Source organism: Juglans regia, chromosome 4 (assembly GCF_001411555.2).
Source record: "Juglans regia cultivar Chandler chromosome 4, Walnut 2.0, whole genome shotgun sequence".
Taxonomy (NCBI): domain Eukaryota; kingdom Viridiplantae; phylum Streptophyta; class Magnoliopsida; order Fagales; family Juglandaceae; genus Juglans; species Juglans regia.
Genome location: NC_049904.1, coordinates 31,623,445 through 31,743,326, shown reverse-complemented (window position 1 = coordinate 31,743,326; position 119,882 = coordinate 31,623,445). Strand labels below are relative to the sequence as shown.

At 33.9% G+C, this 119,882-nt stretch overlaps 9 protein-coding genes and 1 pseudogene across 11 annotated transcripts; 6 read left to right on the top strand and 4 right to left on the bottom strand.

Annotated features, from left to right (window-relative positions):
* The first annotated feature begins 9,664 nt into the window (after window positions 1-9,664).
* On the top strand, window positions 9,665-32,932 carry LOC108987796 (villin-3-like). Of its 2 annotated transcripts, none has more exons than XM_018960806.2 (24): window positions 9,665-9,854; window positions 12,512-12,643; window positions 12,895-12,994; window positions 13,521-13,583; window positions 13,699-13,935; window positions 14,030-14,207; window positions 14,384-14,516; window positions 15,185-15,344; window positions 15,415-15,565; window positions 15,650-15,750; window positions 15,848-16,006; window positions 25,630-25,698; window positions 25,768-25,836; window positions 25,963-26,100; window positions 26,659-26,787; window positions 27,878-28,025; window positions 28,186-28,196; window positions 28,284-28,424; window positions 28,498-28,623; window positions 29,537-29,599; window positions 29,697-29,798; window positions 31,297-31,546; window positions 32,027-32,226; window positions 32,306-32,932. In XM_018960806.2, the coding sequence occupies exons 2-24, from the start codon at window positions 12,591-12,593 to the stop codon at window positions 32,417-32,419; spliced, it is 2,895 nt and encodes a 964-aa protein (XP_018816351.1). In that variant the 5' UTR covers window positions 9,665-9,854; window positions 12,512-12,590; the 3' UTR covers window positions 32,420-32,932. The 2 variants fall into 2 exon arrangements, with proteins under 2 accessions (XP_018816351.1, XP_035545350.1); XM_035689457.1 differs by lacking the exon at window positions 9,665-9,854 and adding an exon at window positions 10,401-10,867.
* An 8,879-nt stretch (window positions 32,933-41,811) lies between these two features.
* Window positions 41,812-43,584, bottom strand: LOC108987790. Its single transcript, XM_018960799.2, has one exon. It carries the CDS (start codon window positions 43,479-43,481, stop codon window positions 41,859-41,861), a length of 1,623 nt encoding a protein of 540 aa, XP_018816344.1. The 5' UTR covers window positions 43,482-43,584; the 3' UTR covers window positions 41,812-41,858.
* Window positions 43,585-50,514: 6,930 nt separating this feature from the next.
* LOC108987800 (pentatricopeptide repeat-containing protein At2g41720) lies at window positions 50,515-56,871 on the top strand. Its single transcript, XM_035689749.1, has 10 exons — window positions 50,515-50,937; window positions 51,380-51,552; window positions 52,136-52,241; window positions 53,251-54,378; window positions 54,624-54,729; window positions 54,822-55,026; window positions 55,307-55,439; window positions 55,650-55,754; window positions 56,029-56,149; window positions 56,281-56,871. The coding sequence occupies exons 1-10, from the start codon at window positions 50,575-50,577 to the stop codon at window positions 56,325-56,327; spliced, it is 2,487 nt and encodes an 828-aa protein (XP_035545642.1). The 5' UTR covers window positions 50,515-50,574; the 3' UTR covers window positions 56,328-56,871.
* An 866-nt stretch (window positions 56,872-57,737) lies between these two features.
* On the top strand, window positions 57,738-61,769 carry LOC108987802 (AP2-like ethylene-responsive transcription factor At2g41710). 2 transcript variants are annotated; one of them, XM_018960815.2, is made up of 9 exons: window positions 57,738-58,092; window positions 58,223-58,305; window positions 58,427-58,435; window positions 58,583-58,671; window positions 59,441-59,514; window positions 59,619-59,669; window positions 60,239-60,300; window positions 60,495-61,123; window positions 61,307-61,769. In XM_018960815.2, the coding sequence occupies exons 1-9, from the start codon at window positions 57,872-57,874 to the stop codon at window positions 61,358-61,360; spliced, it is 1,272 nt and encodes a 423-aa protein (XP_018816360.1). In that variant the 5' UTR covers window positions 57,738-57,871; the 3' UTR covers window positions 61,361-61,769. The 2 variants fall into 2 exon arrangements, with proteins under 2 accessions (XP_018816360.1, XP_018816361.1); XM_018960816.2 differs by having other exon boundaries at window positions 57,739-58,092; window positions 60,242-60,300.
* Window positions 61,770-62,714: 945 nt separating this feature from the next.
* LOC108987791 (heat stress transcription factor B-3-like) lies at window positions 62,715-64,836 on the bottom strand. The gene is made up of 2 exons (XM_018960800.2): window positions 64,308-64,836; window positions 62,715-63,500 (listed from the first exon to the last, which is right to left on the bottom strand). Exons 1-2 carry the CDS (start codon window positions 64,551-64,553, stop codon window positions 63,018-63,020), a joined length of 729 nt encoding a protein of 242 aa, XP_018816345.2. The 5' UTR covers window positions 64,554-64,836; the 3' UTR covers window positions 62,715-63,017.
* A 2,486-nt stretch (window positions 64,837-67,322) lies between these two features.
* Window positions 67,323-75,920, top strand: LOC108987798 (NADPH-dependent thioredoxin reductase 3-like). The gene is made up of 10 exons (XM_018960808.2): window positions 67,323-67,636; window positions 69,014-69,221; window positions 69,354-69,459; window positions 70,695-70,960; window positions 72,262-72,541; window positions 72,936-73,043; window positions 73,992-74,078; window positions 74,210-74,314; window positions 74,991-75,121; window positions 75,549-75,920. Exons 1-10 carry the CDS (start codon window positions 67,339-67,341, stop codon window positions 75,607-75,609), a joined length of 1,650 nt encoding a protein of 549 aa, XP_018816353.1. The 5' UTR covers window positions 67,323-67,338; the 3' UTR covers window positions 75,610-75,920.
* Window positions 75,921-78,409: 2,489 nt separating this feature from the next.
* On the bottom strand, window positions 78,410-81,712 carry LOC108987793 (beta-1,2-xylosyltransferase XYXT1-like). Its single transcript, XM_018960802.2, has 4 exons — window positions 81,207-81,712; window positions 81,045-81,122; window positions 79,311-80,610; window positions 78,410-78,548 (listed from the first exon to the last, which is right to left on the bottom strand). Exons 1-4 carry the CDS (start codon window positions 81,415-81,417, stop codon window positions 78,518-78,520), a joined length of 1,620 nt encoding a protein of 539 aa, XP_018816347.2. The 5' UTR covers window positions 81,418-81,712; the 3' UTR covers window positions 78,410-78,517.
* A 7,530-nt stretch (window positions 81,713-89,242) lies between these two features.
* On the top strand, window positions 89,243-93,486 carry LOC108987799 (transcription initiation factor IIB-2-like). The gene is made up of 7 exons (XM_018960811.2): window positions 89,243-89,791; window positions 90,730-90,754; window positions 91,454-91,583; window positions 91,674-91,804; window positions 91,897-91,985; window positions 92,926-93,002; window positions 93,192-93,486. The coding sequence occupies exons 1-7, from the start codon at window positions 89,439-89,441 to the stop codon at window positions 93,323-93,325; spliced, it is 939 nt and encodes a 312-aa protein (XP_018816356.1). The 5' UTR covers window positions 89,243-89,438; the 3' UTR covers window positions 93,326-93,486.
* Window positions 93,487-99,434: 5,948 nt separating this feature from the next.
* Window positions 99,435-100,079, bottom strand: LOC108987794 (annotated as a pseudogene).
* Window positions 100,080-111,526: 11,447 nt separating this feature from the next.
* On the top strand, window positions 111,527-113,301 carry LOC109018092 (zeatin O-glucosyltransferase-like). The gene has a single exon (XM_019000282.2). It carries the CDS (start codon window positions 111,593-111,595, stop codon window positions 113,039-113,041), a length of 1,449 nt encoding a protein of 482 aa, XP_018855827.1. The 5' UTR covers window positions 111,527-111,592; the 3' UTR covers window positions 113,042-113,301.
* The last annotated feature ends 6,581 nt before the right edge of the window (window positions 113,302-119,882 follow it).

Genomic DNA, 119,882 nt, shown 5'->3' with positions numbered 1-119,882 from the left:
GTAATTCTCTTATAAATATAGCAGTATTCGGCCTAATTTATATATTACGGCCTAATTCAGTTATAATCATTGAAATATTTTTCGTATATTATATTTACTTTTTCTACTGTTGAATTTGATCTTTAATGGAAGTCTCATTCTGAATGTATCCAATTCCACGTATATATAAAAATAAATAAATAAAAATAAAACTTTTTTCGGGTGTACGTCCCCTTAAATAGTTTAATTTCTGATTTATTTTCATAAATCATCTCATCCATTACAATTTTTTTAAACTTTTAAATAAAATATAAAAATAATTTAATTTTTTTAAATTTTTAAATAAAAATAATATTTTATTTAATTTTTAATTCTTATTTCATCTCGTTTCATCTCGTTTCATCTCGTTTGTGTAACAAAACAAACCTGAATTACGTTCAAACGAGCTAGGTCTCGTCGCACCAAAATTCATGTCTGCATGGTGATGCACCAAACGTGGTTTTCAGTAGCTTTGTTTCATGCCATTGCTGGCCTGTGGCCGAATCGTCTTTTTTGTGGGCTGCTATGAACAGTTATTAAATCTCTGCTGTTGGGGTCCTTCAGAGAGGGCCTTGAGGTAGTGCCTGACTTGCCTAAATTTATTTTTTAGGGGCCCATGATTTCTTTTGCTTTTTAAATTTATTTTAGTTCATTGGCATGGAAATGAGTTGTAAACATATATTGTTCTTCTGTTTACACTTTAAATAGATTCGAGAAGTTGATGCATCCCACATTTCAGATCAGTGAGAGGACTGTGGGCCAATGCTACAACCAACAAATCAAATTTTGTAGATATATAATATCACAACCCACATGATCTGTTCATTTAGTGCTCTTAAAGCTGCCTCCTACCCTCAAAGTTGCCGAAAAGTATAGCTATTTTCGGTTACTTTTGGCTTGTCGGTTTTTTAACTCTTTAGAACTAAAAACGTGATAATAGGTAAATGATATTTGGTTTCATGACTTTATCTTTACAATACCGAGTGGAAGGATGTTGGTCTCTAATAGACCTCCTAAGTGGAACATTCGTTGGTATCTTTGGTTCTGGAAACTAATCAAGGGTCCCATTCTGTAAGAGAGCATCTGCATCACTTAGACTCTGTTGGTCATCTTGAACAACATGTTCAACCTATGCTGACAAATCTATCAATGGTACCGGATCCAAGTTAATTGAACCATTATTGCACCGAAACGCTACTCTATTTGTCTTCTCAATATCTTCTATAGTTTGATCTTCAATAAACACAATGTCTCGACTTTTCACTACTTTCTTGTCAATTGCATCATATAATATGTACCCAAACTCATACAGACCATAACCTAGAAAGATGCACTGTCAAGTCTTCACATCGAGCTTAGACCTCTCATCCTTGGGAATATGCACAAATGTTTTACAATTTACATCAAAAGAAACGTAAGTGATTATAGGTAACATCCTTATTAGTCCAACATCTACAACTGTACTCAAAGCTTCACCCCAAAAAGATTCCGGCAATTGTGCCTGTGAAAGCAAACATCTCACTCTCTCAATTAGTGTTATGTTCATCCTCTCAGCTAAACCATTCAATTGATGAGTCTTTAAAGGTGTCTTTTGATGCCGAATACCTTACTATCTGCAATAATCAAAAAATGGGCCTGAATACTCTCCCTCATTATCAGTTCAAATGCACTTAAGCTTCTTTCCAGTCTGCCTCTCAAGTAAGGTTTGAATTTGTTTAAACATATCCAATACTTGATCTTTTCTTTTCAAGGTATAAACCCACGACTTTCTTGAATGATCATATATGAAAGTTACAAAATACACAAAGCTACCAAGTGTTCTTGTCTTCATAGGGCCACAAACATCTGAATGCATTAGATCAAGTATACCTGACTTTCTTGAAGGATGAGAACTTTTGAACAAAACTATATTATACTTTCATGCTAAACAGTGAGTACACTTTTTCAAAAGTGCATTCTTCATTCCAGACAAAAAATTATTTTTAGCCAACTCTTTCTCACTCATGTGGGCAAGTCTCTTATGCTACAATTGTACTGTGAGCTTATTCTTCATAACATTAATAATACTATGAGAGCCTTGCTTGTAGCATGTAAAAGGTTGAAACTTCTTTCCTCGAGCTATAACCATAGCACCCTTTGTAAGCTTTCATTGCCCATTACAAAATGTGTTGCAATCCCTTCTTCATCAAGTTTTGTAATGCCCCAATGGAAGGTTCAAACCACATGACCTATACTCTAAAAGGACTAGTCAATGATACAATTGGAGCCCCATTGGGACTTTATAAAGAGTAAGAACTTCTCATTTCCAAGTAATGTGGAATCTCATACATCACCTACCATTATCCATATCTTATGAGGTATCACAAGTTCACTCGTAGAAATCAAGTTCAAACGAATATCAGGAATGTGTTTTACATCTCTAAGAGCGAATAGCGTGCCATTATTCATTTATAAGCACACATCTCCAATGCCAATGATTTTAGCCAAGCCACTATTGCCCATCTTTAAAGTGCCAAAGTCACCGAGTATATAGTTTGTGAAAAAAATCTTTCGTGGTGTAGCATGAATGAAGGCACCACTATCAATCACCCAATTAGTTTCATGAGAAGCAATATTTACGACATCATTATCATAATAAACAATGAATAAGTCTTCAATAGTAATGGTGGCAACTTGATCAACATTCTTCACTTATTCTCTCTATTCTAATAATAACAACACTTAGGTTTAAAACCTAATTGATTTGGGCCTAAACCCTCTCTCCATTATGGGTCATCCTCCATACAGGAGAGAACCCAACACAATAGTGACTATTAATAAAGTGGTATATATATATATATATATATATATATATAATGTTTAAAGACATTTTAAAAATGTTTAAAAAAAATAAAAAGTTAAATTTACACTAATGGTAAGTTTGAGGGGGCAAATTTATGAGGCTGAGTAGCAGCACCCATGTTAAAAATGTGTACTATTAGATATTAGTAAATTACACTACTATTTCACATATATATATATGGATGTATTTTTCCTTCTCAAATCTCTTAACCACGTAAAGGATTCTCCCCACCCAATTCATTGTGTGGCAACAAGACAGAAGGGCTTTTGCCATTTGAGTACTGTAGGAAGAATTTATGATCACAACTCGTAACTAAGCTATGAGTTCAGCTCAGAATTCTGAGTTTAGATTGAAGGATTTAACTGTCTAATTAATTGAATAGGACAGATTATAGTTTGTTCATATATAATACGATTCATAGTTGATATGACTTAAATTCTTACTACAATACAAATTGTCCCTATTAATTAAAATTTTAAAAAAAATCATTAATTATTTTCTTGTAGTTTAATAACGTGTTACGCTGATTTGATAAAATAATCATTATATATTTCTCCTTGTTGGATTGATTGCCTTAGCAGTTTGTCTTTCCCAACCAATGCAACATCACCTTTCACCAAAGGTTGAGAAGTCTTCAAACCAAAACTATTTTAGGCTCCGATGCAACATCCTACCTACCAACCATGCTTTTGCTTATGTATTGATATATCGCACTTACACTTGAGAAATAATGAGAATAAAAAAAAAATGCTTGTTAGGGTTAAAAAAGTATTTTGATTCTATTGCATCGTCTGATAGCCCCTACTAAGTTGGGTTGCAAAAGTTAATTAAATGAGAAAATAAAAGAAAAAAAAAATGTTTTCTTTATGGCCTTCGAATTGCTCCCCAATTTTGAATCAATTCTAGAGAATTTTGAGTAGATAAAGATTTTAGATTATTGAATGAGAAATGCTACTATGTCCTATAATTTATACCCCTCATTTTGTTTGCGGTGTCACGTGACTTATTAAAAAAATTACAAATACAAACATAAAAAAAAAAAAAGAGCGAAGCTAGAGTTTTAGTTTTCTGCTTTTTTATTTTTTTAGGCACCATTTTGTTTTGAATATATTTATTTTAATTTTTTTAATAAGTCACGTAGCACCATAATGTGGTGTCACATCAAGAGAATAAAGTGAGTGATATAAATTAAGAGGTATAGTAGCATTATTCTAAATAAATTGAGCTCTTATAAGTTGACTTGTCACTCAACTAGTAACTATTACTATATATAAAAGCCGAATTATATAATTTTGACGTGACATTCTATCTATAAAAAGTAGGCATTCTACCTATTAAATTTGAAGTGTTATATTTATGAAACGATAAACCTTTTAAAAATAATGTTTCATTATGAACCATTGTAACTTTTAAATTTTATTTCTTTACATTCTACCCATTAAATTTGAAGTGTTATATTTATGATGTGGTAAACTTTTTAAAAGTAATGTTTCATTATAAATCATTGTAATTTTAAAATTTTTTTTTCTTACATATAAAGATATAAATAAAATCAAAACTCAACCCAAAAGTATTATTAATTCAACATTTATATTGTTCTGTATTTTAAGCGAAGTCATATGAGTCTGATGTGGCATTTTATCCATAAAAGTAGGTATTATACCCATTAAACTTGAAGTGTTATATTTATGGAGCGGTAATCCTTTTAAAAGCAATGTTTCATTATGAGCTTTTGTAACTTTTAACTTTTATTTCTTTTATTACATATAAAGATATAAACCGATTCAAGTTTTCACCTAAAGTCATTATTTCAACTTTTATATTATTTCGTCAAATAAACCATCCTATAAACCGTTTCGAATTTCTTCACTATAAACTCGATCTCTCTCTAAATCTTTCTCACTCATACATAACACGATACACAACAATCCACGCATTGCGCGGATTATAAGCTCATAGTAATAAAGTGGAGGGTAAAGCCGTGGGTTCTAATCCCATGGAGAAGTTTTCTCTATAGAAATTAAAAAAGAAAGGTAAATAATTGAGCTCTTGCAATAACTTTGCTAACAAGGTTGCAAGGGTATGAAACCTTAATATAACGTAACTATTTTCAAATATTTTTAGATATTTTATTCTCAAACATCACTTAAATATAAAATATTTTTAATTTTAATTCTTCAAATTTTTTATTTAATCATTACAATTTTTCTAACTCACAAACAAAACACTAAAAAAAGGATAATGATACCCTTACATTTATTTTACTACTATTTTACTACTCAATTATTTTTTTTCCTTTTACTATTTGAATTTGGATTGAAAATATGAAAAAAAATGACCTTCTTGCATTATTTAGAAGAAAAAAAGTTCAATCAACCAACGTAATTATATAATTTAATTAAAAATAAACTCAGTTTTATAAAAATTGAACTTTTTTTACTATTTGAGTCAATTTTTATAAAATTAGATTTATTTTTAATTAAATTACATTATTACGTTAGTTGATTGGATTTATTTTCTTATAAATTATACAAAAAGTTCATGTTCTAGAATTTTTAATCTAGATTCAAATAGCAAAAAGAGAAAAAAATAATTGGATAGTAAAATAATACTAAATGAGGTTTAAGTATATAACTTTTTCAAAATTTAAAATAAAAATAATGTTAAAAAATTATATTCAAATAATTTTAATTTTATAATATTTTTATTTAACTTTTTCTGTATCATTTTTCAAAATTGAATAAAGCATTCTAACTCAAACAATTTAAATACTATTCACAATTATATTGAGATATTATAAGTATCCAATCAGTCACCCTAGCATTTTATTAATGTTTGGTTGATAAAATATGGGTTTTTTTTTCCAACTTATATATTTCAAGTAATGATATTAAGGCCCTGTTTGGTTTCTCAGATTACGTTGGTTGATTGAATTTATTTTCTTCTAGATTATGTAATAAGTTTATGTTCTAGAATTTTTAATTTAGATTCAAATAACAAAAAAAAAATAACTGGGTAGTGAAGCAGTAGTAAATTAGGTATAAGGGTATAACTTTTTCAAATTTTAAAATAAAAATAATGTTAAAAAGTTATATTTAAATAATTTTAATTTTATAATATTTTTATTCAACTTTTTCTGTATTATTTTCCAAAATCGAATAAAATATTCTAACTCAAACAATTTAATTACTATTCATAGATATACTGAAATATTAAGTATCCAATCAGACACCCTAGCATTTTATTAATGATTGGCTGATAAAATATGAGTTTTCTTTTCTCTCCAAATTATATATCTCAAGTAATGATATTAAGGCCATGCTTGGATTGAGAAATCATCTCACCATTATAAATTTTTTAAATTTTTACATAAAATACAATAAATAATTCAACTTTTTTAAATTTCAATTCAATTTTTTAAAATTTAAAAATAATATTAATATTAAAAAATAATATTTTATTCAATTTTTAATTTTTATCTAAAATCATCTCATCTCACTGTCCAAACGGAGCTAAATTATCCAATACTTCATATCTATTTTTGTTAATTGGTGACACTTAAAGAAAATGTATAATTCTTCCTTTTATAATTTATCTCCTCCAAAACATATGCTTAAATTAATAGCAACTTAAAGGACCATGGTTACTTGTAGCGGGAGATCAGAAAGGGCATAACGAACCATAAATTTTTTTAAAAACAAAATTGAAAATTTTTATATATCTACGTGAATTTGTTAATGGATTCTCATAAAAAAACGTCTAATACAATGTTGAAGCAAGACGTTTGAATTTGAAGATGATTTGAGATGAGTTGAGATGGATTATGAATAGTAGTAAGATAAATTATAAATAATAATAAGATTTGTGAATTAAAATTACTAAATAATAATAAATAATAATGAAATGAATTGAGATGAACTGATATAAATTTCGAATCCAAACATCTCCTAAATATAGAGAAGATTAGGTCGGTGGGGGTGCCGGTTGGGGACCAGCTCTATGTATATATCTTTCCAACTCGAGAGGTCAATTCGTCGCATAAAGTGTCAACAGAGACATGACTCTTGGAACCACTTTTTGTGTAGGCTTTTGGTGCACTCGTGCTCAGCTATAAAACATCATCAAAAATAAATAAATAAGGCCATTTGGTCAGACAGTGAACTACTCATTAAATTTGAACTATCAATACTGTACATAATTAAATACACATATATGTATAAAAAAAATCTACATAATCTCTTACTATTCACACAACTTTTATACATTATATTTTTTTTAATTTTTAGTATTATTTTTTTTTATCAAATATTTAATTTATGAATAATAAATAGAATAATTGAATTAGTTTTAAAAAAAAAAAATTAAAAATTTAAAAATTTTAAAAAATATAGTAGGTAAAAATTGAAAAAATTGTGTAACATTATTCGTATGTACATATATATAGAACAGTGCAAAGTGGCTGCTGAAAAGATGTGGCTATACGAGTAGGCCACTGTTATAAGTAAAGTAGATAAAGTTTAGTGACATTAATTTTTAGTAATTTATTGTAATATGAGAAAAATAATATTATTCTTTATCTTGAATTTATCAAATTTCAATAGATAATATGGTGCGCTTTTATTATTATTTTTATTATTAAATGAATGGCTAGACAAGAGTTATGATAAATATTTTAATCACAATTAGATTATACAAAAATAAATCTACAAAATAACATAGTTTTATGTGGTATGTTAAATTTTAAAGTTACTTTTATAATAAATTATTATAATATATCACATTAAACAACGTAAGTTTGTAAATTTATTTTTATATATTTATTTTATGTATGTAACATTTCTCGTAAGTTATTACCTTCTTAGGATTACACAAACATGAATTGGGGGATATTTATACAAGACATGTCAAATTTTATGCATAAAAGAACATTTAGCTAAATTATGAACCATTGTATATATATATATATATAGTTTGTACATACATAGTTTGTGCATACATGATAATACAAGAAAGTTTTGGAGAGGATGACATAGGAGCATAGATTGTGAATCACTGTGAATACGAGGAGAGCACGCTTTCGAGATTGTCATCAGAGTGACTATAATTTTTCCCCTCCATTGAAAGTTACTTAGTTTGGGTATTGAAATATACCTCTCTATTATTCATTATTTTATTATTATTTTTTACTATTATTTAATATTTTATCATTATTTTTTTATTACTATTCACAAAATATCTCAGAATACCTCACTAACCAAATGCAACTTTAACATGCCCGTGTTTGTAATATAGCTCATGATTATTATGCAATATGCATTATTTCATAAATTTCCAAACGTATAATGGGCCAAAAAGTGTCCTTGATATAGTTTGATTATAAATAAATTGACAAACATCATGCATGGTTAGGGACCTCTCTTTCCATGGTGGTGGTGGGTGGGACGGCTCTGCGCGAGGAAGGAAAAATCCCTTCTACTGTGGCACCGATGGCGGCAAGATAACGTTAAGGTGGAGGCATGGATATAAAAATCTCCAAGAGTTTGGTTAAGAACTCTATAATCTATAATGAAATAGAGATAGATATGTGAAATAGATTCTACATCGTTCATTAATTAAATTCTTATCTCTATACTTTCTCAATCTTCCACTTTAGATCATAGAGTTTGGTCAATAACTTTATAAGACCTCGAGCGCAAGATACCTCTCCATCGTGGTTTGGATATAGCTTATTTATTAATATTTGTAATAATAGTTTTGTAAAATGGATTAGGTTTTTTTTTTTAGAATTGTGGTGTTTGTAACTTTTTTTTGTAGATATTTTTTTTTTCTTAAGTGAAAAAAGGAAGTCATATATATATTTTTTTTTTTACGATCATATATATCGATAGAATAGTGCTACACCCACCGAGGGTTAGCCTGGGGATGGGTCCCGAGAAGGCCAAGTCCTCTTATTTTTCATAGATTTTTTTATATAATTAAATATTTAAAAAAATTCACAACATCATTAAAAAAATATATCATTAATCATTAAATAAATAAAAAAAAGTGTCAGGGGCCAACTTTTGGTAGCTCTATCATTTTCCATATCGATAACACCTGAATTGTTGTCTTTGTTTAGCAACTTTTGTTTTGTAAAAAAAGAAAAAGAAAAATAATATTTGTAATCATAGAGTGCGCAAATATCGTGTATTTTTTTTGAAAAAATGCGTAAATATGAGACTCGTATAAAAAAATAAAACTTTTTAATGGTGGACCCCCAACCTCGCTCTCTTTTAAAAGGAATGCATAACGCTTACACAAAACATAGCTATATTTAGAGAAATGATAGTTATAGTCATGAGTGCGTAAATGCTACGCAATCACTTTAAAATAAATAAATAAATATTGAATCCATATAAAAAAAATTAATTTTTTAATAATAAATCAATTTATTTTCAAAACGACGATATGATACTTGCATACTTAATGATTGTGCGCTTGATTTATACAATTCTATATTATCTATAAACGAAAATAATATATTTTATTAGAGACAAACGAAAATAATGTTAAGAATGAAGATTCAGCTTTCTTGACACACAAGTTTTTGAAACTAATACAGGACTTAAAAAAAAAAAAAAAATCCTTATAAGCAAAGGGAGCCAACATGGCCGGTGCCACGGTCACCGGATCTTTGCCTTAAAATAACGGCCTTGTGTGGCCATTCCCTTTCAGAAACTCCACTTTCTTTTCTCCTTCATTTTCATCATCATCCTCATAATTCATTCATTCATTCATACCCTTCTCTTTTCTCCCTCTCTGTATTACAAATCTCAAAAGGCTAAAAAGCTAGAGAGAGAGAAACTCACCTACAGAGCAATAATTCACTTTTTTCTTTCCAAGTATCTTCCTATCCTTCTCTTTATTGCCAGCTCTGCCAGCTCGTCCCTCCCATAACACCCACTTCTCATCTTTCTCACCCCCATCATTCCTATCAACGAGACACCGATCTCAGGTACGTAAATTCCCTCTGACCATCACTCCCTGAAACCTCATATGCTGCCGATCAGTCTTTTCAATCCTAACATTAGATCTCTTTCTCTCTAGAGTCGTAATTCGGTCCATTTGTTGGATCGTTTTCGTGGTTTAGATTGTGTTTCTTTATCTGGGTCTATGTGATATTCTGCTTATTTTAATGGGTTTTGACGGTTTTCAGTTTTTTCCTCTTTGTATTCAACTTGAGCTTTGATGTGATGGGTATCTGGGTTCTTGGATTGTTTTCATGGTCATGATTTAGTTGCTGATCATGTGTCTAAGCCTGTTGTTTTTTCTGTTGGCTTTTTTACTTGTGAAAGCCGAAAGGGATGATTGAATATGGAATTGAGTTCAGAAAACAAGGAGATCAAAATATTGGTAGTGCCTGTTAGTAAATCAAATGATTTATTATTGTTATTTTCCAAACTTTTTTATGCGAGATGTATTGTCATCTATGGGTTCCAAGTCGTTCTTGAATCACGCAGTTGCGAAGAAAATATGATTGCAGATTACAATTTTGATGCAGCCGTATATAGTCATTACTCACGATGGTTACTGAAGGAGACTCAAGTTTATTTTGGCGATTCCAGTAGAGTTGAGTTATAGGAGTTTTGAGCCGGCTTTGAAGACATGGATTGCTTTCCAACAATAATGTCAATGTGCTTGTGTCAGGGACGATATGATTTTGGGCAGGAATGGATATAGGATTATTCTCCTAGGTGTTTCCAGAGATTACAGGGGGGACTATAAACTTGGTTCTGTTGCATTTTGTTTGAAGTGTTAACATGGGACAGTAGGCAACTACATTTCATGACTTGGACGTGTCTTGTCTACCCGATGAGAGATATGGATTTTAAGTTTGAATAATAGATTGGTTACAGACTATATGGAGTTACCAAGGACATGCAAGTTCAGAACGGTCATCACGTTGGCTACTGAATAAGAATGCTCATTTGATTTTCCAGTGCTCGTCTTCTTCAATTTAGTGGTTTGGTAAGTTTTGCATGCAGGATATAGGGTGGCAAAACACACACACACACGAGCGCGCACACAGAAAAAAGTTATTGTAGATGACTGACAAGTATATTTAATGGGATTAGTTCATTAGTTGGTTGTGACATTATGTGCAACTTGAAATTTGAATGATGAGATTGACTCCATGGAAGATTCATATTCTGGAATTTTTATGCCTTTCAAAAATTGAACCTGGATCAGCTAAGTCTCACTCTTTATAAGTAACTATATTATATTGGACTTGGATCATAAAGAATCAAGTTATGAATAGAACATCTACACGGTTACTCTTATATTTACCAGAAGCTTTTTTATTATTTGTAAGTGGCTCCAATTGGTAGAGAAACAGGTAAATTAACATAGCAGTAGAGTACCATATCAAAAGTGGGGAAAAGGTGATATAGTAGTAGAGCATGGAAGCTATGGGGGTTATAGAACACATCCAATGTACTTTCGTGGAATTTCTGTGTCATGTCCACTCTCAAAAGTTCACATGCTAACGTGAAGAAAGGATAAAAAGAACACTTTTTTGGACGTGTTTATGGTATCAAGAGGTGGAATTATTATTTCCTATATGATGTATCTCCGTGAATGGAAAGCCATGAAAAATCTGAGTGACTGCTGAATTCTGGAGAGTAATATCAAGTCTGTAGGGTAGGAAAGCCAAGTATATCTCTATACATTAAAAGATTGCATAGGAATCAGTTTCTGCTCTATGGGAAGCAATGAGATGGAAGCTGAGATCGTGTATAAGAGTCAGATTCTGCTGATGTGACGAGTCACTCCAATTCCAACATGTCTCGTGATCAATTGCAAAGTTGGCAAGAGGGAGAGAGGCAGGGATGTTATGGTCCCCCCTAGGTTTTTAAAATCCCAATATACTTATTTTTTTGTTTTATCTTTTAAATATGCACGTGATGGATTTTTACATAAATGCCATCCTCAAAAGTTTTGGACTCTTATCCACCACTCAATATATTTAGATTTTGACCCCGCTTCAAAAACTTCCTGGATACATTTTTGCTTTTGATTTTGGCAATTGGAAAAAAGAAATGAGGTAGCATGTAGGTAGAAAACCCAGATATGATAGATGGTGGCAATTCAAACACAAACCACTATGAGAGGATACCCACTTCCAAGACTAATGATCCTTATAGAGAGAAGATATATGTAAAGGATCTCTATGATGACTTCTCCAAGTATTGACAATGAGTTATGACTGATTGAAAACTTGCGTCGCTTTTGTTTGGGAACTTCCTTTATTTGTGGACCTTTCTTATCTATGCAATTGCCAAGTTGACTTTCTTCTCTCCCATGCTGTCACTTTGTTGTACCCTCCACATTTATGGTGTCAACAAGCAAATTAATATGACTTTCTTCCCTTGTTATATTTAAGGTTGTCTGATTCTCCTCTTGTTGTTTTTTTTTCTTACTTTTTGTGCCATGGTACAGGTTTTTTTTGTTTGTGAACTCTTCTTATCTAATGAATTGGGATTGTCTAAAGCAGTTCATAACAGTATAGATTATGTTGTTAACTATCCTAAAGCGGAAATAGTTGGCTCCTGATTTTTTAGTGTCTATTCTTGACGTCTTTGTAATCTTCCCATTTGTTCTATTGTGCAGTTGACTCGTGGAGATTTTAGAGACCCGAAAATAGGAATTTGGCTTTTTCTGAATCGGTGACAAAAAAGGCTTTCTGGCAATGTCTAGCTCTGCAAAATTGGATCCTGCATTTCAGGGAGCGGGTCAGAGAGTGTATCCTTACTACGAGGAGTGACATAAGACATGAACTTGTGAAATGTTTTGTTCATAAATTAGTTGGTTTATTTACTATAGATTCATTTGTTTATAAATGTATACAGATTTTACTTCCACTGCGAACAGAAACTCAGTATAGATTTATTTCACCTTCAGCTGTGTGCGTGTCTGACTTTCCCTGGGTATTTTGTTTATATGTCAAACCTGCTGCCTTTCCGCTTTTCGATGTTAAACTTAACATCTTATAGAGGGACTGAAATTTGGCGAATCGAGAACTTTCAGCCTGTTCCATTGCCAAAGTCTGAATACGGAAAATTCTACATGGGGGATTGCTACATTGTCTTGCAGGTGCAAACTGCATTCTCTCTCTCTCTCTCTCTCGCTAGTTTTATAATATTTTTGGTATTTGTGTTTTAGACCTCACAGGAATACTGAAACTTAACTTCAATTTATGTGTAAAATGTGTTTTATGATTTCCTTTTCAAAGGAGTACACGTTGAACTGTTTGTGCTAAAACATTATTCTTGACTTATTCTGTTATTCTCCTAAGTCGCTGGGATTGGACATAAGGACAAAGTGGGTTTCATCTTGGTGTTTATAACAACTATATAAAGTTTGGTCGGATGTATGCACCAATTAGAAGTCAATTAATATTACACGATTGTGACCCTACTACTTTTGTTGGTTCATTCAAACAAAAGGGTTTCAATAGAAATAAGTATGGCAAAAGGGCATCATTTTCATTATATTCTTCTGGACTTTGTAAAAACATTGCCTGTTATATTTCTTCTTGTGTCATTATATTCTTCTGGAATTTTTAAAATCTTTGCCTGTCATATTTCTTCACGTACTTACCTGTCATACATTTCTGCAGACAACACAAGGCAAAGGAGGTGCCTTTGACATACACTTCTGGATTGGGAAAGATTCAAGTCAGGTGTGGTTAAAAATATTGTTGTTTGGAGTTTAAACTTGCCTTAGACATTTTGTGTACATATGAAGCTAAGAGTTGAGCTAAAAATGTGGTCTCACTAAACCATAACTTCTTACAGGATGAAGCTGGAACAGCGGCTATAAAAACTGTTGAACTTGATGCAGTTCTTGGAGGACGTGCGGTGCAGCACAGGGATTTGCAAGGACATGAATCTGACAAATTCTTGTCTTACTTTAAACCTTGTATTATACCATTGGAGGGCGGTGTTGCATCAGGATTTAAAAAGCCCGAGGAAGAAGAATTTGAAACACGGTTGTATATCTGTAAAGGAAAACGAATTGTCAGAATGAAACAGGCAGGGAAAACTAACTTCATGAATTGAATGTAATTTCTTTAGGTGTGGATTTGAATAAATCAAGAAACTATCATTCTCTATTTTGCTTATGCAGGTTCCTTTTGCCCGGTCATCACTGAACCATGATGATGTATTTATCCTGGACACTCAGAGCAAAATTTATCAATTCAATGGTGCAAATTCCAATATCCAGGAAAGGGCCAAGGCCTTGGAAGTAATTCAGTTTTTGAAGGAAAAGCATCACGGGGGGTTGTGTGATGTTGCAATTATTGGTAAGGACGCATGTATCTATTGTTGCTATGATGCTTTATGTCTGTCTACCATTCGCAGCAAAGAAAAAAAAGCACCTACATTATCCTGCCACTGCTTTCTTTTTGCTCATGTCTATTCGTATTCAATGTTCTCATTTCGATCACCTAATTTTGCTTCATGGTGTTTACCATGCCAGATGATGGGAAGTTGGATACTGAGTCAGACTCAGGTGAGTTCTGGGTCCTCTTTGGTGGTTTTGCTCCAATTGGCAAGAAGGTCGCTAGTGAAGACGAGGTTATTCCTGAGGCCACTCCTGCTAAATTTTATAGGTATCCCCCTCTTCCATTATTCTATTTGTGTGTCAAAGCAAAGCTTTCTTCAGTGAAGTTTCCTCCATTATTTTCCTCTTTCGTTTTCACTTTTGATTGAAAATCATTGTTTTATTAGTGGTAAGCAGCATCTGAAAAGGGCAGCACATAAGAATGTGTCTAAAGTTTTTAGCTTCATCAGGTGTCCTGTGGTTCAGGAATCAGACTTTTTTGATATCATGGTGCTTATGTGTATGTTGAAATCTGAAACTCGTTTTATTTTATATATTTTTGGCCCTTTGGGGAGCAGACACGTGGAAAGTGCAATTTTGCATTTATACGGCATCTGCTTTGTTCCATAATTTAATTGAATGTGCGACAAAATGATCTCAGGTGGGAATTGTCCCCCCCTTTTCTTGTTACTCCCTCTATCTCATACTGCAGTTCTCCGCTTTTCTTTCTAGGATGTCCCAAAATGAGTGGCCATTTTCAGAAAACCTAAGCATTTAACCCGCATCTTACATTTATTTTTAATTAATAATAATGTCATTTCATATCAAGACTCTCAAACTAGGATGGAGGGAGTATGGTTTTTAGAGGTACATGCTTGTTCTGGATGAAAGCTAGCATGTACTAATTGGTGCTGCAGTGGCTCATAAAGTTTACTTGGTTTTGTTGGTTTCAAACAGCATTACTGATGGACAGGTGAAGATAGTAGAGAGTGAACTTTCCAAATCCCTGTTGGAAAACAACAAATGCTATCTAGTGGACTGTGGTGTGGAGGTATTTGTTTGGGTTGGCCGGGTAACACAAGTGGAGGAGAGAAAGGCGGCCATCCAAGTGGCTGAGGTAGTGGCGTAGCATCCAGTCTTCATATTTTAATGAAAATGGGATTCTTACCTTCAAATTTTATCTCCAGGAATTTGTCTCTAGTCAAAATAGGCCAAAATCTACACGTATTACCCGGCTTATTCAAGGTTATGAGACACATTCATTTAAATCCAACTTTGATTCTTGGCCCTCAGGCTCTGCGACTCCTGCCAATGAAGAAGGAAGAGGCAAAGTAGCAGGTAGTGGCCATTTCCTTATGTGTAAATTAAACAGGAATAGTTTGTAGTTAACCTTATTAAATATTGCATTCTGTGCAATACTAGCTATGTTGAAGCAACAAGGAGTTGGTGTCAAGGGCATGACAAAAAGTACTCCTGTAAACGAGGAAGTCCCACCTTTGCTTGAGGGAGGTGGAAAGATGGAGGTCTAGTTGATACTTTTCATCATTTCTTTTGGAAATGACTAATTAGGCTGGCTGAAATTGAGCATCTCTTCGAATATTGACTATTGTTTTTCCCCAGGTATGGCGCATCAATGGCAGTGCCAAGACTCCATTGCCTGCAGAGGATATTGGTAAATTTTATAGCGGAGATTGCTACATTGTTCTGTATACATACCACTCTGGTGATAGGAAAGAAGATTACTTTTTGTGCTCTTGGTTTGGAAAGAATAGCATTGAGGTAAAGTACATTGTTTCTAGTTTGGCTTTGTAATTTCTAAATGATGGCTTCATACAGTTGGATGCAGTTCTTGTAATATCTGAAGCAGAGATATATATCTTCAAGTCCTTGCAATTAGCAATTCACTATGTACTTTTTTCTATTGCTGGTTTACAGAGACCCAGCAAGTCTTAAACCTCAAGACTTTACCCTCTATCATATTCTTCCAAGGCATAAGGTGCCATTTAAGCCAGAGATCAATGCATGAACCATTATATTGGACTGATAAACAAAGCTAATCATTTTCTTATCTGTGGATTGACATATTTGTTCCAGGATTTCACTGTTTCAGTATTTTACTTCCATTAAAGGTTTTGTCATTATTACATCTGGAAATTTAGTTTAAATTACACATTCTCCACTTCAGTGAACTCAATTAATCATAATCATTTCAACAAGGGTAATCATAAATTTGGTCTCAACTCAGAAAATGTTATCAAGGGCATGTATTTTTGTTTTCCAGCCTTACATCCTTGCTTCACCGATCCAGTTGCTTTGATTTTCACCATTACCTGCCACGTGAAAAACTCTCCTTATTTTTTTGTGGTTAGTGATCCATGTTATGGGGAAAGCATCTTAACTTCTTCCTCTTATGTGCTTAAGGATATAAAATATCTTGTGACAATTAATTTCAGGCTGCGTTTGGATGTTGAACTGAATTGAGTTGAGATGATCAAATATTATTAGAATATTATTTTTTAATAATATTATAATTTTGAGATTTGAAAAAATTGAATTGTTTATTATATTTTGTATTGGAATTTAAAAAAGTTATAATGATGAGTTGAGATGGATTTAGGAACCAAATGAAGCCTCATGCATTTCCTTCAAATTTAATCTATTTTGTGAATAATTGCATCTCTCTGTTTTATTTATTCTTATTTTAATTAACTGTTGTTATTTTATAGTTTTGATAATTATTCAGAAAGATCTAACATCTATTTATGCAACGTTAGATTTTCTCAATTACTGGTGAATGCTGAAAATCTGCATGTAGTTCGGTCTATTTGTAAATTTTGTATGCTTTTTGAATCTCGCTTCATATGAATCATATGCTTTTTAAACCCTAAAGGGTAGCTCAGCTGGTCCGGCCTTGGGTTTGCTCCCCAATGGTCACCAGTCCGAGTCCCCCCTTAGGGTCACTGGAGGTTTACCTGGTCGTTAACTTCAGGGCTCCGTGGGATTAGTCGAGGTGCGCGCAAGCTGGCCCGGACACCTTCGGTTATAAAAAAAAAAATGAATCATTACAAAGTTGAACCATGACAATCTGCTGATGTCGTGTTAAAATATAGTTTTTCAGATCTTTTTTAGTAGTTGTGGGTTAGGAATTTTCGGTTGCCTCCCATTTGGGAATTTCAGGAGGAGCATTTTGTTGGCAAATCAGATTTATTAGCCCTTTGCAAGATTTACAACTAGAGTCTAATTCAAAGACTTTTTGATTTACGTTGACTGGGAGATGCTGAAGCTGCGTAGATTATTTGAAGTGTGCCTACTATCATCAACCAGGGAGCAAATATAGAATGAGCGCAGGGCAATACTAATCTTCTATGAGGTGAAGGTGTGATAGGGTGTATTGGAAGATCTCTAAGAGAGGAAGATTTGTTTGAACTTTCTATGAGGCATGTATTGGGTCTACAGCTGCAAGGTTCCAATGGAAGAGCCTTTAGTGTGCAAAGGAACCACCAAAAGTTGTTGTTTTCCAGGGTAGCCGCCTCGGGCAAGATTTTGATGGTGGGTAACCTTAGAAGAAGGCGTAAAATCATTGTGGACAGGTTGTGTTAAAAAACTGTGGTAAGACGGTAGACTAACATCGTCTATATTATCTTGTCTATAGCTTTATCTCTATATTGGGTGTGTTGAGCGAGGCTCGGACGGTCAAGGAAGCATTGGAATGTTGGAAATTGGTGGGGAGACTTTAGGATAAGTTGCTAAAACAAATGGGAGGGGGATTTGCAGTAAAATTATGATGAAAGACCGTTCACAGGAGGTGGCGATTTTTCTTTAGCCCCGTCATGTATCAAGAGTGGCGGCTAGGGCAACAAGAGATCAAAGACGGCGTGGAGTCTGTTAAAGACCCAACCATTGATCCAAAAGCCCTAGGACTATTAGATACTAATTCGGTTAAGCCTTTAATCTTTAGGATCATAACATTCTACTACGCTTCTGAATCCGACGTCCACGGCGGCCTACTCTATCGACACTGACCCGGTGGTAGCCTTTTTCCCCTTTGACAGCTTCACTCATCTATTAGTATTCAATGACTTAACATCATGTCCATACATAGTATCAAGGCATTTTAATTAGGGCTGATCTCGGTCCGGTCCGGTCCGGTCTTGGGCCATTTTGTGGACCGGACCGGACCTATTCGGTCTACAATTTCTCCACCCTGGACCGGACCGAGTCACATATAGGTCCGGTCCGGTCCGGTCCGGTCCATTTCGGTCCGGTCCAGGGTCGGTCTAGTCGGTCTGGACATGCCTAAAATGGGCCATTCAGCCCATCTAAATGTGATTTTTTTTTTTGCCCAATTTCAATTATTTTCGGCCCATTTCAAATTTGGTACATTTTTTTAACTAAAACTATTTAAAAAACTTGATTTTGAAAAATACAATGATAAAAAAAAAGTTAAAACTAATCTATATAAAATTAAAAAAATCAAAAAAAATAAAATAATAATAATACAGAAGTTATTACAAATTACAAATTATAATCCAAAATTAACAACTTAAACACTTGACATATATGCATCAAAATTCTAGTTGCTACTTGCTACATCCAGCTTACTAATCTTCAACTCAGACTTAAGTTACTAGTATTAGTGATTTAGTATAAGTTATAACTATATTACTATAACTATAAGTCTATAAGTCTATAACTATTAACTATTGTCTTAGACTCTTACTCTATGTTAGACTATTACTAATTTACTAATATACTATTAGTATATATTTTTTTTAATACCATATTAGAGTCTAGAAGTAGAGTCTAGACTATTAATATAATACTTGTATTAGTATAAATATTAATAATTTAGTATTGCTATAAAATTATAAATATTACTATTAGTATAAAATTATAAATGTGTATTAGTTAATAATTACTTAATGATGAATTAGTGATAGGATTAGGTTAATTAGTCAAATGAAAATTATATACTTAATATATATAAATTATTAAATTATATATATATATATATTTAATTCGGTCCGGTCCGAAAAACCGCCGGACCGTGGACCGAACCGAATTCATTCGGTCCTCTGGTTTTTGGACCGGACCGGACCGGACCGGAACCACTCCCGGTCCGGACCGCCCGATTCTCACCCCTAATTTTAATACAGCCTATAAGTCGCCCCCTCCGTAACTTGAACTCGTGACGTGGTCTTTGTTTTTTATACCAATTGTTAAAGACCCAATCATTGATCCAAAAGCCCTAGGACTGTTGGATATTAATTCGGTTAAGCCTTTAACCCTCAGGATCATAACAGAGTCTCAGTATCGAGAGTGGCGGCTAGGGCAACAAGAGATCAGAGATGGCATGGAGTCTCAGACGTGAGATTAGGGCATCATATGACTATTGGGTTGGATGGGCCGAATTAGTGATGGGTTATGTGCAGTGGGCCGTTTTAGTAAAGAAATAGATTGTAAATAAATGATGGGTTAAAGCCCATAATTGTAATTGGCCCGTAATGGCTTACATAGTAGATCAAAAGTGCATAAATAGACATGGATCAACATACAAAATTAATGAAGAAAATACAATTAAGAATCCAAATTCTCTTTGACTTCTTCCTTATTCTCTCTCTCTCTAATTCTTTCTATTACATATTTTCTCTCTCTATTTCTTGGGCGTGTGACAATTTTGGTATCAGAGAAGTGAAGATTCGTTGTTCTCCATGGCTGAGGGAACAAGGTTAAACCAGTTGCAAGATTCTTTTTCTACCTTCAAGAAGTCTTCAGAATCCCATTAGAAGGCTTTAGAGATGGAAGTTGCGTCTTTGAAAGGATCCTTTGATACGCAGCAGAGAACTCTGGAGTCTTTGGTGATGCAGTTGAAAGGACTCATGATAGAGATGCAAAGGGTGAATTTGGGAAGGAGTGGGGAAACATCATCGACAAGCAATCATAATGGGGAAACTACAATTGAAGTAAGTAATGGGGCACATACCAAGCTCACAAGAATTGACTTTCCTACCTTCAGTGGGGAGGATCCTGCAAGTTGGTTTTATAAAGTGAACCATTTCTTCACTTATTACAACACTCCTTATCAACAAAGATTATCTCTTGCATCATTTCATATGGAAGGCAGAGCCTTTATCTAGTTTCAAGACTTGGAAGATTCAAGATTGTTGACAAATTGGGATGTGTTTGTTAAGGCCTTGTTACTGGGATTTGGGGCTAGTGCCTATGACGATCCAATGGAAGAATTAACGAGACTGAGGCAGACTGGCTCTATGGAGGATGATAAAGCTAAGTTTGAAGCTTTATCTAACAGGTTAAGAGGTTTATTAGAAAATTACAAGTTGGGTTGTTTTCTGAGTGGCCTTAAGATGAAATAAGATTACCTGTTAGAATGTTCAACCCTACAAATCTTTTAGCAACTTATGGTCTTGCTAAGATTCAAGAAGAGCATGTGCAGATTAGCAAGAAACCACAAAATTTAATAGTAGTTATGTAGCAGGGGGATTTACCAAGAACCTATCAACTTTTGGGGTGAATAGTAGCAAGAACAGCCTACCTGTGCATAAGATTCCTCAGGCCCAGATGAAAGATAGAAGGGAGAAGGGCCTCTCTTATTACTGTGACTTGAAGTCGGTGCCTGGGCACAAGTGCAAGAGTCCTAAGCTGTTCTTGATTGAGGAAATTGTTGATGACTTTCTTGATGCATGCAGCAATGAGGTGATTGAAAAAGAAACAGGTGTGCCTAGTCAGTCTTTGTATTACTTAAGATGAGACTAAAAGGCCAGAGATATCATTGAATGCTATTACTAGAGCAATAGGGCCTAAAACCATGAAGGGCAGAATTGGAATGCAATGGGTAGTAAGTTTGATAGACACTGGGAGCACTCACAATTTTGTGGACCCATCTGTATCAAGAAGGGGCAATTTACAGTCAATATGAAGGAAAGAGTGCGTGTTAAAGTGGCAAATGGTGATCAAATTGTCAGTGAAGGAAGTTGTGGGAAAGTTCCAATGTGGATACAAGGGACTTTGTTTTCCATTGATGCCTTTGTTTTAATATTGGCAGGCTGTGATGTTGTTTTGGGTGTTCAGTGGCTGCAAACACTGGGCAATATATTATGGAATTTTGAAGAATTGAATATGCAGTTTGACTATTTTGGGAAAACAGTTGTATTGAAGGGTTTGAAATAGCCAACATGGGTAGAAATAGCTCCGACTTTCAAGCTGAAGGATTTGGAAAAAGAAGGGGTAGTATTACAGTTGATGGAGAAAGAAGTAGAGACTGTTGACATTCCTTACGTGATTCAAACTCTTCTATCTACATATAATATTTTTGCTAAACCAAAGGGGTTACCCCCTAATAGGTCTCATGACCATGCCATACATTTAAAGCCTGAATCTAAGCCAGTATATGTTCTACCATACAGATACTCTTATTTTCAGAAAGAAGAAATTGAGAAGATTGTAAGAGAACTGTTGCAAAATGGGGTGATTCGTACAAGTTAGAGTCCATTCTCTTCTCCAATTTTATTAGTGAGGAAGGCGGATGGTAGCTGGAGAATGTGTATAGACTTTAGGGTTTTGAATAATGAAACAATAAAGGACAAGTTTCCCATTCCAGTTGTGGAGGAGTTGCTTAACGAATTGTTTGGGTTACAGATTTATTCTAAACTGGATTTATGATCTGGTTATCACCAAATCAGGGTCAAAGAAGAAGATATTCATAAGATGGCTTTTAGGACACATGAGGGTCACTATAAATTTTTAGTCATGCCTTTCAGCTTGACTAATGCACCCTCAACATTTCAATCTTTAATGAATACCATTTTTAAGCCTTATTTGAGAAAATTTATTTTGGTATTCTTTGATGATATTTTGGTGTATAGTAGAGATGAGGTTGAACATGTCCAGCACTTGAAGATTACACTGGAGTTATTAAGGCAAAACCAGTCGTTTGCAAAAACGAGTAAATGCAGGTTTGGGTGTACTGAGGTCGATTATTTGGGTCATTTGATTTCTGCAAATGGAGTCAAAGCTGACCCTACTAAGTTGCAAGACATGGTTGACTGGCCAGTACCTACAACAGTTAAATCTTTGCGGGGTTTTCTGGGTTTAATTGGGTACTACAGAAAATTTATTAGGGGGTATGGTGGGCCTTATTGCCCTACTTAAGAAGAACAACTTTGTGTGGGGTGGAAAGGTTCAGACAACTTTTGAAAAGTTGAAAGAAGCAGTTACTAAGCCTCTAGTCTTGGCTCTTTCCGACTTCTTCAAAAGTTTTGTGATTGAATGCAATGCTTCAGCGACAGGTATTGGGGCAGTGTTGATGCAAAATTCAAGGCCTTTGGCTTTCTTCAGTCAGCCTTGAAGGGTAGAACTTTGAGTTTATCTACCTCTGAAAATGAATTCCTAGCATTGGTGATTGCAGTACAAAGGTGGAGGCCATATTTATTGGGTCAGTCTTGTCATTAAGACTGACCACCAGAGTTGGAGATATCTTTTGGAGCAAAGGGTGGGTACTCATATGTAGCAAAAGTGGATCACGAAGTTGTTAGACTATGATTTTGTTGTGGAATACAAAAAAGGGCAAGAAAATCGAGTGGCAGATGCCCTTTCCAGGCAGTTTGAAGAATCTACTTCCTTATTTCTTATTTCATTTCCTACTGTGAATTGGTTGTCAGAACTTAAATAGAGTTATGCTAATGATTCTCTTCTACAGACATTGTGTAAAAAGGTAGTCGAGGGTCAAATGTCATCCCTAAGTATGTTGTTAAGGGAGATCTGTTATTTTACAAAGGAAGGTTGTATATACCTAATGATCCCATCTTTATTCAGAAACTACTACATCTACTGCATAGCAGTACTGAGGGTGGACATTCTGGAGTTGACAAAACCCTTTACAGGGTGAGGAGAAATTTCTTTTGGCCAGGCCTTAAGGGTGTTGTTAAGGAGTTCATACAAAGCTGTGATGTGTGCCAAAGAATCAAGGTGGAGTAGTCCTTGCCCAATGGGTTGCTTCAACCCTTTCCTATTCCTAGTAAGCCTTGGACAGATATCTCAATAGATTTCATTGAGGGTTTGCTAGTTTCTAAAGGTCACTCAGTCATCTGGGTGGTAGTGGATAGATTGACTAAATATAGTCATTTTATTTCATTATCACATCCATATACTGCTAAAACTATTGCTCAATTGTTCATGCAACATATATTCAGATTACATGGATTTTCGAGATATGTTGTATCTGATCGAGATCTTATTTTTACAAGCAATTTTAGGAGAGAACTTTTAAAGATTCGTGATGTACAGTTGTGCCACAGTACTGCGTACCACCCACAAACAGATGGCCAGTTAGAGGCTGTTAATAAGAGCCTCGAAAACTATCTTAGATGCTTTGTTGGAGATCGTCCTAAGGATTGGATTCAATGGATTTCATTAGCGGAGTGGTGGTACAATACCTCGATGCATAGCTCGACAAAGATGACCCCTTTCGAGGCTGTGTATGGTTTTCTTCCACCTCGGTTGGTATCTTATATACCTGGTACCACTCAAGTGATGGATGTAGATCAGCAATTGTTGACCCGAGATCAAATGCTACGTTTGCTGAAGGACAGCCTGCACCATGCACAAGATCATATGAAGAAGTTTGCAGATCTAAGGAGGAAAGAACAGATTTTTAATGAAGGTGATTGGGTCTACCTTCGATTACAGCCATACCGTCAGATGTCAATATCACAGCGTCGATCTCTCAAGCTAGCTCCACTTTTCTATGGCCTGTTTCAAGTGACCCAAATAATTGGGGAAGTTGCTTACCGTCTCCAGTTACCCCCATCATCTCAAATTCACCCAATCTTCCATGTGTCTCAGTGGAAACAGAAGTTGGGATCTACTGTGATGGTTCTACCGCAGTTGCCTCCAGTTGATGCAATGGGAATTATTAAACCAAAACCAGCTGAGGTTCTTCACAGGCGGCTCCGTAAGCATCAAAACCGAGCATTGGTGGAGTTGTTGGTGCGATGGCAAGGCCAGTCAGCTGAAGATGCTACTTGGGAAGAGTTTCATTCACTCGCGGCGACCTTCCCACACCTTGTGGGCAAGGTGTTTTGAAAGGGAGAGGGATTGTCATGTATCAAGAGTGGTAGCTAGGGCAACAAGAGATCAGAGACGACATGGAGTCTCAGACGTGAGATTAGGGACCATATGACTATTGGGTTGGTTGGGCCGATTTAGTGATGGGTTATGTGCAATGGGCCGTTTTAGTAAAGAAATAGATTGTAAATAAATGATGGGTTAAAGCCCAGAATTGTAATTGGCCCGTAATGGCTTACGTAGTAGATCAGAAGTGTATAAATAGACATTGATCAGCATACGGAATTAATGAAGAAAATACAATTCAGAATCCAAATTCTCTTTGACTTCTTCCTTATTCTCTCTCTCTAATTCTTTCTATTACATATTTTCTCTCTCTATTTCTTGGGCGTGTGACAAGCCCCCTTCAAAAGCAAATGTGGGTAGGGTTGAGCTCGGCAAAGAGTTCAAGAATGGGTTAGGGTCCTGTGCTTAAGATTCAAATAAGAAAAAGAATTTCAGACCTTTACGCATGCACCTTTGTACAAGTGCCGTGCACAAGTTCTGGCCAGGATAATTGGAAAAGATCAATTCACTCAGCCAGCAAATATGCACTTTCTTCCTATCCGGGGAGGAGAGCCTCTCAAACTCCATGTTCTCAGCTGGCCTGCCCTAGTTGTCTCGTAACCCCCTTACTACTTTTGCCAGTCAAGTTCACAGTAGTAATAGTGTAAAGGTAAGTTGGGGTGCGACCTTAACATAAGGTCGCATCTTTCGCTCTCTATCTAGATATATCTAGAGAGAGAGATCCACTGCATAAGCAAACCAACTGTGTGTTACATGTGTGCTCCCTGATTTGGTTATCAAGAAAAGGGTTTGATTTGAGGGACACTTGCCCATGCTACTATGTGGACGGTATGGAGGGAGGGGACTAACAATACTTTTAATGGTACAGAACTAAATTGTAACTCGCTTTAAACCATTTGTATACCTTCTTTGTATGATTGGATGCATGTAGGGTAACATGCAATAGGTTCTCTCTTGAATATGATTGCCCTTTAGAATTTCAGACTACAAAAGCTAGAGAGGATATAATTCCTATATCTGGTGTATTTAATTCCCTTATCTGATATGTTTTTATTACTTAAATCCAAAAAATAAAAAGTAAAAATTGAATCCTGATGTTTCAGTGGTATGGTACCATTTTCTGCTCTCCCTTCTCTTGAAATCATTATTTATTCAAATTGTAACTTGCATATATTGCATTTTACTGATGCTCGCTCAAGCAAAAAGGGTGCTAATTTTAAACCTTTGATTTTCTTGCATCCAATTCACACCAGGAGGACCAAAAGATGGCTACTCGTTTGGCTAACACTATGTTCAACTCATTAAAGGGGAGACCTGTTCAGGTAGCGTTTTTTTTTTATTCAAGATGGGGAATTGACCAAAGACTTGCATATAATGAGTGCTTATTGCAGGGTCACATATTTCAAGATAAAGAGCCACCGCAATTTGTTGCACTTTTTCAACCTATGGTGGTCCTCAAGGTATCCTGCTTAAGCTTCTGCAAAAGTTCCTTGCATATCAGGAGTCAGTTGTAGTCTCTGGGATAAGATGTTTCTCTCTATAAGGGGGTTTATAGCTAACAGTGTAAATGATTGTTTAATCTTTAGGGAGGTTTGAGCTCTGGTTACAAAAAAAGTATTGCTGGCAAAGGTTTGGTGGATGAAACTTACATGACGGATTCTGTTGCACTCATTCGGATATCTGGAACTTCTGTTCATAACAATAAGACAGTGCAAGTTGATGCAGTATGTGTTCATTGGATTTCTTTTTCATTATACTTCAACCTGGTTTTTGTTTTTTCATTTTTTAAGAAAAATATATTCTATCTTTGGACAAAGCTTGCATATGCTGGCTTCCTTGATGTTGCCTGTTAGTGATTTGGGAACCATAAGTCTGCCTGGGTTCTTTTTATGTGGTCTGTTTTGCTTGTTCAAACCATCGATTGCCCTATTAATATGTAAATTGTTTATTTTATTTACACAATGTTATAAATCTTGAATTTCCATCTCTCTCTCTCTCTCTCTCTCTGCGTGATTATTAAAGCATCCAACCAAAAATTACCAGGTATTAGGTGGAAACTACCAGGTAGTCACCTGCTAATAAGTGGCAAGTGTGCTAGATATAATGAGATTAATAGGCTAGCAAGAAATGATTACTGCTTGTTTATTATCACCCTATTTCCCTGTCCTTTTTGGAAATCCAAACTATTCTTATACATTAATTTGTTAGACATTTATAATCATTTGAACCGTTTTGCTGTTATGATAACAGGAAAAATCATACATTTGTTTTTTCTTGTTTAGGTTGCAACGTCATTGAACTCTACAGAGTGTTTTATCTTGCAATCGGGCTCTTCAATTTTCACCTGGCATGGAAATCAATGCACCTTTGAGCAGCAGCAGCTAGCTGCAAAAGTTGCAGAGTTTTTGAAGGTATACTTCTTGAAATTGTTCTCTTTTTTTAGCTTTGCTCCTGCATATTGTGGCTTTGAAACATCATTGAAAAGCATGACCAAATGGGCTTAACCGCTAGTAAGTTGAACATATCTCAGTAAAGCCCCCTCAAAAAAACTTTGATGTATAACGAGCTGATCTTTTTTATTTCTGACTTTTTTTTTTTTTATAAAAGAAATAAATAAATAAATTTTGATGGCAAGACTGTTCTTTTAAGTCTTCCCATGCTTCATGTTTTTATGGTGGACTTTAACTTTCCTTTCCCCTTAAAAATTAACGAGGCTAATTTCTTAGATTTTCACATTAAAAAAACAAAAAAAGCATTGGCTGGCTTGGGTTCCCTCCCCCCCACGCCCGCTTTTTTAAATTTGAGTTGTGAGAAATTCAGGATATAATGAGCATGCACGGTTCCCTATTCTAAACTTGTGGATCCAAGTTGTTTTCAACTGAGTATAGTGCTATATTTGACTCTAGAATATATCACGAGTTTTTGGTTATTCTATTGAAATATGTTCAATGTCTACGTATTTTCACCAGTTTATCATATGTTAGTGCCAAACAAGCAAGCTGGTGGAAGTGCACTTGGAATTTATACAATTCACGCTTAATGTATTTCTGTGAATTTTTTTTTTTTTTTTATAATTAATAAGAAATTTTATTATCAAGAATAAGCACAACCCAAGTACACAGAATGTATACAAAGGAAATACCTACTACACTCTAGAAAGCAGGAAAACTAAAACATAAACAGATTCAGTACATTATCATCATTCCTTACAAAGATCTTAGCCCACAAACTCAAAGTAGAAAAGAAAAAATTCCGAAGATCTTCATAAGAACGCTTTGTCTTCAAAACATCTCTCGTTCCTTTCCAGCCATAGACACCACATTAAACACAAAGGAACCATTCTCCATCTGGCAGCTACACATTTCCTTGCCTCAAAGCCATGCCAACATGCAAGAAGATCCACAACTTCCTTAGGCATCACCCAATATAAACCTGTGAATGTTAAGCTGAGTTCCTTCTATATTGTTATTAATCAAGTAAAGAGTTATTTGCCTTATTCAGCCTGGAGTTGCTCTGAAACATGCTAAAGAAGGAACAGAGAGCTCATCCTTCTGGTTTCCCCTTGGAGGGAAACAAAGTTACACCAGCAAAAAGGTTGCTCTGGAGATTCTCAGAGATCCTCACTTGTTCGCATTCTCATTCACCAAAGGTAGCACTCCTCTTCCATGAGTTCAGTTGATGCTGCTGCATTAAGTTTTCCTCTCACATAATTTGACGCATGACAATCCAAGTTTAAAAGTTGATAGTATGATTATCCATTCTAACTCTCTTTGTTGTGATCATTTTTGTTGTCGCATGGATTCACCCAGGAAAGTTTCAGGTGAGTTTTACACTTCTTTATATCTTAGATCGGGTTCTCAGTGATTTCTATATTCATTTTTTTTTTTTAATGTAAATTTTTGGGCAGGTAGAGGAAGTTTACAACTTCTCTCAGGACGATCTGTTGACAGAGGATATCTTGATACTTGACACGCACGCTGAAGTATTTGTCTGGGTTGGTCAGTCTGTAGACTCCAAAGAAAAGCAAAATGCTTTTGAAATTGGCCAGGTACTGAATCTGTTCAGGCTTTTGTCATAATTCCATGACACTCTGTTCTCAGGAGGCAATATTTGTTTTTCAGAAATACATAGAGATGGCTGCATCCATCGACGGGTTATCTCCAAATGTACCACTATACAAAGTCACTGAAGGAAATGAACCATGCTTCTTCACAACATACTTTTCATGGGATCATTTAAAAGCTATTGTATGTATTAAAGCAATATATCTCTTTTTGCATTGATTTTATCCTTCTTTTTAAATTTCTCATAATCATTATTTTCTTTTTCCACAATTGAGGCAATGGAGTTTCTTGTGACATATCCATGCAAGGTTAAGAATAGAACAAAATATCTGCCCATATGGTTGAAATGGAGTGGAGACATGCTCACAGTTTTTAAATGTTTTAGCTTTTATAATTTCTTTTATGCCCCTGCCCCCAAATCCAATCAAGTTTTTAGGATTCTCTCAATAACAAGCAAATGATATTTAACAGCAAGTACAAAATGCAGGAATCAAGAACTTGGAAGAATGAGAAAGCATAAAATAATGTCACATTAAGCAGATTTGAAGCATTCTTTTACGGGGGTCTCGAAAATAGTAGTTTGAGAAGCATTAAATTGTAAAATATCACAGTATATGACCGTATCTTTTCAAGGGATAGCATATAAGTGGAACTATCATATGGTATTTGCACACTATTATTACCAGTTACCATTTGTTTGATTTCAATGGCTAAGAAACTAATCCTAAGAATGATTTATCATATTTAGTATTTAGTATGAAGTTGGCTTTTAAAAATCATGGAAGTACATTCTCGGCATGTTTAGTTATGACTATGAATTTTCATACTATGACGAGTTTGTGATGTGACAAATGATAATCAGAATAACCCCCCCCCCCCCCCCCCAAAAAAAAAAAAAGAATTAGAGTAAGAAAATAATGAAAATAATAGTGTTTAAAAACCTGTTATCAGGAAGTACATGGTTACATGAAAAAAAAACCTTTTTTTTTTTTTTTGTTCTTCTTTTTGCCGTGCTGAGAAGGTCATCAATCTGTTATCAGAAGTCTCTTGCACATTTTATCTGTTGATTACTTCTAAAGTTTTCCATGAAATGTAGGCTCAAGGAAATTCATTCCAAAAGAAGATGGCGCTGTTGTTTGGGATTGGCCATGCTGTAGAGGTATGTAACATTTATTCCAGTACAAGTTAATTTGGTCATACTCTTACTGTGCTTATGTGCAGTCCAATGTAGCATGTTTTTGTTACTTATGGGCCAGGATAAATCAAGTGGGAATCAAGGAGGAGCAACTCAAAGAGCTTCAGCTTTAGCTGCCTTATCTTCTGCATTCAATCCATCTTCTGGGAAATCAGCCAATGCGGTAAACAAACTGCTGATACCTCTATTGTTTTGCTAAATCCTTTCCTTTTTGCTGTATACTACTATAGTGTTAGTTTCCTCTGGCCGTATAATAGGGTGAGGCATGTGGGCCCACTTCTGCAAGTTCTAAAACATTTCCAAAGGGGTGCATCTTAATACTCTGGTAAAAAATGGGTGATGGATGCCTTGCAGAAATGTAATTGGCAGTGTAATGTCGTAATGTTGCTTCCTGCAGAATGAATACTTTCACAAGAACAATCTATAACATATATAATTTTCGAAGCAGTTTTCTCCTGCTGAGCCATGTAATCAATCCCCAATGTTAAATGACCATAAATCTGGTACTTTCAAGTTTAGAATAATTTGAAAGGTCATGCCAATAAAATATTATACAATTTGGGATTTCAGAGGTTTAGAATACTCTGTCTACTTCCATATTAACACTTCATATTCTTTCGTCTATATCTAATTTATTTCAATTACTAATTGAAGAAGACCCCACGATCATGTTATTAACACAATTAAGATATGGGAGTGAACTAACAATTCGTGCATTGCAAGAACAAGTGACTAGTGATAAAATATTGCCCGTCAAAGTTTTAATGGGTTTGACAGAAAGAAGAAAAAGGCAGAGAAAAATATCAAACTGTCTCTCCCACGTTTCTGTAATGGGTTACAAAAAATTCATTCCTAGCACACCATATATCTCGTAAGCCCGCGTGGGAGAGAACAACAACATAGTAACGATAATAATGACCCTTCTCTTGGGAGCTGTGAAAGATGCTTTGTGCATTTGTCACTTATATCTGACATAATACATCCAGGTTGAAAGCAAGCATATGCTATATTGTGCCCTTGAACCTTAGCTCCGTTGGCATTTCATTTGAGGGACTTACATCATTAGAGATGTCTGTTTCACTGATTCACATTCAGGAAGGTATTAAATTTCTCCTAATCTGTTTGAAAACTGTGAAGGAAAAAATCTATTCAATTTGATTTTGGAAACAGGATCAGAGGTGGTTTATTCCACCGTTTTGTGTGGGAGCAGAATCAAGATCTCTCATATGTGACTTGGAAGGTGGTACTTAATCCTATTAGTGGAGAGACCAGCAATTTTAGGCCTTTAGTAATAGAGGAATGCTATTCGTGCTAATCAATTGTACAAAAAGATCATAGGAAATGACGTCAAAGTACACTTTTATTATTTGGAAAGACATCACCTTCCCTCTTTTTCTGAGAATGGTTTGATTTGGACAGGTCTTGTACAATGTGGTCTTGTTGGTTTCCATGATCATCTGTGGTCATGATTTTCGTGAAATTGTAGCTTTCCCCGTTGCATTGCCATTATCTTTTGTGCTTCTGCATTATCTTTTTTTATTGCTGTTATCATCTGTTAAGTAGTATCAAGTTTATAAACCCGATGAGGATGATCATGGCAACATGCCTGCCTGCCTTTGAGACATTCATATTGTAAATCAACTTCCAATGCTATATTTCAGGCTTCCAATGGGTCAAATCAAGTAGGTCATAGGCAAAGGGCTGAAGCTCTAGCTGCCTTAAACGCTGCATTTACTTCATCCTCTGGAACCAAATCTTCTGCTCCCAGGTCATCTATCGCAGGTCAAGGATCACAAAGAGCTGCGGCAGTTGCTGCTCTTTCATCAGTACTTACTGCTGAAAAAAAGCAATCACGTGATCCTTCTCCTACTCCATCCAATAGCAGTCCTCCACCAGAAACTAACCCCCCTGGTATGATAGACATTATAATTCTGGTTGTCTACATGAAATAATTAGTTTAGAAGTAAATTAAATGTTGGAATTGTTGCATAAAGTTTTTAAAAGCTGCTATTTTTCAGACATGTTGAATTCTCCTAACTATTTTGCTCCTCCTCTCGTTTCATGTTTAGCAAGATTATACCCAGTTGGTAAATTGAGGCACCTGGCCTTTGCAGTGGTGGTGGTGGGGTGAGAAGCACTGATGATAATGTCACTTTTAAAAACAATATCTAGCATGGTTAACAAGATGGAGTACCATCTTGATCTTTTAGATTGTTATATTTTTATTTTTTTTTGAGAAATGATGTTGTAATGACCACATGGCATCTGTTTTCCATTGACAAGTAAATTTTACCCTCGGGTTTGTTCACCTGTATCTTAAACTTTTGAACATTGGCACATTTTGAGTACTTCAAGCAGAAGCAAAGACTGACAATGCCCTATCTGAAACAGAGATCCCTCAAGAAGTTCCATTAGTCAAGGAGGCTGAGGAAGCTGCAGCTGTATCTCAAAACAATGGGGAGGATTCTGAGCCAAAGCAAGAGACAGTTCAGGAGGACAATGGTAGTGAAAGTGGTCAAACATTCACTTATGATCAACTGAAGGCCAAATCTGATAATCCAGCGACTGGAATTGATCTTAAACGGAGAGAGGTTGGCTCTATTATGAATGTATTCATTTTAATTTGTATGCAGAATTGGTTTTAACTTCTTTTTTTCCCTGAATTTTTAGGCTTATCTGCCAGATGAGGAGTTCCAAACTATATTTGGGATGACCAAAGAAGCATTCTGTAAATTGCCAAAGTGGAAGCAAGACATGCAGAAGAAGAAAGTTGATTTATTTTAGAGACCAAGCACGTTAAAGAGAGTTTTCCACCTACTTTTGGTTCTTTGTTATTCAATTATATTGATCTCACTTCTGAGTTGGGTATCTGTGGTTCATTGGTAGAACATACCTGGTTTGCAATGTCTTAGCCCTGTGCTATCTGCCCTTGATGAACACAGCTGTGATAGCATCGGTATTGTTTGTGATGGCATCTGGAGAGTGATTCTTTTATTTTATCCTTTGAAAGTGCTGCTGCCTTTTGTAATGGTCAGCCTCACAGATTCTAGTTTAAGAGGCTTGAGGCAGGTCAAATTCTTTTATTTGGTTAGTATGTATTCCTTTTTGTGGTTATCTGACTGTTGTCATCTTTTAGTTTGTTAAAGGGGGGAGGTGTATATCCAGACTCCAGTGCATTTGCATTCAGATTCTAAGCCGAAGAATGGCAATTTGTCGATTGCTTGCGATTTTTGAGTTTTGTACTCATACTGCTGAATGTTGTTCTCTTTGGTTTTATGCTATACATGATGATGTTGAGTCTTCAGATATATATAATAATTATCAAATAGGGGAATCAAAGTTCCCCACTCATTTTGTTGGAAAGTTATTACGTTAAAAAAAAAAAAAAAACAGGGTTTGGATTGTTTTGAATATACGTTTGGAAAATGCTTTACTGTTATTTATAAGCAATACCAACCAAAGAGATGAAAAAACTATGCGACGGGGGATGAATCAAGATAATTTTGAATAAGAGCTCTAGATTTTTGTTCCGAAAGCTCCGCTCTAATAGCTCTAGATTTTGAATCAGGCGGAAGTTCTAGAAGTAGACCTGCTCTAATAGCTCCGAATAAATTAAATACATGCATTAAGATACGAAAGGTTTATTATTTTATAACAACCAAAGTACTTTTTTACATGCTAGGAGATTTCACTTGAAAAATAAAATGTTTCATACTAATGGATTCAATCCATAACCATGGGTTCCAATGTACGAGATTTTGTAGCACTGAGATTTTACAAAAACAAACATATATTGATTTTAGGTGTACACGTCATATTAGCAAGAAAGGGGTGCACGACGATGCAAGCGGGGCCTAAAAACTTCAACCCCTTTCGCCTTCGACATACACTCTTGCCGCCGACCCTCTAATACGTACGTAGTCAATCCTGTTGCATGCGACCATATATCTGCCTATACTTAAAAGAGCGTATAATTGTTACTGTTTATTACTGTTTATCGTAAATAGTAAATCTAAATCAGCCGCTTTTTTTTTAACTGTTCATCGACAATATGATGAACAGATTTTTTTTTTTTAAATCCATGTGAATGTCAATGTGCGACGTAATACTGCAATCGTGCATTGAGAATGAGAGAGAGAAAGAAAGAAAAAGTGGAAAAAATATTAATTTTTGAGTTTTAAATGATCAATAAATAAGCTATTTTTTTTTTCTTCGCATGTTTTTTTCGCATATCCTATTACTGTTTATTATATCATACACTAAAAATCAACTTTGATTTATAAAATACTAATTTTTTATCATTAAATAAATGATGAAATTTTACTGTACATTTTTAAGAGAAAAAAACTATCTAATTAATTTGAATTTTTAATATAATTTAAATTTCATAATAAATGATGAACATAAATAAATAATAATTTTATTCTTATACATTAGACCATTTTAATATTTGAAATTACACTTTATTTTTTTCTTTAATTTGACAGATGTGGCAAACGTGCTTTTTTTTATCAATTAAAAAATCTTACGCCATACAGGATTTTACACAAATACCACTAATTTCAAAATAACCAAGCCATTTATAAAATACTAATATTTCATCATTAAATAAATAATGAAATTTTGTTAAATATTTTTAAAAAATTATAACTATATAAATAATTAGAATTTTAACATAATTTAAATATGATAATATTCTTAATTAACTAAAGATAACTGCTACAACTAATAAAAAAGTAACCTGAAAATATTTCATGAATGTGTATTTCATTTTTTTATTTTTCTTTTCTTTTTTTCATGTATTTTTTTAATCATCATAAACATTTTTTAAAAAATAAAAAATTTACAACATTATTGGGTCAGGAGGGAATTGACAATCTATTTCTTCCCAAACAAAATTATTGAGTTCGAGGAAGAGATTAATAGATTCTTAGGTTTTCAGAAACTTTTATATATTTTTTAAAATATTTTTTAAATATAAAATATTTTTTAATTTGTTAATCTAATCATTACAATTTTCTTAAATATAAATTTTTTAAATTTTAAAACAAAAACTACATTAAAAAATTATATTCTAATAATATTTTAACTTTTAAAATATTTTTATTTTAACTTTTTTTTCTCTCATTTTCTAAAATCAAATAAAATATCTTAATCCAAATAATTTTATATATTACTATTCATAAACCATATCACTACTATTAATACATCGATTCAAATCATATCTAAAGATATGATGTCTACGTGTGTTGTTTTTTGAAGGACAAGGCTGCTGCTGGTACATTAAAATTTTTAAGATTTAAATCCAACCCTTCATTTTACCACTTCTCATTTTTTTTTTCTTCGGTTAGATTGCTTTGATTTATGCAGTGAAGTACTATTACTATCACAAAAATTCTCCACATCTCTTTTCACTTGTTAGGTGCAGAAATTGAGTTCATAAAAAATTCTCTATATACTACTTATTTTACTTATGATTAAGTTTTTTTTTTAACTCAAAATATATTTATATTTTACAAAATAAGTTATTTTTCAACCGGGCAAATGTGCCTCGCACATTACTCAACCGCTAGTATATATATGTATATATATATATATATGTATGTATGAGTTATGCTAGGCTATCGTCCAGCAATAATTGATGGGTTTGCCGTCTAACATAAATTTATTTTTTTTATTTTTTATTTATTTTTCTTTTCATTTTTTTAACATATTTAAATATTTTTTAAAATAAAAAAATACAACAATACAAGTAAAATCACTTTCTTAATTATTAAGTAAAAAAAATTAAAAAATAAAATAAAATATATGAGTGGTCAAAATGAAGAAGCAAACTCAGTCAGCATACTAGTATTTCTCATATATATATATAGAGAGAGTAATGATATATACACAACATATTACACAACAATATTATAAAATGAGAATATTTTTATAAAATGATGTTACTTTTATAAGGTATTTTTATAAAAATGCCCTTCATTTAAAATATAATTGTATAAAATATTATGAAAAATATTGTGTATAAATCATTTTCCATATATATATATATATATATATATATATATATACATACATATACATACATATTGGAAATTAAAGTATTGCGCATGCGGGGGGAGCGTATAAAAGTCAACGAGGATTGAAAACAAGGAAAGACATACATGGAATTGTTCATGCATAATAATGCATCACTTATTCAATTACTCTCACCTTCCACTAACTCAAATTGGCTACCTTTTTTTTTGCTTTAGAGCCCCCACCAGAGACTACCGTTATTTGACTTTTGCAATTTGTATTTTGTGTCGCACAGATTCCACTTCAAGCTGTAACATTTATCAGATTCAAAATCATACAACTCTAATAATAATAAGAGCGCAAGAAAAAAATTAAAATCTTTTACAGTTTTTTATTAAATTTTAGGTTTAGAGTGTCGAGATAAATAGACAGATGACTTGGGTTATATAACATTTATTGCAAGATTTTATAAATTATTTTACTCGTGGAATATTGTAGGAGCCAATTTCTTTATAATGAAAAAGAGTAAAGTTATTCTCACCGCTCCCGGTTCTGTTATATATTTTTTTTTACTTAGTGATTAAGAAAATATTTTTTAATGATATTATAATTTTTTTATTTTTTTTAAATATTTTACAATATTAAAAAAATACATATATAAAAAAATATAATATTTTACACTAACGGTGGCTCCTAGCGGGACTGGAAGCGGGGGCTGTAGAGCCACCCGATGAAAAATAATACAGTTACAACTTTTTTACAATTATTTTATAGCCAACCAATGTGACGGTATATCACCTTATAAAAAATACTAAAGTTTTCTTGATTTGAATATTATAATTCCATATAATTATCTTCAAAGTTGTAATATAGTAGTAAGAATATTCTTAATCACAACGTATCATATTAAGTTATATCAATTTATAAAATAATATTTTATATATCTATTCGTACATTAAACATTTATCTAATTATATATTTGTGTGAGACTCCTACAAATTCTATAAATTGTAATCGAAACTCTTAAAATATAATTATGCACATTTTTTTCCATGCTTTTCTATTCATTTGAGAACGCATCACGTTTCTGTGTTGGCTCCTGTTTTGTTTTTCAATTTTGCTACGTACAACCGGCGGTGCGAAACGCCGGGTAATCGGCTGACAGCCTATATATTTAAAAAAAAAAAAATTAAAACCAAAAAAGTATTGTAATGGAAAGGTGAGTGCACGGTAAAGACATCTAAAACCAACGCCATCTCTGCTTCTTCATTGACCTTTTCCAGTGTCCATTGCAACGGAAAGTAAAGTAAAGACGAAGTTCTCCATTCTCACTAAAAAGCGTTATTCAGCTTCTTACTTCTTGCCTCTTCTCTTTCATCCTCTGTCTTTCTGTCCTGAAGTGTTCATATGAACTGATTGACCCAGAAGCTTGAGTTATTTTGGGCTAAAGTGAACTTAGACTTCTAAGTGGCTCTACTTATTTCTTTAGTTTTCTTAAACGTTTTTTGAAGTAATAACTGAACTAGTTTGTTTGTAAAAGTTTAAACAAATGAATTTGAATTTTAAGCACCCAGCGTGGGTGCCAAACGGATTTTACCAATTTGCAAAAGTTTGAGAAAAGAATTTTTGAAATTCAAATGTGAAAATATTTGAGATTGAGAGTCTATTAATTTTCTTTTCCCTGCAAACCAAACAAAGCATTTGTAAAAATTTCACTATCATTTACGAAACTTGCGTCATGGTCAAATGTAAAACTTGGACTCTTTTTCAACATTGCAAAAACTAAAAATGCAAGTTCAATCTCCAGAACTGAAAATGAATGAGAGAAGGGGGGAAGGGGATAATGAGTGAAACGAAGAAAAAAGCTGGAGGGAAAAACGAGAGGGAGGAGAGGAAGAAAAAATTGATAGAGAGAGAGGGGGGAATTAAAAGAAGAGAGAGAAAAAATAAATTTTTTTATACCCCGGTTACGCTGGGGTTTCTCCAGCCGGTTGTAAGTATTGTTTTTCTGTTTTTACTTGATTCTAAAATTTTGAGTAAAAAAAAAAGAAATGGTCATGTTTAGATAGTGAAAATATTTCATTTCATCTTATCTTATCATTATAATTTTTCTAAGTTGATACACAGAATATAATAAATAATTAATTTTTTTAAAAATTTTAAAATAATAATAATATTAAAAAATAATATTTTATTCAATTTTTAACTTTTATTTAAAATTATATTATTTTATTTCACTATTTAAACCGCACTCAAATTGACTAAAAAAGTCTTTAAGATGGAATATTTCTACCTTTTTATATATCAAGTCTTGCTGAACACACAAAGAATGTGGGGCTTCTCCATTACTCAATGTTGCCCAAAAACACTCTCCATCTTCTTTAGAATCAACCATCTCCTGGCCTTCCTCTCTCAATTGGGGTCCAAAAGCATCCCACTCTAAATTGTCTTTTATGAATTGTAATACGACACGTGTCACCATTATTGGTGTCGGTGGATTCCTTAACCTTTAGCCCTTCCCCATCTTATTTACCATGGAAGATAGGTTCAAGCACACGGTAGAAAGAGTATCCAAAGCCAAAAAAAAAAAAAAAATTGAACAATATGAATGCTCTTTTCTCCTTGAAATTATCCCCGGAACTTGGGTTCTTCTTTGTTAATAAATTTTTCTATTTTTTTGCCATTGAATCGAATATCTAAAAGTTAAATCGATTTCTCATCATCAAGTCAATGATTTAATAACATGACATACTCGTGCAATATTTTATTTAAAAAAATGATATTTGAAATCTCAAAATCATAAATTTTGCATTTTTTTTAAATAATAAATTTTATACCTCACATAAAAAAAATTATTTTTTTAATGATCTGATCCCATTTTTTTAGAGGAAATACGCAAGATTTACATACCTTAAAATTATATATAATATTTTTATTTTTATTTATATGTACACACACTTAACCAAATAAATTTTCACCCATTAGTTTCCATATACAATAAATCAATTTAATGAGTAAGGGATTGATGTATGAACTTGGGAAATTGGAAAGCAATTCAGCCAACGCCTTCAAAACTTCTTAACCTTGTGTGTATCATCGTGATCACTTTTTATATAAATTTGTATCGTTTTCAAGCCAAAATGTGGGGGGCGAAATAAATACTTATGGAAATTTGTCCCATCGTAAGTAATTTTCCCAATTCCCTTTCAAATTGAATTGCATGAGAATGACATATAAACAATGATCAAATCATTCATTGGCTATCGCAAGCTTTGGTTGCTCGTCTCAATCACGCTCTTGATTGGCATATTAATTTAAACATTTTATGATTCCTTTTTTATTATTTCGTTAATTATTTGATCTTAAATAATTTAATTAGAATAGGAGGCATTAATTGAAAGTAATCTCTATTCAAATAAATTTGAGAAATCCTACTAATTAAGAGGTGTTTGAATGTTAAACTTATTTCAATATATCTTAAATTAATTATTAATAAAGAATAATTCTATATAATCATTTTTCATTAATAAAATTTGTTATTTTTTTAATTTTTTTAATTATAAAAATTAAACATATAAAAAATTATTTTATACATTTAAATACATATTTTAATTTATTTTCTACCATTTAAACATATCTGTAAAAATACAGGCCATTCTCGTGCTAGCACTGCTCTACAAATTAAGTAGGTGTATGATGTTGTCGGCCTTTAAGAGAAAAATAAAGTATTGGGCATTCATTGGGAAGACAGGACAGGGGGACACTTTTTCTTCATTGATCAGTAAACAATAATTAATTATTAGAGCAGATCTCAAATTAATGGTATGTTTTTGGTCATTTATTGTCACTTCAATGCCACCAGATGCGGTAAATTTGGGGTTCCTTTGGTAGAACCTGAACACCTGCTGTTGTTTTCTATCTCTCTGGCTGCAGGAGACGATCTCCAGCACCTGGGCCTCAATTAATTAATTAATTAATGCGTTTCATTGCTCCCCCTTCTACGCCTGCCTGCCTTTGCTGCCTCGCCTTCACTTTGCACGTTCCCTCGCTCCACAACTCTTTTATAATATCTCTTTTTCTTTTTTCTTTTTTTAGGTAATCGGTTGTTAAAAATTTTCTCTCACTTTTCTAGAAAGAAGCACCAAAAACCAACAGTACTCAAACCCAGCTATTGCTTTTCACCGTTTCACGGTGCTAGTTTTCTCCTTTGCACATGCCACATTTGGGACTTTAGGTCTGTATTTGATTGGCTAGTCTATTTCAATTATCTCAAATTAATTATTAATAAAATTAATTATTTTTTTTAATTTTTTATAAAAAATTTAAACTTATCTCAATTTATTTTATATATAATGTGAGGGAGGTAGGCCTCCTTTTTGCATCGGGCTAAACTACACGGGCCCAACCCTGAGGGATATATGGGCAACGGGATGCTCTAACATAAGGGAATCGGAATGAGGAAATAAGATGGGTCGGGCCAAAGGGCGAGACCGGCCCAGGAAGCCCATAAAAAGCAGCAAAGTAGCAAGCGTAGGACGTAGACCCCTGAGTCAGAAGACATGATACCTCTACTAGCCGACAATCCATATACACAGGATCATAGATAACTCTGGTCCCTGGACACCAACAGCTAAACAGATATAGAGGGTGGGCATGCCACGCAGCCACTCTGAAACCACACCACATTTAATGAGGGTGGGAGACGGATACACCACAATGTATACTCTGTACTATCAGTAGTTGCCACGATCAGGCATGGATGACTTGTCGCGTGGCAGAACGTTGGAAGAGGGATCGACCTGAGTACGAAGCGACGTCACCATGATCGGCTTGTTGGGGGGCCACCCCAACCAAGTATATATACCCTTTTCTGGCAGGGGCAAAAAGCTATCTAAGCACTCTCATTTGAGCTCATTTAAATCATAAACTGAAAATCCAAACTGACTTAGACATCGAATATGTTTCTCACCATCTCGAGCCCTCATTTCTCCATTTTCATAAGAATTGCAGAGTTGCTCGGACTGCGAAATACTATATCAACATACTCAAACACAAATTTTAATATATTTATATTTAAACACATCTCAATAAAATCTATAAAATATTATTATTTACATATCAATTCAGATAATTTAATATCATCTCAATATGTAAACGCAGCCTTGTTAGCGGGCAAAAGTCTTTTCCCATTTCTTTCTCTCTCCATTGTGAATAGATGGATTTTACTTATAAGTAAAGTTGGTACCAAAAATAACCATACTGAAAAAATAAATTATATTCATAAATTGGTATAGAGAACACGTGTTCCACCACTTATATATCTATATATTTAATTTATAATAAAATTTAATTAAAAACTTATTAAATAAATAAAATATTATCGTGTCTACAGTGTCGGTGGTGCGTAAACACACCTGCTTACAAGTGAGAGATTCTAGTGCAAACCAAGTTTCCATCGCATCAACCACATAGACAGTGTCTAACGTGCTAACTTGCACGTGGAACAATACTCTGAATATAAGACCTGAGTTCAACGGGGATGTGTACTAGAGTACTGTGATGCACCAAGAGCTAGCAAAAGGACCACTTCAATAAGGCAGCCTTTGTTCCATTGGATAAAAACAAAATAAAACAAGACATGGTATGGTAAAACTAACTTCATGCTATGCTATGGAGAAAATAACTTCGCATGAGTTATTCGTTTAGCAAGACATGCTATAAATTTGTTACAGATATGAATACGCCAGACCTAATCAAACCTCGTGTTCTAGTTGACAGTTCGTTATATTTATCGTTTATATATCACACATTTATATATATATATTTTTTTAATAAATTTATAGTATAAAAATGATGAATAGAATAATTCAAATAATTTAACATAAATAAAAAAAATTAAAAAATATATGATAAGTTAGATAACAAAACTCCTTCAACAAACATTTTCGCCATACAAGGAATATTGATAATAGAATTATTCTATTTACTTAAAACACGTCATCCATATAAATATTTATGTGGTAAACTTTTATTTGTAAAATTCAATGATATGTCCATACAAAAATGTAATTTGATTTTATTTCGAAATATCATATACAAGGAAGAACAAAAGTAATGAGAAAACAAAATTTTTATAGAATTTCTTATTAAAAGCACTTTACAAAAATACCCTCATCTTAAAATATATATTGTGAAATTTGCTCAATTAACAATCCCTATAAACAGAAGAATCCACTTCAGACAAACATGTTAACTTCCTAATAACAGAACTGAAATCATAATTACTATTACCACGTTGGATTACAGGGTAATCTGACGATGACGTGGAAGGAGCTGAGTTTAGACCAGCGAGTGAGCTCATATCCGGGGTCGACTCGGTGGATGTCATCAAATTTATATTCGTCGATTGAAACTCACTGGCAACGAGTTGACTCAAGATTGTGGACTCGATGACCGAGTTCTTCTTCTTGTGCATTGAAGCTCGAACAATATCGGTTAACATGGCACTCGATAATCTCCGGACTCCTCGTGTTCCACCCATTATAACAGCTGAGTTGACTTGAAAACGGGAGTGAGGTTTGTCCGAGTTAGTCTTACTGTGCTTCCCAGACGAACTCCCTGGCTTGGTTGATAAATGAACTGACAAGGGGCTCCGGTTCCGGACTCGGCCGAGTGGGTCTCCGACTACAATCGAATTCTTAACGTCCAACAGCATAACATGCTTGAAGTTCCGCCGGACTCGGCCGAGTAGCATCGGATAGCAGGCCCATCTTCTTAAACTCATCGGAACGTGGTCCAGAAACCCGGCGAGCGAGTTCTCTGGGTCAAGCTCAGACGCTTCAAACCCCACCACTGATCCATAAATCAACCGGGCCGACTCAGCTTCCCCTCCCCCACCATCCGAGTCACTGTAATTGCTCCTGACTCTCTTACCCCATATGGGCTCCCCGAACTCCTTCTTCTCTTTCTCTCCAGTCTTCGTGAAATGAGTCGCATCAAAACCCGTTTTCCGCTTTGGAGTGGTAGTAATGTTCGAGTCCTTGTAATGGCGAATGAGCTTCAAGAACGAGTCGTTCTCTTCTTGAATAACGGAACCAAATCTTGAAGAAAACGATGAAGAAGCAAATAGGAAAACTACGTCGGCTCTAGCTGTGATCCCAGACCTATGCAAGGTTCTCGAAAACAACCGGAAGTCGTCCTCTGTCACATCCTCCACTAGATGAGCAACGACAAGATCGTTCATGGCTTTGGTGCCTCGCCTATACAGAATTCCCATTCCTTGTAGCGCAGTTGGCGAGAGAGCAGTCTTTGATGTGTTGTATGACTTTTCCGTAAACGTATTGAAGAACCATGAAGAACTGAGTATAGACTTGTCGGCGGTATTGATTTTGGGTTTGGGTTTGGGTTTGGATTTGGATTTGGATTTGGGGTTGTTAATGTAATTTGGAGGCCGAGGATTTTGGGATAGGAATCTTCGCGGGGAGGTTGGACGGGTTCTGGAAATGGTGGTTGGTTCGAAGGTGGAGACAGTGAAGAGGAGGAGGGTGATGAAGATGAACAAGGCGCAGATGGAAATGGTGTATTGGGCTTTAGAGAGGATAAAGTTGGAGCTGCTGCTTCTTCTAATTCCGGATTTCGACGAAGAAGATGAAGAAGAAGAAGAAGATGGAGAGGAGAAAAGCTTGTTTTTGCCATTAATGGAATGGTTGTCCTCGGGGAAGAAGACTAGAAGTAGACCAGTGCCCCAGTTGTCGCTGCTGGTGCTGGCACTACTACTGCTGGTGCTGGCGGTGCTGCTCTTCGCCTTCAACTTTGCTGAGAACCCCATTCTTACTCGCTCGATCGTGCACACTGCTTTGCCTTCTTGTAACTTTAATTACTGGCTCTCGCGGTCGATGGCGTCTGAGTTCCCCCCGACCTTATTTTGTCAACAAACCTCTGGCAATTTCTAGAATTAACAAATAATTCTTGTACCTGTTTGTACATTTCTGACTTATAATTGTCCTCATCAATATGCCATTGTTAAGAGAGAAAAATATATATTTATCATCTATTTTTTTTTATTATAATATAATATTATATAATAGTTTTATAAATAAAATATAATAAATAATTTTTAATTTTCTATAACATAAATGATGACTCCCAATATTCGAAAGTATTAGTACTCTTTTAATTAGTGAATAACTGTCATATTTTAGAGGAAATGTATATTATAATGTCCACTATTTTTGTGTTAAAAACATGCAGCTAGGTAGTTGATACTATGGTATGGATGATTTATTTTAAGCAAATTGATATTTCAATGTTTTATTTAAAAATTATATAAGTATATGAATTTTTGGTGTTGAAGTCATCATTGATCATTCCCCCCAGCTTTCATTATATAAAGTGTTAAGGAAAAATAAAAAAGCCCAAATCAAAGGTAGATGTGACATGAATGAATGTATTAGGGGACTTGACCTAAAAAAACATCATTATAGCAATCTTTAAGATGATCTTTTTACGTCGATATTTTCGACACAACTAAGCTTAATTTGTTGTCTTAACAACCCTATTGTCAAAATTTGGGTTTTAGCTTCTTTTTTTTTTTTAAACTCATTTGGGGCCTTTTTGTCACTTTCCTTATGATCATTAATTGATGGCATTACCCTTTTTTATTACCTAAAATAAATAAAGAACAAAATATTGCTCCTAAACTATATAGAAAATAAGGAAAAAAATAACAAAAATTGGGGAGAAAAATCCTGCCGACAATGTGAGATGCGAATCGTATTGGTCTTCAACTCAATAGATTGGGCTCAGAAGAGGAAACCTGAGTGCAGGGACAATGATTAATATGGCTTGGTTCTATTTTCTTTTATCATAATTTTGCTGCCAAACCTAAAGCTTATATAAGAAAGAAAAATCGATTTTTAAGATTTGATAATTGATTTTTAACATTGAAAAATTATATCTAATTTAATTTTTAAGATAATTTTATGGTATTTACCATGCAAAATAAGTGTTATTTGCCAAATCATCTAGAAGTGTTCGTACTTTAATTTGTACAAAATGCGTTTGAATGTTGAAATGAGTTGAATTGAATTGTAAATAGTAGTATTTTATATATTTTATTGATATGAGTTTAATTTTTTAGATTGAAATGTATGAAATAGATTAAGATGAATTTATCTTTTTTTATGAGAAGTTAAAAAAGTAGCGAGTCTCATCAACGATTGATTTTAGATGAGTTGAGTTGAGTTGAGATGAACTACGAACAGGACACTTGAGCATGTACCTTTATATGTTTGGATAAATGAGAATACTTACTACTAGAAGAACCGAACATTCAACATCCACCAAGTTGATAAACATCAAACTCTTGCGTTTGGTATTACTTAGATGTTAAGTACTGAATGGATTATGTTCTGAGAATAAGAAGAACAATAAAACATGCAATGTTTTGTGTTCATCCATATGAATGTCTAAATGTCATCATCAGTGTCTATGTCCTCTTCAAGCCGCTTGTCACTACTTTTGTTCTTTTCATATGCCAAGACAAGGGTTTGATAATACGTTATAACCGGTTTATAAATCACCATCTTTATTACACTAATATATATTATCTATATATTTAAGAGAAATCTTATGTAAAAACCTTACACCACACATTTTCACTTAATTAATATGTAATTTGTCATTTTATCTTAATGTTTAAATATGTGTGTGTTTAAATTGAATGATAAAAATAACAAGTCACATTTTAATTAGATAGAAGTGTGTGGTGTAAAGTGCCCAGTCTTGTAGCATTTTTCTAGATTTAATACCTCTCATAGACTCTTGCTACAAGTTATTGTGGAGGACAAAATTTGTATAGATAAATTATATTTGAAAGTATTTACAATACACGTTATTTACAAGACATAATTTGATTTAAAATATAAATTTTAAAATTTGAATAATACAAATTAAATTATGCTATATAAATATATATGGTGTAAAGACTTTTAAATAACACTTTTAGTTTTATACCGATAATACAACTGAATAATATTGAATAATATGTTAATGACTCTTTACACTATGACTTTATTGTCTTTGACGTAAGAAGAATCGTTCGTGGCTTTTCTTTTTTTAAAAAAATCAAATAGGACATTTATGTGAAGCTTCAAACCAATTAAATTTATAAAGTTGTGATATTCTTCAATTATAAAGTGCTAAAGTCTGGGTTAAACTAACATTTTACCATAAAATTACATTAAAAAATCCAACAAAAATGATTTAAAAAAGAAACTCCACTGGTAATCTTTAAAGTCATAACCCTACACGATCCATGAAAATCAATTTATATGTACCATCTGAAGCAGATCTTGGTTTTGTGATTGGACGTTAGATGAACGCGCCCAAAATTGGGTGAGCGTTAATGTCGTTCAGACCAAACAGAACAAAAATATCTGACGGGTAGGATCGTTAAAGATGACAGTATATAATAAATAAATAAATAAATAAAGTGTTATTTACACTCCTAAATTTTATTTAAATAATATTACGTACAGTCGTAAAATACACAAATGTTATATAGTCGTTTTAAAAAAAAATAAAATTTATAATTAAAAAATTAATTTATTTTTATGTGAATCTCATATTTATTTATTTTTTTTAAAATGATTGTACGGTATTTATACAATCATAACTATAAATATTATTTTTTATTTTTATTTATATATCAATACGTTGGACGTGTCAATAATTAATATATTAAATTAAAAAAACAAAACTAATAAAATTGATCTTGTTAATGAAATTATAAGTGGATAACACTGCTCAGTAAATAAAACTCGTCTGTTTGTCGTATGTTATCGACTGTGGACCAAGAGTGAACTTTCCATGAAATCAAACGCACGTGTTTTCTAAGGTTGCTACTTGTAAACCTGTCCCTGCGTTGGCATGCTGAGGTTGCGTTTAGGTAGAAATGTGATCTCAAATATTTTATAAATAGTAATAAAAAGTAATAAAATATTAAATAATAGTGTTAAATAATAACAAGTATGTAAAGAATAATAACAAAATAATAAATAATAACAAAATATTCTCAAATTAGTCCTAAAACTTCACTACCCAAACTAGACCGGAAACTTCTTGGCTGCAATGATACTGATCTGACTCAATTGCCTCTTCAATAATATATAAAATAAAACTCTGGAAAATTCAATCCATATAAAAAAATAAAAAACAAATATCAATTTATAAATAATAAAATTTTAATAAACTGTATTCTAATATGCATTTTGTAGCTAAATTTTAACCAAAAAATTACAAATCGGATGCAATGCTCTTAGCTCAATAAAGCTGTGCCAAATGCCAATATAGTTTATGTTTCCAGTTTCTCGAAGATGGCCAATGTAAAAAAGTACAAGCACCTTATTGCTCAACAATTATAAAAAAATAATGACAGGGTTATTATCTTTTTATTATTATTTTTATATTTAATTTTTTTAATTTTTATTTTATTTAATAATTAAGGAAATGATTATTAGTAAAATTATATATATATTTTTAATTTTTTTAATAATTAAAAATGTTTAAAAAACACTTTAAAAAATAATAATAATAAAAATTTCAAATATACTACAAGTTATAAATGGATAGGAAATAAGTAGTAACTCATAAAATGGCAGCAAAGTGCTGTGGTGGTAGGCCATGGCGGAGTCCCCCCACTTTTATTGCTCCATCTATAAAGGGTCCCCTCCCAGGTTCAGTCTTTTTAAGGCTCCTTGTCTCCTTTTTTTTTTTTTTTTCTAATCAAGGCTCCTTGTCTCTTACTTCTGTGCCTACCTTCGAAACAAGACATACGAAATATATATATATATATATATATATATATATATGTGTCAAATGTACAAAGTCTTGTATAATTTTTATTATAAAAAAAGTAAATTCCATTATAAAAAAGTGTGGAAAACTCTTCTTTTTTTTTTTTTGGATGGATACCAATTTTTCTACAAAATATTTGTATATTTGAAATTTGTACTTAATATTACTCTTGAAACATAAAGGAAAATGCTAAGTTTTCCCCTCAAGTGAATCATAGTGCATTTTGATTTTTTCTTAAATATTTATAAAAAAAAGTTACCGATGGTATATTTGTGTATTTGTTTTAAGAAAATACTACTTAGTCATCTCGATATTACTTGGAGGGTTTTATTTGATTTTATTACTTTTTTTTTTATATTATTTAGTGGTTGAGTAAGTGATAAAGTTGTATATTTTTTTTAATTTTGTTAATGATTAAGAATGTAACAAAAATATTTAAAAGAAAATGATAACAAAAAAAAACTATAAATTTGTACTACCGGTACGCTAAGCAACAAAAGCTGGACGGTCTGCTAGTATCACCCTTTTATTTAATATTAAAAAAAAACAAAATACATTAACGGTACATTTGAGGGGGCAACTTGAAGGACTGAGTATCATCTTCGTCATTCTTATTTTATGGGATTAAGAGGATTCATGCGCCTAGATCATGTATGATGATGCCCATTTGTGAACATGCGTTAATGCGAGAGCGTGGTCATGCAAGCAGTTGTGAGCTAGTTGACTATAAGTTAAAGAAAGATATTTTCTTCGGCGAGTGCGAGGGGACGTAGCCCCAACAACACAAAAAGCACCGACATTGGAACGAGGCTGTCTTGACGTCAACGACAAATAAAAATAAAAATAGAGAAATGTTATTCATGAAATATATAAATGTTATGTAGTTTCTTAAAAAAAAAAAAGAGTAAATATAAGATCTAAATAAAAAAAAATTTAATTTTTTAACAAGAGACTTCACTTTTTTTAAAACAATTATACGAAACTTATACATACCTGTACATTTAAAAAATATGTTTGATTTGTTATGAACTCAGAAGCTTTTCAATTAGAGTAAAATGGGGCAAGTTTGGATGTTGAAGACCAATGCCACCTACCAAGAACGACACTGCAATCACCCAATTTAAGGATGTTCTTATTAAATGCGAATCATGGACAATCTGGGGTTATTTCTCATGCCAGGTATGCACCCAAGAATGAAAGAGAGGAAAAGAAAGCAACGTGCCTTAACATGTCATTTTATATAAAATAATTATAAATAAAAAAAGGAAGAAGAATTACAAGCTGTGACAATCATTAGAAATAAAACAAGGTCAAATCTCCTATAGTTTTTGAAGGTCAAGCACTCATGGGGCTTCTTTTTTTTTTTTTTTTCTCAAGTAAAAAAAGTGCAGCCCACTAATTATGGCGAAGAAAATGGCGTCACTGTTTCTACTGCCATCTAATTCTTCTTATCTTTCTCTTGCCTTTTTTTTTTGAAAAAATTTATTCTAGACCTAAGCCTCCAAGCCCACAAACGAATCAGACTGTGGAATCTCCCAGCCCAACATTTCAAACTCGCCCCGTTCATTGCCTTGGTTCTGGTCACCGAAATCTCGGCTACACTCGGAAGCCCAAAATCCTAATAATCTGGGCATGTTTCCCCCAGCCAGAATGGGCCTCGATGGATAAGATATTAATGGAGCGTACAGTTTCCAAATGGATATAAAGTTAGTTAATTTTATCTATAATTTTTTTTTTAAATTATAATAATATCTTTATTAAAATGATATTTTTTTCGATTTAATGAAAGGCTTGTACATAAAGTTCTCATTTAGAGACTGCAAATAAAATTTCTCTAATAGTATTATTGTGTAGATGCTAGAGAATAAAATTAATTTTATTTTAAAATATTTTGTCAAGATGCTGTCTAATTTATTCCTCTTTGGAATTTCCACTAAAGAACACAAAACTTCATCTCCTCCAAAATGATAAATGATATTTACGATCATGGAACGTGTAAGTGTTGCGCACTCCTTTTGAAAAAGTGAATAAATATAAAACACATAAAAAATTAAATTTTTAATAATAAATTACACTTTTTTTTTAAAAGAAATACGCGGCGCTTACTTACTCTATAATTATATCTAGTATTGCTCATTATGCTAAAAAATATATGCAGCGATTTGTTTACAGTTCTACACAACCATTCACTCAATAATCTAAAATGGACAATTCTATTATGCCGTTCAGCATGTATCACTGAGTCACTGACTTTATTTTTAGTGCAATTGTATTTTTTTTTCTTTTAAATATTTTAAAAATATACAAATTAACTAGTAGTCATTTTTTTAACTATTAAAATAAATAAAATAAAACACGAGCGATCAAACTGCAAAACTATGGGCAAATTTAGCATTTTCCATCTAAAATACATGATGGAAAAAATTAATAATTATGGTATTTCAATAGAAAATTCAGACAATGATATTTAAATACAATTATAATATAATAATTATGCTTTTATACAATACAATCAGATCATACTAAAGATTGAGATATTATTATACTTTAAACGTAGTCACCAACTTTTAAAGTATGATCATTACAAAAGCACAAAATATGAAAATATGATGGAGAAGAACAAATTTTAAATTTTAAGTGAAAGAACAAAATTATATTTAAAAAAATATAAAATAACAAAAGTAAATAATTAAAATAGAGAACTGAAAGCATTTACTAAAAAAAAAAATATCGTTCAAGTTTTTTGTAAGAAAAATAAAATTTACTATTAAAATGTAAGCATTTTAAAATATTACAAGTTAGGATAATAATTTATTTAAGTCTTATCTAAACAAATTTCGTACAAAGTCTTTGTTAAAAAAAAAATATTTATTATTATTTATAAAATAAAGTCCATTTCTTATAAAAAAAAAAAAATCTACACAAAACTTAGCACTAAAAAAAACAAGAAAAAAGAAAAATACAACTAACGGTTCATTGGTCGAGGGAAGACAGTTGAAAGGGTTTTATCCATTAGCTCGGGACACTCTTCACAACTGTCAAGAGTCTCTCTCTCTTTGGCGGCAATGGCCACGACGCCCAACCCGACCCTCCTCAAACTCTCCCACTCGCCCAAGACAAGTCGCTCCAAAACCGTAATCATCTGCAAGAAGCCCAAGAACGAGTCCGCATTCAAAGAGAAGAAGCAAGTATCCGTGGACTACGACAAGGGCCAGCACGAGGTCTCCATCCGTGTCAGCGGCCTCCGGAAGTCCGATATACCGAGGCGGTACCGGCTACGTGTTGAGGCCGACCGGTTCCAGAAGGACTGGACGGTCTCCGAGGTGGTTGATAAAATCTTGAAGCTCGAACACGGGGACGATGTTGACAACTTGTTGAACCAGTGGGTCGGCCGGTTCGCGAGGAAGAATTTCCCGCTTCTTATTAGGGTAATACGGAACATTCACTCTCTATCTTCAACTCGGTGGTGCAATTTTTGGTTATTTTTGAATTTTCGTGAGAAGTTGGAAATTCTTGTTTTCCTAGCTGAAGTGATGAAGGGAAGTATGGATGGGAAAAATTAATTAAATGTGGACAAATTAGGGTTAAATTATATGAAACTGATTGGAGGGCTGAAGTTGGCAGTAAATGTGTGAATGAATGTGATGGGCTCTTCTATTCTGGGGAAGTTAGAAGTCGTTCTAAAAAAAATGCGACTTTGAAAAGAAATATCATATGAAATTTTTGTCAAGAAAGTATTATATTTGTGTAAAGATAAAAAAACTGAAGTACGAATCAATGCATTTCTGCATTAAGCTTATAAGAGATCCTGAAAAGTATTGTTGTCAGAAAGCTGAAAGGCCTCTTATTTGCATGTTCTGCTTGTTGTAGGAGATAACACGGACGGGTTCTATTCGACATAGCATTCACCTTTTCCGGTGGATGAAAAATCAAAAGAATTACTGTGCTCGGAATGATATTTACAATATGATGATCAGATTACATGCTAGGCATAATTGGACAGATCAGGCTCGTGGTTTGTTTTTTGAGATGCAAGAGTGGAGGTATGATTTTTGTTTCTGCTCTCCTCATCGTTTTTGCATAATATATTTTGTGCTACTATCATATTCATTAGGAAGTAGATTGGTTGAGAAAGAAATGCCTTTCGGTAAATGGTGAATCTGTTCTGCTTGATGAATCATGATTTAGCATGATCTTGACCTATTGAATCACCAGAAGGATTAGACAACCTCAACCTTATGTCGAGAAAATCTTGAAATTTTATGGTCTTGAACTCTTAATATTATAAAAAGTAATATGTGACTGAGAACAATCAAGAGATACTTATCCTTTATTTAATTTCCAGATTATTTTGTTAGTTCTTGTCTGGAGTATATTGTGTGTTTTTGTTTCATCAATATGTTTACAATCATAATGTATATATTCAGTGGTGAGAACTACATAATTAGTGTTTTCAAGCTTATTAGCGTGAATATTATCACTTTTATCAATTGGCTGCTAGATTTGTGAATCAGCATAGATAATTGTATTTAAATGGTCTAGATTTAGGGTAGATAAGTTTGTCCTATCTAAACCTGATACTTCTTTCTTTAAATCCTGGGTGATGTATTATTTCTTTTTTGTTAGGTGCAAGCCTGATGCTGAGACTTACAATGCTCTTATCAATGCACATGGTCGAGCAGCGCAATGGCGTTGGGCCATGCATATCATGGAAGACATGCTCCGTGCTGCTGTGTGTATTTGTATTTTTCTTCTCTAGTCAATCTTTGTGGGTGTAACTTGATGTGAGCAATCTTCTTTCCTTCGGATGTTCAAATGTGTTTGGCAAGTTAAAATGTTTGCAAAACACATATTGCAAATACATTTATCATCTTTTTTTTTTCCCTTCAAAAACTGTAGATGTAATTGGCATCTTCTTGTTTTTGCATGCATGGGTTTTATAGCATTGTTCTTATATTTTGGATAGCAAGTAGAGGAGAGTTTTGTGAATCTTATTGGTGCCGTGAAGGATGCTGTAGATGTAATTGGCATCTTCTTGTTTTTGCATGCATGGGTTTTATAGCATTGTTCTTATATTTTGGATAGCAAGTAGAGGAGAGTTTTGTGAATCTTATTGGTGCCGTGAAGGATGCTGATTATTGAGTTTAAATTCATTATATGGTTTCAGATACAGTTTTTTTAATGTAGAATGTGGTTTCTTTGTTTTACATGTCTTGGGAGGTATTTTGGGTGTTGCCCTGAACTCTGCCACCTACAATTTGACATTTACATCTTAAACTTTTAAAATAAATGCCACTGAATGGACTTCATTCTTTTCTCTCTTCTCTTCTCGCGTGGTGTATGCCTTTATACATCAAAGTTTTTGGAATGAGTTTCTTTATCTCATTTAGAGAACCAATGCAGTCAACTATCCATTTAAAATATTTTTTTATCACTTCATGGTTTTGAATTGGTTTATGCATACTCCTCCCCGTGTACTTCCTTCTTTGGTCATTAATAAAACTTTAATCTACTTATCAAAAAATGGTTTTGAACTGGTGTGGATCAATCACATTTCTGCATAGAATTTTCTGTTCATGATGGTCTGTTTATTAATGATAGAGTCATGGTTCACAATTTATATAACCGATTTACTTTCATGTTTGGTAATATTTCCTGGTACTGCAAGACAGCAATTTTGGTTTTTTACATTCAATTTGACATCTATAGCACATGTTGAGGACCTTATTCTATGGGTGCAGATCCCTCCTAGTCGGTCAACATATAACAATTTGATCAATGCTTGTGGATCTAGTGGAAATTGGAGAGAAGCTTTGAAGATTTGCAAGAAAATGACAGATAATGGAGTAGGGCCTGATCTTGTGACTCACAATATAGTTTTATCAGCATACAAAAGTGGGGCTCAGTATTCGAAAGCTTTGTCCTATTTTGAGCTAATGAAGGGGACAAACATCCGCCCTGACACAACTACCCTTAACATTGTGATACATTGCCTTATAAAGCTTGGAGAGTATGCAAAAGCCATTGATATGTTTAATTCCATGAGGGAGAAGAGAGCAGAATGTCATCCTGATGTTGTAACATTCACTAGCATCATTCATATGTATTCTGTAGGTGGGCAAATTGAAAATTGCAAGGCCGTGTTCAATACAATGCTTGCAGAAGGCCAAAAACCTAACATTGTCTCTTATAATGCATTGATAGCTGCATATGCTTCACACGGGATGAGTAAAGAGGCATTTGCAGTTTTTAATGAGATAAAGCAGAGTGGTTTCTGCCCAGATATTGTATCTTATACATCTTTACTCAATGCTTATGGAAGATCACAGCAACCTAAAAAGGCCAGGGAAGTATTTGACATGATTAAAAGGAACAACCGGAAGCCGAATCTTGTTACCTACAATGCACTGATTGATGCATATGGATCTAATAGTTTGTTAGCTGAAGCAGTTGAAGTCTTGCGAGAAATGGAGCAAGATGGGATCCAGCCAAATGTTGTCTCGATATGCACGCTGTTAGCTGCCTGTGGACGTTGTGGTCGAAAGGTGAAGATAGATGCCGTGCTCTCGGCAGCTGCTCAGAGAGGCATCAAGTTGAACAAAGTTGCATATAATGCAGCTATTGGGAGTTATTTGAATGTGGGGGAATATGATAAAGCTTTAACTTTATATAGATCTATGAGGAAGAAGAAAGTTACACCAGATTGTGTTACTTACACTGTGTTGATAAGTGGTTGTTGTAAGATGTCAAAATATGCTGAGGCGATTTCTTTTCTTGATGAAATGATGGATTTGAACATTCCTTTGTCCAAAGAGGTCTACTCATCTGTGATCTGTGCCTACAGCAAACAGGCAAGTACTTTGACAAAAGTTACCTCTTAATACTTAGTACTGTAAGATGTCAAAATATGCTGAGGCGATTTATTTTCTTGATGAAATGATGGATTTGAACATTCCTTTGTCCAAAGAGGTCTACTCATCTGTGATCTGTGCCTACAGCAAACAGGCAAGTACTTTGACAAAAGTTACCTCTTAATACTTAGTACTTACCGACTATCAATAACTGAAATCTGACTTTTTTTCTTCCTTTTCATTTCCCCTTATTGCAATATCAGGGTCAACTCAAAGAAGCAGAATATATGTTCAACTTGATGAAGATGGGTGGTTGTCCTCCTGATGTATGTACATATACTTCAATGGTACATGCATATACTGCTGCAGGTGAGGTTTTATGTTAATCCATTGACATGATTAAATACTCACTTTTGAGACATACTCCGAAACTAAACTGGTGTAGTGATATTTTATATCAGAGAATTGGGAAAAAGCTTGTGCACTATATGAAGAAATGGAAACAAATAATATCCTACCTGATACCATTGCTTGTTCGGCTTTGATGAGAGCTTTTAATAAAGGAGGCCAACCGTCCAAGGTTCTTATTTTGGCAGAAATTATGAGGGAAAAGGAGATCCCTTTTGGTGATGCCATTTTCTTTGAAATGGTATCTGCTTGTAGTATGTGAGTTCCATATCTGTTTTAGCTTTCCATCCTAAGATTCACATTAATTTGTCATTCCCTGTTTTTGCTTCTTTATGATAGGTTTGACTGTTCTTAGTTTTAATCCATGTCTACATTATTGTATTAGATTGATAGGTATTCATGTGTGCATTCTAAAATTATGTTCTTTCTTGACCTGTTTTGATGATAGCTTCACGGACATGACAGTTCATCTTCTTTTGTCGTAAGTTCTTACCGCACTCCTGTCTGACAAAACTCTAAAATTGAATTTTGGTTGAAGGTTACGGGATTGGAGGACAGCAATGGACCTGATTAAGTTCATGGAGCCATCATTTGCTGTAGTTTCAGCTGGTCTTGTGAATCAGCTTCTGTATTTTCTTGGGAAAAGTGGGAAGACAGAGACTATGTTGAAGGTTCTCTAATGTTGCTCTCATTTTTGTATGATAATTGAATGTTCCAAACGACATATCATTGCCACTTATGCATCTCTCTCTCTCTCTCTCTCTCTCTCTCAATCTTTAGAGCATATTAATCCACCACTTAAATTTACTGGAAATTGTTTGAAACTTTTGATAAATATATAATGTTGTTGTCTTTTGGACACTCCCCCCCTCCACTTGCAGTTGTTCTACAAGATAGTGTCTTCCGGTGCTGATGTCAATTTCAATACATATTCCATTTTGTTGAAGAATCTTTTGTCTGCTGGGAATTGGAGAAAATATATCGAGGTAACCTATAGGTTGTCTTCTGTTTCTTTTAGTTAATATGCTTTTATTTTCTTGTCAATTTTACACAGTAAGGGTAGCATCTAGCTGTTTCTTGGTTGCACATCTGGCATGGTGGCCATGAATCTAAATGTCTTGGAATTACATTGAGGCTGGTACTGAATTGTGGCATGCAAGCTCTCATGTTGCATTTTCTTAATTTAATGCTTTGAATTGAGGTGAACAAAATTTCAATTTGCTCTTTTTTTTTTTTCTCTGTAAAACAAATATCGTGCAGGTATTGCAGTGGATGGTGGATGCAGGAATTCAACCTTCGAATGAAATGTATTGTGACATATCCTACTTTTCTCAAAGAAGTGTTGGGGTGGAAAATGCGGCTACCATTCGAGAAAGACTAGGTATGCATACACGTATTTGTTATGATAATTGAACTCCATCTATTGCATTCTCTCTGCCACATTTTGTCTATTCTACTCTTGCAACTACCCATCCATCCGTTAAACTCCATCTTGCTTTTGAAAATCTACAGAATCCTTGAGAGGAAAAGTTCAGAATCACATTTCGGTGAGCAGATGATGATTCTCCTCATCCCACCTTCCCATCGACATGTTGGACATAAAGTATAAATGCAACAACCTACAAGAATCTCCAACCTCTCTTAGATATCCGCCAGCTGCAGGAGTCATTTCTTAGATTTTTTTTTTTTTCCCTATATTTAAGGGCATGGGGTGAAAATCCATAATCACCCAGGCAATAGCTTGGTTGCTTTGGGGCACCTTGATTTCCCGAGTCGTGCACATTAAGGAAGCTATCTGGTTTGGGCTGGTTTAAGTTGTGTGCAGGAGACTGGAGAGAGTTCAAGCAGCTGCTGGTTCAATATTCATATGGACATTGTTTCCAGTAAGTGAACCATCCTTCGAAATCTTGTACATGGCTGCAGAGAGTTCTAAATTTGATTGTGTTTCTACTACTTTTTTTTTTCCTTCTTTCTTTTTGTATATTGCGAAGCCGCCCTCCCTCTGCGGCCTCTGGCATTCAGCCGAGGTCTAGTAATTATTAGGCTATCTTGAGTGAGATTTTAAACTTTTGACCAAACCAATCAGGCTGTGTATTTTTTTCTCCTTGTATCATTCTATTGCTTCCCTTTCAAAGTAAACTTTATTCTTGGATTCACGTCCAACCAATGAGCAAAAGGTGTGACTCACATTAATTAAAGAGAAGTGTTAGTCACAGTTTTTTTTTTATAAAAGTATTCACATGATTTTATATAATTCTACTTTATAATAAAAATAGTTTTACAATTAATATATTAAATTATATTATTTTATAAAATTTATAAAATCGTCTGAAATATTTCTTTTAGAATAATTTTACTTATTCCCAACCTTCACATACAATATTTTTTAAAAATTTTTTTTTTTTTTTTGAGTTTATTCTTTTTAAATTAATTAAATTATTCTATTTATTATTTATATATTAAATATTTGATAAAAGAAAACAAATTAAAAAAAATGTGGTGTATAAAAATTATGTGAATGATAAGAAGTTGGGTAATCTTTTTCTAATTTCATTAGCATTGCCACGACACATTCCAAGAGACAAATCATCCCGCAAGAATTAATAAATAAATAAATAATAATAATCATAATAATAATAATAATAGTACGTGGAAGCGGGTCCCAATAATCTTGAGAGGAAAATAAGCTCTGACAGGTATCACGCTGGGTTTTCCACAAACACCAGACAGGTGGCGTTGGACCTCCACGTGGTCACCCCTGCACTTTCAAACCATCATCCCCATAGTATATTACAAAATTATCCTCCCTCCCCTCCTAGCCGTTACACCTTTTTGACCGCAGGTACCGCCTCATATTCTCAGCACCCACTCCGTTAATTCCAAATCCTCATTAGGACATATCCGTAAATTCAGCACTCCCATACGTCTCCACCATCCCCTTCACTGTAGTTTTTCCCCTCCACAGTCACTCAAATCAAAACCAAACCCCAAAACTCATTAACAAATCAACACTCCAATACATACACATACATACACACTGTCTCACTGTTGCTGGGTTTCTTATCTCCTTTCTCTCCCCTAGGGTTAGGGTTTCGATTCAACAATGGCTTCGTCGTCCTCTGATCCTGGTTTGAAATCCGAAGCCGGTGGTGGCGGCTGCGGTGGAGAGGCGTCGGAGGCGGTGGTTACGAACGATCAGCTGTTGCTTTACAGAGGACTGAAGAAAGCGAAGAAGGATAGAGGGTGTACGGCCAAGGAGCGCATCAGCAAAATGCCTCCCTGTGCCGCCGGAAAACGCAGCTCCATCTACCGCGGAGTCACCAGGTACTTATCTAGCTCATAATAATCTCTGTTTAAATCTGTTTTTATGCTGAGAAAAGTCAGGGAGTTCGGAATACTTCTGCGCCGAGTGGATTTCGACTCATCTTCTTTGCTTTTAATGATGAAACGAAAGGCATAGATGGACTGGGCGTTATGAAGCTCATCTTTGGGACAAGAGTACTTGGAACCAGAATCAGAATAAGAAGGGAAAACAAGGTCTATGTCACTTCCCATGAATATCTGACTTTGTACCCCAAGGGTTTCGTGTATTGCTGACACCATTTTGATTTTCTCTTATTGTGCATGGAATGGTTGGTAACGCAAATTGTTATTCCAGTTTACTTGGGTGAGTTGGTGCCTTCAACGTATCTTCCCCCCCTCACTTTTTTTTCTGTCTGGGTAAACTTACTAATGACAATGTTATACCCTGTTGAAATAAATGGTTAAATTATCCGATCAAAAAATAAATGGTTAAATGACATTATGCATACAGGGGCGTATGATGATGAGGAGGCTGCAGCTAGAGCTTATGATCTCGCTGCCTTGAAATATTGGGGCCCTGGCACACTCATTAATTTTCCAGTGAGTCAATCAATTCTCGAAACAAAATAAGCATATATGTTCAATCTTTATTGTATTTGCTGTCCTTTTCTTATTGTTTGAGATTGAAAATTATCTTTTCTAGTCGTTAGTTTAGGTCTTTCAAACTCTTGTTATGGGCACAACTCAAGTACATAAGTATACAAAATGAATGCCTAACTAGGAAAGAAAAAAAAAAGAAAAAAAAGAAAAGAAAAGAAAGAAGACAAGAAAATCATGAATACTCACTCCATCAAAATTTATAGAAGCTAACCAAGGGAACAAAGTATTGAAAAAGAAAGTTTTAAGCTCTTCCATCGTCCACTACCATTCCTTTCAATGCAAATACACCACATTAGATAGATAGGGATCACCGTCCACATTACTGCAATTGTGCACTGCTATGTACTAACATTATGGGTATAACTAAAGCCAAGTCAACTCAATCGAAAAGTCATTCCACAAGGTACTAGCAATCTCACAATGAAGTAAAAGCCGCTTTTTCTGCACATTCACATCAATATATGTTTCTTCAGATTATCTATAATGAGATCATCCCCGAGAGACAGAGAGAAGCTGCCTCTTAGAGGCACCTCTTTCAAGGGAAGGAGTTACTATCTTGATATTTTAGTCAGCATGTTTATTAATCTTTTGGTTATTTTAAGTAGTATAAAAGAAAGTGGTATTACCCTATATTCCTTACTTGTAGTAGGATACTTTCTAATCCAATTCTGTAGTTCTATCTGTATGACTTGGGATATGTGTGCTGCAGGTTACTGATTATACAAGGGATCTTGAAGAGATGCAGAATCTCTCAAGAGAAGAATACCTTGCATCTCTACGGAGGTGAAGACTTTGTAAATCTATTTTTTTAACTGAATTTGCACTGTTACTTCGAATATTTTGTTAACCAAATTTGCACGGTTTCTTATATTTGATGCTATCGGCAGAAAGAGCAGTGGTTTCTCAAGAGGAATTTCTAAATATCGTGGCCTTTCCAGGTAATTACATCTATTCGCGATGTATAACATTGGTGTTCATGTTCCAGAGCATTATTTAGTGCATAATGCTTTTCCAAAGGAATGCTGGTTTACAAAATATTAAGCACATAATGTGTGGACAAAAAGCTGTTTGGGGTACTTGGTAGTTCTAGGTAATTAACAGTTTTTTCCCTTTTTCCCCACTGGTTTTCAGTTGATGAAGAAACTACCTCAGATCATTTATCAGTAAACCTGACAAGATGAATGCATATGTTATAAACTTTCTGTTAAATACTTATCTAGAATTTGATTAAGAGGAAAGAATGTCTTTAGTGTTCTTTTTTAAAATTATATTTATATTCTCTCTCATAAAAAAAATTATTAGTTTGTATTCCCTGAAAAATAAAAATAGTATTATGTCTAATGGTCTACACTCTAACCCAGTGCAAAACAATTTAATCCACAGTTTGTTTGTGTAGGGGTGTTCTTTTCCATTTGGTAGATGCTTGAAATTATTTAATGTTTCTTTGATTAATCATTATTGATTATATCTTTTTGCTTTCTATTTTACACTGGGTGCTATCACAAAGCAGTCGATGGGAGCCATTTGGTCGTATGGCTGGATCTGAGTACTTCAACAGTATGCATTATGGTAGGTTCTGATGAAATTTATGCTCAAGAAAAGATTTTTATATGAGAGTTATACAAGCCCAACTAATAATAATAATAATAAATCCACCCCAAGTACAGAACCTTTTTCCTAGCATGTGACTTTTGCCATCTTCTTCCACTCATGCCTCTGCTTGTAGCGTTACTAACTATATGACTGCTCTATGTTATCAAAAGGTACGGGCGATGATCCAGCAGCAGAAAGTGAATATTTAGGAAGTTTCTGCAATGAAAGAAAGTTTGACTTGACAAGTTACATCAAGTGGTGGGGGCCCAACAAAAGTCGTCATGCAGATGCTGGGACAAAATCATCAGAAGAAACAAAGCATGCTGGAGATATTGGTGTGGAACTAAAAACACTAGAATGGGGAGTCCAGCCTACTGAACCATACCAAATGCCACGTTTGGGCGTGTCCAATGAAGAGAGAAAGCATAAAGGTTCTGCAGTCTCTGCCTTGAGCATCTTATCACGGTCAGCTGCCTACAAGAACTTGCAAGAGATAGCATCAAAAAAGCAAGAGAACAGTGGTGATAATGATGAGAACGAAGACAAAAATACCATCAATAAGATGGATTATGGTAAGGCAGTTGAGAAATCCACAACTCATGATGTTGGGACTGGGAGGCTTGGAGTTACACTAGGCATGAGTGGGGGATTGTCTCTTCAGAGAAATGTGTATCCATCAACTCCTTTCTTATCTGCACCGCTTTTGACAAACTACAATACTGTTGATCCGTTGGTAGATCCCATTCTCTGGACGTCTCTTGTTCCTGTTCTTCCAACTGGGCTTTCTCGTGCAGCTGAGGTTGGTATATTTCTTATGAGAGCTTTTTTATCTTAAAGCAGGACCAAATAAAATGACAATGATCATCGTAGCAAAATAAAAAAGACAATGCTATAAGCTTTGGGGAGGTGTAAGGAGAGCTGTTCCCAAATCTATTTCCAATAACCCCATTCACCCATAAAGAGCTTAAACGTTTCAATGCAGGTTACAAAGACAGAGACCAGTTCGACTTACACACTCTTTCATTCGGAGGAATAGGCAACATTCTCTTCTCATGTACAATTTGGTGAAAAGTGGAAATCGGCATTGTCTTCTACCTGGAAGGGTTAGCAATGCATTGCCAGCAGACGTCTTAGGAAGAGTATGGAGAGCTTAATTTGTCTCAAGAGTTTTTAGTTATTTTTTAATTATAGTTTACTTCAGGTCTGGGTTTATAGAAAGGAAATATAGATGTGTCTTCATATTTTTTATTTTTTATAAGTAGATGTGTCTTCATATTTATAGTTTAGAAATAGAAGAGGGAAAATGTCGGTCTTTCTTGAATATATTTGTACAGCAAATAAGAGGAAAAGCTCTCCTTAAATGTGGTTTGTTGTAACATGCACAAATCAGTGTACTTTCCGCAGGTTCTGATCATGTCTTCTTTTCTCATTAACATCTTAAATGCACTTGGCTTTGTTTTCAGATAATCTGCACCATATGGAAAACAATAATTGGGTATATGCCAGACACTTAGGATGATAGCTTATAGAAGTGCATGCAGTTCCTGGAGAAATTAGCAAGTAGGAAAATAGTTATCAATTTTTCTTGGTTAAGAATGTTGAGGAATAATTTCACATTGGCTGTGGATAAGGTCTTGGGTATGTTTATAAGCAATGAGCAATCTTCTCTTGTAGAATCGGTTTTATGAGATGAGTTAGCTCATGAATTTCTTCATGGTATCAGAGCCTGCCACAGGACGAATGAGGGTCCACACTACTTATCCCGTGACAAGGACCAGAAAAAATATTGGCCTGCACGTGAGGAAGGGTGTTAAGGAATAATTCCACATTGATTGTGGATAAGGTCTTGGGCATGTTTATAAGTAATGAACAATTCTCTCTTGTAGAATCGGTTTTATGAGATGAGTTAGGCCTATAAATTTTTTCAAAAAATGTGTTATAATGCAATTACTAAGAAGCTGCAAGCACTCAGTTCTGAAATAGTTCTGAAATAGTTCTGGAAAGAGCTAAGAGTGGATAGCAAGCCAAGCAATAAATAAGCTTCTACAAGGTTCACCAGACAACTCCCATCCCCCCAAGCAAACCCAATTTATTATTTAGGAATAGATATAAGAGGAAGACTGTCTCAGAGTAGTTAATAAATGATGGTATATCCATAATCAGGAGGATCTAAAAAGTATTCACTATATCCACTTTATACTGATAAATCCATATTCAAGAAATTAATTATTTTAGTTTTTAATTGATGTATATTCATTTTGGTAATTAATCCATGCATGCATTGCAGAGACATGTGCTATTATTTTTCAAATACAAAACATGGAAGGAACTATTGGCAAAATTCTGCAGGTAAAAATTCTACCCTCTTATACTTAAAAAGAAAAAATGAATGATTAAAACATAATCTATTAATCTGAGTTATCATCAACATATCGAGAGAGAGACATGTCACATTTCAAACCATAAACGTTTATATATAAACAGGCTTGTGCCCGTTTAATCAAATTTACTTACATATGCTGCTTGAACTGTCTTCATAGTTCGTTTGCTAGCTCTATAATACATGATTAGACATATATAGTGCCTTAGTCTATCTAAGCTATTTTTCTTCTTCTTTTTCTCACTAAGATATTCTGTATGTTCTAAAAGCCACTTAACTTTTTAAGTAGCTAATACCACTTTAATTCATTTATTTATTTGCATGATTGAGAAAGCAAAATGCTTGCGCTTTCACTAATCTCTGCCCTTTTTCTCTTCATCATCTCCCTCTTCGTCCTCTTATCTCCTTGGACTTCCAGCAGTCTCACTCCAAACAACTTGGGCGCCCTTTCATCTTCATCATCTTCTTCTTTCTCTGATTTTGCATACTTAGCCACCAAATCAAGAAGCTCCTTGCACTTCTTTTTCATGCTTTTAAGCTCGGAATTCAAGTCCACATTCTCCTTCTTGAGACGTTTGTTTTCGTCGACAAGAATACCATACTCCGACGATGATGAAGTCGATGAAGATCTTTGATCTTCATCACAGTAGTCTGCATGGTCTTGATTTGGTGTCACTTCTTGTTGCTTGTTGACCCACGGTTTTCTTCGACGGATATCACATAGTAACTCTTTCTCACCCTTTCTGAACAGGTCGTTGTAAAACTCCCACCGGTTTGTCGCAATTTTCCGAAAACCCTGTACATAAATTTTTAATTGATACGATATATTTTAAGCGCAGCTCATCATCATGTATATGTTTACAATTTAAATAAATAGCATAATTTAAAAATAAATACATTCTTCCAAGAGCAGTACTGCAAGAGTTAGTTTTATTCTTATCCAAATTATAATTTCTTTGCGGGTCTAATTAATCCAAGATTTTCAAACATATATATTGTCAATGGCAGAAATTCATTCATACCTGGTCTAAATCCAAGGTTTTAAGCATTGACTTTCTCATGCCTTGATTGATCTACTATTGCCAATTAATAAATAAATAATAATAATAATAATATGATGATACTTTCTGATCCGTGCTTAATCGATTTACTTCAAGTTTCAACGTACAACGACGTGGCACCGAACTCCTTGATTTTGAAAATTCTTAATTATTTTATATTTATTTTTCTTGAGTTAGAATTTTTTTTATTTTTTTTAATCAGGAGTTAGAAGTTACATAATAAATAAGAAAATAAACTAAAAATTATTCATGGGTAATTTAGAGTGCACATAGATCATCAAAATTCCTTGATGATCATGATCTCAATTATATTATCAAAAGAACCATCGATCCTAGCTAGCTATTAGGTCTTTAATTTGTAAGGCCAAAGACGTTGACCTAAATATTTTTTTCATCAAAAAAAGAAAAAAAAATGGTTTGCGTTCATATATATATTTATATTATGGAGATTTGAGGGTAGAGAGTTTTGCTTGGAACATGCAGTACTAGTGGCTATATATATATATATATTATATATGTATGTATGTATAAGATTTACGTACATAGGTATTGAGCTGGCGGACAAAGCTAGAGAAGTTGCTATGCTTGAAAAGTGTGGGGAGGAGATCACGGGCAAACTCCGCCGGCTGCCACACCACAAACGCCGTTCCCTCCGTGTTCCACGATATCACCTCGTCTGTCGCCGGATCCTCCACCAGTACGTACGTCTTCAGCAAGAATGGTGGTGGACTTGACTTCCTCACATATTCCATTAACAAACCCTTTTCACACACACCGTCCTCCATCATTAAATATAATATAATTATTGATGGAACTTTTGAGCTAGAGAGAGAGAGAGAGAGAGAGAGAGAGAGAGATCTTAGAGAGGACTAGAAGATTAGAGGATTTTGATCTTAATTTCTTAGTTCAAGTACCAGAAGAAGAAGAAGAAGGTTAAGAATGATAAGCGGAGAAGAGAAGGGCATGCAGTTAAGAACTCCCAACCCCAACAATAGAAACCCAAAACGACTCTGCAGTTCATGAGAAATGCAAGGGCTTCTCCCTTTCCTTAATTCTCTCTCTCTCTCTCTCTCTCTCAAGACATATTAATGTCTACCTCTTTTTATATGTAGTTGAGAATATTCATATTCATCATCTCATGCAAAATATTATATATACTGTTGTTTTCTATCCTCTGTTTTCTATTAATTGTTTATACACCAAACACGCTGTCTCCACCATTCGATCCTTTATATGATTAAACCTTCGCATTTTTCACGGCTAGGATTTATACGTTTGACCCCTTCGATCGATTAACAGTAACATTAAGTTCTAGATATTTGTATGACAAAGACATATACTTGTGTGTGTATATATATATATTTATTAAATGCCCTCAATATTGTTGGGTCAAGACCCATGAATTTTAATCGTGTCATCTTTCTGATGTGTCCAACCATTTGGATGAACGGTCAAGATCAGCATACACGTATGCATGGGATCACTTTATTTCATTATATATATATATATATAAGAAAAACTATATTCTCAAGCTATCGTGTAGAGTAAAATTAGTAAAATATTTATATGACATAATTTGATTTCAAAGATAAATTTTAAAATTTAAATATTACAGATAAAATTATATAATCTACGTGATGTAGATGATGTGCTCTACATATTAACTCGACAATAAAATAACTTTGTATATAATAATCATCTCCTCAATTGGTAACAAACTTGTTATCATAAATAATGTTTATTAAAAGTCGTTTCGATGTGCTGGTACTTAATTCCTAGCTGTTGATCTATTCTCTCAATCTAATTACCTTCTATTTATTTAATCTATCCAAAGTTTATATATTCCATCTGATGACTTTGATTTCTTCCTCATTCGAAAATGCTTTAGAGTTTTTCTATGAAAGCAGTGCATGACTTCTTTTTCTTGACTTTTGTGAACTATTTTATGTCCAAAACTCCCTCTCATTGAAAAGTCTTTCACTCCCTATTAAGCGCGTGTGATCACCATGACACTAGTACTCCACTAGAAAGACAAACATGCATTGCAATTTCAATGAAACTGTGGGGTTAATTCAACTTAATTAGTGGGTTATCTTGAGATAATTCGTGCAAAACTAAATCAAGAATGGATAAACACAAATTATCTAATCTAGACAATAAATATAACATTAAATATTTATGCAATCAAATGTTACGTTTGGATGTTGAGATAATATCAAATGATCTGTAATAACGAAAAAATAATGAATAATTTGTAAATAATATTATTATCGAAAAAGTAATTCAACGTGTTATGAATAGTATTGTGATGGGTGATTGAATCCCACGTGCTTGGAGGGATGCATATAATATGGAATGTTGTGATTTTGGTGTGTAGCTGAACTTTCTTGACTTGATCTTAAAACCGGGCCTGTCCTTTTCTTTTGCTGCATTTTTTTCATTGGTTTTGTCCTCAGTATAGTATATATAGGCCATCATCCTCAACAACGACAGCTTTGTTTTCCCACTGGGGCTAACTTAATTGTGTCAAGGATTCAGATTTGATTTTTATCCAATGATCCAATCCATTTCATTGTTTATTCCAATAACAAAATCAAACAAATTGAGCTAAGCTTTGGGGCAAACTTAGCCCAAAATCTGTTGTATTTGTTAACATCCACAACCCATGTAACATTTTCTTTGGTGTTCTTTTGAACACATCCTAAAATCTGAACCATATCTTTTTTACTGTTTATATAGAAGAGATGGGATAGAATGAAAGTTAAATAAAATATTATTTTTTAATATAATTTTTATTTTAAAATTTAAAAAAATTAAATTATTTATTATATTTTATATGAGAATTTAAAAAAATTATAATAAAGAGATGAGACTAGATGATTTATTTAACCAAACGAGATCTTGTCTCCGTGCTATACTTTCCCTTACCTTATATATTCACAATTTGAAAATTTGTATGGAAAAAAAACATTGTGAGCAAAACCCACATTATAATAATATTCCATCGTCTAAAAACCAAAAAAAAAAAAAAATCAGATTGAATAAAGTCGCAGCACTTCTCAAGCTGATTTAATTAATAACATAGATATCAACTTCTTAATTTTAAGAGGCTAACACAAGTTAACTCCATTCTATCTTTTAAAAAAATACATCTGTACGCAAATTTTTTAAGAGTGTTTTTATATATAATTTTAGAGTGTATAAATTTTATGTATTTTAATTAAAAAAATACAATTTACTATAAAAAAAAAAAAAAGTAAAAAATTTTACATGAATTTTAATTTTTTTTAAATGGGAATATACTATACTTGTAAGAGGGAAAAAAATATTTTGTATAACTGTTGCACAATCGATTATCGGTCGATGCCGGAACATAATGTTGGCACGTGGCACGGGATTATTGGTTCATAAAAATGCGTCAGCTTATCTATACTGGATCTGGATACAGGCGCTCTCCGCCAAGTGGCAAGAGCAGACGGCCGTCAACCACTGAGATCCCGAAGTGGACGGTGGATATTTCATGGACAGTGGGGGATGTCACCAGGACTTACGCCTTCGCAAACATCGAGGTCGATGTCGTATGGACTTACGGATAGATTAGGCTTTTATCATTCCAACTGCAAGCCCATTTTGTATGGTCTGAAACGAATGGGTTGCAACGTGACGATAGGAATCGGATCCTCCGCGCCGAGTTACCGAGTTACCGCCATGTCCTCCATTCTCTCCAACGCTCTCCCTCCACACAACCACAGTCTCTTTCTCCTTAACACCTTGTCCACTCGCCGGCGCGCCCTCCGTTTCCATTCCCCCGCTACTCGCTCTGCCCTTCTCCAAGTCACTGCCTCCTCGCCCGAACTCCCAACCACTCCAGGTAGCGTAACTGCACTTACACACGCACTAATATGTGTTAGTGTTAGTGTATTTATATTTTTAAGAAGAAGAAGGAGAAATTGACGTGTTGTTTGGATGCCATTTGGAATTCGGGCTTGATTGCTTTGGGAGAATGAGTTTCGGTGCAGTTTTTACTTTGGAAAAAAACAGGCGGAGAGTTTTGAAAATTTTGGTTATGGGGCTTAGAGTTGGCTCCGATTGTTGGTATTTTAGTACTTTCAAGATGGACTGGCCTTTGTTGAAATGTTATAAATTTTGGTATTGTTGGTATTTCATTTATAAGCTTTGTCTTTGGTTTGATTGCTGAAAATGTATCGAACTTGGGAAATGTATTTTAATAAGAGCCGTAGTTTTAGAATTACGAGGCTAATTGTATCTTCGCCATTGAAATATAAGCCCCGTTTGTACTTTACTGAGACAAATTGCCAAAATTAGGGGGAGTTAGTTGATAGGAGGTGCTTGCTGATAACTCCTCTAATTTAGATTGTTTTTTTTAGCCGCTAATGAGCCCCGTATCTGTACTGTTGTTTAATATTCCCAAGGGCCTTAGTCACATCTTGGCTCTAGGCTCTAGTTTTTCAACATATTTCGTTGCTTTGGATCCTTTGATGAAATTTCCAATTACGTTCATTTCTTTGGATCCTTTGATGAAACTTAATGTATAGTTTGTAATTGGAGATTTCATTGCTTCCTTTTCAGTTTAACCTAGGCTTGGATTGTGCTCTCGTGTCATATTTCCACTAGTAAATCGCTGTAAACTCCACATCAGCACCAATTACGATTCATCACATGTAACTTGACATTTCATGTATGAGCCACTTGTATAAAACATTAAAAAAGAAAATATAAGACCCAAGATCATTTAAAAAGTCCATTTAAGAAAAAATATAATTTGCGTTTGCATGATCTCCGGAGTTCCTCGCCAATTTATTCAGAAAAGCTTTAATTTAAGGTTCAGCCACCTCTTGGCATAAATATTGTGGCCGCACAGCCACCTAGCTTTTAAAGTTTTTAGAAAATTCATACTCCTTTTGTTTTATGAAACAATTTGTTTTTTTTTAATTGTAAGAAATTTATTTTTTATGTATTTTAGTTTGATTTTTAAAGTTTCTTGTATTTGAATTTGTTTATGCACGTGGCTTGTCAATTGATTTGTGTTGAATGGTCATTGTTGTTGATGTGAAGTTTCAATTGTTTGCTAACGGAAGTCTAATGGGGGAACCAATTTGATCGTTCTTACAACCGCATGGTTAGAAATAGAAATCTGGGTTCTCAGTTTAGGTTTGTGCTCCTTTGTCTTCCTTATTTTTGATAACCATGAAAATCTGGGGAATAATCATTTTGATTCTGTTTGCAGCAAAAAATGTCGAGAATGTTGTTATCATAGGTTCAGGTCCTGCTGGATACACAGCGGCAATATATGCAGCTCGTGCCAATTTGAAGCCTGTAGTATTCGAGGGATATCAAGTAGGCGGTGTTCCTGGGGGACAGTTGATGACTACCACTGAGGTGGAGAATTTCCCTGGGTTTCCTGATGGAATAAGTGGTCCAGATTTGATGGAAAGGTAAAAAAAATACATATATATATATATGGTATCATTTTTATACTTGACATATTTTCTTACGAATTATACATGTAGGAGTATGCGATTTCAACTGGAATGTAGAATAGAATCTTGACATTGGGTATTGTTTAGGATGCGACTGCAAGCTGAGCGTTGGGGAGCAGAATTGTTTCAAGAAGACGTGGAAAATATCAATTTAAAAAGTAGTCCTTTTACAGTGCAAAGTAGTGAACGTAAGGTGATATATTATTTCTTCAGCTTTTCATTTCATATATCTGTTTATGACTGAACTACCAAATTTTCAAATATATTTAAGTTGATTTAAACTGGTTCTTTGAATCTGCCAGGATATGACGTTTTTATTTTTCATAAAAAAATGATATGATTTGCAAGATGAGTGTGCTTCTATCTAATTTTTCAGAAACCAAGCCTCAATTGAGAACTAATCTTGTCTCAATCATGATAGAGGATAGAGAGCTTCAATTGCGGGGGCATGAGTAGAACGTACCTTGTACTTTGTAGAAAAGAACATTATGTTTTGGAACACGACACGGAGTAATACATATTCCTGATAGAGTCATACAACATATCTCTAGTATGAATATATGGTCTCATTGATCGTTATGGTTCCTTTAAACTTTGGTCCTTAGGCCAAATGACACCTTCCTTAGGTGCGTGAGTAAATTACCCGGCAAAAAAAAAAAAAAAAACACACACACACACACAAAAGAATTTTGAGTTCTTCCTTCTCTCTTGTATCTGATTCCCTGAAGAGTCAAGTAGTCTTGTTTGACTAAGTGTGACAGAGCTTCTAGCTCCGACAATTGGGAAATAGTACTTTTAAAAAAACTGCATGGTTGATAGGTCTCAAAATCAAAATGAATAGCAAAGGTGTGTTCTCACACATTAAGGGTTGCTTGGGAAGTTAGATGAGATGAGAAATTCTCATCTCAAAACTTCTCATAATTTCCTTCCCAAGCATCACTTAAACACAAAACACTTTTTAATTTCAAATCTCCAACTTTTTCATCTAATCATTATAACTTTCCCAAACTTCCAAACAAAACACAAAAACAATACAAATTTTTCAAATTTCAAACAAAATAATATTAAAAAATTATATTCAAACAATTTTTTAACTTTATAATATTTGTATTCAACTTTTTCTCTCCTTTCCCAAAAGTCAATAAAACATCTAAACTCAAACCATTTCACTACTATTCACAGAATTTTCATCTCATTACCCAAGCATGCCCTAAGTCTACATTTCATATTATAGTTATGTTTTCAATCTTATTGTCTGCCATAGCCATTGTTAAAACAAGGCCACATAGCTCCTCCATTATGTCTTTGCCATTAGCCTGTATATTATGCCTATAGGTTTTAGAATCAATCATCGTTTCTTGGCTCTTAATAAAGTAATTGTTTGCTTCAGTTTTTGTATTTTTTTTTGTTGCTTTGTTTACATTTCAGGTTAAGTGCCACAGTGTCATTTTTGCCACAGGAGCTACTGCAAAAAGGCTTAGGTTACCCCGTGAAGATGAATTTTGGAGTAGGGGAATTAGTGCTTGTGCTATTTGTGATGGGGCATCACCCTTGTTCAAGGGGCAAGTTCTTGCTGTTGTTGGAGGGGGTGATACAGCTACTGAGGAAGCATTGTACCTTACTAAATATGCTCGTCATGTTCATTTACTCGTACGTAGAGACCAACTAAAGGCTTCCAAAGCTATGCAAGATAGGTGAGCTATGGGGGTTCTTTCTTCGATGCTTTCCTTTTGAAGTTATCATTGCATAGCTTCTATGTTACACATCAATGTTGGTACTTATAAATTGCTCATTACGAACATCAAATTGAAGTTTCTAAAATGTTCTTCTCAGTCCCATTATCACTCGGTATTTCATAGCAGATATACAGCTGAATGGAAGTTCACATTAGCTCAAAGCTTGTCTTCCTCTTTTTCATAGCTGGTTATTTTTTAATTTAATTGTTTTGTTTCGAAGTATTCAATTGGATCTTTGTGTACCTTTGTTCCTTGTTTTTCGCTGCAACATTTGCCTCAGGAATTGCTACAGAACCTTCCTATTGAATCTACATGTACTTTATATGCCGCTACATATCTTCTTCATTTGTCGCCATAGGTTCTTTTCATTTACTATACTAAGATTGTTTCGACTCTACCATGTGTTTTCACTTTTTCTGTGTCGTGATTCATTTCCTTTAACTCTACTAGATTGTCAAATTTGGTGTTTTAGGATGGAAATGTACCACATTTTCAATTGTTCTACTGTATTTATGAATCATATACCTTTACTTATAAAAAAAATTAATGAATTATATACCTAATAAAATTGTGGTTTACTGAGCCTTTGCCTGTACAGGTTAATAGTTATAAGCTTGAACTGCATAAACGATTATGACTTCATGAACAATACTGACCCTTGTGTGGTTTATAAAAACTCTTGGTCACAAGTATCAGCTAATTTTTGTATGTATGTGGTATGGTGTCAAATAAACTCGATTAGATTATAGTATAGGTTCCCTAAATTTTCTCTTATGGGCATGATTTATTTTGGTCGTGTCTAACTATTATAAAATAATGCTGATGGTAGTAGGATTATAACCCTTGGGAGCATAATGTTGCCTTTACCAACATTTCTTGCTTGATCTTTAGAGCAATGACCATCATCATATTTTCATATTTTCCCCTCCCTCGTTAACAATGCAATAATTATTCATTGCAATTATCTAGTGAGAACCACTCAAAAGAATGCCAATTTCATTTATGCTCATGTTTAAACATTGGGTCTAGTGGAACTTGCAAGGACCCTCTGCTTGACACTACTCGTCTGGTGATCCAAATATGGGTGGGTTACTGTAGATTTCTTATCAGTGGCTAAAATGTTACAGCTTATGGTGGTAACTGTTTTTTTCCTTGCTGGGTTCTTTCTTGATGGTGAATAATATACTAATGAGCAATTTGTATGAGTTTTCAACTCCCTGAATGTTTGTTTAACAGGTTGATTATCGCGAATGTTTCAGAGTGTACAACAATCCAAATATCACCGTGCACTACAATACAGAGACCTTGGATATTATTAGCAATACAAAAGGTCAGATGTCTGGAGTTTTAGTTCTAAAAGTTGATACTGGCGAGGAATCCGTGCTTGAGGCAAAGGGATTATTTTATGGTATAGGCCATTCACCAAATAGCCAGTTGTTGGAAGGCCAAGTTGTGCTTGACAGCTCTGGCTATTTGTTAGTTGAAGAGGGTACTGCAAAAACTTCAGTTGAAGGTGTATTTGCTGCTGGAGATGTGCAGGTATGCTCTTCAAGATTATCATTTTTATTTCTTGATTTTTTTTATCAGTCCATGAATATTGTGCCTTCCAGATCCCTTGCTTAAGACAGTGGCCGAATTAGTGTTTGTTTGATTTATGAGAAAATGAAAGACATAGGTTTTAGTTTCTGTTACTTTTGTATTTGAAGCTTCAATTTTCATACTGGCAAGAAAAATCTTTATTTTCATGTTTCTAAACCAAAGAATGAATTTAAATTTTGTACATAGGTCTTAAGAACATCCAGTTCACTAGTTAATGTTAAGTATGTTTCTTTTGCTGTTAAGTCAAGTCCCATCATCCGATCGGAATGACCTTATGTTTGGGAACTATTATCATTGTAGACAATTTTTAACTCTAGTTTTGTTATATTAATAGGACCACGAATGGAGGCAAGCTGTAACTGCTGCTGGATCTGGATGCATTGCTGCTTTATCAGTCGAGAGATATCTTGTGCACAATGATCTCCTTGTTGAGTTTCACCAGGTATTCATGGAATTCCATTTAATTCTTTGGTTTGAATGGTTTCTTAGGATGTAGGAGTTCTTGGTAGGCATACCAAGATTTAACCCAAGTAATCCCTCAGCGATTACCAATTTCTGACTAGTTGCAGACCAAACCAATTTTTTCTTTGATCTTGTATTAATCAAGAAACCATGTACAAGACATTGTTGGGTTCTATGCATCTTCAATCAAGATAGCGGGCCTGTGTTTCATCCAATTACTTGGTAATTATCCAAAATTTTTCCCCAAGGGGTTGGCCCAAGTGGTGAAAGCTTTGGTCTTGGGGTATCAATCCCTTCAAGGTCCAATGTTCAACACCTCATGGGTGCAAACAATCCTTTGGAGCCACACCCCCTAGTGAAAAGCCATCGATTTAACCAGTTCTGTGTAGGGAAACTTCCGAGGGTGCGGTGCACGGGACCGGGGTTTACTCTGCAGGGGTGGGTTCGAAGGGCCCTGCCTTGGAGAGGTTCCCCGACATAAAAAAAAAAGTCCAAAATGAAAAACGAAAAGAAAGGAAAACTTTTGTTTTTTTTCCCTTTCTAATTTTTCAGTTAAGGTTTTAGATCTTTACATGCTGTTAAATTAGGCTCTTCCAATATGGGAATAATTCATGGTTTATTATTATTATTGTTGTTGTTGTTATTGATAAATTCCACAAGCACTTAGTTTGAGTTCATGATTTCCTCTTCCATCTCATTCTTATGGGATAAAGATGTGCCCTCGAGCTTGAGCTCATTGTTCCATGGAAGTTCATGAAAAACTGATTAATTTCAGTTTTAAAATGTTTTTTTTAAGTGTTGACTAGGGATGGTTATAAACTTCGAGAAGTTAATTTGGATTTTACATTGAAGTCTATCAGCTAGTTTACCTATGGGGCTTATACCATTATCCCTTAAGAAACTCCTCTCATGAATTTACTTGTGACAGCCCCAAGCTGAAGAGGTGAAGAAGGAACTCACAACCAGGGATGTTCAAGAAGGTTTTGACATTACACTTACAAAGCACAAGGGCGAGGTACGAGCTACTTGCCCAAATGCTAGCTTTTACATGTGGAACTTTTGCGTTATTTGACATCTCACTGAATTAAGTTTTTTAGTTATGGGTTTTCTATATTTAGCTCAGTGCTTACCATTTTCCCTCTTCAGTATGCATTACGGAAATTGTACCATGAAAGTCCAAGGCTTATATGTGTACTATATACAGCACCAACCTGTGGTCCTTGTAGGACTTTGAAGCCAATTCTTAGTAAGGTACATAATTTTAAACTTGTTTTGATATTACATGGTACTTAAATCTCTAGTTAAGTTTTTATGTTACTACTATCTCTCACACATGATCATAATGGGGATTTTTTTTTCCTTCGAAGATGCATGATAGAACCAACTGGGGAAAAAATCTGGTCAGACTTGAGAGAAACTGAATTATGTTGAATAAATATTGACGTGCGTGGTGCATGGTGAAGATGACAGTTCTGTTAATGAAAGAGAAGCGCACTTATTAAAAAAAATGTTTCATGTTTTGGATCTAGTACAAATCACATGAAGATCTTAGTCAAGCTCTGAGGCTTGCTTAAGGCAACAATCAGATCAAGTGCCACTAGGGAAGTGCTGAACATGCAGAAGTTAACTTGTATATCTTTTTAGTTGAAGCTAAACATCAAAACACTTACAATAATATTTGCTTTTTGAAAAGGCTAAGAATGTGACATACATTGCTGATCCCAAGAGATAGTACAATCAGCTGGGACCAAGCCGCATGAAGTGGTTTCACTGTGGTGGGGGTGTGTGTGGGTGGGTGAGTTTAAGTGTGTTATAGGAATGACAAGTCCTTCGTGTTCAATGATTCAGGCTTTATGATATCTGTAACTGTTACTATGTTGATAGACTAATTAAGACTGCTGAACTTTTGCTTTACTTCTGGTGGCAGGTAATAGATGAATTCGACCAGAATGTACATTTTGTTGAAATTGATATTGAAGAAGATCCAGAAATAGCAGAAGCAGCTGGAATTATGGGTACACCATGTGTGCAGTTCTTCAAAAAGAAGGAGATGCTCAGGTCGGTTATATTCTGTCCTCTGATACTTCTTTTGTCCTTCCCTTTGCATGGGTGTTCTTGAATTTCAATTCATTTTTGTTTGCCCTCTTTGGCTCTTAGTTCTTGCCGTCTGGTCATGTTTTTCTTTACTATGACCGGCACAAGCTCAGTGTTAAGCAATGATGGCGCTTTATTTTGCAACATTTTGGCATTATCATGTTACATAACATTATGTTTTCACAAAGAAGGTTCTATTCCTTTTCTTTCTTTTTTAACCAGATGAATGATTTCAATTTAGAAAGCTTGATTTTCAATTTTATGGAGGGAGTATTGGGGAAATTATCGTCTCATGTGATCTCTCCATATGAACATCTGCCGTAATTCTAGCTCTTATCCCCATGGTCGTTGGTTCTTAGCGGCCACTTATTGTTCCCTTCCGGTTATGCAGGACGGTGTCGGGGGTGAAAATGAAGGGAGAGTATCGAGAATTCATTGAAGAAAATAAGTGAGAGGTCTTCAAATTCTTTTTAGGGAACCCTCATTTTGTGATCCAGTTTTGTTCCTTCCAAACAGTCAAGTGGAATGGTTGCCTCAAGTTTTTACGATAATATTCAATGTTGATCAACAACACAGTAGATATATACAAGTGGAGGTACGGCCAGTGTCTTGATGGTTTTAAATCTCCAATCTTGAATTTCAATCATTCTGTAAATTTGTATGAGTTCAACAATGAATTTTATCGACTGCTTGCTACCAAATACAATAATTTGCGGCCATGTCTATTAATAAAAGACCCTTCTTTTTTGTGATTTTATTATCAGTTGCGAACTTGTCTTTATATATAAAAAGGGAATGTTCTGGGAAGGAATATATTCTGATTTACCTCATTAGGTGCTCTTTCTTCACTACACTTGACGACATTGACAACTACGGGTGGGGGAAAAGACGTTAGAAATGTTGGGAGTTTTCAATAATTGTATGTGAATTGTTGTGAAAAGTTTTCAATATTATTATAAAATATTATTATAATATTATTTTTTAATATTATTTTTATTTTGAGATTTGAAAAAGTTGAATTGTTTATTATATTTTATGTAGAAGTTTTAAAAAGTTGTAATGATTATATAAGATTTCGGCTACGTTTGGATCATAAAATACTCTCAACTAATCATTACAATTTTTTCAAATCTCAACACAAAATATAATAAACAATTCAACTTTTTCAAATCTTAAAATAATAATAATATTAAAAAATAATATTCTAATAATATTTTATCATCTTAATTCAATTCAACTCAACTCAACTCACTTCAACATTCAAACACAACCGAAATGAGATGAGATTATTTGTTTTTATGTAACTAAATCAGCCTTTTGATTCAGAGATGAGATGGTTTTAAATAAAAGATAAAAGTTAAAAAAAAATATTATTAGAATATTAATTTTTAATATTATTTTAAGATTTTAAAAATTTAATTATTTATTATATTTTATATAAAAATTTAAAAAAATTATAATAATGAAATGCTATAAATCATTTCCGGCCTAAAAAACTTAAAAAGCTGTCTCTTAGAGCACTCTCATTGGAATAGCTAAATTAAAGTACATTTTTTATGAATGCAAGATGAATTTAACTTTTAGCTATTCCATTTATATAAATCTCTACATTGGAATAGCCATTTTTTCATTATATGACAATAAAATAATATAAGATGAATTTAATTTTGACTATTCACATCAAATCTCCAAATTGAATTATCTATTTATTCATTATATAGTAATGAGTAATTAATAATTTTGAAAATTTTTTAATTTTTTTAATTATGAATTTATTTTATTTTTCATATTTTACTATTTATAATATTATATATTAATTTGTAATTGTATTCTAATTATATTTTTTCAATTGTCATTTAAAATGGAGAGAGAAATAATTAATATTAAAAGGAAAGAGAAAGAAATAATATAAAAAGGATTTGATGAATGAATAGTGTCTTCCAAATTTAAAAATTAGTTTGGATATTACTGTAGCTATTTGGAATATAGCTAATTCAATGTGAGTAATTTATCCACCTAATAGCTAAATTCTCATTAGATTTAACTTTTAGCTAATCCAATGAGAATGCTCTTACGCGACCAACTACTAGTAGGGACAGAGTCACGTGAGAATACTACAGAAACAGACAACGTGCTGCATAAGATCGAGTTTTGTCAAAACATTCTCAGAAAACACTGAAATTAATAAGAAAATGCAGCACTGGAAAATAACACGGAGTAATGCTAACATTATTGCTCTATTTCTTCATCCTTTATCAATACATAAATAAAACTTAAGTCATATGATGCAATAAAAAACGTTGTAAATAAGGCCTTCAAAGTAGGGTTAGTTTCAAAACAACATTTGACACTTCCAGCTTAATCGATAGTCTTTCACTCTGTTGGGTAACGAAAACAACTGTTTTTTTTTTTTATCCAATCATGCTTTCTTTTAGATTTAAGGGTCTCTTTCAGACTGAATGGATATTGTTCAACGTGGCAGCAAGCCAAGCATGGTGAAAAGTAGAGAACAAGGGAAAGCACCGAAGATGGTGGCTTCACGTTGCATGTCCTGGACCCAGCAATGTACTGTGCAGTCTTTTGGTTGCTGAAAATTTTAAAAATAAGAGAAATATTTATATAAATTTTAAATAGATAAGTCTCGTATAATAAAAAAAAAATCAATTTAAAAGAAATGTAAAAAAAAAAATTATTTATTGGTTAAACCAACATTTTTTACAAAAAAAAAAAATATATTATACGAGACTTAATTATTGAGATTTGCTATTCGCATTACTCAAAATTTAAACGTAAATGAAAGATGCCACTTTAGGCAGGATTCAATCACACAGCAAAGGTTAACGTCATTGGCAGAGTTCCTTGAAAATGATGCCCCTAATTCTTTTTGTATTTATGGGCTGAGCGAGTTAAAAATGAAAAATGGTATTTGTAGTTGTGTAATGCGTAAATATTATATAATTTTTTTAAAAAATAAATAAATATAAGATTTATATAAAAAATAATTTTTACTAATAAATTTTATTTTTTTATACAAAATTATACAATACTTACACATTTCTGACATGCTTTTCACTTTCAGGATTTGTTCCCGTCCTTCTTGGGAATGTGCTGATGACCGAATTGAGAGATTATTGATCATAAAAAATCATCTTCCAATCCTCTAACAGTACGTGCACTTGGAAAAATAGGATCAAAAGTTGTGAAATTTAACTACAAGATTACACCACTTAGTTCGGAAAAGCTCAGTTATGATTGACCAAATCAGCCATTTGCCACAAAAAAAAAAAGTCCATTCAAACGAGAAAGTTTTGTCTCTTGCAAGAACTTTGGCAGGGCCGCATGAAGGGTCGTTCTCAACTCTCAAGCATATCCTTCTCCTCTTATGATCGCCCTGAAAAATCAAACCCTGCATTTATTGTTCTTCACGGCCGAAGACCTTTTACGATTACAACAAACAATGGCCTTTTTTTTCAGGTAAAAGCTTCTTTAGATTATTTTCTAAAATTCAAAAGTTGCCTTGAAACTATTGTCACACATGTGAAATATTTAATTAAATATAATAGAATATAAAATCAGAATTCGAACTTCAAGTCTCTAGTCTGATACCATATGAAATCACTTGTCTCCGAAGTTTATGCTCAGCAGAAATGAAGATTTAATCATTTATATTTTTATTAACCGAACCTAGAAACCAGTTTGAGATCATTTCCAAATTGGTACTTTCAAGTTTCAACAGTGACGATAACTTCAGGATGCTACCGGGGGGGTATTCGGAATATATACAAAAGATCTGCATTCGGTTCAAACTGGGTGATTTAACAAAGGAAAACAGAAGGGAAAATAGTTTTGGCATGGCTGCTAATGCACAAAAACATGCATAGTCATGCTATGAGTTGCTGGAAATAGGGAATGAAAACGACAGAATGGATAAGATATTTTCAGTTCATCAAAGCATGCACAGCAAATTTATCAAATCATGGTTGCTTGGAGATGTTCATTGCTTCGTTGAAACAAAAAAAACCTGGATAAAGTGGAACCTGGAAAGCTTCAGTAATTTCAGCACTGAATATACATTTCAGACTTACAGATCGAGTGGAGAAGAAGATGTCAAGGACAGCAGAATTAATTGCTGCTGGAAAAACTAGCAAATTACCATGGTTGGAGATGAACATGTCCCTTCATTTTAGCAATGTGGTCATAAGCACGTACCAACTGCTTCCTAAATCTTCTCAAGTCTAGTCTCACATTTTGATCTTCAAGATAGATGCTTTTTGTGTATTGCCATCCCTTTTCATTCACGCTGTCTGGGTCTCTAAGAACTGGATCACCCTTATCGTATTTATCATACAGTGAGCTCTCTTCAGTTATAATTTCATAGCCAATATACTTTAAACCAAGCTTCCTTACAGGCTCTCCAAAATATGTCTCTGCCGCCCATGCAGTTCCAAGTGGAATAATTTGAATAAACACAGAGCCAGGTCTCATATAGAGAAAATGGGTCAGAGCTGCACCATGGACCCCAACCATAACATCACTTGAATTAAGAACCCTATAAATCCTTGCCAATTCTGATGTTCGGACAGGCATCAACTCTTCAACTTGAAACCCAATTTCCTCCGCCATTTTCACCAATAAGTTCTGATTAGTTATCTCCCTAGACCCATTCCGTGATAAAATCACCAGTTTAGGCTTCTCTAATTGTTCCTCTTCCACTTCCCTTTCCATTACAATCCAGGTTTCTGATGTCGGGGACAAAGAAAGCTTTTGTTCCAGTTTCTCTTGCGCTTCTCGTTCCTCATCTTGGATCAAACCCCTGATTCGTGGCCAGTAAGCTTGGTCTAGAAGATTTTGAAAATCATTAATGCTCTTTTTTCCCTCCATTAACGAAGAGTCCACAGTGAGCTCATCATGGATTCTCAGACCAACAATGGCTTCTGGGAAGCAATGAGTTCTATTGTCCCCACTAAAATTTATTGCTGGATAATCAGAGAGCTGAGAAAGTACATCTCCATACTTCAGAATCCACCAGTCATGATATTCAAGAATGACAAACACAACCTTCTTGTTCAAATGCTGTGAAGTGATGTACAATGGCAGAATCCCATCATTAAATTCGTGATAAAGATTACCTGTATATCCTCCGGTTGAGAAGAACACAGCTGGAACATCATGCCAGACATCACAGTGATGTTTTATACCATGATTCACTTTCTTTGCAATAAGGTTTAATTCACCGATGCTGCCCATGACACTTGTTTCCCATTTCCGTGTATAGGGTCTGATTCTTTCGAGTTTGAGTTCTTCATATCCCTCTTCCTCCCCATAATTAATGACACCATCGGAGTCTCTTGCGATGTAAAGGAAGACTGAAGAAGAAGCAGGGTGTGTTCTTACATCCCCGTTCATGATACATATATCAGAACGAATACTGCTTCTATCACAACATATAGTTCCTGCATTTATTTTCCCCAAAAATAGATAACTAACTAAAACTCGTATAAGCATAAGGAAACCATAAGAATCAAACAAAAATTTTGTTTTTGTAATAACTCAATACTTCTATATAATGATGATAATAATGATAATAATAATAATAATAATATCTACTTCTATAGTTTGATAAAAAAAACTCAAACCAGGAGGTAAAAAGTTAATCCCTGCTCTGCATTAGGGCTGGGGGGCAATCCTATTTGCTCAGTAAACATCGTTTCAGTAATTAAATAACTCATTCTTAGACTGAAATTATGTGTTTTATTATTTTATGAACTTTTCTCGCCCACCAAATGGAGATTAAGGTGATTTCATTTTCACATATTTAACCCCTTTTTCGAGTCTGCTGAAATCTCCAAGGGAAAAAAAAAAAAAAAACTAGAGAGGGAGTACTAACCATTTGAGATCGAAGAACACACGGGAGTATTTGCATTCATATCAGCAAAAGGGCGTTCTTTTTCTACTCCAAATGAATCTGCACAAACCGTCAAAGAGATATTAGGACTCGAGAAAGGCAAACCGTAGGAAAATAAGAAACCCATGAGAGAGGTAGGCTTACGGAAAAGAGAGAAGGTGGTGCCACAGCTGAAGAGGTGAAAAGAAAAAATAAGGAGAAAGAGGAGGGATAGTAGCTTGGGCCTGGTTCTCTTGTAGTAACAACTGGTGCTTCCACATTCTATAATAAGGGCTTGTAGTTGAGACTCCTCATCTTCTTCGATATTTTTCTCACCTTTTCTCCACCGGTGATGATGAAGATGAAACTGCACCATTTCCTATGTAAAGCGTTGATTTTTAGAACTATTTTCCTTTCTTTATTTCTTTCTTTTGTTTTCTTTACATATTTCGCTGCATGCGCATTGTTATCGAGCTTTTGAACTGGATTTTTGAAGTGAAACCAAAGGTAGATGGAATGGGAGAGAACGAGAGAGATTAAAAAAAATACGAGAGGGTATTCTACTTCTTTTGCTAGTGGGGTAGTACTGTTTCTGGGTTTCGTCTTTGTCGGAGAGAGAGAGGCGGGGAAAAAGAAGAGACAGAGGTGTAGGAGAAGAGAGGATGGCAAGTGCTGGGTTGTGCCTCGTGATTGGTAGTTTCTGGGATTGCTGCTTTTCTCGTCTGATAGAAAGAGACGTTAGGAGTCTTAGGACTTCAGCTGTCAAAGAAGGGCTGGTTCAACTGGTGAAGCTGTAGGTCTCTTATCAGAGAATTTTCTGGTCTAATAATTTATATTGACAGATATATATTATATAATATATATATATATATATTAAGTATTGAATATAAGTTCAAAGGCCTACAAAGTTACAAACCTCACCCAGTTTTTTTTTTTATATAAATTAGATCGATAAAGAAAGTAAGTTTTTCACATTTATCTATTTTTTAAAATAATTTACAAAAATTAGATATCCTAAACCTATCTAATTCATTATCCCTTTAAAAATATTTTGAATCATAACAATATAATTAAAAGATAAATATTTTAACTATAATAAGATTTCATAAAAATAAATATATTAATTGACGTGTTTTTAAGTGATATGTCAAATTATAAAATTATTTTTATTATAAAATAAATATAATTATACGAATTTATAAAATCTTTTTATAATTATAATACCGTAAAAATTATAATTTAAAAAAATATAGTTGGCTAGGCGATTGGGTTGGCATTTTGGCCTTGGCTCCTTTGCCTTCTGGGAATTTGGGAACACAGGCAAGACTTCCTGAGTTTCTCAGCAGTCAATTGCCAGTTGTCAAAGTTAGCGTATCTCAGAGGGAAGCTGATCTTTACATATCTCTCTCTCTAAATTTATTTTTAAATTTCTTGACCAATCATTTTATGGGTAATGATAATCGAGCAATGTTAGATACAGTCTCTATTTAGAGACTGTAATATAAGTCTAGGCTATTTTAACTTTAAAATTTTTTAAAATTATAAAATTATCCCTCTTAAAATTATATTTTCTCTCATTTTATAATGTACCTGCACATGCAGTCTCTACTTAAGGACTGCAAATAGAATTTCTCATGATACTCTCGTAACCTTGTCCATCTTTTATTATTGTTTTATTATTCATTTTTTTTTTTACTATTTGAATTGTGTTAAAAATCTCAAAATATAATTTTTGACATAATCTAAAAATAAATAAATTTAATAAACTAACGTAATAAATAATTTACCTTCTTTTATCTTTGAATCAATTTTTATAAAATTAACTTTATTTTTAATTAAATTAGATCTTTTATGTTATTCATTAATATCTCTAATTCAAGTCTTAAATTATATTTTGTACATTTCAATTCATACAAATCACGATAATCAGTATTATGAGCATAATAATAATCCATGATAAATTATTCAACAGCAATTAAAATAACAATATAACAGATAGTAAAAATAAAATATAACAATATAATCACCAATGGCTCTGATACCAAAAGGATATACATTACTATTGCAATCTAGTACACAAAACTCTAGTATACAAATTTATAAACAAATCAATTGGAATCAAATTACACTTCCAAATGAATGGCAATTAGAGAATATTATCCCTTTACCTAAGATAAAAAATAATTCTAAAGATGATCTTGAATATATAGAACAAAAAACAGACGGAACAGTTCAAATAGCTTTTCAACCCTTTAGAAGATCATTTTCATATTATCCTTCTCCAGCACCCTCTAGTTATCAGACACCTAGATCTGCATTTACATCAATTTCTCGGAATAGATCTCAAAATTTTGATACTAGATCCCAGAATCTTGACACACAGATTCGAAAAATTATTCCTGAAAACATTATAGATACACCAGTATATACTATTAGCCATCCTGTAAAGAAAGGTATATTAGTCTGTATTTTTTCTAAATCCTCGTAATATTTTTCTTTAATATAATATCTTTATAATTTTGTAAAAGTTGAGAAGAATATTATTCTTTTGTGACTATTTTTCTCTTTCATATAATCTTATTTAAGGTATTCCTTGTTGATTTTAAAATCTATCTTCTTTTATCTTTGAGTCAATTTTTATAAAATTAAATTTATTTTTAATTAAATTATATGATTACGTGATTGAATTTACTTTTTTAAAATTATGCAAGAATGTCATGTTTTAAGAGTTTTAACCCAAATTAAAATAGTAAAAAGAAAAAAAATAATTGAATAATAACATAGTAAAAGAAATGTAAGTGTATCGTTATACTAATTTTTTACCCAATAAGAAATCTTAAATGATGTAGCTGCAATTAATTGAGGGCAAAAACTCATGCTAGCATGCGATGGAGATCGGAGGCTGTTGTCAAATAAAACTAATAAATTATTCTTGTGTAAATTCAAAATTATATGAAATAATGTTATATAAAGTTTTAGAATATATAAGTTTCGTATGCTTTATTTTAAAAAATAATATCTATTATTAACAAATATTTTTTTTATATAAATCTCATATATATATAATTTTTTTCCAAGATAATGCACCTTACAACTGTAAAATTGTAAATACCATTTCGAAATTGGAAAAATTAATAATCACATGGATCGATCTTAGTTTCCGGGTATCTTCCCTTGCAACCAGGATGGCTGTCTTCTTCGGTGTTTACCGGTCAATACAGCCACTAGAAAATAATTAAAATAGGGTTTAAGCTTCATCATCACATGCAAAGTGTTTCCTCGGTCAACAATTCCACGTTAATTAATCTTCTGTCCCAAAAATCTTATAATTGATAAGTACTCTGTTTCCAACTCAGCACTTCATATTAATTAAAGGGCAATGAACCCCAAAGTGTGACAAGCTATGTCTAATTTTTTAGCAGATATACGACTACATTGTCTAGTGCGTGCTTGAACAACAATCACCAAGATTCAGCCTTGTATGAAGGGCATCACGTGGGTTATAAACTACTCTTTTATATAAATATATATATATATATATATATATATATATATATAAAAGTATTGATGTTCGCCATTCCAACGGAAAAGCTAGTCAGAATGGATTGGTTTGGACAGTAAAATAAGGTGAAATGATTTTAAATAAGTTTAATATAATATTATTATTGTTTTAAGATTTAAAAAAATTAAATTAATTATAATATTATTTTTTAATATTATTATTATTATTATAAGATTTTAAAAAATTGAATTACTTATTATAATGATAAAAATATGATGTTTGTTTTATAAAAATATACTTTATTTTAAAATATAATTATATAAAATATTATAAAAAGTTACATGTGTTTCTTTCTTTTGTTCTACTGTTGCGAGACTCGAGATGCCAAAAACAAGCAAGGTAACGATAATCGAGATATTGAGACCGGTATTTTACGTCGAAACTGCGCTTAGAAATGGAAAGTTGCATGGGAATAAAAACATATACTAAGTTACTTTCCCATCCAATTTTAACGGTTAAGATGAATGAGCTGGTGATGCAACATAATGATCTTGACCATCAAATTTGAACAGAAGGTACAAAATACGAAATTTATTTATTTTAATTTGAGAATCTAATGCGTAGATTTTGATAGTTCGTGAGGACGTAAATTTTGATTTTTTCTTGTCTTAAAAAAGCTTATTATTTATGTGTCAGAGTCAATAAATATAGATGGGATAGAAATACACTATACTCAATCGTCTGGGGGAAGCGCCGCACAAGCAACTGCTGATGTGGCAATTAAACGAAACGCCGCGTTTTGATGTCCTCGATTTATCGTTTCCCTCATTTCTCTTCTTTCAGCCTCGTTTCCCACAAGTTGTCGTCTCTGCCATTCTTCTTCCTCCCTCCTTCTCTGCTGGTTAGTTTATATGCAAAGCAACACAAGTTGAATAAAACCCAATAAGTCTTTGTAGCTGTTCTACATTTCCTAACTTATGAGAAAATAATATATAAGTTAAAGAGATGCATATGCCAAATGTGGCAAACCAGAGGAGGCGGACTCGCTTTACAAACAAGTAACAAAAGTTTTCTATTCTTCAATTTACAGTGGTAATCAGAGAGTAATAGCGTCAATCAATGTGCAAAGCGATTTTCAGTTTTTACCATTTTTTGTGGTTCGAAATTACTGTGCATGTTATTTGAGTTCAAAGTCATGGTTTCAAGCTTGAAAAAATAGCTTCAAAACAGAGGATATTCATCCAATACATTCAAAGCACAATCCAAACTATGATTTCTTACCACACGCTCAAGAAGAAGATGAAAACCCACACAGTAGAGTGAAGAAGAAGATGAAGACAGTGAGACGAATATGCCGAAGACCCACACCGTCAGACGACAATGCCGAAGACCCACACTGTCATTTTTGGAAGAAAATATTCAAACTAATGATGATTCCCAATTTTTTTTCCACTTTCTTTCAACAAGCAAAGAAACTTTTTTTCACTTTTTCCGTACGGCAATCTTAGAACATTCGAAGTCTGAAAATTGGCTTGTTGAAGAAGAAGCTCACTTTCCTGCATTTCTCTTCTTTGTCTTTTTGTTCGTTCGTTATTTTTTTTTTTTAAATTAATCCACGTGAGAATTAAAAAGTATTATTTTAGAATCCGACTGTGCGCCGTTTGCAGTTCACGACCGCCCTGAGAAGGAGTGGATGGGATAATGTAGCAATTCCTACTATATTAAGTAAATCCCACTCATTATTTTATGTTGTGGCATTGAATAATTAGCATATAAATAATAATTAATAAATAATTTTTGAATCCAACGTTATGTACGTAATTTTTATAAAAGATTGATAATTAAATTGATGATAAATATAATTAATATTGTAATAATAGTATTGGTAGCCAACATTTAGAAAATAATTAAGAAAAGTGGTTGACCATAAGGGTGTAAAGAGTTCGGATTGGAAAAATTGATCGGACCGAACTCCAAACCCGTTGATCTCGGTCCCATAAATTATGGACCATAAATATTTGGTTCGGTCCCGGGTCTATAAATTTTAGACCGGACTAGACCGAATTCCTATATACATATTTTAAAAATATTTTTAACAAATTAATATATTATTTTTATATAAAAATTATATAATTAATTTTTATATAATAATTATATAAGTTAATGATATAATTTTTATCTAATTTATTATCATTGACCATATAAAATATTTTTTTAATAAGTTAGTTACATAATACATATTAATAATTCACTTAATTTTAATTTAGATATTTTTTATTAATTTATTTGAAAAATAATAATAATAGTAATTGAGTCAGACTGAACGAACCGGACCGATAGCTACTAGTCCCTATCGATGTTCAGTCCAAGAAAAATGGATCGAAAAATTCGGTCTATTACCTTTGGATTGGACTGGACTGATTTATACCCTAGTTAACGATGATTATGTTGAAATTTGGATCAACATTTAGGCATGTGATAAAAAGATAAAGGTTCCTTACCGAAAGGAATAAAAAAAGGGATTAATGGTCCAGATCCTATGACCTAGTGATTAATTTGTTTACAATTTGGATAATTAATGATCGAATATATTAATAATTTTCTCCCACGAGCCTCGTGCTTATTATTATTGATTGAATTATCTGAATAAACATAATCTGAAAGCTGAAACACTTGGATCTAAGCACATGTCAATCACGTGCTTCATGTCAGGGAGCCCTCCCCTATAGGCCATACCTCTATTTTCATATTTATTTTGTATGTTTGGAAGATCACCCACCCGTTCGATAAGATCTCTATTGTTAAACAAGAATAGAAAGAAAAAGAAGAAAGAGAGAGAGAGAGAGAGGCCCAGTACTTTGTGATCCCTTTCAAAGAGCCCACAAAATACAGTTTAAAAGCCCAACCATTGACCCAATAGTCCCCTTGCATCTAGCCATGTCAAATCGTAGAGATCGCATTTTGGAAATGAATAAGAGATGGTGGGTAGCTATATATATTTAATTTAATTTTTTTTTCCAAAAAAATATTGCATTAAAATCAAAATCAAAATTAAAAATATATGGGAATAGAATCGGAGCAAAAATTACAATTCAAAATGGGTTGGAACATAAAAAGAATTGGACCATTTGAATTGGACCCGAACCCAACACATTCAAAATGGGTTCTGATGGAAGCATGAACGAATCAAAGGGAAGGGGTTCTCTAAAATCAAAGGATTATTAACTTTGGGGGGATTTGTAACAAACCTAATTAACTTGGGCCGGGCTTGATGGGCCTTTGGCGAAATTGTTTTCTTTTGTTCTATTTGAGTGACTAGTGTCCTAGCGGTCCATGGCCTTATTTTGTTGCTGTCGATTAGGGAGTGCTTCACAGTATATGTACTCGAGGTAGTTGCTTGTACGAATTATTCTGGAATATTTTTTTTTATCATTTTCTCTCTCATCTTTCAAAAGAGTAAAATCAGTGTTATCTTATCAAGTTCATGAGGTGTTACAGGATTAAAGCAGCAAAAGAATGGTGGGGAAGATAAAGAAGGCTGTAGAGAAGAAAGCGAAGCACTGTCTGTAACTATGTTTAGTCTTTGATTTCACTGTTCATGTTTGGACCATTGCTTTTTAATTTTAACACCAACCGTTATTTCTTTGTCAAATTTTCTGAAGGAACGACATGAATTATGAATCCCATTAAAATGTACCCAAAAAGATTAATATTAATTAGGATTAATTACATTTTACTTTCTTAAACTTTCACTTAATTTTTAATGTACTTCCGAAATTAATAATTAAATTAAAATAGACTCTCGAACTTTCAAAACTTTCAAATCCCCCCATTTCGTCTACCAGCAGCGTTAAATCTAATAAAAATTCACTGTATATGCTGCTCATGTGTATAACATTCATTGCAAATATATAATTTTTATATAATTTATTATTATTGACTATATAAAATATAAAATAATATATGCTATTAATTAATAATAAATTATAAATTATTAAATAATTTTTTTATTAATTTATATACGGTTAATAAATATTAAATAATTTTATTATCTACATAAATTATTCATACTTGCTTACAGTTTAGGTATAAAATAATTTTATATATTTTTAATGATTAATGAATTATTATTAATTGATAACATATATTATTTTATATTTTATATGATCAATGATAATAAATTAGATAAAAATTATATATTTACAGTGAATTTTTATTAAATTTAACGATACTGATAGATGAAAATAGAGATTGAGAAGTTTTGAAGGTTCGAGAGTTCATTTTAATGTAATTATTAATTTTAAAAGTGTATTATAAATTGAGTGAAAATTTAAAAGAATAGAATGTAATTAATCTATTAATTACGGGGTTTATCTTTCCTTCCCCAAAGTCAGACTGATGATTGTCTGTGTCTTCCTATAAATATTGTCATCCACAAAAAACACAACCAACCGAAAACCCGAGTGAGTCAGACTCGTGCACAAACCTTCTTTCTCATTTTACCCAAACACCAATAAAAAGAGTGGAAGCTTTGCAGTATCCCTCCATGGGAATACCACTCGGTGCAATCCAAATCAGAGATAAAAGTAGTCGGTGTGTACAAACATATCCCATTCCAACTAAGCACAAGTAAAGGCCATGAAATCCCCATGACTTTCCTAACAAGTCTTCCCTATAAATACCCCCCACCACCTTCCCCAACCTCACTTTCGTTTCTCCTCCCTCTCTCTCTCTCTCTCTCTCTCCATTCCACATTTCCGTTCCTCTCCTCCTCTTCCTCGTGGTCTCGGCAGCGGAGAAGTAGAAGAGGGAAGGAAAATAATCCACACCTGAAACCAACCGAAGTCGTACTGTTCGAGGAAAAGAATAGAAGGAAGAAAAAAGACGAAAGGAACATGTCCGACGCGTATTGCTCAGACTGCAAAAGGCAGACGGAGGTGGTGTTCGACCACTCTGCGGGGGATACTGTGTGCTCCGAGTGCGGCCTCGTTCTCGAGTCCCACTCCATCGACGAGACCTCCGAGTGGCGAACTTTCGCCAACGAATCGGGCGATAACGATCCCGTCCGTGTCGGCGGCCCCACCAACCCCCTCTTGGCCGACGGTGGCCTTTCCACCGTCATAGCCAAACCCAACGGTGCCACCGGTGAGTTCCTCTCGTCCTCACTCGGCCGCTGGCAGAACCGCGGCTCCAACCCCGATCGGGGGCTAATCCTCGCCTTCAAGACCATCGCCACTATGTCTGATAGGTAATCTTTTTTCTTCTCTCTCTATTTTTTCCTTTCATCTTTACATTATGAGCGCCTTTTTGGATGTTGAGAAAGCGTGAGAAATATGCCGAGCCAAGTGTGAATTTTTTTTGAGTTATGTTTATTGCGGAAAATAGAGGGAATCGGAGCTGGGTTTTGGATTCCGTGATTGACATTTAACCTGTATAGGCTTTAAAACTTGTTTTTTCGGGATTCTGTTGATGAGTGTCTGGTTAGTTTTTACTTCGTTATAATGGACTCCGTGTTGATCGTCCGAGTAATTGGATTGGGGGGCCTGTTTAGCAGCTGAGAAAGCATTAGAAAGGCAATAGTGAAATTGGAGTCTTGGTTTATTCACAGTTTTGGGACTCTAGAATGCGGGGAAAGATTATTGAACCCTGGTTGAGATATTGATGGAGGTTAAAGGTCTGGGTTTTGAATCCTTCCTAATGTATTGGCTATGAAAATGAAAACTTGTTATTTGTGCATTCAAATTGGTAATTATTTGATTATTACCTAAGCTAGATTTTCCTAGTACTCATGTTTCCTAGGCTAACTTATAGCTCTTTTCGTCCAACTAAACAAAACTAAGTGGAATATGTCTCCTACTAAGCAACATTAAGTGGAATATGTCTCAAGTTTGATCAATCATTCCGCCAGCAATGATTTAAAGGCAACAACAATATGGGGACTCAGACACAAGCACAAATTAATTGCGTTTAGTGGCTGTATACAGGCAGAATAGTTTGTTAACTTATCTTTCTTTGTTAGCTATGATCCTTTTCTTTCAAATTTTCATCTATTCTTGCTTATGGGGATATTTAAAAATATTTTGTTGTTGTTTTGTTAAATATTGAAATGCTACTCTGCCAAATGTTATCTTTTATGGTAAAATGAATACTGAAATGTGAAGCTAATGTGGTGATACTATGTTTCAGGTTAGGCCTTGTTGCAACCATTAAGGTACGCAATTTACTTGCTGTTATGAATTTTGCGACTGAGTTTTAGCAAACCCAAATGTCAATAAGTCTTCACGTATACCCACACTCTTATTTTTGTGGTGATGATATTCTTGCTATTCCTGAAGCTTGAAGCATATAAATTGTTTAATTTATCAAACATTGAAAGAAATAGGACCCCGTCAGTAACATTTGGTTATAATAAAATATAATTGTTATGGAATAGGACCACCTTTTTTCTACTGCTTTCATGTGTCTTCTTATACGTGGCATAAATAATAGCTGTAGGGAATCCTCCTAATGACACAAATGGGAGACTGGTGGAGAAAGGATTTGATTGTTTTTGAAACCCCAGGGAGTAAAAGATTTAAATTGAAACCTTGGCTGCATGTTGATGGATGAACTTCTAATAAAATGTTCTCCTTTTAGAAGTGTGATAAACATCGAAGTGCAAGTTCTAGTTATATGACGCATCAATCTAAGATGAAATCTTGTTTGTTTAATTTATTTTATTTTTTCCATTTCTAGTTCTTAACTTGTAGTTAGGTGTTATCTTTGTATACCTCCCGTGTAATTGGGCTATGCCTACTTTTCTATGAATAAAATTTTATTTTACCTATAAAAAAAATGTTTTCCTGTTTTAATAGCCTTGTGATTTGAGGTTTTTCATTCCTTTGATGGTCCTGTTTGTAATTGATTGAAGGACCGAGCTAATGAGATATATAAGAGGGTGGAAGATCAGAAGTCTAGTAGAGGAAGAAACCAGGATGCACTATTGGCTGCTTGCCTGTACATTGCTTGTCGACAAGAAGATAAGCCACGCACTGTAAAGGGTACAGCCTATGATTCTTTTAACATCTGGATGCTTCCCGATTTATATTTCCCTGTGAATGTGCTTCCCTGAAACTGTGGATTTCAACTAGAAATTTGCTCTGTCGCCAATGGAGCCACAAAGAAGGAAATTGGCCGAGCAAAAGAATACATAGTGAAACAACTGGGGTTGGAGAATGGCCAGTCGGTGGAAATGGGAACAATTCATGCTGGGGACTTCATGGTGAGATTTTTTTCTCCTCTGAAATAAGTAACTTCCTTACAGTGTTCACGATCATTTACAGAGACTGACTTTGATATCTACTTAATCTTTAGAGACGATTTTGTTCCAATCTTGGTATGAATAATCAAGCGGTTAAAGCTGCTCAAGAAGCTGTTACAAAGTCAGAAGAGTTTGATATAAGGTAGTTTTGGGTTTTGCCTGTATCGTCATATTTTATTGGCAACCAAAATATCAAATATTTTTATTTTTGTTTCTTGTCACCGAAGGCTTCATGACATATAACTTATTAAAAAGGTTTCATGACATATAACTTATTAAAAAGGTTTCATGACACATGAACTAATGATTAGGCAGTAGAGTGGAAAAGATGAATCCCAGGCATAACGGAAATGATATAAAACATCTTATAGATATGTGCTGTTTTACCCAGGAGATCTAGGGTACATGGGTGGGGATGTACTTGGTGCTACCCCGCCCCTTTTTTTATATGTATGGCCTACCCCCTTTTTGTACCCAGCTTTTGCCATTTTATGGAGAAAAGAGATGAAGATAATTGATTGTTTTAAACACATAATGAAGGCCAACTACAAGATGCTGAAAATATTTTTTAATATTTTTTATTTTTATTTTTTATTTTTTTGTGGGGGAGAGAGAGGGGTAAGAGTATAACATTTTTAGCAGGTGCCGGTAAGAACAAGTAGGTTAAGGTGAAGGAGGTGTTTAAGGATATCAATAGATTAAACTGTTGGTGTTTTCCTAGCTCACCTCCCTTGTTGAGCTGGGCCATACTCTGCCAAGTTAAAGTGGAAATGATAAAGTTCCTTGCTTCCATCCACAATCAACTTTGGACATGTCGGGGGTTGGATGGGGATGTATATTATCATGTATATTTTTCACGCATGGCTCTCCTCAGCATGACACTTGACTAATGTGTTTGTTGATATTATTTTTCTTACTATGTGCTTATATATATATATATATATATATAATGCTTAGTATCATGTATATTTTCACGCACGGCTCTCCTCATCAGCATGACGCACAATGTATCTATTGTGTTTGTTGAATATTATTTTGTTTACTATTTGCTTATATCAACTGTTCTTTTTCCTGAATCGCAGGAGGAGCCCTATATCAATTGCAGCAGCAGTCATTTACATTATCACCCAGCTTTCAGATGATAAGAAACCTCTTAAAGGTTTATACATTGCACTTTGTTTGCTAAGGTTTATACAATGTGCTGAGATTGTAGGGTTGAACAAGATGATCCAACTTGGTTGATACATGCACAAGAATATATATATATATATATATATATATATATATAAGATGTGCTCCTGTGGGCAATTCATTATTCTAGGTGCTAATTCAAACCATGTGAATGCAGATATTTCAGTTGCTACTGGAGTTGCAGAAGGGACAATAAGGAATTCCTACAAGGATCTTTATCCCCATGTGTCAAAGATAATTCCAGGCTGGTATGCCAAGGAGGAGGATCTCAAGAACCTTTGCAGCCCTTGAAACGTAGAGCAAACAACAACGGAAAAATTAGCATTGCCAAGTTGGTTTTGCCGTTTTGAGGGGCGTTCGATCTCTCGGATGTATTTAACTCTTTCACATACGAACAATGAAGAACTCGGCATCTTCCTTATTTTATTTATGCCTTGCACTGAATTATTACACGATTCGATTCCCCTAATAGCATGGCGATATATTTATACAAAACTTATAGTGCTACAGAAATTTGTTGAGGACTGTATTAACGCAAAATGGAATTTCGAGACCCGGAGGCCCGGATGTGATACCCTTTTGAGGGCTCTCTTTTTTTGTTTAAAAAAAAAAAAAAAACTTGGGCAGTCAAGTTAGGTGATGTTGAGTTGAGTTGAGTTGAGTTATAAATAGTAGTGAGTTGAGATGGTGAAGTGAATTCTATGAGACTCACTTAAGATGAATTTAGATGTGTTTAGATGTTAAGATGAGTTTAGATGTATTTATAGAAAGTTGAAAGAGGTCGTGGGTTCCGAGTGTAAAGAGGTATTGAGTTAAAAAAGATTGTAAGTCTTATGTGTAAAGAGGTTTTGAGTTTAGATGGGTTTAGAGCTTGTTTGGATAGAGAAACGATTTCATCTCATTATTATAATTTTTTTAAATTTTCACACAAAATATATAATAAGTAATTTAATTTTTTGAAATTTTAAAATAATATTAATGTTAAAAAATAATATTTTATTTAATTCATTTAAAACCATCTTATCTAATCTCATCTTATTATCTAAACGAGTTTTTAGTGATTTGAAAATTGAATATTTAAATATAAAAAAAGGTTTAAATCTGAATCGAATTGCTAAACTTAACGCAGAAAAGAAACCGAACCCTAATTTTTGGACTTGAACTAATAGATAATGGCGTGCTAAGTTTTTGGAAAATGGGCTTTTAAATGTGCCACCTCAACAATACGTCTCTACTTCCATCATCAACCCAAAAAAGGGTCCTTGGGCTGTCAAAACCGGGTTCCGGACCGTTTAGAGGAAAAACCTGGGCTTCTCAAAATGGGCATGCATGGCTGAGCTTTCCTCTATACAACCCAAAAGATTTAAGGCCTACTGTTACCCACATATGACACGAATTATATTAATGTGTACTCCATTAAATTCTCACCTCTCAGTTAGTAAAATAATGCCTAAGCATCCATTCTTTTTATAAGGAGAAGTAGTAGTAGATTGCAACTTAATTATGTTTCCAATTAATTGGAGATTCAAGTGATAACTTTGACATACGAAAAGAATAGTTTGAAAAATAACCCTTGTGGTGGTGATTTTATCCAAAATCGTGGTAAGATTGCAGACTTTCCTCGAGAGCATGCCATGCAAGTCTATATAAAAATGAGACGATCGAGGGTGTAAATTAATTAAAGCAGGCTAGCAAGAGTACTACTGCTGATCTTTCTTTTCATGAACTAAGTATATTTTTCATTTCAGGTTCAATGGGGCAAACCCCTCTATATATATATATCCCAATACTTGATCATGTGTATATATAATATTGTTAACTATTCTTGGTGCTAAATTCATATTATCAACCACTGCATGCATTATTATATTATTTTTATTTTAAAATTTGAAAAAATTGTATTGTTTTTTTATCTTTTTTTTTTTTGAAATTTGTAAAAGTTGTATTGATTAGGTAATCATGATTAGATTAAAAAGTTAGATTTGAAATTGAAAAATATTTTATATTTGAGTGATGTTAAAAATACAATATCGAAGAATACTTTATTACACAAACAAGACACGAGGATCTCTTTCATCTACGTACCTAAACTCATATCGGCCATTAATAGACTGATTCTAAGATATATAAGTATTTCCTCTTACCTTATTTGTGATTAATCGTTATGAACGTATAGTTGATATATATTTTTAAAAAATATGTCAATGATGAGTACTATATATGTGATAAATAATTAATTTAAAATGTATTACATAATTTGTATATATATATATATAGGTGTGATGACAGAATATATCCTCTTTCAAGAACTATCACGTCGGCAAGTTCAAAATAGAATCCATGTCGGCCAACGTCCATTTCTGTCCTCTCGTGGGTTATTTCAAAGACATTGAGGTAATGCGGCTAGTTCAATATTGCACGCCCTTGATTCCGGCCAGCCGTCCATTTATCCTTTCAGTGCGATGCATATATATATGTGTGTGCGCGCATGACTACTTTAGAAGATTACATTCCTTGCATCTTTTGAGTCATTCATGTCTTATATGGCGGCAAACCAAAAATAGAGTGGAGGATTTGATATATAATTTGTTGGGTATATAGTACAAGATGATCTATGATTTTTGCCAGCAGTAATTGGCTACAGGAAGATATATATATATATATATATATATATATATATGAAAAATTGTACATGAAAATTTTACACTACATACTTCACCTAATCAATATGTGATTTGTCATTTTTCTCCTTCAATCTTATTGCTTAAATATATTTGTGTTTGTTTAAATAGAATGACAAAAATAGCAAATCATATATTAATTAGATAAATGTGTGTGGTGTAAACTAAGTTTTTGTAGCATTTCTCGTGTGTGTGTGTGTATATATATATATATATATATATATATTGGTTTGTAAATTCTGACAACTCTTTCAAGAGTAAAATTTCAAGTTGGTCTGTAAGTTGGTGGAGTACCATTAATGCAGGCTCCATCATGGAAATTTATCCCAAAGAATTACTAGAAGTGATCAGACAGTTTTAAGCTATCTTCTAAGTTGATAAACATGGTTTCCAATTTCTTGTTTCCCTTATTTTTACAAGTATAAAGTCTCGTGAATCCTGAAATGAGAACTTGCCAAAGAACAAGGTACTTGTATTAAGTTTGATGTAAAATGGTTGGATCAATTCAAGTTTCATAGAGTAATTCTACAAGCTCAGAAAGAATTCTTATCACCGAAAGACCTCTTTCCAATTTTCTCTTATTCACACTTGGTTATTGATATTTTCTCATTGTGCCCTCTTTGTTCATTAATTCTTCTAGTTATGATTTATTTTTCTTTAGCTAAATTATTTTCTTTTTAACTTGACAGCTTGTAGAGAGGGCTATGAAGATTTCTGTAGATGTCGTTTTACTTTTTCTCTTGTTGAGTTAATTTCTTTTGATTTGGCAACGCTGACAGTTTCTTATCTTGTAGCAATTATTTCTAACTAGAACTCAAAATTTCTGCATACTAGACGTGAATTTGATCGCGGAATGATGTAATATTCATTAATAGTATTTTGTTAAATTTTACTATATTTTTATGAATAGTATGAATAACTTAAATTTTTTTGCTATATTTTTATTCATTACCTTTTCTTCCTTCGTATTTAAAAACCTTTCACCCGATATATACAAATATGAATTTTGTGCTTATATATATATATATGAAAAAGGTTTTGTCGACTTTGAGATATATATTCATTGCAATGATTGTATTTAAGATTCGTGTATGGTGCAACGAACTTAGCATGAAAATTAAATTTGATGAAAAGCAGACTGTTAAAGATAATATCAAAGATAATATCAAAACACATGTACATTATGTAGGGTGGATATTAGTTAATTTTTTATTTGTATATATTTTTGCTAATCACTCCGGCCGGTAAGATAAGATTGCATGCAAAAGGTTGACTAGAGGTAGTCATAATCGGTACGGATAATTATAAATAAATGATATGGAAATCAAAAATATAAAACAACTCTTCTCGATAGATCGATGTGGCTAGCGGCCTGCATGCGACTAATATCTCCTTATACTTAAAAGTGCCTATCGCTCAATGAACAGTGACATCAACAGTAATAAACAGTAATATTAAAGGCAAAATCACAAAACTGCAAATCACGAGAGGCAACCGAAGCAAATCCACCATAAAATCATCACAAAAAATCACAAAACCGCAAAACCACAGAGGCAACCGAAGTAAATCCACCATAAAATCATCACAAAAATACACGGTAAAATCACAAAATCATCATAAAATCTTCACAAAAATACCACAAATTTACAAAATCACCACAAAATCACTATAAAATCACAACAAAAATACCATAAAATAAAAAAAATCACCACAAATTACGGTGGTGGAGGTGGCCTAAGGGGAAGTGGGCGTCTGTGAGGGAAGGTGAGCATCCATGGTGACTCGGCTGGGCGTGAGGACGGCTACGAGAGGTGGTCGGTGGCGAAAGGAGGTCCTGGTGGTGGTGCGGTGGCCAGAGGAGGTGGAGCTCCGCCGTGGGTGTGGAGAACCCGTGCAAGAGAGAGGTAGATTTTGTGGGAGCAAACGGCACAGAGATGGAGGTCGAGCTCGCTGGAGGGGGATGGCCGGTGGGAGAGGAGGCTACCGTGGAGGTGGTGGCGCCGGAGGATGGCGTACGGCGGCGCAGCAGCATCAAACCCATTCGGGCTGTGCACAGCCGAGAGAGAGGAAGAGAGAGCATGAGAGAGAGAGACCGGTGTGGGGGGACTCGCCGGAGTGAGGTGATGTCGGTGGAAGAGGCGGTGAGGCTCACCGACGTACGACGACGTCGGGCTGGGCAGAGGAAGATTCGGCTGGGAGGAGAGGCAGCGTACCACGTACGCGTGAGCCGAGGGAGGAGAGAGAGAGGGGAGGGAAAAGTGAGGGAGAAAAGAAAAAATATAGGAATTTATCCAGTCCTTTCGTTTTGGGATCTTCAAAATGATTTAACAATAAAAGATAAAAATACTTATTTAAATATACATAAATATTAATTTAATTAAAAATATTGAAATAAATTAAATAAACAATAAAATTTTATTAAATATTTTTCAGAAATTAATCTCAATTCTTCATTTTAAATTCTTAGATTTGATCTAACAATAGAAATTTAAACATTGATTTAAATTATTTTAAAATTTAAATAATTAATATATAAATATTATATTATTTATAAACTATCAAATTTAATTTATTAAATATGATAATATTCTTAATTAACTAAATTAGGCAAACGTGCGTGGGGAAAATATTAGTTTTTAGGTTTTAAATTACAACCCTTCATCTTTAATCTTCAGATTTAATCTAACGATAGAAGTTTAAATATTGATTTAAACTAACATAAAATAAATAACTAAAATATAAATATTCTACCATACACTTAAAATTAACTTTAATTTATAAAATATTAATTTTTTATCATTAAGTAAAAGATAAAGTTTTAATGTTAAAGATAATATCAAATCAATAGAAAGATAATATCAAAACATATGTACATTATGTAGGGTGGTCCGGGTGGATATTAGTTAATTTTTTATTTGTATATATTTTTGCTAATCACTCCGGCCGGTACAGATAAGATTGCATGCAAAAGGTTGAGTAGAGGTGGTCATAATCGGTACGGATAATTCTAAATAAATGATATGGAAATCAAACATATAAAACAAGACTTCTTAATAGATCGATGTGGCCAGGCGGCCTGCATGCGACTAATATTATATATATATATATATATAATACTGCAACCGGACAGCTTGGATATGATCTTTAGATCTAATAATGCAGTGGAATCTGAATCAGCTAGCTTGAGTACTTTCAGCCACCAAACCATTTATGGATGGATATTCTGTACACGCGTTGATCATGTTTTAACTTTTAATGTCCGACAGAAGAAATGCACCAATCCCAAGTATGTCTTATCTTTTTTCGGTAATTGGATGACTACTTGCAGCAGGTAGTGCCAACGCTACCCACACTAAACTTTTGCGATCATTTATATATATTATTATATTATTATTTAATTATTTTTTTAATTTAGATTAAAAATCTTATAAAATAATATTTTTATATAATATAAAAGAAAATAAATTCAACCAACTAACATAATAATATAATTTAATTAAAAATAAATTTAATTTTATAAAAATTGATCTGTCAATTTTTATAAAATTAAATTTATTTTTAATTAAATTATATGATTATGCAATTCTGCTGGGTACAAACGGGACGTGCAAGCGGCAGGTAATCGAGTCTTACGTGGAATAAAATAATAAAACAAAAGCTGATCGGTTGGTGGACGGTTCCATGTCTCTCTCTCTGGGTGCTTTTCGATGTTCCCCATCTCAGGCACTTGCACTCAAAGAATTAGTCCAAAAGCCAGCATCTTGCCCTGACCCCTGGAGTGCACCCCAATTATAAGCTCCTTCAGACTTTTTGGAAGAAGTAAATTGGCCCTTATTACGCTGCATCCTGAGAGCAACCTCTTGACGAACACTATATCTTTCTTATCGAAGCATCGCTCTTTTCTCTTCTGCCGGAACTTATTCAATGAAGCTGCTCCTTGCGGTTGACTACACTTTACAAGTACTCCATCACACCACCCCTCTGGTTCTGAGACAACATCTCCGCTTGTGGGCCTGAAGATAGTTCGCATCCACCTAGAAGCAGAAACACTGCTTGAACCTTATCGGGGGTAACAGAGTCGAATACATAAACTTGGCCTGGAAACGAGAGCATGAGCTGGCTGGTGCCGTCGTGACACTGAATCACCATCTCCGAGGCTCCACCATCACTACCACCATGACTGTACACAGCGTCAATAGTGACGTCATCGACGACACCGCCTACTGAGTCGGCATCGTCGTCAATTAAGTGGTCTTCGTAGCGAATGAGGGAGTTATCGATTGACCGGCGCCGGAAATGTCGTCGTCCTCGGCTGCCGCAAAGATCTGATTGGGCATGTTTAGGGTCTATGAGTGTCCGTACATTGGGATTTTTGTAATTGAAGCGAGTGTAGATGGGGTATTACAGAGGCAAATGTGCGGAACAAAGAAAACCTAAATCTAGGGTTGGGAAAGGGAAATTGAAAGGGCCAAGGCTTGTTCACACCATAATGGATAGTTGGAAGGGGTGAGTCGAAGTGTAATGAAATTTCTAACATTGAGTGAAAGTGATGTCATGCTTGGCTTGGTTGGAGTACTGTGTTGAAGAGCTATGAGTGTTTGGGTGTTGTATGTCAAGTGCTCACTACTTACGAGTTGTGAGTTGTCAATAACCATCACCGTAGAAATCGCCTTCCTTTAACATGGAAATCAGATCTTCGTCTCTCAAGTCGTGCAGGCCCAGCAGAGCGGAGTTCCTCTTGAGGCTATCGAAGGTGATGACCACTTTGTCGTCGTCCACCAACAGATCAAAGCCGTTGCACAGCTCAACTATCAGGCTGTCCCTACCGAGCTTGTAGGCCATGGTCGGTAAGAAATCTTGGAATTGGCTTTCCGGGTTTTGGGATGCCATTGCAATTTATTGCTAGCACACAGACGAGGAGGGAGGGAGGGAGGGAGAGAGAGAGAGAGAGAGAGAGAGAGAGAGAGAGAGAGGAGTTATTAATTTGGGATGAAATTATTAGAAATGTGTAAAGGGTAGGAGCAGGATGAGGAGGGAGTTGAGATTTCGAAGAATGAGAGGCCATGGAAGACAAGTAAGGTACAGATCATACACGAAGAGAGAAGGAAAATGAAAACACTGACGTGGCCTCGCCGATTGCAAGCCGTTTACACCATCCGTTTGCAAGAAGCATTTTTCATGATTATGTTGGTTGATTGAATTTGTTTTCTTTTAAATTATGTAAGAAGGTCATATTCTAAGATTTTTAATCCAAATTCAAATGGCAAAAAGAGGAAAAAAAAATAATAATAAAAGAGATATAAAAGTATCATTATCTCTTCTTTATATATGGCTTCTCCCGACATTTACAATGTTACATGTATGCATAAACTAGTGCTGCATGTTCACACTTAACACTGTTCTGTCTTCCCTGCAGGGGAGATTAAAGATCATCCGCATGTATATTTGAATATATATATATATATATATTAGTCACAAAAAAATCTTATAAAAATAAATATATAAATTGACATAACATGAATTGATAAAGTACGTTAAATTATAAAGCTATTATTTTTATTGTAAAGTAGATGATTTAATAGATCATATAAGATATTAATTTGTGAATTTATTTTTATGAGATCTTTTTGTGTCCATAACACTTCTCATGATATATATATATATATATATATATATATATAAAGAGCCTATGAAACGGAATTTTTTTATTTTAACAGAAATTTCTTGTTTTAACGGAATATGTTGATTTTCATTAACTTTCCATCTGTTTGTAATAATTACAGAACATAGGGATATAATTGTATTTTCATTTACATTCTATTTATGGCTACTTTTATGATTTCTGTTGATTTCTATTCTACTATTAATATATTTAAATATACTAATAAAGCAGATTTATTATAATAATAATCATGGATTCAATTTCCAATTTGAAAATACGTTATAATAGGAAAGCAGATTTATGTAGATTTATCTTTTCATATTCATTATAATAGAAAAACATTATAATAATTTACAAATAGCCTATCTTTCAATAGCTTTTAAGATATATATTAGTAATAAAATAATAAGATATATGTACTTTATTTTTATTTTAATAAAATATATTAGTGCTTTGAACTATGCATATGTGCCTCAGGCACGTAACATCTTACTAGTATATATATATGTGTGTGTGTGTAAATTTTCTATTTTATTTTCAATCAAAAAGGGGAAAAAAATAAAAAATCTCAGATCGAGTGGATGAACTGTAGGCTCATGCCACATAACGTTCACTATTCAATCGATCGAGTGGATGAACGGTAAGAGTCACATTGATCAACGGTGGTGGTGGTGTCCCTCAATTTTAGTCAAATAAAAAGGGAAAAAAAATAAATTAAAGGATCGTGGTCAAGTACCTATTACTAGCTCCGAATTACGTGGAAGTATATATTTCAGTCAGGAGCTAGCGGTTGATTTGCACACCAATAGTACTGGGTGAGTAGGGATCAAACTAAATGACATTAATCATGCAAATTAGTAGTTTCCATTCAACGAGATCCTTTATATATATATATATATATATATAATTTGATTGACAGATTGAACTAATTTATGTAAATGCATGCATGCATGCTTTGTGGATGGTGTGACGTCGCCATCTTTAGTGATATTATATTTGATTACATTGTTTGCCTGTTCAGCTGGCCAATAGCTATATAAGCTGATCATAGTTTAATTAAGATCAGTACCCGACCACGAAAGTAATTACTTTATTCCAAGTTATTCTTTTAAAAAACAGAAATGTTTGGTTTACCAAAATAAACTTATAAAATGATATATTTTGATATGGTTAAACAAATTTTATTATAAAGTATCAGAATCTGATCATGATCATATATATATATATATATATATATATATCACATCAAACTATATAGAAAAATCATGCAATTGTGGTTTATAATAAGAGACCTAGTCATGCACCGAGGCTAGCTATGCATGCAGCGCGCTGTTGTTGTGGACAAATTGAATAAGCTGCTGCCGACTGATTGATTTGGTGCCCACAATATATATATATATAATAAAGTTTTAAGCTGCTTTGAGTGATGGCGGCAATCTGATCTTTAATTTGGAAGCCTAGCTAACAGAGATGGGCGGGCAACCTAATTTGGACCCTTTTCATGAAAAGAGATACTCTCAATGACGAAAGAAAGATGATATATAGCATGCATGCATGCGGCAGACTATGCATGCACGGGCCTACACGCGGTTATCGCCCGCCATCTTTGATGATCGACAGTACTGCAGTACTACTACTACTCTATATTAATACTACTCGTGCTTCTTTTTCTTTCTTTCTTTCTGTCTTTTTGAGTAATGATATATAATATATATATATATATATATCTCATCAAGCCGTGCAGCGTGCATGCCTTAGAGTACCTTTAGTCCTAACTCATAGGTGGGTTGAAGTTGGCGATTGTAAATCAGGATGTCCTTGAAGATTGATGACATGATTTTTCCTGCTCTGATCATTAAGGCCGCCGATGTAGAAGGATTGAGTACTTCGATCCTATACATGATGCATGCATCCAACCCTCCTTAATTGTAAAGAAACAAACAAAAGTTTGATGAAGAATATCAAGTCCACAAATTATAACCAAGAACCATTATTGTTGATGACAAGATCAATATTAAATGACGAAAATTAAAGTATATGTTGACGTTATGTTTCGCGAGTTTGGACAACTCTACGTCGATAATGTCACAATGTGAATTATTTAGAGTCTTCGATAGTGTTCCGGTGCTGTTGTATGGTGGCAGTTCGTATGTCCATAGCGGTGAATGAAAAATATATAGGTGCAAGGAAAATAAAAAGATGAACACCAAGATTTACGTGGTTCGGCAATATACCTACGTCCACGAAAGTTTGAAGAGGGAAGTTTCTACTATAATATATCTGTTTATAATCACTCATGGATCCTCATATGTCACTATACAGAGAAGGTTGGAGCTATTCCTCAATATATTTTCATCGATTCCCTCTTCATCCGTGTTCATAAAATCCTTTCATCCATCTGTTGATCCTCCTTCATGTTTGCTTGGGGCACTCTTTTTATACGTTTGTCTGACACTTTATTGTTGATGTCAGCTTGCCATGAGGTGACATATCTCCCTTGCGCGAGTCTCTTTGCTTTCTTCTCTTGACCCTCTACCATTTTACAGTCCTAATATCTCTCTTGTATCTATCTTGCCTCCCTCTAACATTTGCGGCCCTTATATCCCCATTATTCTATTATTATCTCTTCTTTGTCTCCTCTTTTGTCTTTAGTGATAGCTTGATGGGCTGAGCCTAATTTATGAGCTATGGACATTTTTTCCCTTCACAATATATATTAATTTTCAAATATTCCTATCAGTACGGCTAATTATAAGGTATATATATATATATATATATATAGACTTCGTCCCATGCACCTTATATATATGGTTTGGGGGAGTATAATCTTAATTAATTGGCAAATAATTTATCCATGAAATTAAATTGCTTGCAGATATATTCAAAGATGCCGATGGAATAGCAAATTAAATTAACTATAAGACTTGCATGCATAAGCTAACTTCATCAACATACATGTGCACGACAATCAAGCATGAAATTAATTAATATAATCGTGAATTATGTATTAAACAACATTAATCTCTCTGTTCTACGTTCAAAAGTGAGCCAATACTAGAGTCGAGCTGGTTAGGTACGTAATTGGTAGATCAGCTGACGACGTTAGAATTAAGGAAGACGTTCTTTATTTTTCACGTCCTTTTAAGCGAAGTAATATTACCTAATAAATTAGCTACCAATTTTCCTTGCATTAATTAGTAGCTGCATCGTCGGCGTGTGGCCCTCACGCGCCACCAAGGAGTTCTCTGTCGTTGTAATGTGTGACTGCTCCCGAACTAGTGACTCTGGATCTCTCAAGATCGATCGTCGATTTTCCCTCTGCAGTCTTTTTGTGCACTATTTTTTATTTTTTATAATGTTTTCACAATGTAATTTATTTTATGCCTTGCCTTTATTTTCAAGAAAACAAAAAATCTAAAAACGTTGTGCCTTTGGACTAAGGTCCGAAGGGTGTTGTCCTCCCTCCGCTTAGGCGGTGATGATGGGGTTGATTTCTCCATGCTCCGATTAGTCGGGTATATATGGAGTTTTGTTACTTGGTTACTACAAACTCTGTCGTGGACAGAGTTATGCTATCTCTTAGACTTCGATATTTAGAAATTTATCGTCTGAATTAGACCATGTCAATCACGAAAGTGTACTGAAAAACTATTAACGTATGTAATTGGCTTGTTATTTAAGTTAATTTTGTATGTCATCTTTTAATAAATGAAATGAGATCCTTTGTTATAAAAAAAAAAAAAAAAAAAGGAGGTAGCTGCATCAGTTAATCAAAGACGTCAGTTGCTTATATACATATATATATATATATATATATATATATTTATATATGCAGCTAGCTAGCTAGCATGAGAGTTTTTTTTTTTTTTTAATTTTTTAATTTTTTATATATATTGGAGAGATATATAAAGTAATGCTATATGTACTTGTGGAGCGCACAAACGTCGTACAGTTATTTTAAAAAAGAGTGAAATTCACTATCATTTTAAAAATGATTGCCGTACTAGCACACTCACGACTGCAACTAAAATGTGAGTGTCGTATTAATTTATTCATTTTATTTAAAATGATTATACGGTACTAACATACTCACAACTGTAACTATCATCTATCGATATATAAATCATACTGCATCAAGCTGCTGTAGATCATCTTACTGCCTTTATTAATTATTGACGTACAAATATTTTGAAGATCATTAAATGAATAATAAATATGGTAGAATTCACTTAAATGATCATGAGTTTATTTCTCTTACACTTTGAGATCCTCAAATATGAACAACTGGCCACCTAAGACCCATAAATTGAAACATCTTAAAAATCGTAATCCCATACCGAGATCGGCTAGCTAGTTAAGGTACCGAGGGCTGATGTGATCACTTTCTAAGGCGTGTTGTGTGAGTCATATCTCTAAACGTAAACAGTAAAGAAATAGGGACCCATGATCATATTCTACGTACCGGCCTTGATCTTAGCTCAAAAGATATCAAGTACACGGGTAAAATTAAAATAAAAACACATTTTTGAAAAAAAAAAAAAAAAAAAAATTCCCTGAGCCATTTATAGATGTTTGAGAATTGATCAGAAGACAATTTAGAGGCGTTCCAAATCTTCAATGCATCAACTTAAAAAACTAGTAATATTGCAAGCTTGCGAGATTCGGCATTTAATTAATTATCTCTAAAAGTGTTAGAAGCTATTAATTATAGAGTAGTAATTTTGGATTGAGATGACGTACCCATATGGTAATGGGAGTAGGTGAGTTATAAATAATGCAGTACTGGTAGTTTTTGTGAAACCTATAAAGTTTCAACCATACATAAATTAACCAACTCGGTGAGAAATAATATTTGGAATTACGGATTGCGTAAGTATTGTATATATATATTTTTTAAAAGTGAGTAAATATGTTATTTTATTAAAAAATAATATTGGAGTATTCTAATTTTTTTTTTTTAAAAAAAGGGTGCACAATCATGACTGTTTCTAGTATTAATCGATAGCACGCATTTATATATATATATATATATATATATAATATGATGCATAGGCCTTGAAACTTAAAGAGGTTCTAAATCCTAATAAGGAAATTAATGCTATCACCGAATATGCACAAGACAAGGCCACGGTGAATTATGCAATAGACCATTCTAGGATTGTATGCTTTCCATGTATAGCCTAGTTTCCTAAAGCTGTATATTCCTTTACCATATACATGTAATTATATATATATATATATATATATATATATATATTGCAATAGATGACACTAGACTTGGTTGACTGAGTTTACAAAATCTCATTCTCTATCAATATTTGTTTATGATATCAAGAGCCAACCAAAAGACAACCATTCTTTTTTTTTTTTTCCCAATGGCCTCCCCTAGCCCTGTCGTTTCTTCTTCAAACTCAAAGTCCTCCATTACTTCACAAATAGTTCTTTCTCAACCCCACTTAGGCTACAAAATCTTGTCACTATAAAACTGACAAAGGATAATTATCTCCTTTGACAAGCCCAAATCCTACCATACCTTAAAGGCCAACAATCGATCAGATATGTGGATGACACAATCTCATGTCCACCTCCAATTCTTCATATCACGTCCAAAGTGGATGGAAAAATTCAAACTGCTCCAAATCCCTCTTGTTCTCTCACTAGTACAATCAGGATCAAGTCATACTCGATGCTTTAATGTCCTCTCTCTTTGAATCAGTTATCACCCACATGGTGGGACTTGAAACTTCCAAGGATGTGTGGAATGCTCTTGAGCGAATGTTCTCTAACCATGCCCGAGCACGCGTGGTAGGAATTCACATTGAATTATCAACCCTCAGGAAGGATAATAAGTCCATTTCTGAGTATTATCAAAAAGTGAAATCGTCTGCCGATTCATTGGCTGCAATGGGAGAGCCCTTTCGGGACTCAGAACTCCATAGTCACCTCCCTCTCAACTCGGGTTGATCAAGTCTCTCTTGAAGATGCATTTGCTCCTTTAATGAGTTTTATTGTGACTTGAGCAGCAAAATACTGCTCTTGATATCTCTATTGGATTAGCGAATATGGCAACTCGCCATACTCAAACTCGTGGCTGTGGAGGTAGACATGCCCAATGCTCATTTCCAGACAATCAAGGTAGGGGCAATCGTGGTTGTGGAAGGGGCTCCCAAAGACATTATTCTAGAGGATCACAAATGGTTTGTCAAGTATGTGGCAAGAATGGCCACAATGCAGTGCAGTGTTACCATAGGCTCGACCTTTCTTATTAGGGTACGCACCAATCATGCAGGCCTATATGGCTCATACTCAACCTCAGCCATCAAATGATCTCACTTGGTACATTGACAGGTTTGACAAATCATCTCACAATGAATTCCAAAACCTGAATCTTGGTGCATAACCTTTCCAAGGGACCGACACCATCCAAGTTAGGGATGAAACAGGTTTGCCAATTTGCCATTTTGGTTCTTCTAAACATTCTCTCCTTAATACTACTTTTAAATTAAATTCAATTTTACATGTTCCTCACATTAAAAAAAAATTGGTTTCAGTAAGTCAATTCACTGCTGATAACAATATTTTTATTGAATTTCATGCCGGGGGTTTTTCTGTGAAGGACAAATGCACGTAGAAGCTCATGTTCAGCTGCAAAATTGAGGGTGGTCTTTATCCTTTGCGACCTACCAAATCTTTTCAAGCTTTTTCCTATTAATGTGTCCCGTTAGATGTTTTGCATTCTCATCTTGGTCATGCTTCATTCAAAACTATCAAGCATCTGTCTTCCAAGGCTTTTCTTTATATTTCTTCACATAAAACACTAGTGGTTTGCAACTCCTGTCAGCAGGGCAAGAGCCATCGTCTTTTTTTTTTCCCCCTATCCATCATGTTTCCAAGGGTCCCTTAGATTTAATCTTTTCGATGTATGGGGGCCTTTCTCATGTAATGAAGAAAAAATGCAATAAATATTATGTTTCTTTTGTTGACCATTTTAGCAAATTCACGTAGATCTTTCCAATGCCTACTAAATCGTCAATTTATTCTATTTTCATTTCATTCCAAAAACAAATTGAACAATTATTGGATCGTAAAATAAAGTGTGTTTAAACTGACTAGAGGGGAGAATTTCGTTCTCTTCATCCCTTCTTTGGCCAACAAGGCATCACACATCGTCTCACATGTCCTCATACCTCTCAAGAAAATGACACTGTGGAACGTAAACATAGGCATATTGTTGAGAGTGGTCTATCTCTCTTGTCTAAATCTTTGGTTCCTCACTCTTATTGGGATGAAGCATTTTCAATGGCCACTTTTGTTATAAACCGATTGCTTACATCTCCCCTACACACCATTTCTCCGTTTGAAAAGTTGTTCAATAAAAAACCAGATTATTCCATTCTCCGCATTTTTGGTTGTGATTGTTGGCCATATCTCAGACCGTACAATCATTACAAAATTGATTTTTGGTCTAAAAAATGTGTCTTCCTTGGTTTTAGTAGTCATCATGGTGACTATCAATGTTTGGATATACACTCAGGACATATTTTTATTTCTCGGCATGTAATATTCAATGAGATCGAATTCCCTTTCTCAATTGTGTAGATGGTCACAATGCTAATCTTCCTCCTTCCTCGGGTCAAGCTTCATTAAAATCCCATGCAGTCCTTCCAAACTCAAGACAAGAATCCATGCCACAAATTACCTATTCATAGTCGAATGTCTCGAAATTTCCAGTTGTGCCACCTAGCCTGAAACTTACTCCCTCATTATCGCACTCAGTTGTGAATTCCTCATCCCGTGATTCATGCACATAAACTCATCCGGTCTCCCTTCCTTTTTTTAGCAAAATCACCTCTATTCACTCCTCATATCTCAGTCACTCCTTCACATTCCTGATGATCTGGGGTGCTACTCACGTGCTGTCATTTTTGCACCATGGAGACAAGCCATGGATGATGAGTACTTGGCCTTGATGAAAAATAACACATGGCAACTAGTTTCTTTTCAAGAAGGAATGAACTTAATTGGAAACAAATGGGTGCACTGTGTCAATAGGGATTCCAAGGGCAAGCCGGTTCGCCACAAGGCTCGCCTTGTTGCTAAAAGGTACCACAACAACTTGACATTGACTATGGTGATACTTTTAGTCCAGTGATCAAGCCTACTACTATTCACTTGGTACTCACTTTCGCCATTTCACAGCAATGGCCTATATGGCAAATTGATATCTTTAATGCCTTCCTCCCTGAGGTCTTCATGGTTAAACCAATTAACTGGTTATGTTGACAAGGCTCTTCCCCATCATGTTTGTCATCTCAACAAGGCTCTTTATGGGTTAAAACAGGCCCTTCGTGCGTGATATGCCTGTTCAAGGGCCTAGCTTCTTGACTATGGATTTTACAATTCCAAGTCCAACATCTCATTGTTTATTTTCAACTCTCATAGCACTTAACTCTTTGTCCTTGTATATGTTGACGACATCCTTATTACTAGCTTGTCACCTTCCGTCGTGACATCACTCATCAAGTCTCTCAGTTTGGAGTTTGCAATCAAGGATCTTGGTCCTCTTCATTTCTTCCTTGGCGTTGAAGCTATTTCCACTCTTGAAGGCCTACTCCTTAGCCAAAAGTGGTACATTATGGATCTTCCTGATCGTACTAATACGGCGAATGCAAAAGCTATGCATTCTCCTACGTCATCGAGCACTTAGTTGTCACTTTTTTATGGTGCAAATCTCTCAGACCTAAGTTTGTATCGAAGTGTGGTGTGTGCTCTCTAATACCTCTCTCTTACTCGACTTGATATTGTTTTTTTTGTGAACAAAGTGTGCCAATTTATGCACAAGCAGATGGATAAGCATTGGGCTGCAGTCAATCACATTTTGCTTGTTGATTTTGGACTCTTACTATGCCCAAGTAAGACCTTTGTTTTATCAGTATTTTCCAATGTTGATTGGGCGGGGAGCCCTGATCACCGGAAATCAACAGGGGGTTATTGTGTATTTTTTGGTCAATCTTTGGTTTCCTGAAGTTAAAAAAAAAAACTCACTGTGGCTCGTTCAAGTACTGAGGCGGAGTATAAGGCCCTTGCAAATGCTACCTCTGAATTGTTATGGATTAAAACTCTTTTGCGCGAATTTGGTATTTCCTACGCTCAATGCTTGCGCCTGTGGTGTGAAATTCTTGGGGCCACGTACTTGTCTGCAAATCTTGTCCTTCATGCTCGAACTAAGCATGTTGAGATTGATTACCATTTTGTCCGGGAGCAAGTTCAAAGGAGTTCATTATCTGTTAATTTTCCACCATGTGAATTACAACTCGCGGATGCACTCACCAAGACACTACCTAGTGCCTACTGCCAGGTTTCAAGATCTACATACCAAGTTGTACGTCCGCTCACTCCCGCTCAGCTTGAGGGGGGATAATAAGGAAATCAATGCTATCACCGAATGTGCACAAGACAAGGCCACCTGATTCATGCAATAGACCATTCTAGGATTGTATGCTTTCCATGTATAGCGTAGTTTCCTAAAGTTGTATATTCGTTTACCATACACATGTATTTCAATATATATATATATATATATATATATATATATTGCAATATTAGACGACACTAGACTTGGTAATTGAGTGAGTTTACAAAATTTCCTTCTCTATCAATATTTGTTTAAATCCAGTCTAACATATATGATAAATCATAATTTCATGACATTTTTTTAAAGAAATTAATTAACATATATGATCAATCGTTCGAAATAAATTGAATATCATAGATGGCATTATTTCAGGATGTTTCAGAGAGTATATATATTTTTGAGACAAGAGAGATTCCCTTGCCTGCAATCTGACTTGATGCACATGACTACGCTCAATTTTGGCCTTCCCTTGTTAATTATGTTTGTCGTCTTTGTGATCTGTACAGCCTTAGTGCGCGCAAATCGTGTTGCATGCCTTTTCAGCACAACAATGTAATTACAATATCAATGTTGTAAGTACTGGCCAGATGAACTTTGAAGCTCCAGAAGTACTTAACGACAAATTGTAAATTAATTATATTTAATGTTCTGTTCGGTTCGGTTATCCCGAAACATCAGAACGTACTTTTGCAGCTTATAAAAGCCCACACAACCAGCAGATCAAAGTTATACTCCAAAACTCACCAAAGGGTACCCCAATAACATATAATAATCCTTTTACAAACTTTCCATCGCCTCCTATGGCCAACTCCCAGCTCCATGATCATGATGGCGGCCTAAATGACCTGAACAAAGCCGAGGTGGCGGTGGTTCTGGTGCCCTTTCCGGCACAAGGCCATCTCAACCAGCTCCTCCACCTTTCGCGTCTTCTCTTGCGGTACAATATCCCCGTCCACTATGCCGGCACCGCCATCCACAACCGCCAAGCCATGCTTCGTATCCATGGTTGGGACCCAAATTCTTCAGTTTCAAACAGCAATATTCATTTTCATGACCTCACAATCCCACCTTTTCTCTCCCCTCCTCCTAACCCCAGTGCAGCAATCAAGTTCCCTGCACATCTCCAACCATTATTCGATGCTTCCTTGCATCTTCGTGAGCCCTTGGCCGCACTTCTACGTGAACTTTCATCCAAAGCAAGAAGGGTCATTGTCATCAATGACTCCCTGATGGCATATGTGGCGCAGGACGTGATTAACATCCCAAACGCCGAGTCCTACACTTTCCACAGTGTATCGGCTTTTACTTGTTTCTTGTACTTGTGGGATTCTATGGCAAATATTCGAGATTCTGAAGTAAACGCCAAGATCCCTATAGACATTCCATCTCTTGAAAGTTGCTTCACGACCGAGTTCATTGACTTCGTTGTTTCCCAATATGAATTCCAGAAGTGGAATTCTGGCTTCCTCTACAACACATGCAGGGTCGTCGAGGGTGCCTATGTGGATCTAATGGAAAAGATTGACGGAGGCAAGAAGCATTGGGCTATCGGGCCATTCAACCCGGTTAGGATACCCGAGAAGAAGAAGAGTAGTTCGAATATTGGACGGGATAAGTGCTTGGAGTGGCTGGACAAACAGGCACCAAACTCGGTAATCTATGTGTCGTTTGGGACAACAACTGCCATGGAAGATGAGCAAATAAAGGAGCTAGCAATTGGGTTGGAGCAAAGTGAGCAGAAGTTCATCTGGGTCTTGAGGGATGCTGATAAAGGAGATGTTTTTAATGGAGATGTGAGAAAAGCTGAGCTCCCCAAAGGGTTTGAAGAGAGAGTTAAAGAGACTGGCGGAATGGTGGTGAGAGAGTGGGCTCCACAATTGGAAATTCTAAGCCACCCATCAACGGGTGGATTTTTGAGTCACTGCGGATGGAATTCTTGCATGGAGAGCATCACCATGGGGGTGCCAATTGCAGCTTGGCCAATAGCCTCGGACCAGCCGAGGAACGCGGTCCTGATTACAGAATTGCTCGAAGTTGGAATTGTCGTGAAGGACTGGTCGCGCCGGGAACAGCTAGTGAAGTCAACCACTGTAGAAAAAGCTGTGAAACTGTTGATGGCATCGAAGGAAGGGTATGCGATAAGGATGAGGGCGGCGGATTTGGGCGGAACTGTCAGGCGGTCCATGGATAAAGGTGGGGTTTCCCGCATGGAGTTGGATTCTTTCATTGCTCATATCTCTAGGCCGTAGGTAGAGTACTGAAGACTTTGGGAGATTAAACGAGAAGAAGGACAAAGGTAATAAAACAAAAAACGAAAGATATGATCATCATGAAGCCTGCAGGCACCTTTTTTACTTGATCATGTTCTCTTTCCTTGAAGAATTTCTTATCTGCTAATACAATATTATGATCAGCTACAAATCCGAAATTGCAAAACTTGTTCAAGCCTAAAATTTAATGAATTGCAATTTAATTTATAACAAATATAATAAAACAAGTACTTCACCTGAAAAAATAGATCAAATATATGTGCATATATACATGATATTAAATATATATATATTATATGCTTGGATACAGAAATATTTTTAATTCAACTCATCTTATTTTATTATTATAATTTTTTTAAAATTTAAAATAATAATAATATTAAAAAATAATATTATAATAATATTTTATTTAACTCATCTAAAATCATCTCATCTTATTATTCAAACAAGCTTTGTTAATGTTTTTATGTTCCTGATCACAGGCAGCTAGCTGCTTGCTATCTCCAGCTTAGTCCCACGATCTTAATTTGTTTCAAATAAAGCTAATTAAAATCACGAACCAATCTGCACAAAGGCCGCAGACAAAAGAAATCTTCATTTGCAATGCCGATATCTTAGAATATAATATAGTATATAGATCAGACGACGCATGCAGCTGATATACAATCTATATATACATAATATATATATATATATATATATAAATTATAAGTGCGATCGAGAGGGTAAGCCACGTACGGGCGCCACTTAATTATTAGTTCTTTCACTCTAATTGATAAGTGAGCTAAGTTCTGACGTTGCTGATCACTTGGATGTATTCGGACATCATTTATATATAATTTAATTTTGTACGTCCAATATCATTTAGAAAGAAAATTAATATTGATGAAGATCCGAAGAAAACAAAACCACGAGCAAACCTAGCTAATTATTAAGAATATATAAGGCCTAGCTCGAGTTAATTCGATCGATGCGTCCGTCGTTACGTACTTTTGTTTCCACCGATTCAGAATTATTTTTCATATTTTTTATTTAAATATTTTTAAAAAATAGTCATAACATGATATTGACGTGGAATCTATTAAATTAAATATTGCATATGAAAATATACTACGGTTGCAGTAAAATCTTTTTAAGAGCACTCACATGCGAAGCAAGTCAAGTTGTTTGTTATCCCTCACCTCCAGTATGTTCGTCAGGAATATTAACCTTAATCTTATATACTACGATATTTCTTCAACATCACGCCTCTAGTAGTGCATCGTCCGTTATGAGATTGTATTGTTATATTTATAAAATAATATTAGTTATTTACCTTGTATCAATTATCATATATCTTAATTAAAAAAATGAGTATTAGTTATTTACCTTGTTTCGTAGAGTCAGTCTCTAATGGTGAGTCAGACGGAGAGCTAGGAACATGTGTAGATGAGATGTGAACTTCCTTCCTCTTTGGTGGCATAATTGCAAGATACTGTATAATGTGAACACAAAAACCGATCAATCATCTGTATCAGTCTCATCATCTGTAGATATTTCAGATAAGTCAACACTTTGATCAACTATCGCCTCAATTATTTCAGCCTCAATATATTTCCTATGTAATGATATCATCTCATACTGGCTCAAATCCACAAATAAGTTAAAGGCAGATTGACTCTCTTAGTATGCTTCTTGAGTAAAGAGATCATCATCTTCTTCTTCTTCATCTTGTCCCTCCGCTTCAGGGATAACGTCATAAATATTTTTAGGAGAAAACTTTTTTACTACTTGCAATTGATTTCTTAACTGAAGATCGTCTAAATAGAATACTTGATATGCTTGGGAAGCCAAAATAAAATGATCATCTTCATACCATTTTTTTTATGTATTAATACTCAGAAAATATTCATCCTGGCATTTTTCCCTTCAGGGATTACTTAAATCCCACCAATCACACTTAAATATATAAATCACAAGCTCCCCCACATATCTCATTCTAATTATATCTATGATAAGTCCATAGAAATCAACATTGTCTCCATCATGACTCCTTTCGACAAGGACACCCATATTTTGTGTTTTCCTATAAAATTCTCGATCAATTGTGTGATATCTACTAGTTTAATATTAATTATCTTTTATTATTTGTTAAGTTAGTCCTCATAGTTTAATTAATACTTAAATATTAATATGAATTTAAGTATTAATAACTCCTTATGTTTTTATAATATAATTTTATCCTCTTTTAAGTTTGTTGTAAGATAGTTTTTACAACTATTATTTTTTAAATATTAATATGAGTTTAAGTATTAATAATTCTTATGTTTTTATAATATAATTTTATCCCTTTTAAGTTTGTTGTAAAATAGTTTTTACTACTATTATCTTTTAAATATTAATATGAGTTTAAGTATTAATAATCTTTATGTTTTTATAATATAATTTTAACACATATTAAGTAATTAGTTGTAAGATAGTTTTTACAACTATTGTCTTTTAAGTATTAATATGAGTTTAAGTATTATTAATTCTTACATATATATACTATATATAATCTACTATAATATTACATATTTATATGATAGTTTAAGATAATTTTTACAACTGTTCGAACACGGTAGGTAATATACTGTTCGAACGTATTTATCCGTTCGAACGGTATATAACCACGTTCGAACGGTATCAACCCAGATTCCAAACACCAGCCAATTCAGATGAATATTATCTCACAAAACATCACAAACTCATATTCAGAAAACACTACAAATATACAACATATTTACTTCGAATAGCAACCCTCTAATAAACATACAACATATATATTTCGAATAGTAACCCTCTAACAAACATACAAGATATATACTTCGAATAACAACCATCTAACAAACATATTTTGTGTTTAATCTAACAAACACCTACACAATATATATATATATATATATAAACTACAAAATCAATAAAAAAATGATAGATTTAGAAGTAAAATGATAAAGAAAGTCATACCTAGCAAAATATACTAAGCAATCATCTTTGTAAGATGATAGAATGAAGGATTGTGTGAAGAAAATATAAGATTTTGGAGAGAAAACGGAGAAGAGTGAAAGAGAGGAGAGAAAAATGAGGGGTTGACGGCGTGCGAGAAGATTATAAGTTATGGCCAACCGTTCGAACGTAAATAAAGTGCGGTCGAACGCAAAAAAATTTCAACACGCCAATTTTCCTGCCTGCACAAATTTCTAGATTATCGTTCGATCGGCTAAAAATTACGTTCGAACAGTAATCCATGAGTCTTTAATTGGCGGGGTATTTTCTTACCATTGCAAAATTCGTTTGAACTATAACAAATAACATTTGAACGGTTATCCAGAGTCATTAATTGACGGGATGTTTTTCCACCATTACAATAATCCGTTCGAATGTTTTTTTCATAACTTCAAACGCAAATAATGTGTTCGAACGATTTACGAGTACCATTCGAACCCATCATCTTAATGCTTAAATATATTATTTTTCATCTTTAAATGAAAAGTACTATAAGATCATATGTATCATACTATCATATATATAGTAATACATACGATCATATATATAATAATCTATACTAAATATCATAGATATAGTATAGTATACTAAAGTATATTATAAAAATGTAAGATGATATCTATTAGTAATATATACTATCATATATATTAGTAATATATACTATATGATATATAGTAATCTATAATATATATCGTATCATATATATTATCCTATACTAAAGTATAGTGAAAAATATAAGATCATATGTATTAGTAATATATACTCACATATATATAGTTTCAAATATACTAAGATCACATAGTAAAGTATAGAGAAATTTATAAGATGGTAGTATATTAGTAACCTATACTCTATATATATGTATGCTGTATAGTATCATATATAACTTATATAGTAAAGTATAATGGAATATATAATATGATATATATTAATTAAGTATAAACTCATACTATATAGTACTATATGCTATCATATATATATATATATATATATATTACAACCTCATATATAATACTTTGATAGTAAAGTATTATGATATATTACTATTATACTATAATAAAATACATATAAGTTATTATGTTTTCATTTAAAGTATTATACTATCATAATATATATTATAATATTACATATGTATTACAGTATATATAATCTACTATAATAGTATATATATTATATTAATTTATAGGATTATAAATATAATATATATTTAATATAAATTTTTACTAAACTTAAAACAAATACCGTTCAAACGGTAAATATTAACATTTGAACTGTAGTTTAAAACCGTTCGAAAAATATAACGTTCGAACGGTTATGCACATAAAAGTTATCGCAGGCAGAGCTTTCTCTCACGCCGACGTCCCCACCGTTTGAAAACGAGAGAAATCATTTGAACGCCCATCAATCGCCGCCGTAATCAGCACTTACGTCAAACACTCCTCCTCCCAAGTGAATGTATGCATTTTAAAAGTTATTTTACCGTTTATTTTATGATTTTATGGTTTTATTTTTTTTCTAGAAAAATTATAATTTTTCATCAATAGTCACCGTAGAACACCATAAATTTACCGTAGGATGTTTAGAAATAAAGAGTAGTATGTGTTTTGTTGAAGAAACCACGGAATCGAGGCATTTTTGGATGTTTTCATGGCCACTGAGTTGACTCAGCCATGGCCGAGCTCGATTTGGTTTCCGTTCAAACTCATTCGAACAGTTTTAAAACGTTTGAACGGTTTTCAGTGTCCATTTGACCATATATTTTATTGTTGGAACGCTTTATATTAAATTCGAACCATTTACTTTGTATTTGCTTATTAAATTGTTTTCATCGTTTTATTGAATTATTCTATCAATTAATTTATTAAATTGCTATTAGTATATAATTTTGTAAATCTTTTTGTCGTAATTAGATTTTATTACTAATGTTGAATATATATTTTGTTTTTAAAATTTCAGGTTCATAATAATGTCTTATAGGGGCCGTAAACGTGGTAGATCAGGAGAACATTCCATCCAAATAGTTCGAGAGCGGACTGTTTTACTTGAGCGACATGTAAAACTGTCTGATTTTGTGGCTCTTATATGGGAGGGTCATTCCCTCCCATCAGTATTCAATGATCGTGGTTGGACATCAATCTTATATCAACGAGAAGGAGTGGAACTTATTTCCTACATTGAGATCGTTACTGAATTTTATAAAGAGCTCGGTGGTGCCAGCCCAGACGATGGAGGGGCATACAGGATCTGTGTCCAAAGAGCTCCTGTTGTATTTTTAGAGGATAGACTCGCTGCATATGTGGGTATTCCTAGGCTTCTTGATGCCTATCCGAACTTGCCGCTTTGAGAGTCTGATCCTTCAGGTGATGTAAAGATGTCTCAGAACGATGGACCAGTTTACACAGATGAGATCGATACACTTGCTGATCATGAGGTCAGAGACTTGATTGTTGGTGCAGATGCTCCAGTGTACAATGGGACGAAGAGTATTAGGTAGACAGATTTATCTTCTTTCTTCAAGATCATGAAGTTGATCATCGCCAATAATATTGACCATCGGCAGCACAAGACCGAGGTTAGCATGGATCGAGCGAGATTTATGATACGGATCACTCATGGCATCCTGATCGACCTCGTGGGTTATATATTTGAAAGGATCCGCTCAGAGGCACGGTTCATTACAACAGATATACTGCCATTTGGAATCTTCATCACTCGATTTTTGTTACATGCCGGGGTTGTGCCTGAACCTGTCGAGTGTTCCTGAGAGCTGATGGGACTGATCAACAGCACCACCCTGTCACGGAGCATGGGATACTCGATATTTCGTTTTTGTGGAACTCAAGTCACGCTCAGTACTCGACTGGCACAGATAGATAGACAATTAGCTGCAGTCAAGGATGTGTGTAGAGACCTTGCATCATAGTAATTTCTATTTTTTTTTTTTTTTTTTGGTTATAGTTTTGGATAGTATATATGGTGTTTTGATAATTTACTTTATTTGTAAATTAAATATTTTATCTTTTTTGGAGTAATTATTGATTCATATTATGTGCTGTATGGTTGATAATATTTATTTAACATAAAAGAAATCATTAAAATATTTTTAAATTAATTACATAAAATTAATTAATGAATTTGTATATATGATATATATTTTTTATATTTTGAGTTTCGTACCGAAATTAATATTATACTTTCGAATGTATAAATGTAGTATTTGAATATGTTCTAACTAAATATATTATGTTCGAATGGTTTAGATACCTTCCCACCAGGTTTTGGCACCAAATATTTTTCGTTTAAATACAACAAATTATCGTTCGAACGGTTGTGAACTTTCTCCGCCATAATAAATTACTTTCCCGTCAAGATTTTACTGTTCGAATTTTTTTTTACCGTTCGAATGGGAAAATTTTTTAAGATAATTTAATTCATCACAGAAAATACTGTTCAAACGATTTTGTAAAATCATCAATTTTTTAGGATGAAATTTAAATTTCGTCTCAAAAAATTACTTTTAGTTTTTCATCCCTAAATAATTTCATCCCAAAAACTCAAATTTATTGTAGTGATAGAACTAATTGTAATATTAAATTGTAGGTAGCATACCAATTGTTCAAATATATAAATATATATATTTTAATAAATTAAGATAATATATATCTAAAAGCTAATTAATTCTGATCAATTGTTGCAAGAATATTCCATATATATATGCCACCTAGCTAGCTAGAGATGATCAGCCTTAATTATATATATAACTATTATATATGGAAGGAATATTCTTAATTAAGGG

What these genes read in the sequence shown, in the direction of transcription:
- LOC108987793 (XM_018960802.2), bottom strand. Translation starts at nt 81,417, where the DNA reads ATGGTGCAGTTTCATCTTCATCATCACCGGTGGAGAAAAGGTGAGAAA. An exon ending in CACCACCTTCTCTCTTTTCC is followed by an intron (nt 81,123 to 81,206) that starts GTAAGCCTACCT and finishes CGGTTTGTGCAG; the next exon opens with ATTCATTTGGAGTAGAAAAA. An exon ending in GTGTTCTTCGATCTCAAATG is followed by an intron (nt 80,611 to 81,044) that starts GTTAGTACTCCC and finishes AAATAAATGCAG; the next exon opens with GAACTATATGTTGTGATAGA.
- LOC108987798 (XM_018960808.2), top strand. Translation starts at nt 67,339, where the DNA reads ATGTCGTATGGACTTACGGATAGATTAGGCTTTTATCATTCCAACTGC. An exon ending in TTGCTGCTGGAGATGTGCAG is followed by an intron (nt 72,542 to 72,935) that starts GTATGCTCTTCA and finishes TTATATTAATAG; the next exon opens with GACCACGAATGGAGGCAAGC. An exon ending in AAAAAGAAGGAGATGCTCAG is followed by an intron (nt 75,122 to 75,548) that starts GTCGGTTATATT and finishes CCGGTTATGCAG; the next exon opens with GACGGTGTCGGGGGTGAAAA.
- LOC108987790 (XM_018960799.2), bottom strand. Translation starts at nt 43,481, where the DNA reads ATGGGGTTCTCAGCAAAGTTGAAGGCGAAGAGCAGCACCGCCAGCACC.
- LOC108987802 (XM_018960815.2), top strand. Translation starts at nt 57,872, where the DNA reads ATGGCTTCGTCGTCCTCTGATCCTGGTTTGAAATCCGAAGCCGGTGGT. An exon ending in ATCTACCGCGGAGTCACCAG is followed by an intron (nt 58,093 to 58,222) that starts GTACTTATCTAG and finishes ATGAAACGAAAG; the next exon opens with GCATAGATGGACTGGGCGTT. An exon ending in TACCTTGCATCTCTACGGAG is followed by an intron (nt 59,515 to 59,618) that starts GTGAAGACTTTG and finishes TGCTATCGGCAG; the next exon opens with AAAGAGCAGTGGTTTCTCAA.
- LOC108987800 (XM_035689749.1), top strand. Translation starts at nt 50,575, where the DNA reads ATGGCCACGACGCCCAACCCGACCCTCCTCAAACTCTCCCACTCGCCC. An exon ending in ATTTCCCGCTTCTTATTAGG is followed by an intron (nt 50,938 to 51,379) that starts GTAATACGGAAC and finishes TGCTTGTTGTAG; the next exon opens with GAGATAACACGGACGGGTTC. An exon ending in AAGACATGCTCCGTGCTGCT is followed by an intron (nt 52,242 to 53,250) that starts GTGTGTATTTGT and finishes CTATGGGTGCAG; the next exon opens with ATCCCTCCTAGTCGGTCAAC.
- LOC109018092 (XM_019000282.2), top strand. Translation starts at nt 111,593, where the DNA reads ATGGCCAACTCCCAGCTCCATGATCATGATGGCGGCCTAAATGACCTG.
- LOC108987791 (XM_018960800.2), bottom strand. Translation starts at nt 64,553, where the DNA reads ATGATGGAGGACGGTGTGTGTGAAAAGGGTTTGTTAATGGAATATGTG. An exon ending in TCCGCCAGCTCAATACCTAT is followed by an intron (nt 63,501 to 64,307) that starts GTACGTAAATCT and finishes ATTTATGTACAG; the next exon opens with GGTTTTCGGAAAATTGCGAC.
- LOC108987796 (XM_018960806.2), top strand. Translation starts at nt 12,591, where the DNA reads ATGTCTAGCTCTGCAAAATTGGATCCTGCATTTCAGGGAGCGGGTCAG. An exon ending in CAGGGAGCGGGTCAGAGAGT is followed by an intron (nt 12,644 to 12,894) that starts GTATCCTTACTA and finishes AACATCTTATAG; the next exon opens with AGGGACTGAAATTTGGCGAA. An exon ending in CTGGGAAATCAGCCAATGCG is followed by an intron (nt 29,799 to 31,296) that starts GTAAACAAACTG and finishes GCTATATTTCAG; the next exon opens with GCTTCCAATGGGTCAAATCA.
- LOC108987799 (XM_018960811.2), top strand. Translation starts at nt 89,439, where the DNA reads ATGTCCGACGCGTATTGCTCAGACTGCAAAAGGCAGACGGAGGTGGTG. An exon ending in ATCGCCACTATGTCTGATAG is followed by an intron (nt 89,792 to 90,729) that starts GTAATCTTTTTT and finishes ACTATGTTTCAG; the next exon opens with GTTAGGCCTTGTTGCAACCA. An exon ending in TCAGAAGAGTTTGATATAAG is followed by an intron (nt 91,986 to 92,925) that starts GTAGTTTTGGGT and finishes CCTGAATCGCAG; the next exon opens with GAGGAGCCCTATATCAATTG.